Consider the following 125,438-nt stretch of genomic DNA (forward strand, 5'->3'; position numbering starts at 1 on the left):
GTAAGAAGGCTGCTTGTAGCAATCATTTTACACATATTTATTCACATCCAGTGGGAAGGAGAGAGACAACCGCTCCTTCAAACGTAAATTAAAAATCTTTCATTTCTGTCTTACTGGGGACCCCACTGGTCATTGTCCACCTATGACCTTATTAATAACTAATCTCACGGGATTGTAAACCTCTGATTGGCTTAAGCCTGGATTCCTAAACCAATCACCAGCAAGAAAGAGGGAGTTACCATAACTGATTCACACTACTGATAGTAGATAAGATTTCTGGGCCCCAGAAGGAATATGATCATGGCAATCAGCAATGGAAATGTAGTGTGAGGAGCAGACTTTAGTGATTTTAAGCCACTAAGGCTTTTGGGGTTGTTTGTTACTGCAGCATAACCTAACCTATGTGATGTAACAATAGAAAATGTAAGTAAAGTGTTGTAAACTATATTGAGAGGATTGAGAGAAGAGAAGTGCCAGTGGGGGTGTAAGTGAGCTAAATTCTCATCTATGAAAGCAGGGAGTCAGTAGATGACATTTAAAATTAAAATAAACAGTATAAGCAGTCATGTTATTTAGAAATATGGAGGAAACTACCAGGAAAGAAACCAAAACAACCTGCTAAAATAATTGAAAGTTATTACCCAGGGAATAGGCCTGGGGTAGGAAGAGGTGGGGCAGGAGGATTTTTGCTTTCATTATAGACTCTTCTGGATTTTTTAATATTTTAAAATAATGTGCTTGTATTCTTTTAATAATTTTTTAAAGTTTTCCAATTCTTTGACTTTATTTTATGCAAAGTCTAAAACAATGATCATTTCAGGCCCTGGGAACATGGTCATAAAATCCAACTGACGCTTCCTGAAAGGGAAGTTGTGCTTTTCATGACTCATATCTAACGTACCTAATTTATTCCTGAAGAACACTTCACTTTTGACCACCTGATGATCAAACTGGTAATCTGACAACCAGCTTCAAAATTAAGACAAGAACAAGAGACTATTTTGGTTCGCACCATTTAATAACATTTCAGAGAGAAAGATACAGCAAAAGGGTTTCTGCCCAGCAAATAAAGTAATTTAGATTTGTTATGAAATGGGCTATTTGCTGGCCTGGTATTTTTCTTTAATATATTTTTTGAGGGGCTACAGTTGCAGGTTTTTCTCTAGTGGATTCCTCTCCTACCACGGACCTGAGGCTGTTTTCCAAAGCCTCCTCTTCACAAAATTCATCTTTTACCTGGCTCCCAGATTGGCCATGGCCATATTGTCTGCCCTCTCTAAAGCCTAGATCCCAAGCTATGTGGACAATATGGTCATCTAGGTGGGTCGCATTTAGGAATCGCATGGCATTTTTGACATCAGCTCTGTTACGGTGTTCTACAAAACAGAAACCACGTGCCGTTTTCTTTATTTTATCCAGGCCCATAAAAACATTCTTGACATCACCACATCTACTAAAGAGCTCAAATATTTGCTCTTCGGTTGTATGAAAGGAAAGATTCCCCACATACAGTGTGGAGCTTTCCATCAGTAATTTTTCATGCTCATTGTCGTTGCTACTAAACAGCTGGCCCTGGTACTCGCTCAGCTCCAGGGAGGAGTTGCTGTACAGAATTCTCAGATCCTTGGACATAGTGCCCGGTGGGTGCTGTGAGGGCAGCAGTTCCCGATCCAGCTTAGCACCAGTATCACCACCAAAGAAACCCTAAATTGAATTTAACAAAAGTAAAGTTACAAGGAGGGAAACTGAAATACAAACCTGTGTATATTTAAGAGGTTTGTGCCCAGATGCATAGACATCTCAGCTCTTGACCATGAGGATCACATCAAGGCAAACCAAAAATAGAAAGTTCCAAAAGCCCCAGGAACATGGTCATAAAATCCAATTTTGCAAGTCTTCCTGAAAGGGAAGTTACGCTACCTTTGGTTGACTCAGATCTTACATACCTCATCTATTACCACTATCTATTATCTATTCCGCTCTCGGAAAATACGGTATAAAACAGTAAAATGGATCAAATTTTCATGGAGAATGAGCACTAGTATCATCCTGATCAAGGACTAGGCATCAGATAAAACACATACATAATCAGGGTCAAAGCACAAATACAGTTGTGGCATACTCTTTTATGATTTAAAATAATAAATTTGTGATTCAAGTCTATAATATGGAAATCAATATATTGTGTTGTTAAGTTAGGCAGAATCCCTATGTACTATCAAGTACACAAGAAGCTCTATAAAAATAAGAACTCTCTGGCATCATAAATCTGACCTAAATTAAGATTAGATTTTACTAGCAATAATTCCACTCATCATCTTAGACTTTTATTTAATTATTTGAATATTCCAAGTCTACTTAAAAAACCTTCCCAGATAATTTTAATGAATGCCCTTTTCCCCCTTTACTAAATTTTCCTACTGTAGTCGGAGGCATTAAAAATGATTCAACTGCTTTTAGCTACACTTTTAAAAAATATGCATTAGTTCTCCCCCCTCCCCGACTCCTATTTTGCAATGGTTCCCAAATTTTAGTGTGAGAGAAATACCTGCAGAGCTAGACTGAAATGCAGCTTCTTGAAGCCCACCCTTAAGAGAATCTGACTCAGCAGATCTAGAGCAAGATCTGGGAACTGACATTTAACATTTAACCTGCACCCTTCGGTGATCCAGATGCAAGTAGTCCAAGGACCACACTTCTGAGAAACTCTTCTGAGGAAATGCATTCTCTTAACAAACCTGTAATGAGCAATCTTTATTTGCCAGGCACTATGCTAAGTGCTATAAATGCAAAAATGAAAAAGATACAGTGAAAGTATGATTTTCAGAAATTATTGTATCCACAGCACCTAGCATGAACAATGACTTGCACATACAGTAGACATGCAATAAATATGTGTTGAATGATAGAACACATGAATTCAGAATTGACTGATGAAGCCAGACAAGTAAACAAGAAAACATGATATGGTGTGATCAATACTATTTTAGCAAAATACCCGGGGAAAGGGAGAAGGAAACTAACATTTATTGGGCATCTACTTTGCGATGGATATTTCTTGCACTTTCCATTACATCACACAGGAGGAGAAACAGTTACCCAGTTCGGAGGCACCAGAGAAGGTGTCCAGAGGAAGGGCTGCGTGCACTGATTCTCAAATGACAAGGAGGGTGTGTGTGTGTGTGTGTGTGTGTGTGTGTGTGTTTGGGGGGAGGGTGTAGAAATTTAGGGAAAGAGCCAGATAGAGAAAACATGTGCAAGGGTAGAACACAAAGAAAAATAAAAGCATAGAAGCCGGAAATGGGAGCCTAAATAAAACCAGGTGCTGTACAATTCAAAGCAATGAAAATTGGGGGCCCTTCCTACTTAGTAGGAAGACCACTGCCCCAAAATCATCTTCCTGACAGCCTGTCAATGGTGTCTGAAAGTCTGCTGCTACAAACTCATTACTTTGAGTCATTGACAAATTGCCCCGTTAAAAAACAAATATCCCTCCCAGACTTCATTTCCTTTTTTTTTCCTTTTGTGACCTGGTTACTAGATTGGCAGATCAGAGAATGTGATAGCTATAGTGGATTTCATTTCATCCAGGCATTAGACAAAGTTTCCCATAATTTCATTGCAGACGAGATGGCAGAATATAGGCTGGGTGCTCCAGCTATTTGTTGAAATGAGTCTGTAACTGATTGAACAAACGAATGATTTGGTGTCAGACTAGAAGGGAAGTTCTAGGAGTGAGCCAAAAAGCTCTATTCTTGGCTGTGTCTTGTTCAGCTCATTTATAATTTTGGCTTCCTACAAATAAGAGCTTTTGAAATGGTCAGAGCAGTCCAAAGTTGGAATGGGCTGCCTTGGGGAGCAATGAACACTAGGCACCGAGGAGTTCAAGCCAACCTTGGAGAACCCCTTGCCCGGTAGTCGGGCAATGTAGACACCCCTTTTAACCAGTGTAGTGTTATGAAGCAAGTATAAATTTTGAAGTCAAAAGACCTCAGTTCAGGGCTTCCCTGGTGGCGCAGTGGTTGAGAGTCCGCCTGCCGATGCGAGGGACGCGGGTTCGTGCCCCGGTCCGGGAGGATCCCACGTGCCGCGGAGCGGCTGGGCCCGTGAGCCATGGCTGCTGAGCCTGCGCGTCCGGAGCCTGTGCTCCGCAACGGGAGAGGCCACAACAGTGAGAGGCCCGCGTACCGCAAAAAAAAAAAAAAAAAAGACCTCAGTTCAAATCTCAGCTTTACCACTTATTAGCAACGTGACCCTAGGCAAAGTACTTAACCACACTGATTTCAATCTCCTCATCTGTAAACCGGAGATAAAAACACGTACCTTGAAGCAAATGCTGTGACAAGGTCATAGGGGAAAACACCTTGCACAGTGCTTAACACACTGTAGGTGTTCAATAAACAGCAGGTACTAGACAAATTATTCCAATTCTGTGATTTAGTGACCCAGAATAAGTACATATCAAATCTGCTGATGACACAGAGTTAGGAGGGACTTTGAACAGATCTGGGCAGTCTTGGATGATTGAACCCAAACTGACAAGGTGATGGATAGTACTTAGGGATAAATGTGAAGTAATACTTTTTAGATTCAACACAGGGCAAAAGGACAGAGTGAGGGAGATCTGGAAAGAGCACAGGCTTAAGAGTCCTGTTTTATAATTTTATAATCCCATAGTTCATTCATTTATTCACTCATTTCTTCATTTATTCAATAAACATTCTTGGAGCACTCTAGATTCTAGGGAAATAAGAATGAGACGCATCCTCTACCCTGAAGGAGCTCACAACCTGGGGAGTCAGGCAACTTACAAGATAAATTCCAACACAATGTGATTATTCTACTTATAGGAGCACATACTAGGCCCAGAGGTAGCACAGAGAAGGGACAGAAAACTACAGAGGAGGAATATGAGGGGGGGACTTTCTAGGGGGACATGATCCCTGAGTCTGTTAAAAAATGATCACATTGTATTTATTTTTTGAATAACCGATTCAGATTTGTGGTACAAGATATACAAAAAGATGGGCAAAGCAAGTCTGCCTTCTGACACTGTGCCCTAGCCACCCCGTTCTCTGCAGAGGCAAATCACTGCCACTGGTTTCTTGTGTATCTATCCAGACACACATCAAGTCCAATTCTGAAAGGTGAATAAGGGTTTGGCTGGAAAACAAAGGGTCATTCTAAGCAGAAAGAACAGTGTGTACAAAGGCATGGAGGCATGGTGGGGTGTTCAGTTTGATACCATTTGGGCAAGAAGATAAGGAAAGGATTCTAGAAGATAAGACTAGAAGGGTAGCCAGGGTCAGGTTGTGAAAGACCTTGTAAGGCATGTGGAACAGTTTGGACTCTACCAGTAAGCAGTGGAGAGCCATGTTAGGGCTTGAAGCAGAGGAGTGATGTGATCTGATATGCGTTACAGAAAACTCATTCTAGTACCAATATGGAGAAAAGATTAAAGGGGAGTAGGCCCAGAGTCAGGGAGACTGTTTGGGAAGCTATTTTAGTAGTTTAAAAAAAAAAGAGATGATGGGGACTCTGGACTAATACAATGTAGTAATATAAGGAAAAGACATACCTGATAGACACTTAGAAGATAGACTTAACAGGTCTTGGTAACTAGTTGAATGAAGAGTCTAGGAAGACTCCCAACATTCAGGCCTGGACTACTGTGGATAGGTTCTGAGTCACCAAAATGGTAGTTATGGGGTAGGTAGAGCAGGAGGAACAGATTTGAAAAGGAAGATGAATTTGTGACACACAGTTTGGTGTTGAGGTACCTGTGGCACATATGTCCCACATGTTTAGTTGCAATTGAGTATTCAGGCTTGAAGCTTACAAGAGAGGTCTGGGGCCATAGATATAGATTAGGGAGTCAACAGCACAGTCGATAAAACCACAGGGATGGATGAGATGATCTAAGGGAAAGGTGTAGAATGAGAAACATCCTGGGAAACACCAGCACTTAACGGGTGGCAGAAGAAGAGTCCACAAAGAAGCATATAAAGGAGCAACTAGAGAGGAATGAGGAGAATCAGGAGAGGAGCAGCATCACCAAAGCCAAGGAGTAGGCACTTTCAAGAGAGTCATTGCAGCTCTATTTACAATAGCCCGGAGATGGAAACAACCTAAGTGCCCATCATCGGATGAATGGATAAAGAAGATGTGGCACATATATACAATGGAATATTAGCCAGCCATAAAAAGAAACGAAATTGAGCTATTTGTAATGAGGTGGATAGACCTAGAGTCTGTCCTACAGAGTGAAGTAAGTCAGAAAGAGAAAGACAAATACCGTATGCTAACACATATATATGGAATTTAAGGAAAAAAATGTCATGAAGAACCTAGGGGTAAGACAGGAATAAAGACACAGACCTACTAGAGAACGGACTTGAGGATATGGGGAGGGGGAAGGGTGAGCTGTGACAGGGCGAGAGAGAGTCATGGACATATATACACTACCAAACGTAAGGTAGATAGCTAGTGGGAAGCAGCCGCATGGCACAGGGAGATCGGCTTGGTGCTTTGTGACCGCCTGGAGAGGTGGGATAGGGAGGGTGGGAGGGAGGGAGACGCAAGAAGGAAGAGATATGGGAACATATGTATATGTATAACTGATTCACTTTGTTATAAAGCAGAAACTAACACACCATTGTAAAGCAATTATACCCCAATAAAGATGTTAAAAAAAAAAAAAGAGAGGCATGAGGACAGACGTGGAGCAACAATGAGATGTTAAATGCAGCAGAAAGACGTCCAGTAAAACAAAGGTCCAGTAAAACAAAGACTTAAAATTGTTCGTTGGATTTGGCAATCAGGATGTCATTGGTTTCCTTAACAAGAGCAGTTAACAGTGGTGTTCTGGGGTCAGAAAAGCCAGACTGGGGGGTGGAGGGAGGCGGGGCTGGCTTTTGAATGGGAGGTGAGGAAAAGGAGACAATAAGTGTAGACTACTCTTTTGAAAAGCTTCTATGATAGTGGGAGGAAAGAAATAGGGTTAGCACCAGTTAGGGATAGTGTCGAAGGAGAGTTCTGCTTGTTTGTTTCTCTTTGTTTAAAATTGAAGTATAGTTGATTCACAATGTTGTGTTACACAACATTATACAGCAAAGTTATACAGCAAAGTGATTCTGTGATACTGTGCTATACAGTAGGACCTTGCTGTGTATCTATTTTATATATAGTAGCTTGTACCTGTTAATCTCAAACTCTTAGTTTATCCCTCCCCCCTCCCTTTCCCCTTTGGTAACCATAAGTTTGTTTTCTACGTCTGTGAGTCTATTTCTGCTTTGTAACTGAGTTCATTTGTATCATTTTTTTAGATTCCACATATAAGTGATATCATATGATATTTGTCTTTCTCTGTCTGACTCACTTCACTGAGTATGATAATCTCTACGTCCATGTTTGTTTCTTTTTTGAATAGGAGAAAGCTGAGCATCTCTAAGGGCCAGAGTTGGGGAGACTATAAGTGAGGTACCAAGGTGCTCAGTAAGTGAGAGACCTGGAGGGCTGTAGATAACAGTAAGAAGGATTGGAAGAGGGTAACTATATCATTTCCTGGCTCCACGGGGTAAGAGAGAACAGAGAACTTCTGCCACTGAACCTGTGGAGAAGTTGCTTAGTAGATGTGAAGTATCCGACCCAAAGGAGGTGCTCAATAAATGTGAAGAAGTGACTTCTTTTAAGCCCACACAATAGTAAAATCGCATTAGAAGATCACAAGATGGAACAGTCCTAATGTACTCAGCTCTGGTCAAACCAAACATGGAGCAGTACATCCATTCCTGGGCACCTTATTTTAAAGTGAACACTTACAAACTAGAGAGGATTGATTAGGAATTGGGCATGTTTAGTCTAGCAAAGAGATAGTTAACCTTTAAAGGAGGATATGACTGGCCTCATGATACATTTGAAGGGTTATTTCTGCTCCATATGGTAAAAGTAAGATTAATGGATAGAAGTTACAAGGAGAAGCTTGCAAATCTTTTTCTGCACAGTTTTTCATGTGTCCAATGATGAAATGTGAACTTACCTAGTATATTAAAGTGGAGGCTGGATGAATACATACCTGAAAAGGGAGTTAGAAAGGCTACTGTTAAAGAAGATGGAAAAGCAATGGAGTCGTTGCAGGCCACAGATCATCAAGTTGATTTGTAGACACTGTGAGAGACTATTTCCTACTTCATAAAGTAGAGCTTGGCTAGAATAGAAGGCTCTCCCTGACTCTCGCTAGTGGGGAAGAATGAGTCAGAGCATCTAAAAATAGAAGAAAAACTTGAAGAATGGCTCAAAATGATCACAATCAAAATCCTAAGGGGAGGGAGGAGAGAAGGTGGCAAGATAAAGCAAATAACCTTCCAGGAAACAAATTTTACTGGCTTTCTGGAATTAGCAGGAGAACTCTGCGAAGAACCTTTTCAATGGCTGCCTTAAATTAATGCTTGGTATTATTTCAACTATGCGGAAGAAATAAAGATTTGGACTCTTTAAAAAGCCAGGCTGTTTCCTGCTCCAGATGAAGGCAGTAGCTCTGAGAAAGGAAATTAGAAAGAGCTGGGACAGCAGTGTTACATGCCTCACCTTTATAAGACTGTTCCTGGGAAGACAGAGAAAGCTGAGAGCAGCTGTTGAAGCCTGGACCTCATGGCCAGAGATCTGGCTTGTGCCAAGAGAAAGTAATGCTTGATTGAGGCTGCTTAGGCCTCAGAGTGGTAGAAGATGCTCATATGTCTTTAACACTTGTATTTTAAAAAACAGTTGAGCATAAGCTGAAACAGACAGGCAGACCCAAAGCAGAGACGATGGCCTAGGACAGCCCACAGGAGAAAAGAGTGTAATAAGCGACTGTTCAGTATAGAAGCTGACCCCGATTAAATTAGTAACAAGAAATTAATGATGCTTAATGGGTTTTGTTTGTTCGTTTATCATTTGCACTGTACGGCCTTGCAATTCAAAGTGTTGCCCGTGGAGCAACAGAAGCAGCATCGGGTGATTTGAACGCACAGTACAGGTTGAGAAGCACTGCTATACCTGGTTTCTTAGCTGAACTTTCGCCTAGCAAAACTCTCTCTCCCTTCTTCCTTCCTTTTCTCCTTCCCTCCACCTCTCTTGATTTCTCTGATTCTTGTTTACATTGTAAGCTAACAAACAACTCTAATTATGGCTGAGAGCCCTAAAAGTAGTGCTCATGATATGCCCAGATAAGGAAAAGAAAAGAGTAGCCAGGTAACATGCCGTAAAGCATGAGTTTGGGGAGTGGGAAACCACAGACTTGGTTTCCCATTGTACTGTGTGAATAACCTTCACCAAGCTTATAAACCTTTCTGAGCTTCAGTTCCCTCATCTGTAAAATAAAGGTCATTATAGTATTTGCCTCATAGTGCTTTTGTGAGGTTGAAATGAAGAGAAAGTATGTAAACTGTCTAGCATAGGGCCTGACACAGAGTAGGTGCTCAGTATATAGTACTCATTATTATTGAAAGCGATCCATTTCAAAGTGAAGTTAGAAATAACAAAGAACTAGTGTAGCCTTCCAAAGTCCCCTTGAGAGCCTCCATGAAAGCCCCATTTTCCTCATCCAATTCAACCTCCTTGATTCCAGCGCCAGCCAGCAGAGTCAGGCTAAAGCATTTCTTACTCCCTTGGACTATCTTCTTGTTTTTGCTGAATTACGAAGATTTTCTACTTTTTCATCGCAAATGGCCCACTGTTCTAGTACATTAAAGCTAAAAAATATCTTTTGTGGGCTGGCCTGGAAATGTAACTACCATGTATTAACAATTTTTTTCTCCTATGGAAAAACGCACGTCACCTTCCAAACGATTAACTTCAGAGTGAACTTTGAGATCTCAGCCTATGTACATGTTGGAGGCTGCCTGTATGTCAACATATGGAATGGTGACAAAGGGCTAGATAAACCGACTCCAGAATTCTAGAGGTGGCTGAATGGTAAATGAGAAAGCTCCAAGGAACGGGAAGTAGGGTAAATAGATCAATCTGAGGGCACAGTATCAAGGTTTAGAAAGCTAATACAGGAAGGGAGATACACCTCAGGAAGGATATTAAAAACAGCAGCAAGAACAACACGAACCATTTTTCTACTATATTAGGTCAGGGGCCCCTAATCAGCAGCTTCAGATCTACAAACAATATAGAGGCCTTACAAGTTATCTCTGCGAGATGGTTACCCTCCTCCTGCATTGCTCTCTATAATTGGCCTTGATTCTCAGTTCAGAGAAGAAGACAGAAAACAGCATCCCCAACCTCCATCCTTCTCAACCCACACCCTGACAACCACCCCCCAGGTTTACTTGGCTCCTTCTGCCCTTACCTCCTTCTTTCAAGAGGAGATCCAAGCTTCAGGAAAGTACAACACAGTTTTTCCTTACAAAGAGGGAGAAGACTACTGTTTTGGGTAAAATGAGATGACTGGTGAAAACAGGATTCCCAGGATGGAGAGAGGTGGAAAGCTAATAACAAAGGACCATGGAAAAAACAAAGGACTTTTGTGCCTTCTCACTGAAGTCCTTAGCAAGAAAATTGATTATATCCAGGGGAACTCTGGGTTAATAGGGCTGCAAGCTAGCAAAGTCTGATACCCACCATTTACGAATGCCCATTACAATATCCATGAAGCTCTGCGAGAACACTAAGAGTTTTGCACTAGCTAGGGAAACTGGGGGAAAACTGATCATCAGCTGCTAGTGGGGAAGGAAGAGCTGGCTCTTGTGGGGAGACTGGGTTGGACTGAGGACCATACCTGTGGCCTACGTACACTCTACCAGATAGTGAAAGTGCCCAAGAAAGAGGGGGAAAGCTTTTGATTCACTTCTACCAGCTATTTTCAGGGGCTGTACTGATCAGAAAACAAGAGACTACCCCTTTACTACACAAAAATATCTTCCAAGGCAACCAGAGTTCTGATCCATTTCTTCTACCATCAGCTCCTCTATTTTCTATACACTTTTGGAGATTACAACATGAACACACCACATGACTGGTGATGGTGGTAGTGGTGGCTGGGCCAGTGCTTGTTATAAGGGAAATCTCAAATAGAAGCACGCTTGGAGACACTATATATGAAATAATGTAACAGGACAAACTGCAGAGTCATATAACACAGAAGATCAGAGATAGACGATTCCATCTCGGTCCAGTAAAACCTAAAAATAATAAAACCACCACCACCAACACTATCCACTGCCACCTTTTCCTGTGCACTTATTATGTACCAGGTACTATCTTAAGTACTTTACATGCATCATCTCATTTATGCCTCAGTGCAAACACAGGTTGTCTTTCAAGTTTGTTTGAAAGGGTCAGGTAAAATAATATATAACATTTATTGAGCTCTCACTATGTGCTAGGCACTAAGTATTGTATATCTAGTACCTCAACTCGGCACTAGAAAATGGGCTCAGCCTTCCCAGTTCATCCTTCAAGGATCAGTTCAGGCATCACCTCTTGGTCAATCAACAAATATTTATGGAGCATCTACCATGTCCAAGCACTGTGTTAAGAAAAATCTGTGGCTGGGAACCCAACCCTGGCCGTCTATAAGAATCACCTGGGGACCTTTTAAAATTATAGATCCCTGGTCCACACCCCAGACCTACTGAATCTGAATCCTTATAACTGGGATCTGTTGTGGGTGATATTATATTCCTCCTCAAAATCCATATGTTGAAATCCTAATCCCCCCTATACCTCAGAATGTGACTATATTTGGAGATGGGATCTTTAAAGAGGTAATTAAGTTAAAACAAGGTCATTATGGTGAGGTCTAATTCAATATGACTGGTATCCTTATAAAAGGAGGATGTTTGGATATAGACATGTACAGAGGGATGACCACGTGAAGACCAGGGGAGAAGATAACCATCTACAAGGCAAAGAGAGAGGCCTCGGAAGAACCCTGCCAACACCTTGATTTCAGACTTCTAGTTTCCAGAACTGTGAGAAAATAAATCTCTGTCGTTCTCTTCCACTTGCCAGCTGTGTAACCTTGGAAAATTAATTCCATCTCTTGGAGAGCTGTAAAACAAGGCTACCTCATAGGCTTGCTAGGAGCAATAAATGGAAAATGGTTGTAAAGCCCTTAGCACCGTGCCTTGCATATAGTAAAGGCTCATTCATGTTAGCTGTTGTTATTAATATTATAAGGTGCTTGGTCTAGAACAGGAACTCTTAAAAAATCAGGGGATAAATGAACTTCAAGGGAAAAATATTACATCTGTATTTTCACCAACCTCTAACTGAAATTTAGATTTCCTTCCATTATAAATGCAGAGAATAGATCGCAGTAGTATTAGCAGTACCTGTGACTTTGTCATCAGTAGAAATCACAGTTTTATGTCACATTACTATTATTACAGATGTCTTTAAATATTGTTACACTCATCATTACTTTGAAGTTACCGTGGTTATCAGAGCTGCATCCATATCTTGCTACTTACATTAATAACAAGCACTTACATAACTATATGACAGTTTTCCATTTTTAGTATTTTTATAAGTACATTTCAATATAATTTACTTCCTTTGTAATCCTACGTATTGTGTTCTGTGTATCTAAAAACATTGTTCTGAGAAGACATCCATGGGCTTTATTATATTGTCAAAGGGATCCTTGGCACAAAAAAGGTTGAGAAGCCCTGATCTACAATGGAACAAGATAGAAAGCCCAGAGATAAACCCACGCACCTATGGTCAACTAATCTATGACAAAGGAGGCAAAGATATACAATGGAGAAAAGACAGGCTCTTCAATAAGTGGTGCTGGGAAAACTGGACAGCTACACGTAAAAGAATGAAATTAGAACACTCCCTAACACCATACACAAAAATAAACTCAAAATGGATTAGAGACCTAAATGTAAGACCGGACACTATAAAACTCTTAGAGGAAAACATAGGAAGAACACTCTTTGACATAAATCACAGCAAGATCTTTTTTGATCCACCTCCTAGAGTAATGGAAATAAAAACAAAAATAAACAAATGGGACCTAATGAAACTTCAAAGGTTTTGCACAGCAAAGGAAACCATAAACAAGACGAAAAGACAACCCTCAGAATGGGAGAAAATATTTGCAAACGAATCAACGGACAAAGGATTAGTCTCCAAAATATATAAAGAGCTCATGCAGCTCAATATTAAAGAAACAAACAACCCAATCCAAAAATGGGCAGAAGACCTAAATAGACATTTCTCCAAAGAAGACATACAGATGGCCAAGAAGCACATGAAAAGCTGCTCAACATCGCTAATTAGTAGAGAAACACAAATCAAAACTACAATGAGGTATCACCTCACACCAGTTAGAATGTGCATCATCAGAAAATCTACAAACAACAAATGCTGGAGAGGGTGTGGAGAAAAGGGAACCCTCTCGCACTGTTGATGGGAATGTAAATTGATACAGCCACTGTGGAGAACAGTATGGAGGTTCCTTAAAAAACTAAAAATAGAATTACCATATGATCCAGCAATCCCACTACTGGGCATATACCTAGAGTAAACCATAATTCAAAGAGACACGTGCACCCCAATGTTCATTGCAGCACTGTTTACAATAGCCAGGTCATGGAAGCAACCTAAATGCCCATCGACAGACGAATGGATAAAGAAGATGTGGTACATATATACAATGGAATATTACTCAGCCATAAAAAGGAACGAAACTGAGTCATTTGTTGAGACGTGGATGGATCTAGAGACTGTCATACAAAGTGAAGTAGGTCAGAAAGAGAAAAACAAATATCGTATATTAATGCATGTATGTGGAACCTAGAAAAATGGTACAGATGAACCAGTTTGCAGGGCAGAGGTTGAGACACAGATGTAGAGAACCAATGTATGGACACCAAAGGGGGAAAACCACGGTGGGGTGGGGATGGTGGTATGCTGAATTGGACGATTAGGATTGACATGTATACACTGATGTGTATAAAATTGATGACTAATAAGAACCTGCAGTATAAAAAAACAAACAAACAAAAAAACCAACTAATACTAAACTTTCTTTGGATTATTTGTATGGAAATATGTTAATATAAATGTTTCAGACATTACATGAAATTTCTAAAAATCTTATATGTTCTGGTATAATGTTATAAGTCATAATTCTAGTTATTACTTTAAAATGTATATCTCAGAAATAACTAAATTTCCTTGTCAATTGCATTGTTATGAACTTTCATCAAATCTTTAACCGTGGTCATTTTTAAGTCTTTTGTCATTTACAGACAGTTCTGGGTGTACTCTGTTGCCTTTGCAAAGATGTTCCTATAAAAGGGTTTCATCTTCAAGGAATTCATGGAAAAGACTGACAAGTACAGGTTTCTGGTAACTGACTATACCGCTGAACTGAATGAATAAGCATTTTCAGAACTCTAATGGAAAACTGATGAATTCATAAAAGTGCTAACAAAGATTAAGATGAAAAAAAATTAATTACATGGGACTAAGTGAACTGATGAGGATGATTATAATTTTTGTGACTTTCTGTTTGAATTAAAAAAAAATCCCACAAGGACTCAGAGGCAAAAAATATACAAATCAATTTTCACTGCAAAGTAAAGGAGCGGTTACAGTGGAGGATTACTGGACTGAATGTCAATATTATGACGTAGTATGAGTGTGTTTCGTGTTTGGTAATTGCAATCATTGTTGCTTTTGTTGTGGTCATACATTTACAATGCTTGGTGTCAGTTTATCTATTGTAAAAATAAAACACAGTGTGTGTGTGTGTGTGTGTGAGAAAAAAGAACTTAAAAAAAAAGAGTTGTGTAAATGATGCTGGCAGGTAGAAAATAATAAAGCTGATATGAACATGCAAAATAAAAGAATATATTATGTAGCCATTTAAAATTATAATTATGAACTGTATAAAACTATATAAAACTGTTTATATTAAGTGAAAAACTGTGTACCAAATTAGATCTTTGTTCTAACCATAATTATGCAAAATACGTGTATAAATGCATAGAGACAAATAGGAAAAAACTCAACACAATTTTCTAGAAGGTGAAATAATTGTTAATTTATTTCCTCTTATTTTATGTATATTATACTTACATATTATATACGTATATTGTATATTATGTTTATATTTATTCTTTGTGCTTCCAAAGAAATTTTAAATGAAAAAAAATTACATTAAAAAATAGTAAGTCCAAAAAAAAAATCTTGACAGAAACATATTTTGAATGTGTACTGCTTACCATTTCATAATGTTTTTTCTTAAAAAAAACTGATTCTTTCAGAGATTGCATGCATGATACTGAGATCATTTGTTTTTTTATCTGTATAATTGGTTCTTCCCAATGTAAATTGATTTAATCCTTCACGGGACAATTCTTAAATGGTTTAACTATAAGTCCAGATCAACTAAATAAAGATATAACCTTATCTTCTAATCATCAAAAAAAAATAGAAGCCCTGATCTAGAAGGTTTTAAACCCTTACCAACTATAGCAGTCTACAAATCTGTGAACAATTGTGAAAGTTTCAGGAAAGATACTCTGCTTTCTCCCATTAAGAAAGTTTAACAAAATTAAATATTGATGGTAGGGAAATGGACTTATCTAAAAACTACTGTATGCCTTGACTTGAACTTAATTAGACTGTAAGTGCTTAGACGGCAGCTTCCTATTCTCTAGATATTCTATATAACCTCTCAGTGCCTTGGTTTCTTCATCTTTTAAGTGGAGATGATGATAGTATCTCACAGGGTTGTTGTGATAATTAAATTGGATAATGCCATGTAAAGCACTTGGCACAGTGCCTGGCCCATGGTAGTAATAAAAAATTCAACTATTATAATATTTTTAAAATATTTATTTATTTATTTTTGGCTGCACTGGGTCTTCATTGCTGTGCACTGGCTTTCTCTAGTTTCGTTGCAGTGCGTGGGCCTCTTATTGTGGTGGCTTCTCCTGTTGTGGAGCACCGGCTCTAGGTGCGCAGACTTCAGTAGTTGTGGCACATGGGCTCATTAGCTGTGGCTTGCGGGCTCAAAAGCGCAGGCTCAGTAGCTGTGGCGCACGGGCCCAGTTGCTCTGTGGCACGTGGGATCTTCCCGGACCAGGGATCAAACCTGTGTCCCCTGCACTGACAGGCGGATTCTTAACCACTGCACCACCAGGGAAGTCCATCAGCTACTATAATATTAATTATTATACCAGACTTATCAATTTCCTTCCTGGCTCTCCACAGTACAAACAAAAGTCTTTAAATATATTGGTCAGGGCAGAAGACCTGTAGAGACATTTTTCCAAAGAGGAAATGGAAATGGCCAACAGGTACATGAAAAGATGTTAAACATCGCTAATCATCAGGGAAATGCAAATCAAAACTATGATGAGACATCACCTCACACCTGTCAGAATGGCTGTCAACAAAAAGAACACAAATTACCAATGTTGACGAGGATGTGGAGAAAAGGAAACCCTTGTACACTGTTCGTGGGAATGTAAATTGGTGCAGTCGCTGTGGAGAACAGTATGGAGGTTTCTCAAAAAACTAAAAATAGATACCGTATGATTCAGCAATTTCACTCCTGGGTATACATCTGAAAAAAACAAAAACACTAATTCGAAAAGATACATGCACCCCAATGTTCATAGCAGCATTATTTACAATTGCCAAGATATGGAAGCAAACTAAATCTCCAACAACAGATGAATGCATAAAGAAGATGTGGTATATATACATATATACACACATATGTATGTGTGTATATATGTGTATACACACACACGCACACACACACAATGGAATACTACTCAGCCATTAAAAAGAACGAAATTTTGCTATTTGCAGCAACATGGTTGGACTTGGAGGGCATTACGCTAAGTGAAATAAGTCAGACAAAGAAAGACAAACACTGTTTGATATCACTTATTTGTGGAATCTAAAAAATATGACAAACTAGTGAATATAACAGAAAAGAAGCAGACTCACAGATATAGAGAACAAACTAGTGGTTACCAGTGAGGGGAAGGGGCAATATAGGGGTGGGGGGTGTGAAGTACAAACTACTAGGTGTAAGATAGGCTCAAGGATGTACTGTACAACACAGGGAATATAGCAATATTTTGTAATAACTGTAAATGGAAAGTAACTTTTTAAATTGTATAAAATTTTTGAAAAATTAAAAAAATAAGATTGTGGTTATATATATATTTGTTAATAAATCATTGATTGCACTTTTTTGCAGTATGCAATCTTCTTAAAACAGATGTTATACTTTGTAAATGTATAATAAACCATCACTAAAAAGTCACCTAATGGTAAAAGGCATAAGCTTTGAAGTTGGAAAGGGGTAGGTTCAAATTCAAATGCCACCACTTACTACTTATGTGACATGAGAGCTTCTTTAACTTTCCCAAGCCCAGCTCATCACTGGAATCACAGTACCTACTTCATAGGATTGTTGTGGGGATTAAATGAGATGATATATGTAAAGTGCCCAGCACATAGCATGACCTCAATAAGTAATATCTATTCCTTTTCTTAATAATTGTTAAATGTATGGCAAACTTGTGAAGCAGGAGGATTTCCTTAATGCTTCACACAAGGTCCCCTGAGACCTGGTCCTGAAATCCCTTTCTAGCCTTGACTCTCATTGTTCCATCTCTCACATCTTACTTTCCAGTAACACCGACTTTCTTTGTAATCCACACGCAGCCCCCAACATACACCCTGCTGTCACCTCCAGGCCTCTGTTCTCTCCTCTTTCCATGTAGATTGCCCTTCTCTCCTTCCAGAGCTGACCCCTCCTTCACACTCCCCCAGCAGTGCTCCCCCCACACACACCAGGCCTCCATCGTCACTTCCCGTTTGTGCTGTATTTGTCTGTTTACGTATCTGTTTTGCCAACTAGACCATGAGTTCTTTGGGGGCTTGGGCTGTGTCTTATCTACCTCTGAAACCTCACTAACCCCATCCTTGGCACAGGGCAAGTGGAGAGTATGTGACTGTTGATGACTCCATCTGAGAAGAAGGTGTCCCTTTTCTCCCCTTTCTGCTCCACCCAGAAAGCCAACAGCTCTGTCTGCAAGTGGGGACCCCTTCTGCTTGTTGGGTTTATGTGAGAACGTTTTGCTACTTGGAGTCTCTCCATCCAACACAGTATATGTGAGCAAAGCAAGGCTTCACAGAGAGGAGTCAAGGAGGCCCTGCCCAGTCAGCCTTCCCGGGGAGTTATGCTATATGTCAGTACAAGCTGGACTTGTATGCAAACACACAACAGCTTTCTGAACTCTATATCCGAGCTATCTAGATTTTCCTCTTTCTAAGTTATATTTGCTCTTGATCAGCCTGGATATAGTATGCAAAGCTGTACTGAATTATTAACAATACTACTTGCGAGCAAAGACTACAACAAGAGAAATGTCAAGGGGACAAAATCTGGAGTTTAATGGTGCCAAATGCCAAGAAGGAAATACTTCCACCAGGGCCTCATCCCAAGGTTATGCACAAAGATAAGAGGACTCAGGCAAGTGTAGAAGCAAAAGGTCCCAGCAAGTCTCAAAACACAACTTAAATAAACATTTATGGAGCTAATATATTTTGTTATAATGTTTAACATAAAATAATTATAAACAAGAGGGAAAATCATAAACACTGTAATTAAAAAACAATTTAGTAGGCTATAAGTCCACACAATGCACATGAAATTTCATATTCTACTACCTCCTCTGGCTTTTACCCAAGAACATTAAAAAAAAAAAAGACAGCGAAGAAGAAGAAAAGGGGAAATTAACGCATCTAAAGGATTGGGTTTTGAGAGAACAAACAATCTTCAGTAGTCTGTGAGAACACAGCATACTCTCAGCTTTGCTGGACTGGTCAGTGACCTCCCAATGCCTCTTTCACGTCTTATCTTGGGATCCTGTCAGGAAGCAGGGGTACAGCTTGATTTTGGTTTTCTGGGTCCTACAGCAGAGAGAGTATGGCCCTCCTTCCATTTCCGGAAGTTGCTGGGCCCCATATAAGACCCAAGAGCCTTGGAAACAGGAGTTTGTTGGCTGCCCTTTGCTCCTAATCATGGGGGTGATCCTCGTGGCATACAGAGGGAATGTCAAATCTATGAAAGCCTACAGAGACTCAGGCAAGTGGAGCGCCACTAGAAGAGGGTGGCTCTGCCCCAACTGGTGTCAGTCTGGCCATCAAGCCCTCTTAGTGTACAGGAACCACCTCCTCTTTCCTCCGGCTCTCAGGACCAGTGCAGTGTGAATTCCACTAGCAGGCAAGTGGAATTCCACTAGTGGAATTCAGTGTCTCTGGAAGACCTGACTCAGGCAGGAAATGTTCGAAGTCTTGAACACTAGATGGCAGTATATACTGCTCTATTGCAAGGGCCATGGGCTTGTGAAAGAAGGGGGTTGGGGAGTGCTGACTGAAACTGAAATCCATTTGAGTTTTGAGTGAAAACTGAACATCATGAATATTTTAAATATTTTTCAGGAACCAATAGTTATTGAATCCTATGCATTCAAAGTATTCCAGGTCTCCAAGTTCTGAGACACCCCAGAACCCTACCACTTACCCACCCAGCCCATCCCTACATCTCACAAAGGTGGGGTTTGACCCAGGGCATCAGCCTGCCGTGCTCCCCACAAGTCTGCCCTTTCACCTCAGCTCAGCTCCAAAGACACCTTCTCCTCAGGGTCAAGAACCCTCAGGTCAAAGTTTCATGAGATTCCCCCTCCCCACCCCAGTGCCCATGAACATCCAATCTCTGCACCTCTTTTTTTTTTTTTTTAGTTATTCAGTTACATTGTTATAATAAAGCTGCACCAGTTGTTAAAATATTGAGATACATCCATAACGGTTGGTGAATAGCTGCTGCCTGGAGCCACCTACCTCCTCCCCTCCCCCGCCTCTCCCACCAACCTCTGCAAAGCTCCCAGCTACCGTGGCCATCCTGGCTTCTACCCCTGCCCTCCACCTTCCCTCTTAAGAGACCTCCATGCAACTGAAGCATTAATTGACTGTTAGCTGCCACAGGGGCCACCAGGACATTGCTGGAGCATTATAGCCTGTTCTTGTTCTAATTGGTGATATTTTGAAAAGAGGAAGTTCAAGGGAAAACTGCCCATGGTCAGCTAGCCAAAGGTGGAGGTGGGATCTACCCAAGACAGGCTAACCGCTATGCTATTCTTCCTCTACTTTCTAGAATTTTTTGATCTTTTCTCTGTAGTCTTATATAACTTAATTTTAGTAAAAGTTCTCTGAGTAACTGAAAAGAAAGTATATTCTCTCTGTTATCAAAATTTAGAGTTTAATATAGGGCTATTAGATTGATGTTTTTCAATTACATTATTCAAACATTATTAAAATTAACTTTAAAAATATGGCTATATGAAAATTAAAATTTATATATGTGATTTTCATATTTCTATTGGACACAATTGCCCTATAATCTTTTTAAAAATTTTTTATACAGCAGGTTCTTATTAGTTATCCATTTTATACATATTAGTGTATATATGTCAATCCCAATCTACCAATTTATCCCCCCCCCACCAACACCTCCCTGCTACTTTCCTCCCTCGGTGTCCATACGTTTGTTCTCTGCATCTGTGTCTCTATTTCGGCACTGCAAACCGGTTCATCTGTAGCATTTTTCTAGGTTCCACATATATGCGTTAATATACGATATTTGCTTTTCTCTCTGACTTACTTCACTCTGTATGACAGTCTCTAGATCCATCCACATCTCTACAAATGACGCAATTGTGTTTTTTATGGCTGAGTAATATTCCATTGTATATATGTGCCACATCTTGTTTATCTCTTCATCTGTCGATGGACATTTAGGTTGCTTCCATGTCCTGGCTATTGTAAATAGAGCTGCAATGAACATTGTGGTCCATGACTCTTTTTGAATTATGGTTTTCTCAAGGTATATGCCCAGTAGTGGGATTGCTGGGTCATAAGGTAGTTCTATTTTTAGTTTCTTAAGGAACCTCCATACCATAGTGGTATGTATCAATTTATTGGTATGTATCACTTTTTCCATAGTGGCTGTATCAATTTACATGCCCACCTTGAAAGGGTAAGGACAGAGATCACCTAAGGCGGCAGGCGGGGATTGGAAAAGGGAGGGGAGAGGAAATTTGGAAAAATCGGGGAAACTAAGTGAAGAGGGGAGGATGGGACAAAACTAGGGAGAAAGAGGAGGTGCAGAGGTGAGGGAAGCGAGGGGGAAATAAAATGAGGGAAAGGAAGGGGAAGAAAGAAACGAAGGCAAGAAAAAGAGGAATGGGGGAGGAAAGGGGTGAATGAGGAAATAAAGAAAAGGAATCCAGAAAAAGAATAAAAAAGGGGGCGGGCTTCCCTGGTGGCGCAGTTGGTTGAGAGTCCGCCTGCCGATGCCGGGGACACGGGTTCGTGCCCCGGTCCGGGAAGATCCCACATACCGCGGAGCGGCTGGGCCCGTGAGCCATGGCCGCTGAGCCTGCGCGTCCGGAGCCTGTGCTCCTCAACGGGAGAGGCCACAGCAGTGAAAGGTCCGGGTACCTCAAAAAAAAAAAGGGGGGGACGAGAAAGAAAGGAAAGAGCAGAGAGGAGTAAATAAAGAGGAAAACTGAGATAAAGAATGGGAGAAGGGCCAAGAGAAGGCAGGCTGGGGGGGTGGGGGATTGAGACAGTGAGGGAACAGGGGCGGCGGGAAGCCCGCTGAGGGGCTGGCACTCCCCGGAGCGAGCTCAGAGACCGCCTCCGCTGGGGCTCAGGGGAGACAGGAGAGAGCAAGTGGGAGGAAAGGGGAAGATGAGTGAAGGGAAAAGAAAGGGACAGAGACCAAGGAGCAGTTGAGTGTGCTTCTGTGACTTTTGTTCCAGGCCCGTCTTGGGTCCTCCCGAGGCGTGCCCGGCGCCCTCAGACTCTCCTCAGGGGCCACCGCTCTCCCTGCACCTCCCCCCCGCCACCACCACCGCCACCCCGCTTCTCGAAGGCGGCGTCTCTCCTGTAGGGGCACCCGTCCGCGGTGGGACCAGACACACTGGCCCGCCCGCCGAGCTCGAGACCGGGGTGGCGAGGCCGCCCCGAGCGGCTGCTCTCGGGGATTTCTGGCCGAAGATGCGCCAGAAGCGGCGAGAGAGCCCGAGCTTGGGCGCCGCGGAGCGCGTTGAGGGAGGGAGAGCTGGGCCGGGCTCCCGGCGCCTCAGGCGAGGGTGCGGGCAGCCGTTAGAGTGCGGGGGTCGGGGCGGGGCTGGGGGCGGGGCAGGACCGCGCCGGCTCTGAGGAGCACGCGGGGGTAAGCGCGGCCCCTCGTGGTCCGCCTGCCCCCCAGGGGTCATTTGCATGTTGTCACGGCCCCGCGCCGACTACCGGACGCGCGGCTCGCTTGCTCGCTCACTCGCTCACTCGCGCTCGGCTCCCGCTACCGCTCCGCCGGCGCAGCCCCGGGGAGCCCGAGTTCTGGCAAGTCCGCGAGCCGGGGAGGGAGGGAGGGAACCCGTGAGGGAGGGAGCGAACCCGTGAGGGAGGGAGCGAGGGCGCGCCCCGGCTCTCCCTCTACCCCGCCAACCGCCCTTCCTGCTACCACAGGTCCGCCCCGGGCCCCCGCTTACACTTGGGAAACTTGGGACGGCTCTGGGGCCGCGTGTGGCACCTCAGGGGGGCGGCCCCGGCCCGGAGAGGAGGGGGTGGGGGAGAGGAGGAGGAAGAGGAGGAAGTGAGCCCGAAGGATCCGCTCAGAGCTGTTTGTCCAGCTGTTTCTATTCGCACCCCGAGCGGCACAGCCAGAAGGGGGCCGAGCCGAGGGTGGCCGGCTCTCGGCGCTCATTTCCAACTCTTCTCCTCACAGCTTGTCTTTCCCAGACACCCTGGAGTCCCCTCAGGCCGGCCCGGCGGGCGCGCACCTGCCGGCCGCCCCTGACCTCGCGGGCCAGGCGTCCCCCGAGGCGGAGAATATGGCCCAGTCCAAGCCCGACTGCCGCTCACCTGTCGGCCTCGACTGCTGCAACTGCTGCCTGGCCCTGGCCCACCGCAGCGGGCTCCAGCGCGACAGCAGCGGGGCCAACAACAACCCGGGCAGCCCCACCGTGAGCAACTTTCGGCAGCTGCAGGAGAAGCTGATCTTCGAGAACCTCAACACCGACAAGCTCAACAGCATAATGCGGCAGGATTCGCTAGAGCCCGTGCTGCGGGACCCCTGCTACCTGATCAACGAGGGCATCTGCAACCGCAACATCGACCAGACCATGCTCTCCATCCTGCTCTTCTTCCACAGGTGGGTGGCAGGGCACGCGGGTGGGCACACGGGCCCGGCTCGCAGCCGCCTCGGCTGGACCCGCCCCTCTGACAGAAAGGGGCAACGGGAAGGCCAGAAGGGGCACGGGGGGGGGGGCGGCTGTCGGGCTCCCGGGCTGCCACGACCGGACCCTGAGGCTACCTGGATTCCTGTACGGCTGAGGGGAAGCCTGGCAGGTGGGAGCCCTGTTTTGAAAGGTGCCTGCAGAGTCTTTCCTAGGGAGATGCTGGAGCCCAGAAGGTGGACAGAGTCCTAGATGGTTTGGGTGTAGCTCTTGGGATCTGAGTCCCACCCTCATTAAAAAGCCCATTTCCAAATATGCAAACTCAGATGGAAACGGCAAGGGCTTTAAAATTACTGAGTGGCCCTGACTGAGGATGAGGGCAAGCAAAACGTTGAGACAAATTAAGCTGCTGCTGGTGTCGGGGAGAGCGGGGGGGATAGGCAAAATTAGAGACCTGTGAGAATTTCTTGAAACTCCGGATGAGGCGGGACCCCGCACCGCCTCCATGGATCACAGCCTTCAGTTTCCAATGACGGTTAAATGCAGCCCCAAAGAGCATCCTAAGGACAGGAGGGTGGATGATCCATGTCATAGCAGGCGTGTGTTGGAGTGCGGGTCAGGCTTTCTAGAAATCTTGCTGAAGGGCAAGGAAGAGAGAGGGAAGGATAGAAACACAATGGGAAGACCAAAGGTGGCTGCAGTCCTCCAGTATGAGACACTCTGGTAAGAGCCGGTCTTGGGGGGACAACTGAGGCAATTTTGAGGCAGGGGAGGCAACTTCAGGAAACCTAGTGGTGTGTTTGGTGTTCTTAGAGCCATAGGAACAGGGCACTGGTGCGTGTGTGTGTGTGTGTGCGCACGCGTGTGCGCGTCCGTGCGTGCAAGCGGGTGGATTTTCTTCTTTCTCAACATCACAGGTTATGTAAGAGAAAGAGAAACCCCGCTGTGGGAGACCTGGGTTGCAGTACAAGTTATGGCTCTACTTCCCTGTGTGAACCTGAGCAAGCCGCCTGACCTCTGTGATCTCTAAGGTTCCTTCTAGTTCTGAGATGCCAGGTTGTGGGCAGGTAATGTGCTCAGACAAGGTAATAAGAAATTTTGAGCTCCCGCAGAATACTTGAATAATTGAATGGCTTTTCAGTGAGGCACAAATAAGAAAGTTTAAAAGCCATTGAGCTAGGCAAGAACTACCCTCACTTAGTGCTCAGCCCAGGTTTGCGTCCTCAGCCCCAGAAGTTCCAGGAGGGGACAAGTGACTTAATTAGCATTATTATAACAGGTTGTATTTTCAGGCATTTTCCATGCCATCGAAGCCCTTTCTCACCTATTATTTTACTTTACGCATCAATTTATCTCATTGTCTCCAAGAAACCACACTGTGTATGGAAAAGGTTTCGAGGGAATCTTCATTTCTGGTGAAAGATTACTACAAGCGTATTCAGACCACAGCAGCTGCAACCCTGCCGAGCGAAAGCCCTAACAGGCTCCTAACAATCTGCTGGGATCTGGGCTCATAGGCAGCGGGGGAGGGGTGGCAAGACACCTGGAAAGCGCGCCTGTAGCACTTGCACTCTTTCAGCTGGGAGAGAAACGGCTCCGAAGTGGCTTGATGACACAGAAGAGGGGACGCTTCCTCGGCTCTGGTTCCTAGGTTGGAGGCCTGGGAGGGTCAGACCTAAGCGAGTGAGGGGTGAGACTGAAAGCCTGAAATCGAAGTGTTCGCTTGTGCCACACCTTGGGAGGCTTTCTGGTGGTCTGGGTTTCTTGAGTGGCAAGACCTCCTTGTCACCTACTCCACTGACACTTGCTTGTTGACGTTCGGTTCTTGGCAAAGCCTGGAAATGCTACCAGGTTGGGTGGGGGGCTGAGAGCATTGGTGGAGGGAGCATCTCAAGCCCTCAGGCTTCCATGAGGCTGGGGAGTGACAGGGTCCTGTGGTAACAGCCTTAACGGTTCTAGCGGGACAATAGCAGGACAAAGCATTCTCTCATTTGCCTTGACAACTGGGACCTTCGAGATTGGAGATTCTCAGTTTGGTTGAGGTTTTGCCTAGAATGACATGCTCATTAGCAAAGTAGGAGACCATTATTACTGGTCACAGGGTTTCTCCAAAATCTGAGCTGGACAGTCTTCTCCCGAGTGAAAATTTCCTCTTCTTACTTCATTTATTCCCTGGTTTTCTATCTTCATACCACAGCCATCATTCTTCCTTCTGTTCCATTTAATGATTTGATATTTCAGATTCCTGCCTGGGTGTCTTTTTCTTCTAATTTGTCTACCTTCAAAGCTGTCTCTTCTGGAGAAGCGACTCTTCCTGCCCCTCCTCCTGCAGCCCACTCCCCTGCTGCAAGGGCTCCTATATTCTTGGGAGAAAGGGTGGGGCAAGTTCTTGATTTCTCTCTGGTTTGTCTGCTTTGACCTGTCCCTGGCTCCCAGCTTAGCTCTTGGTTTCCTTGGAACACAAGAGTGTAAGCAATTTGAGGGTAGGGCGTGTTTTCCACTTACTTGGCTTTCCCTTGGCTTTTAGTTATACACCCAGTACTCAGTAAAGGTTTTTTTTGGCTAGATGACTGCTTAATTGTTGGTGTGGTCCTCTGTAAAGATTTTACAACTTTAGTCTTGGAAAATTCTTATTAAGGTTTAAATGTGATTTTTTTTTCGGTATGAACCACATGCAGTAATTCTAATAGCTTGGTAGAAGTCCTGATGAACAGTGCTGTGTATATACATGTGAATCAGTGGTAATGGCCATGTAGCTCGTTGGTATGTACATGGTGCCTCTAAACTACTGGGGTGGGGGGGGAGATGATGTGTTTTACACACCATCCCTTCAATCTTGTGTTAAGTAACTAATAACTATAATAGATTAATAGCTAACATCTATTGAGTGTTTACAGCATGTACTAAGCAGTATAGCTGCATAATGTCATTTAATAGTTACACCAACCCAATGAAATGGGTACTGTTATCACCGTTCTTCATTTTTTAATGAAAGAAACTGAAGCTCGGGAAAATTGAATAACTTGCCCGATGCCTTACAATGAAGAGCAGAGCCAAGACTCCACCTAAGGTCAGAAAGACACTAAAGAATTGTCTATGAAGAAAGAATTGTTAAGCAGAGGTAAATATTATCCCAGAAACTAACCAAATGGTTAAAATGTCCTTATTAGGTCAGGGGACCAACCATCCCAGGACTTTCAACCAACACAGGAGTTTCAATGGTCAAACTGGGACAGTCCCAGGGAAACTGGGATGGTTGGTCACCCTATTATTAGGGGACTATACCGTATCGTTTGAAAATGCTTCTAAAACTGGAAAACTTAAGAGGCAGATGTAATATGCCGGGCAAAGAGCTAAAATTTCCAATTGAAATACAGTCTATTAAAAAACTTGCAAAGTTGAAATTTGAGGGGCCTTAATTCTCCGATCAGTAAGGTGTAGCAAGCTGGAATGGGAGCTTTTGCCATACTCTGTTGTTGTCATTGTTGTTGTAACCTTAAATTTATTTCTGAGATTTTATCCAAAACTACTTAATCAGCTCTATTCTGCCTTTGGCCCCCAAGCACATCAGCCAATGTGATCTGAGCTGCTCTGAATCTGAGTTCCCTTCCAGCTCGGAGAGCCCCAGGAGTCTACCTTTAAGCTTCTGAGCTGGCAACAACTGGTCCCCACACTTAGATGCTCAGAAAATAATAATAGCAAAGATTTTTAATTGTTTTATGTGTGCTAATTCATTTAACCTTCCCTGTTGACGTATATATAACAGTAAAGGGAAAGATGTAGATTCAGAGATCAGGCTTCTGACAGAAAATTGCATAAAAATTATGTGTGCTTCTCTGAATCTTCAGACTAATGACTTCATAAATGTATATTCCTGGACCTGATTTCTGAGGACGTAGCCACTTACATGGTGTGATTTGAGGGACAAAACTCTCCTGCCTGCCTGCTGTAGTGCCTAAGTTCATATTCTAAGATCAGTTTTCTGTCCTTGTACCATCTAAAACTCCTATCCCATAGCGCAGTGGTACTTGGACCACACCATAAGAAATCCTGAATTAGAGATTGCAACCCTTTGTCAACTAATTTGCCATTTGATTTTGAGGATGGCGTACTTTGCTGTAGAGAGGTTTTGGGTTTCCGTGTGGTTAAGTCTGTCATTCTTTGCCTTCGTGATTTTTGCTTTTGGCATCAAACTTTGAAAGTCCTTCCCTAGCCCAAGTTAATTCAAAATAACTAATTCCTGAGTGCCTAGTGGTCTGACAAAGAATAGGCACTCTTGGATTAAGGCACATTCTCTGTTAAAAACACAAATGCATTTGCAAACTTAACATTTATGGTTTGTATACCTCATGAGAACCTCAATATGTAAGAAATCACCTTTTTGCTGAGGCACAGATGTGAATTCCATGTGCTAAGAGGCTTTGGGTAGTGACCGACCCTACTGCTCTACTAGCAGCTACTATATATATTACATATGTGTGTGTCTTATATATGTATATAAAGTATATATATATATATATATATATATTAGTATGTACATATATACCAGCAAAATATATATAACATAAAATTTGTCATTTTAACCATTTTTAAGCGTACAATTCAGTAGCATTAGGTATATTCACAGTGGTGCAGTCATCACCATTATCCATTTCCAGAACTTTGTCATCATCCCAAACAGAAACTCTGTACCTATTAAATAACTCCCTATTCTCCCCTCCCCCCCAGTCCCTGGTAACCTCTATTCTACTTTCTGTCTCTACGAATTTGCCTATTCTAGATATTTCGTATAAGTGGAATCATACAATATGTGGCCTTTTGTGTCTGGCTTCGTTCACTTAGCGTAATGTTTTCAAGGTCCATCCATGTATCAGTACTTCACTGCTTTTTATGACTGAATCATATTCCATTGTGTGGATACACCACATTTTGTTTAATCCATTCATCTGTCCACGGACACTTGGGTTCTTTCCACCTGTTGGTTCTGGTGAAGAACGCTGCTTTGGACATTGGTATACACATATATTTTTGAGTCCCTTCTTTCAATTCTTTTCGGTCTCTACCTAGGAGTGGAGTTGCCCAGCACCTACTTTTCAACTCAGTTTTTTGGTCCTCTACTCTTAGTCAATCCATTCAAGTGTAGTAATGCCCATGAAGTGAGTGAATGTCTACTTCTTTGGGGAGAACACCCCCTCCCTGAGTCAACTGCTAGTGCTAGTGATCACAATGAAAAGAAAGCTAAGAAATTTAACAAACAACAGAAATAGTAGAAGTCATATGAGAGAAATGATGTGATTTCAGGATGCTCATGAATTAGGAACTGGCAAAAGTTTTGAGCGTGTCTCTCTAATGAATGGCCAGGGTCTACGGGGGTTTACTACCTGAGGGTTTCCTTTTTAAAAGAGTAACATGTAACGGCTTTGCTTGTCATTACCTACTATGTGTGGATTAGTTTATCAGAATTTTCCTTGGGGCGACAGTTCACTGGGAGTAGGGTTCTATGGGAATGGAACATGGGAAAGCCAAGTTTGGAGAAGAGAAGCAGAGAGACGGGGCCGGAGTTCTTGAAAGGCCTGCTGCAGTGTGGAGCTCTGGCCAGCATGGAGCTTGAGAGGTCTAGATGGAATGCTCGTGCTCTTCAAGAAAGGTGGCAAGAACAGAACACAGATTTCACCTTCTCCACCTCTGGTTTGTCAGGAATGGACCCATGTGAGCCCACACCTCAGAAAATAACTCTTTCCAGGATGACCTTATTTTCCCTCCCAGCCTGAAGAGAAGGTTAACAATCCTGCTTATATTTGCACTTCCAGATAAGCTAACAAGCTTTCAATTCCAGCTAGAGCTTTGGATCCTTTCCATAACAGGTCCTGAAGGCCAGGAAGTCTGGGAAAATGGAGATGCATGTGTCTGGCCATGGCTGCAGGGTCTCCAGGTCCCCTGAGTGATGGAGCCCAGCAGAGCATTGCCCACACCTTGTGGGCTGATTGAGAGGAATAAGGTCGGCCATGTCTGCACCTGGTGGTGGCCATTGCATGGTGTTTGCTCATCACGATTCTGCTCCTACCTGAACTTTCTCCTCTTATGTAAGGCATCCCTCAAGATAACTACAAAGCCATAATCTGCCATGGCTGGCTGGGTTTACATAACAAATTGGTTGGTGTCATGCAATAGTCTCTCTACCCCTGGAGAAGCCAATGTGCTGCCTGGACCCGAAGCTTGGACCCATTTGGTGGGGCATCTGTGTGCTCAGTGCACTCAAGGGAGAGCATTCCTTGACCACAAGGGGTCAAAAAAGATGAAATTTCCCTTTTAGATGAAGAAGGCAATAATGGCCCAGGACATGTACTGTCCCAAGGCTTGCAGTAATGGGACAAGGGTTAGGGCTTCGCTGTGGGGCCGCAGCTTTGGCAGAGCAGGACCCTGTGGGCTAATGGGATCTCTGTGAAGGCCTGAAGGATAGATCCCAGCCTCAAAGCAGTTATGATGAGGAGTCAGGGCAGGGAAATGGCTTATGGAAGCTACCATGTACCATACCGAAATCCAGCTTAGCGAAGGAGTCAGAGCGGTGATAAGATGGGGTCCTGGAGAATAGAAAACAAACTTTTTCAAATGCTAATCCAGGCAGGAGGGAATCTTCTCTACAGACAAGTCTAATTCACTTGTACCTTCTAGCTGGAAATCCCTGCCCCAAAGTAGCTACTGCCCTTTTGGAAATAGTTTAAGAGGTGTGAGATCCCAGCCAGCATGGAGACTGACTAGGAAGCTTCCCAATGTGCAGACACTAGCCCAGGGGGAAACAAGAGCAAGAAGCATGCTTGGTCAGTGATGCCCCAGGCACGCTATCAGCCTTCCTCCCCTGGGAGCCACTTTCCTCAAATAGACCCAGCCTGAAATCAGGCCCCTGCCTGTGGACAAAGCCCCACAGGGACCTTCCCCATCCTTCCTCGAAGGAAGAATTTACTCACGAAACAGCCTTGGGTATTCAACCTACTTCCTCTTGTCTTCTCTTCAGGGGAGATGGAGAGCAGCTGCTCGCAGCTTAGGGTCTGGCCAGGATTCCCGCTCTGAGCTTTCTAGGCCAGTGATTGGCTACAGCTATCCCTGAGGAAGAAGGGGGTGAGAAGTGAGAGGAAGGGAAGTGGTTCCAGCGGCTCCTTCCTGGCTTACACCACACACACACACACACACACACACACACACACACACACACACACCTCCCTTTTAGCCTCACTCCCAGACTAGGCTGGGCCTGGGCCAGCCTGAGGTCCCTGACTCATATCTCGCATAGTGCCTTATGTAACAGAGCCAGGTTACTGAGGCATCAAGCTTCTGCTTGCTCAGTGGCAGGCTTCCCTGGGGCCAGGCATTCAGAAGCCTGATGGGGGTCTAAGTAGAGCTCACTACACTTCCAGAGGAACAGCCTGCTCTCCCTAGTGTCAGGCCAGTATCTGCTCAGAGCCAAGTGCCAGGCTGTGAAGGTGATTCCCTCTTGAGCCCCCACACTCAGCAGCAAATGTAACCAGGCAGGTGAGCTGCTGTGGGCTTAGTGTGGTTTGGGGTGTTTTTTGGGGGGTGGGTGGCATCTCCTGCTATCACCTGATGGTACGGTGCTAAAGAGTCAGCCTGATGCATCTGGAGGGGCCCCAAAACAGGTGTCAGAAGTTCTTCTTCCTTTTGTATCTATCTGCTTGTTGGTTCAGGTACTGTTCTGGAGACTTTAGGGAGAAGGGTTTAGTGGAAGCTGGAGGAACTTTTTAAAGGAAGGCCTAAGCCAATTACCAATCCATTCTCCACAAAGTCTAAAAGTCCCCAGGCTAGCCTGAATTCACAGTGATACTTAGCTCTCTTCCTAGCCTGTTCAGAAAATTGCATTACCGGTTTGGTGCAACTGAGCCCCCAGTGAACTGGGGCTTGCTGAATTCTATGACGTATTTCTCTAATAAGCTTACTCGAATATCTACATTACAGAATAGCCCTATCGATCTAATAGTGCATTGACTCAAAGTTTGTGACTAAACCAATAAGTCCTCTTCTTCTCTTTCCTCGTTTTTGCCCAGCCTGTCACACTGTGTCACCAGGGGGTAAATGGCTCACAGGTTGAGGGTAGCTGGGGACACTGCTGTCCTGTCTGAGAAAAAGAGGAAGAAACAGGGAGATAAAGTCAAAAAGGTGGCATTGGGAATTACCAGCAGTTATGATTTGTATCCAAATCTCAGAGTCATGAATCCTCAGACAAGCTGAAGACCACCATCTCAGTTGCAGTAAAATAAAGAAACAAAGAAAAAAAAATAAGAAAACCTCTGCCCAGTTTTAAGGCAATATACTCCGCCTTCCCCAGGTACACAGGGAAATGAATGAACTCAGGCCCTGCACTGAGTGACCAAGCACTTCAGTTAATCAATCCATCATTTATCGACCAGGGGCCTGCTAGTAATCTAGCGCCTACTGCGGATTTATTGAATGTCTACCCCGCTAAGCACTGTAGAGGACACAGAAGGCAGGCAGCAGAGGCACGGGCTGGGCTGCGGGGAGCTGAGAGTGATAGAGCTGCATCCCAAGGCCGGCGGGGAACCAAGCAGTTCCACCGGAGCCACCGCAGGCCACACTGGGGCTTCTGCTCCTTGAGGGAAAGGCCTCGAGCTTGCTGTTCCCTGGATCCGCAAGTCCGGAGCTTAGGCGATGCCAAAGCAGACTAGGAAAGGAGAGTCTCTTTCTGGCTGTGGCTTCCAGCAGGGCCTTAAAGAATGGATTGGTGTGGCCCTGTGGGAAGAGCTGTAGGGCTCTCTAGTTGGGAGCGGGAAAGGGAACCTTGCCAGTCCAGCGGGGCTCATGGGTCAGAACGAGCTGGCTGCGGTGGGAACAGTGAGGAACACTTTCTATTCTTCCTGGGCTGAAACCCAGAGTCACCCAGCTTCAGGAAGGAGAGGCCTACTCTGGCCCTCCTCTCATAGCCCCTCTCTGACTCGGGGCAAGCTGGCCCCTAGTAGCCTCCCCTCAGAGACCTAGCTAGACTTGGATAGGTGGAGGCCTTCAGGGCCCGGGAGCAGGAAGGCACCTCTCGTGGATGCTTGTGGAAAGCTCATCAGAACCAGCAGCGTTGAGCTTGGGAGTGCAGTTGAGGGTGGGCACCAGAGGAGCCTGGGGGTATGGCTTCACATCTGTGCACCTCTGGCACAGTCTCCACCAGACCCCTTCTAAGGGGGGGTGACAGAAGCAGGGGCGTGCCAAGGTGCTGCCCTGATAATATATATACCTTTTGCCGCTGGAGGCCCCACAGGGTGTCATTTTAGCCTCGCTTCTACTTTGGTCAAACGCTTCTTTCCCAGGTTCCCTATAAATGACGGTGCTGGGGTTGGGCTGAGGAAGGAGGGAAGCCTCGAGCTGACGGGAAAGGAGAGGGAGCTGGAGTAGCAAAGAGGAACCAGCCTCAGATCATCTGGGGAAGGAGGATGCTGCTTGTGGTCAGCACCTTACTTTCTTGCAGCCCTGTCCCCGTGCTAGTGTCCTGGGCATCCGCGCCCACACCCTTTCCTATCAGTGCTCTGGAGAATTCACATTTAAGTTCATGACCAGATTCAGTCAACAACAAATATAGCAACAACAAATTCTTGCGTGCCTTCCATGTAACAGGCTCACCGTTAGGCACTGGGAATAGAGTGGGAAACTCACAAAAGGCATGGTCACAGCCATCATGGGATAGTCCGTAGACTGGGGGAGATGAACATTAACCAGAAGAGCCACGCTAGTGAAAGTATAATTACAAATATGTGCCAAGGGGGAAAAGGAATAAGCTTCTCTCAGAGAGTATAACAAAGGATCAGACAAGGCTTCCTGAGGAAGTGATATTGCGCTAAAGAAATGAATCTCTATTGCTGAAATTCTAATCATCAGACCCAAGCCAAAGGAGACGTGTTTAGACAGAGGCTTTCTCAGGAACCTCTGAAGTCATAACATTAGGTAGCTGCTCACACTCTTGGAAATATTTCTAGGCCATGAGTGGCCAGCAGGTCCACAAGAGGAGGACTGACAGCATTCTGACAAGAGGAAGAGATGAGTTTGAAGCCCACGGGGCAGCTAGTACTTAACGTCATCCTTCGCTAAAAATAGTCCATGACAGTATGGAAATGCGTAAAGGCTGGCCCTGGGGACCAGTGATAAAGTGAGTATAGCATATGGGGAGGAAAATTTGTTTTTGTAAATTATTTACTGTAAAGAAAAAGAATGGGGAGGGTCGTCTGGGTTTTCTTTTCCCTTTGTGGGCCTCCTTGTGAGTTATGAATGCTTCTCATCATACAGAGGCAGTGGAGCACAGAGCTTCAGGCTGCACTCCTTTCTGGGGCCTGGGGTGTAAATTTTCTGGGCTGCAAATGTCAGATAATTTGTCCAGGCTGAAAAACAGCCTGAATGCAGAAGGAAAGAGAGGCTTGTTTAGCCAACGGGCTAAAGCCTGGGGCTTCAGGGAGCTGCGTGGCCAGGCTAAAGGAACTAAGATGATTGATCCAGAGAGGAACATTAAGGGTGGGCCTGAGGGTTGTGGAGAGAGAGAAGAGAGGTTGATCTTCAAATATAAGAAAAGTTACAACTCAGAGATGGTGACTAGCTGTTTCCAAACCACACTAGGAACAGAACAAGAGGAAATAGGCCTCTACTGTAGCATGAAGAATTGCGATTAGATATCAGAAAGAACTTCCTGCCTACCAGCATTCAGAGAAGCTAGACAAAATTACCAAGGGATGTTATATTACAAATATGGGGAAGGTGGTAACAATAGCAATAAAGAACTGAATAAAAGTGTGAGAGGGCTGGTTATAAGGACCATGGACAGAAGGGGATAGACAGGTGGGGAAAGCAAAGGAGTCAGAGTAGGTGCTTATAAGGAAAAGGAAAGTGCCTGTGTGAGAGATGAAAGTGTTTTTTTTGTTTGTTTTGTTTTTGTTTGTTTGTTTGTTTTTGCGGTATGCGGGCCTCTCACTGTTGTGGCCTCTCCCATTGCGGAGCACAGGCTCCGAACACGCAGGCCCAGCGGCCATGGCTCACGGGCCCAGCCGCTCCACGGCATGTGGGATACGCCCAGACCGGGGCACGAACCCATGTCCCCTGCATCAGCAGGCGGACTCTCAACCACTGCGCCACCAGGGAAGCCCGAAGGTGTTTTTAGGAAGATACTTTCATAATAGAAATGTGTATGAAATTTCCATTGGAGAACAGTCATGAAAGCTAGCATATACTCTCCTAGGACTGGAATCATGTGGGGGAATAGACTAAGGAGCGGTTAGGTCCCCTCCGCATCCTTCAGCCTTATCTCCTGGACAAATTAGCTTCAATGGGACACCCATCCTCCATAGTCTAACAATTTGGGGGAGCATCTCAATGTGGGGGGCATTGGGATAAGACTGCCCACCCCAGGTGCATGGGGAAGAGGAGGATTTCTCCTTCCACACACAAGTGAAAATCAGACACAGGGGAGAAAGTGGCAGCCAACAAGCCAGGAAGGATCCCCGCGGCAGGAAATTTACAATCTAGTAGTGGAGACAGACATCAAATAATAATTACACAAATAACCATATCATTACAATTGATCATAATGAAGAAAAGGTGCAGGAAGCCGTGAGAACACAGGCTAAGGGGGCTTCCCCCAGGATTAGACAATCCGCAAAAAGAAAAGTCACCTTGTTAAAACCTTGGGCACTGCTTGTGTCCCTCTGTGAGGGATTCTTGCCCCAAATCAGTAGCAAGGAAAGTTAAAATGAACCCAGTCACCGCTAATACCCTAAGATGTGGATTTTGAAGTTCCTCTGGCTCACTGGGGCCCTCAGATAGGAGCAAACCTCCGAGGAAATTTTCTCATTGCCAAGATCAAGCAGCCATGATTTAGGCAGAGTGATTCTCTAAGGGCCGTAATAGCCTATCTGCTGAAAATCGGGATCAGAAAGGCTTTGAAGAGCTCATCACCTGCCAGATGAACAGGATGAAGGTCACTGAAGAGAAAAAAGAACTAATGTGCTGAAAATTACACTCGGAACTGGCCCCCCAAAATGACCATGTCTCCAAAATGCTGTATCTTCAGTCTCCTATTCAAACATGGGAGGCTTTGCTGGTATATTCTAGTATTGGCTGCAGGATGTGCCCAGGGCTGTAGAGACTGGGGGAGCAAGGATTGCAGAGAGGAAGGGCCCCCACTCTGCTTTCCCTGGTTCCTGTCCCAGGGAGGTGGGAGGTGCTGGCCCTTGTGGGGAGCTGGGTTGGGCTTCTTCACCCTTGAAAGTTCCTGGAGGAGCCGCTGAGGAGTAGAGGACATTAGCCACTGTGTGCTCCTGAAGAGTCTGATAAGACTACCATTGACAGACTCTGTGACTTTGGCAAGTGACTTCTCTGGACCTCAGTTTCCTCGTGTAGAAAATGGTGAAAGTGTGGTTGGGAAGGTTAAGTGAGAGGACGCCCCCAGGAAGCACTCAGTAAAGGGAGGCCTTCGTTATCATTAGGCAAGTCATACGTGGAGCCAGAAGAAAACCTCTTCAGACTTGCCTCATCTCCCTCTCTCACCAGTCCCCTCACCGACCCCTCTCCTTGCTCCGTCAATCACACACCCTATCCTGCCCAAAGCCAGCTAACACCTGCAGCCCAGTCTGGCAAGCGTTCTCCCTATCAAGGCTTGCTCTCTGAACCTTCTTCATTCACACTCAGGTGGAAATTACTGAGAAGGCTTCTGGTCTTCCTCCTGTTGGAGGGACGAGCTGCTGGGAGCTTCGAAATTTTTAACAGATCAAGACCTACAGAAGCACCAGGGCACCCTACTGGCATTGCTGGCAAATAGAGAAGGATTTCAGAGGGCAGTGGAGCTGGGGATTGCCTCTTCAAGACCTTGAGCTTCCCCCTCCCGAGGGTTGGTGGCTGCCACATGCATCTTAGCCGGAGACACAAAAGCTCAGAACTGGTAGGACTTCCGCAGCCATTCGGTGTGACGCCCACCCCTTACAGATGAGGAAACTGAGGCCCAGGGATGGGTGGGTACCTGCCACAAAGCAAACAGCCAATTAGTGACCAGCTGAAAAAAGAAACCATGTCTCCTGATTCTCTTGATCCAATGGCCTCATGACTTCTTGTCTCTAGATGGCTGTGGACATCCCATCCCAGTAGGTACACAACACCTCCATGCCAGGAGACCAGCTTTGGGTCTACCTGATGCCAAGAACGGTGTTTTTGAATTTGATTTCATTTAACGGGATTGACCAGTGGTTTGGGTGTTACGGAGTCCCAGCCCTGGAATCTTGCTTCTGCTCAGGCTGGGGCTGCATGCCACAGCCACAGTCATGCAAGGGGGACAGAAAGGCCTGCTGTTCGGGTTGGAAAAGAAATCAGTTACTGAAACATTGGTCTTTTTGAAAGTTCCAACCACAGGGGCTGGCTGGCAGAGCCGCCGTCTGGGCTCCCCCGGAGGATCCGGCCCTCCCCTTCAGTCTGGGAGTTAGTTTAGGAAGCTGGCCCGGCCTCGGCAGAAGATCTGGAGGGCAGCGCTCGCCCCAGGAGCTCCAGCCTTCCCTCAGAGCCTGGGAGCCCCCAAAGGCACTCGGGCCCGGGGCCGGGGCCGGGAACTTCCTCCCGCCTCCACAGCTGAGCCAGTCCAGGCTGGCCCCAAGGCTCCTGAGCACTTTTTCTTCTGAGCCTGGGAAAGAGTTTCCAGTTGCTCCCGCCTAGCCAGGCAGCTACAGAGGGAGAGCTAGAGAGCGAGAGGGAGGCACAGAGAGAGAGAGAGACAGGAGCCAACCCCAGCCAGGCAATCAAGGTTTCCCTGGGCAACAGTGAGATGAAGGGGGAAAGGCTGGAGGAGCCCCAGCTCGTGGAAGACCCCCAGCTTGTAGAGGACACTGAACTCGTGGAGGAGGCACAGTTCCTGGAGGAGCTACAGCTCGAAGTGGTGGAAAGTGGGTCAGATTTGGATCCAGAAGATCTGGGTTCGAATCCTGATTTTGCCACCAATCTGATGCTTGAGCTTGAGTAAGTAACTCCCTGCCCTTCTGTGGGCTGCTTTCCCTACTTAAAAAATGGGGGAGGGGGGAGACAAGGTGGTCTCTAGGGTCTCTTCCAATTCAGATATTCTGGAAGGCTACATCTCTAAAATCTTGATGTGTGTAGATGGGATGCATGGACAGTTGAATATGTCATTGAACCCCTGAATGTTAGAATGGTGGGAGTGACAAAGAGGGGGTTCATATGAGCAAAAAAGGGAAGGAGAAGATGGTAAATGTGTAGAGTCGTGACTCCAAGAGAGGGTCTAGGCTGAATAGAACATTAGGGTCCATTTTCGAAACTCAAGGATGATGGGCTCGGAATGAGTTAGTAACAAGAACGAGGGTGTTTGGGGGTGTGGTCAGTGTGTAGTTGCCAATGAGCCCTCCACCAAATGTCTCCCAGTGGCGCCTTCACCCCCACAGCTCAGGTCCTCAATCCAGAATGCGTTTCTTGAGTTCTTCATGTGTGTCTTTGTGGAAATTCTCATTCGAATTAGGGGGATTTTCAGGTCTTGGATGTTCACATCCAGACCTAAAAGACTGCCTAAGAAGAAAGACTAGAATTTGACGGCTGCTATGTATAGCTACTCTCCCCCCAGCTAATGCCCAGATGAGCTACCAGAAACCAATCTGCTTGGTGAATGTTGGTGTTTGGTACATTTCACTGCCTTCAGATTCCTTCACAGTGGGTCATCTCTCCCTGGGTTATATGGTGAGGGTCCAGAGCCACAGTAGGTGCCATTTCACTAACCAGAGAGCTCTCAAGAGGCTTGAGAGCTCGGGGTTCCCTACATGGTAGATCATCTCCAGTGTCCTCTGCCAACCGTGTACCCACCAGCCTCTCCACTGCTGGGGAGACTGTGGTGGGGAGGGTGAGTAGAAGAGGAACCGCCCCCACCTGTCCTGACACCTGCCTACTGCCCTAGCACCCTCACCCTCAACACCGCACACTCTGCTTCCTCGCCGCTAACCCTCCTTCTTCTTGGCTCAGTTTGTTCAACAATCATTTCTTGCCCCTCAGTTAATCAGTCATAGATTCCCATGGTTGCAAGGGATCTTAGAATTCCCACAGGGAATAGTGCTGCACTATATAGAGTGCTATGATCCTCCTTAGTGCCTTAGGGACTGCTGAAAGGAAAGAAGAAGGGAGAAAGGGAGGAGAGAGTTGGTGGCAGGGGAGAAGCCAGGGAGAAGGTGAATTTAAGGGAGGAAAGGAGAAGAGGAGAGAGTTTAGAGGGGGACAGAAAGAAAGACGGGAGGTTGATTGTGCCACTGCCCTCACCAAATAGAGGTTACACTTCCAAATAAGGTCACAAAGAAGAATCTGCATGTGTCTTTTAAAGTTGGAGGGGTTTGGGTCCTCATCTGGCTTAATTTTCCTCACCAGAGGATTTTCGAGCTGGGCTGCCCTGAACTACAAGGCATTTCCTGGTGGGTAGTGGAAGTTAGGGGGCTCTGGGCCGAGTGGGTGGAACTCCCTGCCTCAGCCCCGCCTCCCTCAGAGCAGTTCTGCTCGTCTGAAGACTTTGTATCCAGGGACCCTGAGAGTGTCCAGGTCAGATTGGGGGAAATGGGGATGGGGAATGACTATCTGTTTAACAACAACATCAAAAAAGGCCATAAGCCACTGAAGGGCCTTAACTCTCCAGCCCAAACAAGAATGTCTTGTAAAGCATCCCCAGGGGGTGGACACACTGCTTCAGCTTGAAGGCATCTACCCACAAGCCGGTTGCCTTGTTGGTCAGCCCTGATTGTTAGACAGTCCTTGTGTTTAGCCAACATTGGCACAATCTTTCTGGCCTGCAGGATGCTTTAGCCCCACTGCTCATGTTCTTGCTGCGGGCCTCCTTTGTCTCCTGACCACCCGGAGAGCAGGCTCAGAGGGGGGTCGCTGGCTTCCCAGGGAATACGGTGTTCCCAGCTAAGGGCACCACGTGCTCCGAGCTTCCCAGCCGGAGGTTGCTGGGGCCCATGTGAGCGCTGGGATGGACAGGCAGGCGACTGATGTGGGCTTAGGGCACTCCAGCCAAAGCAGCCCCTGGGGCCAAGGCTGAGGAAGTCCACTCCACAGAGGGCACTGTCCGAGTTAAGTGAGGTCTAGTGAGGAATTCTCAGCAGGGGAAATAGCTCGAGGGAAGGAGCACTTGACCGAGAATAAGGGCCCTGTGTTCTGCTGCAAACTCCAGCCTTGGCTGGGGCTGGCACCTGAAAGGAGGAAAATAATAAGAGCCAGGGCTCTAGCCCTGAGAGGAAGGCGTGAGGGAGGCATCCCGGCCATTCGGCCCTCTAAAGCCCTGCTGGCTTTACATCGCAGGAGGAAATAAAGCCGTGCTTGTTGGCGGTGGGGACCATCTGCGTGCACTATACAGAGGGCACTGTTCCCTCAAGTGCGGTAAACATACGCTGGTCGTGTGCAAGATGATTTTAGGTGGTACGTGGACTAACTTTGTTCTTCTATTTTTGTAGCTATTTATTTATTTAACATGTATGGGGGGAGTGTGTACACTGTATGATTTCAAAAATATTTCTGAGGTGGAGGCATTTTTAAAAAGTTAATCTGCTTTAAGTTATTTTAGAGAAAGTAGTAAATAAATAACAATACTGGTGGTCCTCAAATATGGCCCAGATCTTGAGAGTGGTAGGCAAATTATTGGATTTGGGGCCATCCTACCACACTGTGTTAGCAGAGTGGTCAATAGGAGCCATGCAGTATGACTTGACATCGTCTTGTCCATGTACACCTAGCTTGAAGTCCCCCTCTGACAGCCCGATTCCAAGTGTAAGAACACCCTGCTATTTTTACATCTCTGGTGTCCTGCTCTGCCCCGTGACACTCAACACTCCAGATCAGCAGCAGGCCTTTCCCTGGCTCCAGGGCATGGTCTCTACCATGCTCGGGCACACACGGGGACACAGCACTGAGAAGTTGTCCTCACCAGCTTTCACTGACTACTTCTCAGCATTGTTCATGGACATATTCAGCTCCAACCTAAGGAGTATATCCAGGAAGCAAGTCAAAGAGGTTCCAATCTTTCTCTGAATGCACAAAGCCACAGTAGAAGGACAGGAAATATGTCACTGTAGCAATTTCGCATGAACCGGTGCTGATTTCCGGACAGGTTCGGGCAAGATTCGGTGGGAAATTTGTATAAAATCAAACTGTACAAGAGGGTTCCCACTTCTGCCAAGAATTTGTAATGGGCTCTGTGTAAATAAGCTTGGGCCACTTCCTCCTTCCATTGCCCTGAGATAGGGAACATGATTATTAGTCCTTGCGGATTGCGAGGTGAGCCCTGGAAGGAAGTGGAAAGGTGATAAAGATTTTGGGTCAGGTCTCCTGCTTTCCACCTGGATTGTACCTCAGGAGCCTTGAATGTCTTTCCTGTATTGTCCCTGGAACTGTCTTTAGCCAAAGGCTCAAGGAGAGACAGCTGATCTTCCAACACCTCTAAGAAAGGAAATACCACATTGTCCTTTGGTCATACACTCCAGTGTTTAACAACCTCTGCTCTCTGAGACTGTTCCTCCTAAATTCTGTCCTCCTGCTTTCAGATATACCCCCTTAATATGATTAAATGGTGGTTATTATGTCCTTTGTCAGCTCTCTTTTCCAAATTAGCAAAATCTATTAAAAAATACTTAGAATCAGTTTGTATTTCTCCATTCCTTAGACAGTCTCCAAATTCTCCACCAGAAACTTCATTCTGTCCTCCGTAACAGCTGAGAGTTAGCAGGCACGTCTCTGCCCTTAGCCAATCGCCCAAATCTCTCCTTTGACCAGTGACACACATTTGCAAGAATGCAGGTTAGGAAAGGAGCAAAATTAACTGGACCTCGGAGGACCCAATCACCTGCCCTAACCCTCGGAGCTGGCTGTCCCACGGGAGACTGGAACAGTGTAGGGTTTCATTAATGGCCAGTGGCCATAGAATAGAGAAGGAAGATGACCTCAGAGTTCCTACATGCTTCTTCCTTATTTAGAGCATCCAGGATCATGCTTTTTCCTTAATGATACTAAATTGTGTGCTTATAATTCATTGCAACCTCTGTCTTTTGCTGCCCTACCCACATAGCCCCATTCTCGTATCTGGGTAGAGTCATACTTTGATTATTCTTATATTCATTATCCACATCGGGGATTATCCATAGAAGTCACTGAATCCCAGGTTGCCAGCACACACACACACACACCCTTGAGCTGCTCTCTGGGTGTTCAGGCATGCAGGGTCACTTTGACACCAATCCAAGTCAAGCATAAATAAAGAAGATTCTTGTAAAAATAAATTATCTGCTCACACACAGATTTCAAATACGATCATAGTTGAATTTTACGTGGCTGAGGTAACATTGGACCTGTGGCATAGATAATCGAAAATAAAAGTTACACAAAAAAATCATGTATAGCTAGCTTTCAAACTGCACTATGGGTCTAGTTTTCTTTTTTCAGTAGTTCTGCCTTCCTAATTATTTGGACCCATATGAAAGTGAGCTTGCATCCCTGGAGTATACAGAAACTAGGAGGAGAACCTGGGTGTAGGGAGAAGCTAAGCTGAGACCAAGTGTTGCCACAGACATTTCACAAAGTGGAAAAGCCACCAGAAATACTTGGGAGTTGGCTTTCAGAAATCTTCTCTGTGTGTCTTTGGAATGTGTCATATAGTAGTTTAAGCCATGGATTTGTCCAGGAAGGTCTAAGGGGTCTGCCTACCAGTACCTAGTTTGACTTGGGGAGGCACAGGGCCAGGGAGTTGACAGGAAATCGTCGTTCCCTTCTCCCTCTTCTCCATAGCCTGATGGCTGTTGCACTGTGCCTAGTCTGGTCACCCGACCTGTGCAAGTCTGAAGGAGGTGGTGCAATTCATCTGAGGAAAATCACGTCTGAGACAGGAAGGGGCATGGCAGCCTCTTCAGCCAAGGATTTATGTATCTGTCACAGGAGGGAAGTGTGAGCTGAGAAATGACTCCCAGAAGTGCTAGAATTGGAAGAGGCAGCACTGCTACCTTTCACAGTCAGTAATGTATTCATGCAGAATCCGGGCTACCTCAGGAGGCCAGCATCCTGGCCCTTCCTCCCTTCCTCGAGTCCATCCTCCCTCCTCACCCCCTTCCTCCCTCCCTCGCTCCTCTCTGGCTCCGCACACACTTAAGAAAACAGAGCAGAGCTGGCCAGGTGCATCCCGCCAGGGGCCAAGCTGTAGGTGAAGGAAGGAGGCTTGTTGCTGCTTTTTGCCTGGCAGTTAGAGGCCAAGGGGACGGACCCCAGACCCTTGAGCCAGTCACAGCAGCTTGCAGTGGATGCCATGTTGCCATGATGGGCATTGTGGCAACCTGGTGGATGGGGTTCCTCAGGTCCCTGCAGCCCACAGAGGCCAGGGGGCTCTATCTAGACTTAATTCTTTGCAGTCTTTGTGAATTGATGTTTGTATTTTTGCCTGCTGGGCACATTTTGGCTATGAGCCCTCTGCTGAGCCTGGGACTGCATCTTTGCTCCACATCCCTTCCCCTGAAGCGTGGCTGCCAGGATTGCTCCCTTGGCAATGTCATTAGGCTTCCGTGGTGTCTCTGGGGAATATAAGCTGGACAGCAGGGCTCCATCTTTTGGGCTCTAGTTGTCCAGATGACTTCTAGCTTCTCCAATGCCAAGGGACCCCAGCTGCAAAGTCCAACCCAGTGTCTTTAGGAGCACCCACTCCACTCAGGTCTGTTCCCAGCACCAACGGAAACAGACTCCTGGCCTCCAGGTGCAGCTCTTTGTGTGTTCCTTTCCTATTCTTTGTCTCCAGGGCAGGGGCTTGGCCAAGGGAGCAGATTCCCCGCCATGACAAAGAACTAGTGACTCAAATATCATATATTAATGCATATATGTGGAATCTGAAAAAGTTGGTATAGATGATCTTATTTACAAAGCAGAAATAGAGACACAGATGTAGAGAGAACAAATGTATGGATACCAAGGGGGAAGGGGAGTGGGTGGGACGAATTGAGAGATTGGGATTGACATATATACACTATTCATACTATGTATAAGATAGATAATTAATGAGAACATACACAGGGAACTCTACTCAATGCTCTGTGGTGACCTAAATGGGAAGGAAATCCAAAAAAGAGGGTATATATGTATACGTATAGCTGATTCACTTTGCTGTACAGTAGAAACTAACACAACATTGTAAAGCAACTATACTCCAATAAAAATTAAAAAAATAAAGAACTAAAAGCAAAAAGAAAGAAAGAAAAAAAACTAGTGACTGTTGTCATGCTCCTCTTCTCAGGAAGCAAGGGGTGGGCCATGCCAGGCCTTGAAGCCCAGTAGGGAGGGTGGTGAATGACACTCCTGGCTCCAGATCTCATCCCTCCTCACCAGCACATGGTCCCTACGTTATGTGGGAGGCGATGAGTCTGAATTCTGGGGAAATGCCTCTGTCTGGAGAGGTGATTTTATCTCTCTTGTTGTAAACCTAATTGCCAAATCTGAAACATTGTCAGCCTGGATAGAGGAAGCAGGCACATTCTACAGAAAATGGCAAACTGGGTAGAAATTGGTTTTGACCTTCTCTTTTCTCCCCCATTCTCCTTTCTAGCACAGGTTCCCTCAAACTACCCCCAGCTGCTTAGGGCTCTCAGCTACAGGGTGATAGATAGCTCGTGTTCCAGAACTTTCCTGATCACCCTGCCTCTTAACCATGCCCCTGAGGGAGGCTTACTTGCTGCTACTGCTAATATGGTACAGTGAATCCAGCTAAGGTGTAAACAGCTGGTAGTAACTGAATGTGCTTCCCCTGCCCAAGTCACAATTCTGTTTAGACCTAGACCTTTGATGGAAGTGAAGTGAGAACTGCAGGCTCAGCTGGGGGCTAGCAGAGCTGACCTTTTTGGGCAAGGTTCCTCTGACCTTTAGCCCCTTAAATCATACCAAGCAGGCAGCTACCCTCTCCATGTATGTGCAAAGTCATCCCAGGGGATGCAGTTGACTTTAGCAGAGGCAACTGGGAGAGTCCTGGCTGTGCCCTGCCCCCATCCCCATAGAAGCCCATACACAGGGGTAAGGCTCCAGCTGAGCCTAAATTTGGCCTTGGCCTCTGCCCTCCCCCCACCAGCCAGGCAGGCACTTTGGATGATGCTGGGAAGAAACTGGAAATCCTCGCTCGTGTGTGTGTGTGTGTGTGTGTGTGTGTGTGTGTGTATGTGTGTGTGTGTGTGTGTGTGTGTGTACCTAACTCAGTTGACTTTAAATATCTGAGAAAGCAAGAGTGAGGCAATTACTTGTAATAGCAAAACCATTCTCGTTTGAAGGGAGGAGCTCTAACCACTTACAGAGCAAGGGTTACAGTCCTTCCAAGGGGTCTGTTGCTAAGCTATTTTTGGCTCATTTGCTCTTCTTTCCTCCTTGAGTTCTGTTCCTCCCCAGGCCCCTCAGGAGCCCCCCTCTCTACCTCCTTCCTGGTGTCTGTGCTCACACAGGCTTATGCAGGGGAAGTAACCTCTAGCCAAGTGATTCTCTCATCCAACACATTTTTCGAGATGGTCCCACTGCTCCTTTCCAGAAGAGCAGGGACAAAGGCTGTCTGGGCCCATGTAACGACCTCTTCCCCCTCCGCCCAAGCACACCGGAATTCCAAATGCTCTCGTTTCCTTCGAGCACAAATGGCTTTTGCCGCTGATCCTCTGCTCTGGGTTACCCATTTCCTGCTCAGCCCTGGCACAGCAAACGTGTCTCTGTAGCAGCTACCTCAGGGTAATTTGAGAAGGAGCTCTAGGCCACCACATGTGCAAAAGGAATCAGGGGAAGACACATGTGGAATAAGAATCTCCACAGAGAGAAAGATGCTGGGCTTTTGCAAACGGCCTGAATAATATAGAAATACCAGCGCCGGATGTTTCTCGGATGCCAGCATCATTTAGTCTAAGGTGATTTTTTTTTTATTATTATTATATCCTCCCAGTTACAGCGACTCAAACAAAATCCCTGACACTGTTCCATCTGCCTTAGGGAGTCAGCAACAACACATGTCTTGGCTGTGTGAAAGTCTTGGACACACATACCCCTATCTGGCCTGGAACCCTCAGCCTGTACCTGCAGTATCTGATCGGTTTCTGCCTAGTCAGTCAGCGTGCCCTGTCGCTGAGCCTGTTTGGGTGGGGAGGGTGGGAAAATGGAGCAAGCGCTCCAGGACGGAGCCTACTCTTTCCCCACCCACCAACTCCCCAGCTGTCTCTCCTTGTTCTATGTCTCAGGCTTCTGGACTCCAATCCTGACCAGGCCCAACACCCCCTGCCCCTCAAAGCAAAATAAGAAAGCAGGAGCCCTGCTCACGTTCATTTGGTCCCATCCTTTGTTTTACCATTTCTAGACCCATGTTTTTCCGTAGGCCTTCCAGCACTGATTCACAAAACTGCAGCCCCATTCTAGGGTAGCCCGAGAATGCCGGCCTGGGACCCTAGACAAAGCTGCTGAGTAAACAAAAGGTGTTGCCCGCAACTCTGTCTGCCTTTCTATAGCATTCTCTCACTCCCCTTCTCTATGTCCTGTACCCCCATCACTCCAGTGCCCAGGCTGTGGCTGCCCCCTGGATGTCTGGAGCACTGGGTGCCAGGCAAGAGCTCCTGCTCTACACTGCTAGTTTTCCAATGTGCTCCTTTTGGAGCCCTGGGGAGCCACCAGAGTGATCTCGAGGGCAAACGGAGAGCCCAGCCAGTGGGAATCCATGGGCCTCATCTCAACTTCAACTAGAGTAGCTCTGCTTTCATCTGTTTTATAAATTGGGTTTTCCATGTGAGACTCTGTTTGAAAGAAAGGATTCGCTTTTGTAAGGAAAAAAAAATCACTACCCTAGGCCTTACTCTCTATATATCCAGATCAACCTACTCCTTCCTTGTCCTCTTTCCTCTGGTTCTGAACTCTACTAGGGGACAATGGGGGGTAACGCTAATCAAAGAACCACCCCTACTGATGTGTTAGTCGGCTACAAGCTGGCTGGCAACACCAGTGCCTTCACCCAGCGAAGATGGTGAGGAGAGCAGGCAAGTTGACACTCTGCTCCCCCTTGCATCACGTGGCTGCCTCCCCAACCATCATTAATAATAATCCCTCGCATTTGCATAGCACTTGACAATTTCCAAAGCACTTTCACAGACTTTATCTTATTTGATCCTCTGGAAAGCCTGTGAAGGCCGCCAGGGCAGGGACTGTTATTTACATTTTACAGACTCAGGAGACTCTCAAGACCATTTAATCATCCGTCTCTCTGAAGAGCTTGCTAAAGGGAACTAGTCAGGATGAGCTGAAAGCCTGGTTAAAAGGAATGAGAGTTGGAAAAAGGGTTAAAAAGAAATGATGGGGGAGGGAGATGAGGTTGAAGGGAGCAGCAGAGCCCACAGTGCCACCAGATCCCCCAGCCTGGTTTGTGAAACTTTTCAGAAATAGAATGGAACTTTGGGAGGGGCTGACCCAAGGAGATATCCCCTTCTCCATGATGGTGACTGCTTGAGTCGACCACTGCCCCCATCTTGTCTTATCCCCATTTTACAAACCTGACCTGGTCACACAGCTCTCTTGGGACTCAGGAAGTAGAATGTCAAGTCCTAGAACCGGAAAGGTCCACAGAGATCATCTAGTCCCACCCCTCACGTTATAGGACAGGAAACAGAAGCCCAGAGACAGAAAAAGTCTTGTCCAAGGTCACACAGAGAAGCAGAGGCAGAGCTGGGTTGATACCAAGATCTCCTAACTTGCAGTCCAGAGTGCTTTCCGCAATAAGCCACTGCTGCCGCTGTGTGTGTGTGTGTGTGTGTGTGTGTGTGTGTGTGTGTGTGTGTGTGTGTGTGTGTAGGGGAGTGTGTGTAGAGGTGTGAAGGAGGGTCGTGTGCAGTGCCGGAATGCCTGTCTGGTGAACCACCGTGTCCTGGACTTTGTACCCATGTGCAGTGGCTGGGGGTTAAAGCCATTTGTAGGGCCTGGCGTATGATAGGATGTGAGAAAGACGGAGTTCAGGGTTTCTCTCCCAAGGGGATTCACCCATATAAACTGCTCCAGGTAATTAAGATCCCAGAAGAATTGGCAGCTGCTTGCTGAACAAATTAGACTCTGCCTTTATGGGCATGTTCTGTGCTGGAGATCAGAGGGCCCTCCCTGATGTTTGGTTCATTAGTCATTGTTCCCTGTCAGAGCAAGCACTCAGAAAATTGGATGTCTGGCAACAGCCTGTATTCAGAAATTAAATAGCAGAAGCAGCAATGGCAAGAGCGAGTGTCTGGGACAGTGCTCCATGCACAGTAGGTGCTTGGAAAATGCTTGTTAGCTAACTAATGAACTAAGTAAAGAAAGCCTTTAGTCCTCTGTGCTATTCAGAATGAAACAGTGTCAATAACAGATCTGATTGCTTTTCAGCCTAGCCACATTTCAACTTTTTAATGGGCAGGCTGGTGGGACTTGGATAGAAACTAACTGGACCGTAGACTTCCTATGCAGATGGCACTGCATAGATCACAGTGCCCACCACCTGGATCTTAGATCTAATAGACTAACTGCACACTCTCAGCTTGCTCATCACTTCCTTTTTGTCGAATCCAAAAGCCTTTTCCCAGTTCTAGTCTTCTTTGGCCAGAACAGAGGCAGCCTGGTGGGGGACAATGAGATTCCAGAGCATGTATGGGGAGGCGGATGGGGACAGGCTCCAAGAGGACATCCAGGGCTGGTGGGCTTTAAAATCAACTTTTCCTTCTTTGCCATCTTGCCACAGGCCAAGCCTGCCAGGTGAATTTGCACAGACACTTTAGTATTGTTCTTAAATGTCAGGGAAAGATTTTTATTTTTGTTTTGTTTTGTTTTGTTTCTTATACTAAATGTTCTTGGTTCAAAATACCCAGGATTCCTTGCAAAGGTCAGCTAGCATAGCAGAACTAAGAGAGTCTTAGATGCTTTTGGCAGCTGCTAAAGGTTACCGCTGGTGTCTTGTCTATAGGCCAAGGGAGTGAACTCTGTGAGGGATTTCAAATGTCCTTGATGGACTTTTCCACCATGCTAAGAACCATGCTAGGAAAAGCACTTCTCTAGTTCACCTGGCTATCCAGCCACTTCTTCAAATCCCACGCACCAAGGAAGAAAGCACTAGAATTTATTGAGCACAGACTTTTTTGGCCTCTGATGGGAAGGAAGATGTGTATGAGTGTGTGTATGTGTGTAGCTGTGTACATATGCGAGGACTTGGTTGTGTGGAGGGAGTTTGGGTAGTAATGTGGAATGTATATAAAAGTATGTTCAAATCGTATGCAAAAAAAGGTATGGAAAATGTATGGTAAATATATTTATGTGTAGATGGGGAGGGACACTTGTGTTCGTGAAGGGACAGCTGGAAAGATGGCATCTGGGAGGGTTGGTGTTCTTGTGTGTGTGACATATGTTTGTAACTCCATCTGAGCCTATTCCTGTATTTGGGACTTGAGAGTCAGGGTGAGGAAGGTATATGTAAAAGAGGCATGTGTGCCTCTGTGTGTGTGTATGTGTGTGTGTGGTGAGGGTTTGTGAGGGTGTATATGTCTGGACTCTCCTCAAGTCCTAGGCTTGCCTGGGAGAACCATCTTGGCCCCTATTCCCTTTTCTCCACTCACAGACCTCTTTAAGCTCTCTGCCTCTGCATTCCCCCCCTTTCTCTGTTTCATGATCTCTATCATCCCTCCCCACTGCCCCCCCTCTCCCAGGCCACCTGCAGTCTCTATCAACAAAGTGGGGGTGACTCCACCATTGAGAAGGGCAGTGCTGAATGATCGGGAAACAATCTCCGAGCCAATAAAATGTCTGCCTAAAGATTGTTCTTGGATCAATGGGAATCCTGTGGGTCACCCTTGGACAGATTAACATCATTAAGAAATGTAATATAGATATTCAATCCGAGAATTTTGGTGACTTAATTAAAGCCTTGTTTTTAGTTCTATTGAGAAGGAAAAGCATGTATTATCTTAAGTCTGACCCTGTGCCTTCAAGAGAACTCTTATTCTGTGAAAATAAGGGCTGAGGTAGGCAATTCACACATACTTGTGAAATCTAAGCAGATTATCTCACCAGTGGCTATAACTGTAATAAACTGAAGTGACCTCGGTTTAAACAAACAGATGTTTAGGGCTGACAATTGAAGTGCAAACATGACCTTAATTAATGACCAGGTTAATAGTAAGTAGCTCACTCGTTAGAGATATTAGCTAAATTCTCAATCTCAGCTATAACATAGGTCTCCAGGCTACCTCTGTATTCTTCCTGTTAGAAATGAAAGATTTCTAGCTACTCAGTTGGTGAGGCCACTTATGAAACAGGAGAGAAGGAAAACCTAGAGACAGTTCTGACTGGAATGAGTGTTTTAGGAAAAGTATTCCTAAATACTCAAGGTTCCCATCCATAAATGTGTATCCACCATCAAAGCCAGTCCTCTTTTATTTTCCCCTAGGTAAACCCATAAACAAGGTATACGTTAATAACCATTAATGAACAAACATGATCTCTAGTTTCAAATAATTTCCTATCAATAATTCAATCTGGGTCCACTGTCTTCCCACAGCTAGACGCAGGGAGACTGTCACTTGTGGAAACGACCCTAGAAAGAAGCCTAACACTCTGTTGCCAAAGAGATGGATGAAACAGAATAGAGGATGTTGGGAAATGGAATGTCCAGCTCCTCGGCTTAATGGCCGCTTGGCGTGAGGCACCCCACTCTTGTCCCAACTGCTTAGTTGTTGTTTCATCAAGATGGGACAGGGAGGGGGTAGTTAAGTCAACTGACATGCTGGCTTTGGGTGACCCTCCCTTCAAGAATAGCTCTTTCTTTACAGCAGCGGATACATCCAGCTGCAGATTTCCGTCATCACTGGATGCGCCTGCCGATGAATTCAGAAATTATGCTGGCCTCCCGAGTTGTTGTTATTGAGTTGAACAAGCACTATTGAGACCATCCTCTTGGCCACACCACTGTCCTGAGTGCTACAGGGAGAGGGAGGAGGGGAGAAAAAGCCACCAAAGGCCCGCTTCCCACCCATCAGGAGCTTTGGATCAAGCTGGGGAGATAGATCACACACAGAGAAATCACTCCAGAACAATGATAGAGATAGTCCACAGATGTAAAATAACACATAGCAAAATGTCTTATAAAATGATGGTCTCTATAAAGTGATGGGTGGAATTAAGTGGTAAATGCAACTGTCTGGAATCTCGGTGCAGAACTTCATGGGTGGGATCAAGAAGGACCTTGTTCTAACTGTCACTTGAATACCACAGCCCTCAGCAAGAACAAGGGGGAATGGAAGTGGTTAAAGTAGGTTCTAAAGCATGTGTTTAAGTATTGAAAGTTTTGGGCATGATTGTCTTCCATGCTGAGCTCTTTATGTTAATGGAGCTTCTCGCAGATATCCAGGTCACTGTGTCTCAGAAAACAGCACGTGCTGTTTCCACACTAGCCATAGTGAAGGGTTAGTGGCTTCTAGTGGTGGAGGGTTGGCTACGTCAGAGGGGGTGGGGTCAGCTCAGCTTCAGCCCCAGCGCATGGCTTGAAGACAGACGCAGTCGATATAATTTCAGCCTGAGCATGCCAGGCTTAGCCTTGTGGGCCTTGCCATCTGCTTACAATCTGGCCCCAGAGCTTGCTCAAAGTTAAGAAAGCTATCTAAGGCTTATTACCTTCTTGAAGCTGATAGGCACTCCTGCCTACCCACTTCTTCTTCCCTGTTCACAACTGGAGGATTATACCTGGGCTGTGAAGGAGCAAGGTGGGCTTTGAATCCCAAAGAGGTGGCAAAAGCCACATACCTAGGCTTGCCCCCATACTGCCCTCCCCAACCAGTGGAGAAACTATGGCTGAGTCTCTTCCCCCTCCAGAGCTTGAGCCCTGGTAGGAAGAATACTCTAGAAAAGGTGAAGGCAAGAAAGAGCGGGGGTCCCCAACCCAACTCCGACTTGACATTGAGCCCCAGGTGTGATGGCCACATGGCCCCATAACATCAACAGGCATATCCCTTGACAGGTGAAAGGGATCTAAAGTGCTCACAGACCCACACCAGCCTCAGGGCCACATTCAGCTCACCGGGCTACCCTGCCCATGTCAACTCAGAGCTTCTAGATCCCAGAATTCTTACTTGGGCCTTGGGTTGGTATATCGTCTTCCAACCATGGCCAGGACCCAGAACTCTTTGGGCTAGTTCCCTGACTTCTAGTGCCAGCTCTTCTGCTAACCAGCAGAAGTCTCCACCTCACTCTGGGCCTCAGTTTCCCCATACATAAGATGAAATGGTTGGACGACATGATCCCCCGAGGTGCTCTGGCTCTGCCATCCTGCAGTCTAAGTGCCTAGGTTTTCTCATGAGGCAAATGCTTTTTTTGCGAGGGGGCGGCCAAGGTATATTTGAGGACTTTCAGTTTGGAAGCTGGTCCACAGTTCCCAGGTTGTGTTTGTTTCCGTGTTTGCTTCTTCCCGACTGGCTTCTCCCATGGCTAAGGGCCGGCGGCCCCTCGGTTTGGGCCGTGAACGCGGTGGGGCGGCGGGTCGGTGGTTCAGGGCCGCCCCGGGCCTCCCCCTCTGGCTGCGGAGGAAGTTGTGTGTCTCCTCCAGGCCGGTCCTCCTCCCCTGGGAGGCAGCCTTGCGAAGCGAGCTGAGCGGCCCCCTGGGAGACCCGGCCTCCGGGCGCCGGGGGCGGACTGGGTGTGGGAGTGGGTGCTGGCTCGGGGCCCTCGGGGAGTGGGGGCTTCTGGGGACCCCGCGAGGAGCCCGTGCCACTCCCGGGCAGGCAGGCGGGCGATGAGCTTCCCCTCAGGGATCTGGGACACTGGGGCCTGGGGGCAGCTTGTCATTAGGCTGTTGAGGAGCCTGGGGGAGACGAGGGGGCAGGGGCTCTGCTACAGCGCCTGCTCTGCTTCCTCCAAGGGACCTGGGAGGCCTTCAAGCCCGGCCCCTCATTTCACACGGGCCGGAGGAGACTGGCTTCCACAAAGCCACAGGACCAGGGGTTTGAGGGAGGGCGTGTTGTTCTGTGTGATCATGTGACCGCGGGACTCCTATTTCCCAGTGCTTTCTGGGGAAACATTAGTAGCCTGGAAGGATGCTAGGTGGGGAGACCAGTGATGGTGTGCCACACAGAAGGCAGTGTCAGCCACAACAAACAAGCAGAGCCTCTCAGACAAACACAGACTCTCTCTCTCTCTCTCTCTCTCTCTCTCTCTCTCTCTCTCTCTCGCTCTCGCTCTCGCTCTTGCTCTCTCTCGCTCTCTCACACATACACACACACACACACACACATACACACACACACAGGCCTAGGCCTCACTGCACACCCCTATGCCTCTGTGGCACTGACTTTCTATGACGACCAGCTGGCAGCCCAGCCCACATCACCTGTTGGTACAACTTCACTTTGTCCAGGTGTGGGGGAGGGATGAGGTTCCTTGGAAGGGGAGGGGCATCTTCTAAAGCTTAAAAAAATGAAAGAAAGAAAGAAAACAAAGCAAGGCTGAAGTCCTCCCACAGGCAGGCTTGTGCTCCGGGTGTGCTTTCACAGGCCAGAAACTACAGAACTGGGAGTACTGCCAAGTGCTTTATCAAAGGAAACAGCCCGCCCAACAGCTGGAGATGGGCTCCTGCCAGCTGTGTGTGCCTCTTGGTTGCTCCTTCTGCTTTTCTCTCCCCTTCTCCTATCTCCATCCATCCATCTCCTGCAGCCTTGCACTTTGCATTGGGAGAGCGCACAGGCGGACTTCCTTGGACCACAGAGAGTACCCTTGATGCCGAGTAACTGAGCAGATCGTAGCCCCAGCTGGAGTGGGGTGGTGGTGGCTGTCATTGCAAGGGGATGTGCCGTCCAGAGGCAGGTCTCCTGGCATCGGGCGAGGGGTTGCTGGGTGGCGGGTGCTTCTGATGCAGCTGGAGCCTTGGGGAGATACAGTCGAGTAGTCGCTCGGAGCTTCCTTCTCACCCATGCTGGGAGGCGGGTGCCTGGCTGGGCTGTGTGTGTTGGCTGCAACAGGGTGTTTTCCAGCAACCTCAGCAACTTTCCCATCCATATTCATTAATTAGTTAATTACTTGGACTCATTTCTCTAAGCCTTGGGCTTCCCAGGAAGGGAGGAGACGATGGGCTGGTGGGGGAGAGCTCTGAAGAAGAGTGTTCTCCCCTTGCTGGAGGTGGGAGGCCCACTGGCAGAAGCTAAAGAACGAGAGGGCAAGGGTATCCTCCTGTGGCTTCACCACTTCTCCCAGCCCTCACCCATTTCAGGCTCCCTGTGTGTCAGCTAAAGTGTCCCGGCACAGCCCTGAAAGGCTGCTCCGAGCTACGTTTGTAGAAGCAACCCAGTGGAGAATGGTGCCAGCTGGGCTGCCTAGCTCTGTGAGTGGAGCTAAAGGCAGCAGCCCTGTCTCTGGGGAGACCCAGGGGCTTCGTTCTGTTCCCTGACTGTGCACAGCCCGCACCGTTAGCCCCAGTTAACCCCTGGGGGTGGCTCAAGGCCAATCTAACATCTCCTCTGCCAGCCTGCCACATCTCAAGGGCAGGGTGCCTGTTGGGTTTGTCTCTATCCCCCTAGTGCCTGCCACGTGCTGGGGGCTTAAGTAATGTCTGGTGACCTGGCCTCTGAGGAAACCACTTTAAAGCTTGGGTCTTACCAAGAGGGAGGCAGCAACTTGGTCTGTGTGTATTCCCCAAGGTTGCTCCTTAGCAGTTTTACTGAGTGAGTACTGGTGTGAGGGTAAGCACCATGATGGGGGGCCTTGGGGGTTCCCAAGAGGTGTGAGGTTGCAAACTTAGATAATCTTAGCTTCTGGCATCTGGTGGGCGTTCTGCTGCCCATCTTCCCTCTTTCACACCATGGCCCACCATCTCCTCCACCATTGTGGTTCTTCTCCAAGGCCCAGCTCTCCAATCTTCCCTTTTACCCCTCTCTTCCTTCCTTCCCTGAGGCTTTTTGTATAAATGGGCACATTCATATGCTTAGTCACAAGGGCCCTGTAGTTTAATGAGCACAGGCTTTGCAGTCAGCCAGACCTCTACTGAATCCCTATTCAGCCACTCTACCTGGTGGGACTTTAAGTTATTTCGTCTCTCTGGACCTCAGATTCCCCTTCTGTAAACTGGGGAGGGTTAATTGAGATAAAATACGTACTGTATATGAAGTGCTTTGAACTATGTTTGGTGCAAAGTAGGCACTCAATGAATGTTAACTGCTGGTGTTCATTACTGCTACCGTGTGTGTGTGTGTGTGTGTGTGTGTGTGTGTGTGTGTGTGTGTGTGTGTGTGTGTGTATTGGAGGCATCTATCATGCACAGCTGAGCTGATAAGACTGACTATGTGCTAAACCATAGACAAACTGGAGGACCTGACCAAGACACTCAGAAGGCACTCTGGCAGTTCCATTTGTCCAGCCCTGGCAGCCACAATCTTGGGTGGAACAAGGTATGGAGGTCAAGAGCCTGAGGCCGAGTTCAACCGCTTATCCCTGATTCCGTCCCTCCCAAGTAAGCCTTCTCCTCAGGCCATAGGCCAGACTAGACTCGCAGGCGTGGATAGGGCCAAATGTCTTCTGGGAAACTCTACCTTTCCTACAACTTCTCTGGACTCTGGCTTCTCAGCTTCCCTCATTTGGGGTCTCCTATGTCTCATCTGTCCACCCACCCTATGCTCTAATACACATGCCCTTGCTGCACGTTCCCCAGCATGTTGTCAACCCTGAGTGTAACTTAAAAAACCAGGCTAAGACTCGAAATGACCATTTCTATCATGGCCTGTTGATAATTATCTCTCTGAAGATGGTGTGTGTGTGTGTGTGTGTGTGTGTGCGCGCGCGCGCATGTGTGTGTTTCCGTGTGTGTGTGTGTGTGTGTGTGTGTGTGTGTGTGTGTGAAGAACCTTCAGCCTTGGGGTACCAGTTCTTCTGCGTGTTTAAACTTTGTGACATCAAGATTTCTCATTCCTAGTGTTTTCTGACTGCTCAACCTTCCCTCAGCAGTGGCCTCTGAGAGCTGGGCAGTCGGAAGGATGCTGATGTGGGCATGTACATGATTTGCAATGTAGGTCTTCACGAATGGAGGTTTGTGGGGCTTGCCCCCTCCGGTACCCTCACAGGGGCACTTCCGATGGTTGGCACCAGCACCATGTCAGCTGCAGGGAGCAAATGGTGTGAGGAAAGAGATTCCAGGTCTTCTTTGGCTACGGCTGTCTCCTTATTTCCTCTCCTTTCCCAGTTTGGGAGCATTTGTTGCTGTCTGAAGGGCCGGGCAGTGCCAAGACCACAATAAACAGCTTGTCCAGTACACACAAGCTCTTTGGACCCTGAAATGTCAGCTGGCCAACTGGCTCACAGCTAGACCCTGCTGCATGCCGTTTGCATCCGGCCCCGGCAGTGCCACTCAGCACTTGTAGAACCCAGTATCGTAGCAACAGCCCTGGGAGTGGGGACCCACGGTGACCTAGCCCTAGCCCTGGGATGCTAAGCTTAGGGGCCCCACCTAGGGCCCCTGGAAAAAAAATGACTGCATTAGGGCTGCAGCTCTGTGGATCCCAGACCAGCAGAGCGACCCGCCCTCCCCCTCCCCCACCTGGGCCTGGCCCCACGGGCAGCAGACAGCCAGACTCCCCATGCCCCATATGGTTGAACTGCTGACTGGTGTCGGACAGAAATATCTCATGCAGTGAAAGCTAGTGGGGTGCAGGGCACGTGCCTCCAGACGGTGCAGACAGAGCACAAAGGGCAAGAGAAGAGAGGGAGAGGCAGTGGGATCTGGTGGCAAGAGTGCCAGGCCAGGATCCAGGAAACCTGGGCTCTGCTCCCAGCCCCTGCCACCAACTCCCTTGGCATCCTTTAGCAAGATCGCCCAGAGGGCAGGGTTGGGGGACCAGGCCCAGGACCAAGACCTTGCCTAGGAGAAGATGAGCTGCAAAGTCAAGTTCATGCACTTGGGAGGTGGGGGTGGGTGTTTAACCAGGAACACTGTCCCCTGAAGAAATACCTAGTTGCCTTTAAATGCCTTGGATACCTCTTGACCAGCAAGGGAACCAAACTCAGGGGCCCGGGGGACATATCAGAAAAGAGAGCACCGCTCCTTCCAAAATGTCCTGTCCTTTGCCTTGCTTGCGAGGTCAACAGGCAAGGACTGAGGGTGGAGCGCACAGCTGTCCCTTAGCCATGGAAGGCCCTGTGATTGTCCTCACCTCTGCCTCTTGCGGCTACCCAGGACAACTTCTCTGGTATGCGAGGTTTGTCCCTGGTCCTAGGAGTCTGTGTAGAAGTGGCATCTCCCAGCTCACCACCCTAGGTGCCCATGCCTCAGTATCCCCGATGTGCAGAGACCCACACTATGGTACACGCTTACTCTCAGGACCTGCCTTCGCAGCTGACCCCCGAGCTTCATCTGACCCTACATGCTCGTTTGGAACTCGTGAGGTACAGCAGTCTTCAACTGCACAAAACACAGTTGATAGAAGCTACCAGTGTCTGATACAGAGTAGGCGCTCAGTAAATATTTGTGAAATGAATCCAGGTTGGAATAAATTCACAGTACTTTCATATAAAGGACAGCATTTAATAGAAGAAATGTCAGGCTCAGGCTCTGTGGTCTGGTTTCAGGACCAGTTTCGGGGCAGGAGGAAGAAGCCTGTTTGTGACCATGCAAATAACAGCATGAGGGCAGCCACTCTCTGTGTGCATGGAGGGAAGGTAGTATACACCCACTGGGGCTGGGGGAAGGATGTCTGGGAAAAGGGCCAACATCCACTCCAGTCTGAGGGCCTCAGACACTTCCCAGTGCAGGAAGGCCCCATGGTGTTGTCTAATTGGCTTTCTAGTTATTCTCTTCCTTAGTGAAGGCCCAGTGTGGCAAAGCTCGGGTAGGGCCGAGCTTCCAGAATCACTACTGGAGCTCCGGACAGCTTCTGATTATTCCCAACCAGGTGCCAGTTACCAAGGAGGGCCTAGGATCTGATTAGCATTGCCCGAGGGTTAGCCAGGAGGGCCTCGGCCGGGGTCTTCACAAGTCACTCATACCTTGATGTGCACCCACCCCTCCCCATTCGGTTCAGGGGCTCTGGGAGCTATGGTCTGGCCTTTGCAGCTTCGCTGGCCAGATTCCTGTGTTGTCTGTGCCTTCACAGCAGGGTGGGTGAGAAAGAAGGAAAAAATAAACAGGAAAGGTCTCCGGGTCTGTTGACGTTATAAGTGCTATTGATTTTACAAGATTTTTCCATTGGGAGGACAGTGAACTGACCTCATTTTGCAGCCGGCTCGGGCTTTGACGCCACCGTCTAGGCCATGAACTGAGAATCCGAGAGGCTATTGCTTTATCTCAACACATACTTGGTAGTCACCACTCTCGGCAAGGCCAGGCTGGGGCCTTCCAGGGTGGGAAGTGGGAGGATATGGGCAGTTCCAGGCCTCTGCTCCTTCTACCTTTCCCCAATGATGCTCTATGACCCTGGGCCCAAGCACTCTCAGATCTTGCAGGACCTGGAGGGCAGAGGAGGGGGGATTTCCAAACAAGAAGGACTCTTGGCAAAGAGTGCAGACAGGAAGAGGGTGGTTGAAAGAGCACTGAACTAAGAGTTGGTGACTTGGACTTGGCTCCCAGCTGGGCTACTAATTAGCTCTCTGATTTCGAGCAGATGACTTCCCCTCTCCTGGTCTCAGTTTCCTCATCTGTGCAGTGATAGGTGAAACTAATGATCCCCGAGGTCCCTTCCAGCTCTAAAATCCAGCAGATTTGTGAGAAATGCAGAAGTTAAGAAGGAGGATAAGAATATAAAGAAGAAGCAAGAATGAAACATCCCAGTACAGTACAGAATGGGAAAAATGGGATAAAAAGAGAGGTGCACCACATCGTGGTATAGTGGGAAGAGGCCCCAAGTGGAGACTCAGAGACCTAGATCTGGTTCCCAGTTCTACCACTGAAGAGCTGCATGACCTTAGGCGGCTCACTTCCCCTTTTTGTGCCTCATTCAAGTGGGAGGAATGAGTTAGCTCCCGCCCTCGTAGACTACTTTCTCGTTGGGAAACCTAGATACACACATGGGAAACAATTAGGGAATAGAATCAGTGCTCAGCGGTGTGACATGGGCAATAGGTGCATTTGGAGAAAGAGGGGAATGGCAGCTGGTGGGCTAAGGCCTTACCTGAAGGGTAAGGGAGCAGAGTAAAGGAGCAGAAGCCCCAGAATCAGGTAGACCTGGATGGAGTTTTGGCTTTGCCCCTGCCTGGCTGTGTGACCCTGGGCAAGTCATTTGCTGTATTCAAATTTGTTTCCTCGCCTATAAAAGGAGGGGTTGGAACTAGTTGATCCTCAAGGTTCCTTCCATCTCTCTGAATATGTGGGAAGGCAAAACACAACAAAAAGAGGTCAGACAATGCCAAGTAGGCCAAAGGGGAGAATTGCCCATTTAAGGAGGAAGCCAGCCAGTGTGTATCTGACATATTTGCCAGGAGAAAAGAAGGATGGTTTTCCCAGAGCAATAGTGAGCTGGGGGGAAAGGAGAGCAAGGAGAATTGGGAGGAAGAGGCAGGGCGAGGTCATCTCAAAGGAGAGATTGGAAGGGAGGGACATGGATGCATGTTCAGTGAGGGGGGCCTTGGTTGGAGGGCATGCCAGTTAAGGAGCCACCGCCTGGCACAGAGGTCTTGAGTGGGTCCTGGACCAGATGTTAAGGGTGGTGACTGCTACAGTGGACTCACCAAAGGGTAAGCTCCAAGTGGGGTTTGGGGAATGGAAACGCTTTCAAATTGGCAGGCTTCTTCCACAGAGGACAGAGGGTTCAGGGGTCCATCACTAAGTATTTGACACCCTTGGATTTTATACATCGCTGATCCCTGCCCAGGACCAGAGATAGAGTCTGGACAGGTGGGGAAACTGAGGGCCTGAGAGGGAATTCAACCAGCTTGCGGTCACAGAACAACGTCACGGCAGGGCCAGGAGCAAAAGTTGGTCTCTCTCCTGATTCAGAGCCCAGTACTCTTGTGTGACCTTTGCCCCATTCATTGGATGCTCTTAAACAAATCCCTGATTGGAATTGTTAGCCTCTTAGGGGAAAAAATGGAGTGAAGAAAAACCAATTCCAGGTGACTGAGGTTCTCATTATGAGACCAGCTTTCCCAGGTGGCCTCTCCAGAGAGTTCCACCTCCTCTCCACCTGCCTGCCAACATGGGGCCCCAACAGCAGGCAGAGGGAGGGAGACAGGTGGCAGGGGCCAACAAAATAAGGCCTTGTGTTGCCGCCCTGTCACCAGTTCCCTGCCAAGGCCTAGCAAGGTCACCTTTTGCTTCTAATTTCCTCCTTTGGGGAGGGGAGGTTGAAACGAAGCCCTGAAGGATAAAAGTAAGGGCTTTGCCCCCGCCATTTAGAAGAAACCCTCTCTAGTATTTGCCAGACCAAGAGACATTCCAGCCAAGGGGACTGCTGTCAACCTAATATAGGAGCAGAGCTATTAGATCCATGCTGAACTGTGGTAAGCATCGTTCTCCAGCCCCTAGGAAAATCCCAGGAGCCCCTAATTCTGAAGAGGGAAACCCAGGTTTCCTCAGGTGAGAAGATTCCTGGGTACGGCCTTCAGAGAGAGCTGATTGCTTATGCTGGCAAATTCAGAGGGTGCCCCAGACTGCTCTCAGCCTCTTGTCCCTGGGGGAAAGGTGGGGTCACCAGAGAAACTCAGTGGCGCTAGGCCAGGGAAGCCCCAAATCACATTCTAGCATGCAGGTCCTGGAGATGAAAGAGCCCAGCACATTCTCTGGGTTGAGAGGTGAAGGGAAAGATGGGTGGGAAGACCAGGCGGGCGGGGCCTGGCGGATCTAGAGGTGGAGCAGTTGCCTATCTGGTGCGATGTCAGGAGCCCCAAAGCAGACTCCACCCCCAGGTCTCCCTCAGCACACGCAACCAAACAATGATGTGTTTCTGGAGCGCATGCTGGGTGTTCTGCGTTGTGCTCAGCCTCTGTAGCAAATCATCAAGTTCAGTCATTACCCCTGCCCCAGAGTCCTTCCTCTTCAAAGCATTTATGGGGATGGGCTGAGGTCAGGGCTGGGAGAGCAGGGTCACTCGGCGCACACGGATGGCCCTGGGCCCTGGGCTGCGAGAGAGGGAGAGAGTGTGGCAAGAGGCCCTTGGATGGTGAAGGAAGGCCTGAGGGCGACAGGATGGGTGGTGAGGGGTTGGGGGAGGGGCGGGAGATGTTCTCAAAGCTGGGCAGAGTTACACAGGAGACCAGATTTGGCTAAGGCCCAAGCCCTCGAGGAGAAACAGAGGAAGGGGGCAGGCCAAAGGCACACTGGCATTTTTGTAAAAAGGGCTGTACAAGTAACCTGAATGAGTAATCCCTGATATTTGTCCCGGGCCTTGCAGTTAGTGGTCTCTCTCTCTCTCTCTATCTCTCTCTCTCTCTCTCACACACACACACACACACACACACACACACACACACACACACACGCACACACACACACACACACACCACACACACACATCTCCTTTAATTTTCAAAACACCCCTGTCGAGGTGGGTAGGGCAAGGGTAATTACTCCCATTTGACAGATAAAGAAACCGAGACTCAGTGAGATTACATGACTTACCCAAGGTCACACAGACAGTTTTAATGGCAGAGATGGGACCAGAACTTTGATCTCCCAAATCCCAGGGCAGCAAAAGACAGAATTGGTCTAACGAGCATCCAGACTATGGAGGTAACCACCTCCACAGCGTTATATCAGGAATTCTGGGAAAGACCCCTGCCCCATAAATCTCTCTCTCTCCACTCACTAATACCTGAAATTTCACTCTTAAAGATTCATTTTCCTGGATTGAAACTGTGGCTCCTGTTGAAACGTGAAAGGGTGCTAGAGGAAAGAGTGGGGACACGCGAGAATATCTCAGCGCCTTAGAATATTGTCTGGGAGTATTCCTAGGAGAGTGCCCTGGCCACGGAGTGGGGTGGGGGAGGGGAGGGCAGGGGGGCAGGCCAGGAAGGGAGGGCAGGGGAGGGAGGCAGCCTTTTGCGTAAGAAGGTGAGGAGTTGCGTCAGAGTCTGAATGCGGGCGATGCTGAGAAGGGGGGTGGGCAAGTCTGCTTCTAGAGGTCTAATGGGTGACTGCACCGGAGTCTCGGAGGGAGGTTGGGGGAGGACTTCACGTCTCAGTGGGGGAGGGGGAGGGGGCAGCCAAGGCATCAGCTGGACAGGGAAGCAGGTTGGCGTAAGAAGCTGGAATTGTGGACGGCTGAGTGGGGGAGGGGAGCTATTGAGGGAGCTGGCCTGGAGCCAGAGGCCAGTCCCAAGGGGGTGAGCAGAGGCTTGAGAGCTCTGGGCCCCATTCCAGCTCCTGACCTTGAGTCACCATGCAACTCGGCACTTTTCCTACCTCAGCCCAGACACCCATCAAGTCTCTCTTATCTCAGCTTCCCGTTTTACAGAAAACTGTGTAAAAGTTACTCTCCTGACTTCTCCTGACCGTCCCTTCCCTTTCTACATTCCTTACCACACCCCCACCCCATCCAGCATCCTGCAAGCCTCCTGGGCCTCCCAGAAGCTCTTGCCTACTGCTTTCGGTCCCAGAGCCTGCCCCTCTGCAGTGCAGGCTGCCCCTGTACCTTCTGGTCCTGAGGGCAAGGGCCTGAAGGCCTAACCCAGCCTTTGGCCTGGGCCTCTCCACTCAGAGGCACAGCTGTAAAGAGCTGCATCTGAGGACATCAAGGCTGTGACTGCTGGAACTGGCAGCAACCTTAGAAGTCACTTTTGCCATTCCTTCCTTCCTTCCTTCATTCAATTATTCCATTCGTTGAGCACTTACTATGTGCCATACACTGTTATAGGCCCTTGGTATATGGCTTCATGGAGCTCCCAGTCTAAATGGGGGTATCATTCATCAAATAAGCCCCCACATAACTATAAATTCGCAGCCTTGATCCTCTCATTTTACATTTAGGGGAAACTGGGACTCAGAGTGGTTATGAGACTTTTCCAAGGTTGTTCCAGTAGCCAGAGGCAAAACCAGGCCAGACTCCTGTCTCCTGACTATTATCCCAGTGCCCTGTCTACCATGCTCTGGAAACAATACAGCATGAGTGTAAGGGTGGAGCGCTTATCCCTCCATGCAGACCCAGACTTGACAGGAGCACATGGCCTACTTGGCAAGATTTGAAGGTCACTGACGAGCAGTCTCCCCCACTCCCACTGTTGCCCCCACCCAGCTTGTTCTCTGCCCACCTCCACACCCCCCGCCCATGCCTAAAATTGTACCACTGACTGAAATCTAAGGGTTAGAGCCCCATGATCTGGGGAAAACCTGTTAAGCTACTACTTATCACTTACACAAACACATCTCCTGATTTGTCCTTTAGGATGGGCTGGGTCCTTATGATTTGGGGGAGGGAGACTAAGAGTCCCCCTTAAAGGGGGCATTGCTAGGGAAGACAGGCAGCTGCAAACAGTAGTGAGGGGCCCCATGGAACCCTAGGCAGCAGGAGGGCACAGGTCACCTGCAGGGACAGGCAGGAGGAAGGTACCCAAAAATGAAGCAGGAAGGTTCTGAAGACACACTCCTACTTCACAGTTTAGCCTGGGGGCCAGCCCTGCACCAACATTGTGATTGGTGACATTTTTTTTCAAAATACATGTTTACATTTGGTCTTTCCTTATACTGGATTATACTGAGTCTTTTTGTCCCTACCCCAGCCTGGTGTCGAGTAGTTTGTACTTACTTGCAATTAGGAGGGACCTTCCCTGTGTCTGGTCAAGCAGTTGCCCTTAAACAGTCTGCCAGGCCTGAAATGAAATGCAGATCTGTCCGATCCTGGCATGCTAGGGGGGCCCCCCTTATGGGAATCCTTTAGTCAGTGGCAAGAACCATCCCCCACCTGGGGGGCTCCCCCACCCTAACCCTGATAAAGGCCTGTTAATCATTCCCCTGCAAACTGTGATGAAGGGGGCTCAGCACGAATGGACATTCATGCCAAGAATGCAACCCTGCCTAGAAATCTCAAGACAAAGCTAAATGCCCAGCTAGAGACAGCCTGGAGCTTTAGAATCACACCCCAGAGGTTCACATCTCTCCTCTGCCACTATGAGCCAGGTAACTCTAGGCAAGTCACTTAACCTGTCTGGGCCTCAGTTTCCTCATCCACAAAATGGGCTTAATGATAATACAATACCCAATTCCTACTATCAGTTATCCATAACTCTTGACAACGTTCAAAAGGCTAATGAATATACTCTTAGCACAGTGTCTGCTAAGTAATCAGTACATGGGAGCTACTGAAGTTATTATTTGGACCAGATGTGGCTTTGAGATCTCTCAGTGATAGGTCAAGACCTAATAGCGGTGCATCGCTACCCTCTTGTTGAATTAAGGTTTTCATATGTCAGGTTTGCTTAAAGCAAGGCCTACCTGCAGGGCATTCCCTGAGCTGGTGATTCATGGGTGGGATGCATTCCACCCACCTATTTTAAGCTGTTCTACATTTTCTTCCCCTTGACATGGACGTGTTTACACAGAGGAGGACAGTCCCAGTCAAAACAAGATGAAAATACACTGCTGGCTGGGAGCCCCAGGCTAACTGGTTTCAGGTCCTCTCTCAGCTGTCAGCACCTCACAACAGAGCCACGGGGGTGGGAGAACCTGCCCAGCCCTACCCCCCTGCCTCCCTCCATCGGCCCAGCTCTGCCTGGTATCAAGCAGTTGGCCATCACCTGGTCAAGCTAGAGTGGGGTTCTGGGGCTGAGGTTTTGCCAGTTTTACAAGGGCAAGAAAGAGGGGTGCTGAGGGGCAAGGGCTGCCCTGGCCAGCTCTGGTGTGAGTACTGTGTCTGCCGCCAGAGTCGCCTGCTACACAGGCAGAGAAGGCAACTGCCAACAGAGACTGGTGGAAGATGGCCAAAGAAAGCTCCCCCCAGCAACCTGACCTCCTGCCTGGCATTTCCCCCACTGGACACATTCCTTTGGGTCAACAGGAGGCTCTTGGTAAAAAGAAATTACCAGGGGGAAGGAGAACCCATCAACCCCTTATCAGTCACAGAGCCTTCCATTTCTCACCTATGCCAACTTATCAGTGAGTCAGTAGGACTTGAGGAGGAGATTTCCAGGGAAAATGCTTTGATGAGCATATACAAACAAGATTCCCCGGACGGGAAAGCACTGAAGATAGATACCCCGAGTCGGGCTTGGACATATATATATTACTGCTCCTCGCGGCCTCTTCAGAACAGTTTGCTTGTGTTTACCAAGAAGAGCAGGAGAAAACAATCTCCTTTGTCATAAACTCTGCTACTCAAAGCTGCCCACTCAGGCAGTTTGGTTTCTTTACAGTGAGTCCAGGAATATTTGGGCACATTTGCCTGTCCCCTGAAAGCCTAAGGCCACCAGTTAGCCACGACCCATTGTATGGCCCACCCCAGGCAGTACCCCCCTAGTCTATATACTTAGTCAGCCTGGGTCACTTCTCCCAGAAGCCCCCCAACTATTCGGACCACAGTGAGCAGGTCATCATGTTCCTTCCCGGAGAAAAACTAAATAGTTCCCCTTCTGAGAAAGACCTTTCATTTTAACAGGGACCCTCAAGATTCAAACCCAAGGATGACATTAATGGTGAGAATTTCCTTTATGTTGATGGTCATCAGGGTATTTTTAGTCAGGATGGATTTTTTATCTGCAACCCACCCCCGCCACATCGTTCCAGTTATGTGGCTGTCACTTGCTCAGAATCAGGCTTGCTAGCCTGAAATCCCTCTTTGATGTTACTGCCAGCTGAGACTTGGCTGCCCTCCTCCTGGGCTTCATCACCCTCTACTGCTCCCTGTGGGTGCCCTGTTCCCAACTGACCCAGCCCCTCCAGCTAAAGATGGGAACTGAGCAAAGTCCCAGCATTAGTGCAGAACCAGGAGCACACACACGGGTGAATTATCCCTTTTATTGAAGAGGTCGGGCTTTGGTTCCAGGTCATTAGTGGCCACTTACTCAATTAAATTGTGTTTGGGTTGGGTTTTCCAAGTATGTTTGATTTTCACCAGTCTTCCGTGTTTTTAACTGCAGAGTTGCTCTTGTACAATGATTGTCCCCAAATTAACATGTTAACAGGAGGCAAATTCATGAATTTGCCTGTAGTTCTTCCCTGTGGAGGCCATTAGCCAAGTTCTAATACTTATCTAAACCTTCTCTTTACTTATTAAGCACATGTTTATGGCATTGAGACTGTGTGCCAGGCACTAGTCTAGACTCTGGGGGTGCCGTGATGAATAAGATAAGCCCCTGCCCTCGAAGAGCTTGTATTCTAGTCTAGAAAGCCAGTCACTGCTCACTTGAGACCATTTGCACTGTCCACTTCCAGTGGTCATGATCTTATCTCGCTGTGCCTTCAGTCCAATGGTCCTGCTAATTACTGACTGTGCCATTGGAGAAGCTCTCAAGGCCAAAACTTTATGCAAGTTACAAGTCCTCTGTGAGGGAATGATTGCTAAGACCTTCAAGACGCAAATTTTTTTTTTTTAATAACATCACTTTTTTTAATTGAAGTTAAGGACAAAAGTTGGCCACATTCAGAGATTAACAGGCCTCATCCAGATGGTTAAAACCATCTTCTCTTTCTTGGTTAACCATCTCCTAATTTTAAGTGATTTCCACAAGTTCTCTGGAACCATCTGAAATTGTCCTTTGAGGAGATCCACCACACCACCGCGTGGCAAAACTTGAGCAAACACACCGCCGGACACACCTCACTGGATATCATCATCATCAAAGAGATTTTCAGAATCATTAAAAAAGTCTGCATGAACTGCCTTTTCATTGGCTGCCAAGTCCATCAGGAGCCCTGTGCTGCCTCCTGCCTCGTCCAGATCCATGTAGGGCCCGGCACCTTCGGGAAACATCTCGTCCACCGCCTGCTTCACCTCCGCCTGTCAAGACACTAAATTTTGAATGTTGATTCCATCTGAACATCAGTCCCTCAAACTATGCCCCTCCCCATAGGCAGTATCCATAACTTGTGAAATCATGGAAACAACAAACTGGAACTGGACAGGAAGTTAGAAATGCTGGACTTTGAAACAGCATTGATAGGACTGCTCGTTTGGTGAGCCATTTTGCCAACAGCATTTGAGGACCAGGGCCCTTACTCATCACGGCACATATCGCATTCACATGGCCCTTTTTACTACCTGAAGAACTCAGCTATGCCGCCTATAGGATATCCACCATGTCTGGAAACATAGGCACATATATACATGTTGTCAAGGACATCATCAGTCTGCAAAAACTATACAATGTTATCTCCATTTCCAGACTTTGGGGAGTCCATAAACATATACACCTTGTGTGTTGTTTATGTGGGGCAGGGGGGCATCATTCCCATTTCATGAACGAGGAGCTAGCAGCATAGGGGGTTTAGAAGCCTTCTAAGCAGTTCTGGGGGCCTGGTGGTAAGGTAGAAAAGGAACTCTGGCCTTCTGACGTATTTTCTTCCCACTTGACCTAGTTCATTTAGAATGGGTGCCAGAGCTGCGTTTCTCAGGGGGCACCTACCCTGGCATACGCACTAGGAGAGTCCCTCTCAATTCGTCTTGTCATTACTCTCTGTCTGAGGACTCAGCTCCATGGGCCAAGCCCATTATTGCAGTAGCCTATTGTTAGAGAGAAATCACCTGGTGACAAGACAGATGCCTCTGGGTTGCCTCCGAACTGTGTTCAGGCCCCACTGCCCCCAGATGTCCAAGGAGTGTCTGTGAAACTCCCTTTTCTCAACTGCTGAGCTAGTAACTGTCTATACTTGGCCTTTCCTCAGTTTCCATGTTTACTTTAGCTCTTCTGCAACTCTGTCAACAAACGCCACAGTATTATTAGTTTTAGCAAATAACAGGATGTCAGAACTGTTGACCAGGATTTGTTACTTTGCTGTTAGAGCTCTATCCTAGGACACAGGGGCCAGTGTTCCTCTTATTTTTTAAGGTGTATGAGCTTTGGCAGGAAGCCTTTCCCAGGCAGGCCCACCGAGCTCTGCTCAGTCTATAGGCCTTTAAGGCTGCTCACTGCCAAGGCTCCACCCACCAAGACCTGGGCCCTTCTGTCTTTGCTCAGTGGTACAAAGACATCTGTAAGTAGATTTTTCAAATAATCAATGCAAATACTTTGAATTTTCCGTTTTTGTGCCTTAACCCTTACAGTCTTGCAGTGGCCTTTGAAGGAAGTCTGTACTTGCTAAGGCAGCTTCGGGGCTTAACATTCATGTGGAGAAGAGCGAGGGGGTGGTATTTTAGGCTGGCACTAAGAATTTCCAGGCTTTTGACCCAAAGTATCTTTCTCTTCCAATCCCACCCCCAACACTGCGTGTCTCAAGGGGCAAGAAAAGAGGTTAAAAGGGTTACTCTATTGCTGACAGGCAACCGGGAAGTCCAGGCCTTGGGGGAAACATAGCCTTTGTTTATTTAAGCCCCAAACCTAGCAGGCAGTGTAAATTAAACATAAAAATAAAATAAAATACTGAAACACAGGCCGGATGCGTACCACAGAGAGCAGTGAGTTCCCTTGGGAGAGGGGAGTCAGTAAGCCGCAGGGGTACCCTACTTGCCCCGGAGGCGCTTGCAAGCCATGGGATGGGATGCGGATGGTAGGGGCAGGGGAGCGCAAGGCTTGGCTCAGGGACGGGATGGGCACGTTTGCAGAGATCCTGGCAAGTCTTTGTAGTCAGCCCCAGCAAGCTCCTGAGGGGGGAATGAGTCACAGCCCTCCAGCCAACCTCGGAATGGATCCACGTTTGACCAGGCAGGGAGAGCCACAGGGCTGGAGGAGAGCTGGCTTTTGTTGAAGGGGGATAGGGCAGCTTAACTGACCAGACTGTGCTGTTGGAGAAAAATCAGCCCCTCTCCGTTCTCTCCCTCTCTCCAGGTTCTTCTCCCTTCCCGCCCTGTGATACCTGCCCCCCACGCCTCCAACCTCCCAGGCCAAGAGTTCCCACAGACAGCTGTGAAGTGTCTTAGAAGCAATCTGTTCCTCATTAACAGAGAAGCCAAATTTGCCAAAGGTTGATTTATAAATCAGAGCAAGTTTGCGTTATCTTTCTAACGCAGCTCTTTCTAATGAGCAGCTCTCATTCACGTTCTGATCAAGTTTTCAGGAGTGAGAGGGAAAGAGGTAGCCAGACATGACAGGGAAGGAGATGACTGAACAGATGTTAGGCTCAGAATATGCTGAGCCCCATCATCGTGTGTCACACAGAGTGGGTCGTGGTGGTCGTGGCACTCTGGGGAGTCTTCGGGTAGATCCTGTCTTGGCTCTCACCTGTAGGCCAGTGGTTCCCAAAAGCAGTTCCATGGACTGGGGCCAGAAGAGCTGCATCCTCATCTCCTGAAAGTACCCTTCTCAAGCCACAGATGTATTCTACTAGATTTTCTAGGGCTGGAGCCCAGGATATCCATACTCTCCTCACCTGGACCCATTTCTTTCCCTCCACAGCCCACCAGCAAGTTGTACCTGCTGTGTGTTTAATCATCTTCTGATGCTGATCCACCACTGACTACTGTGTTGAAAGTATTACAGAACTTTAGTTTATCCCTATTTAAGTATTTATAGCTGATAGTGGCAGAATGTGGTACTCTCCCAGGGCTTTTGCACTGGAAGAAAAAACTTTCCTAATTCCTCAAAGTGTAAAGAATTCCATTATAACTCAAAGGTATGACTCCGAGGGTGACGTTTGTAGGCACTGCAGTAGTCCGGTCAGGCAAACAGCTTGGACTGAGAGGAATTTTTCTCAGTGCCGTTCAAATCACACTTCTCAGGTCGTCAGTCACATGTGACATCTATGCCAGGACTGGCTCTCTTTAGAGCTGTCCTCGTGAGGAGCCTATGGGAATCATTTCCTAGGCATTCACATGATTGATTGTACACAAATGGTGCTTGTTTTTATTTCTCTTTCATTTGAATGTGTGATTGACATCTTTGAAAACTGTGGACCTGGCGGCACCAGCACTTCCTGTGCCCGGTGTACAGTGTGAAGCGTCAAGCTGGTTCCCCCTATGCCCACCTAACTTCCACTCCAAGCTTCCCCCAAGAGCCTGTCACCTATAACCCCTGCACAGCACGCAGCCAGCTCTGGATGTCAGAGAGAGCAGAGGCCACGGCTTGTAACACTCTGACTGGGTCTACAGCGTCCTGCCTTGCCACTTTGCATGTCCTATTGCTTTACTACCCCTTTGGGGGTCACGAAGCTGGCATCAGGTGAGAGAGACAGAGATGGAATGATGCCCTCTGCGTGCCTAGCTCTGTGAATTAGACTTTGTCAAAGGCTGAACGGGTGTTTGCATAAACGTGTGTGTGTGTGTGTGTGTGTGTATGTGTGTGTGTGCGCTTGTGTGCCGCCCTTTCTTCCTGATAAGGTGTGTGTATTCCTTGTCAGCAATTCTCAAACCGGGCAGGAGGCCTTCCTTAACCCCTCCCCGCATGCCTTTGAGCTGCCTGGCTCTGTTCCCATGGCTGGGGCTGGGTGGGGTGCCCCCAGGGAGAAGCTTGCCTTGTTTCTGTCCTTTCTTTCTCTTCTCCTGACTAGTGTGTCCCCTGCCCCTTCCTGCCACCGCCCCCCACCTCAGCTGGGCTGCCTTCTTTCCATCCGGGAAACCCAAGGGAGGGGGGAGGCGGCTGGAGAGCCAGAGGCCCTTTGCAATTACAGAGCCTTTCCTCACAAGTCACAGAGTCGCACAACAGAGGATCAAGGAGCTACCTCAAGTGAGCCCACGGTGAATAGCTCCGCTGTGAGTTAAACAAGGGCCTCGGGCGTACAATGTGAGAGCCTTGGGAGACTCATAATGCTCACCCATCGTGGCCCAGGAGCCCCCGCGCCTGAAGAGGCCGGCGTTATTACCGTCGTTTTGTTCCCCAGGGAACCTGGACCACTTCAGAGGTCACCCATTCTATAGCGGGGCCCACAGGGGAGTCAGGTGCTGCACCTCAGAGCCCCTGGCCTCTTCACAGGCCCCTTGTCTGCTGGCTCAGCGTCCCCAGCAAGATTCTCCTGGTTCTCGTCTTCCAAGCATTGCCAATAGTCCCAAGTCCTTCACATACCACTCAGAGTAACCCCGGCAACTGCCAGAAAAAAAAAAAAGGCTTGGAATTTCGGCTCTTGGGACTGCTCCATAAAGCAAAAGGACTGGGGAGAGGCCCTGCCAGTGTCTCCCTGGCCCGGAGAAGCTGGTGGAGGGCTGGTGCAGACAAACAAACACGGAGAGTAGCCATGTTCTTGCTGCTTCCTTTCCCAGCCCCTGAGAAGGCTGTCGAGGGCCAGGATTCCCAGAAGGTGGGCCGTGATGAGGGAGTTTATTTGCCCACGTGAAGATGCTCGCTGGTCTGGGAGGGCACTATAGAACAAGGATAAGACCACGAGGAGGTTGACAGAGGTGACCCCCTCCCCGTGCTAAACATAGACCCCCTTCTCAGAAGGAAGGGGCTGGCAACTCAGAGACCCTTAAGGACCTGTGCTTTGTTCCCCTGGTTTACAAAGGAAGGGAATCAGAGTGAGGGACCCTGACACTGTTGGCCACCATGTCAGAGGAGCCTTGGGTCCCACAGAAATTCCAAGTTTTGTGGCTGCTATGTTAATCCCCATCTAGATGGGCATGGACCAAACGACAGGGTGGGGAGAAAAAAGGCGGGCCCGATTCTGAGGACTGAAGTGATGCCAGGGGTGATGGCGGTGGTGTGGCCTTCCCAAACCCCAGGCTACCCTCCTGAGCACCCCCAAGCCCTAGGCTTTTTCCTGAAGTAAACATTTCACTGAGATCTAACCAGTAGGTAGACTTCAGAGTTCACCAGAGGCCCAGGATATTCTGGAAGGAAGCACAGTTGTTAACCTGCACTACCAGTTTGTTTGTTTGTTTTTAATTTCCCTGAAATGTGCCTTGTACTTTGAATAGGCAGTCGATCAACTTTGAATTGAGTTGAATTGAATTGTATTGAATGATGATGGCAACTAGTGTTGGGTGGAGGAGGGGATTCCATTTACCGAGGTTAATTTGACATTCTCTTTTTTCAGGAATATCTGTTTCATACTTGTAGATGGGTAATGGGGATGGTGGAAAATGAGAAGAGAGCTTAGAAAAATGATGGACGTAAATTTTCCCAGCTGCAAGGCAAAAAGAGAAGGGAGACAAGCATAAATATTGATACAAGGTTCATGAAATTTAAGATCCACTGAGCTAAATTGCATTCATTCCTGGATAACGTTGCCAGTACTTCCAGTCTTGCTGAGATGCCAGGAGAGACTGCCTACCCCCCATAGTTAGCCACCAAAGTTGGGGTAACAAAGGTGATTTGACAAGAGCCCTTTTTGACTTCTTTGAACGAGGGTGAGTGGAGTGGAGTGCCTTGTCCAAATGGGGTTTGGTTCTGCCTGTCATCCCTCGTGTCACTGGGAGATTGTTTGTGAAGCTCACATTGGATCCTGTCTGGGGAGGGAGCTGAAAGGCACAATTCATTGCTCCTGCCATCATTCAGTGCCAGGGTTTGGCCCAAATCAGTTGCTAGAGCCACTTTTCCAAGACAGTGTCCCTCTCCACCACGATTCCTCGTGGGCTCCCTGCCGCCCACCACTGCCTTCTGCATCTGCGTGCGCATCCTCCTCCCTGTTTTCCTGCCCCCCAAAGTCGACGTTCTGGGCCCTGGCCATGCAGGGCAGTTCACGTGACCCACAGAGGACAAGGCACTTTGTCTGTCTCCGCCTTTCCTTCTTGCTTCCCTCCTTCTGGACTTTGGGGATTTTCCATGAGGCCAAAGTAAAGATTAAGTGGCAGCATCCTTCCTGTCTATAGTCTCCCACACTGGAGTGGAACCAAGGGGAAGAGAGAAGAGTGGAGCCAGCACAAATTAAATGATGGCACTTCAGCCTCCTTATTCCCCCAGCCTCTTCAGAAAAAGGGACAAGTCAGTAACTAGACGTAGACAGAGCTTCAGGCAGAAGGGGGCCGCCGTGGAGGGGTAAATGGGGAGGGTTGTTTTGCAGCCTCCCTGTCAACTGTGCTAACACTCTGGTGCTCAGCATCCTTTTTGATTTCCTTGTCCAGCTCCTAACGCAGCGTTTGCTTGGTGGCTTGTCCCGCACCTCTCGCATCGTGTCTTTTCCCGCTTCTCCTGCCGCAAGACCCTGTGTTTCGCCGCCAACATTGCCGAGCCTTGGGGGTGGAACATTCCCTGTAGAAAATAAGGAAGACTTGCCTATAAAGAGTTTCCTTTGGGCTGCGTGGTACACAATGCTTTGAGTGTGACAAAAAGGGAAGTGAGATGTTCCCCCTTCTCACCACCCCCTACCTACCGCACCCACCCTGAGTCTGCCTCCCACCCCTCGGCAGCGTGCTGAGATCCTGCCCACAGGTTATGAGGCCCAGACTGCCCAGTCTCCGCCTTCCTGCGCCATGGGAACCCGAAATAGGAAGGACTCTTGTCCTAGAGAGTCTGGCTTTTGAAGTGGAACAGAACGGTGACGATGTTGAGACCCTTCTTCCACTTCAAAGGGAACAAGTTGGCTTCCAGGGCCACCTGAAACGGTGGGAGTTGACCCCATCCTCCTCATGCCACCCTCCACCTAGAAAGTCACCCTGAGAGAGGGAGGGTCAGCTGTGTCTGTTTAATCACAGAATCCCATAGCTGTAGGCCTAGAACCGAGAGCCAGCAAAGGACCTGGCTCATCAGCTGGGCGCTGTGACCACGGTGGCTCTGGGTCCAGCCTACCATGTAACTCACAGGATGGAAGAAAGGAAATTTGGAAACACACATGTTGGAGTTGCTATGCTGTTGAATCCTTAGGCCACTGTTTCCTGCCTGAGGCCCACCTCCAGAGACACAAGGACGCTGAGAGCCTCATAGATCAGCACTTTACTCAGAAAAGTTAGATCAGATCACAGTTACCCTATACAGCACAAGCTTCCACTCACTGCAACATTTGGCTCAGCTATTCTGGGCAGAGGAATTTTCCGGTGTGCCGAGGGTTACACAGAAAGCCTTTTGGGTTCCTCCAACTTCTCCCTCTCCCCCTCCTATCTGCCCCTGTCTCCCCTACCCCTGCTGTTTGAAAATCTTCCTACAGAGACATTTAGGTTGGTGGTCTCCCTTTAGCAAAGCCTGCGATCCAGGGATCCAGCCATTATTTGCGAACTGAGAATCATAAGCCCTCAGGGTGAGCTCTTCTCACTATTGGTTGGTAAACTAGAGGTGCAGAGGGGACTGAGAGATTGGCTGAGTGTGGGCTGAACCTGGGACATCCTTTCAAAGTTGTTTTTCTGAAATGAAATCCCTGAAATTAGCTTGTTTTCTTGTTGGTTTAATTCTCCTAAAAGCTGGACACAGCAGGTATAGGGGGGAGAAAGAGTTAATTAAGGGTGCCAGTTACAAACTGGAAATTGACTGGACTGTGATTATTGTCATGAGACTCCATACCTAATTTGGGATGCTGTGGAGTCCATTCTGGGAGCCAGCTAGTTGGCTTCATAGTTTCTATTTCCTAGGCAGAGAGGGCTTTCTTTAAGGACTGCAGTGGCTGCCTTTTGAAATAATGCAGGTGAGCAAAGCCCTGTTATGAAGCTCATTTGGACATTTTGTATATTCTTCTGGTCCCCCATGTTGCTGGAGTCCTAGGAGTACTTTCCCTGCCCCTCACCTTTTCTTCCTCTACACCACTTTCCTGGCACCTCCAACCCGTCCCCCAACTTCCTTGACTCACTCATTCAACAAACCTACTCCCTGCCCCCACTAGTAAGTGTAGTAAGAACAAACTTGGTCTCTACTCAGGAAGACCTGAGCTGGAGTCCCAGCTCTATAATTTATTAGCTGTGCCACCGCCTTGGGCAAGGTAGCCTCTCAGACCCTCGGTTTCTTCATCTGTTAAATGATGGTGACAGCACCTACACCACAGGGTTTGTGACTCAGCCAACACAGTGCCTGGCCCACAGCTGTTGCTCAGTTAATGGTAGCTGTTATTGTCAGCGGGTCTCAAGCCGAGCTTATTTCTAATTGAAGTATAATTAATGTACAATTCAAACACAGCCTTGCTAGCAAACTTCATCTGTTGTTTTTTTTCCCCTCCCCAAACTACCTGGATTTCTGTGCCTCTGTCTCCATATAAGGGAGTCCCCATTGAAGGAGCTGGTTTTTCTTCGGTCCCATGCCCTGTTTTCCTGGTGGTGTTTTTTCCCTGCCGACCCGGCTTATTTATCTCTCTTTCTTTCTTTTCATCATCTCCCTTGGAGTCTTGGGGTAGGTAGCAATAGTGAGTTGAGGAAAGATTTACAAGCCAATGAAAGGTCAACTCAGACTCTTCCTGGACCAAGAAAGCTCTATGTGACACAGAGGGCAGATTAATATATCAGGGAATTCCAGTATCCGCTAAGCTCCGGATTTAAGAAGGTTTTTTTTTATTTTTGCTCAAATAATGTTCTTGATGACCTATAAATGTGGTATGTACTTTGTTCTGTCTACCACACGCAGCTTAGCATGAACACCTTGTTCAGGGAGTTTGTGACCTGAAGATAACATGATATCCTGAGATTGGGATTGTCTCCCAGCTAAACTGGGGTGAAGGAAATCACCATCCTGGGCTAGTGCATGCAGTAGGTTTGCTTGGGTAGATCTCTTTGTCGGTCCTTTGCAAATAGAATGGCCCTTGTGCACGTATTACCACTGGTGGGATCCAATGGGAGCTCCACGTCATAGTGAAAAATGTTGGCTGTTCGGTGGCATGACTGCACGGGCAGCCTGAAGAAAACTAAGGCCTTCAGACTGGGCTTAACTGGGGCCTTGGCCAGGGTGTCTGTGCCAGGTACCTGGTTAGGTGAAATATCCTGAAGCAAATAATAATTACCTTCTTTGCTGATAAGAGGCCCCAGTACTTTTCCAATAGCTTGATTGCACTAGGGTATTTCTTTGGACCATAGCCTGAATCACCAACTGATTCATGGGTACTGGCCCTAACTTCATCCAAACTATTGTATGTGTGGTGAAACCCAATGTTCTTCTTACGGCCCTGAGTTGGTGTAAATAATACTCCCAGTTGCATCACCTGTCCCTTGTTTGGTCTAGGTTGCTCCATCTGGCTGCAATTCTGCTTCAGACCACCAGGTGGCCGCACTTAGGAAAGAGCAGGATAAAAGGACCTCAAACCTCTGATGGCTTTTTTTTTTTTTAAGCTTGACGCTTAAAAGAATGAAAATATATTTTGATGGTAACATGTGTAACTCTTAGTAGGCAACAGTCACCTCATTTTCCCTGTGATTTGGAATCTGTTTGTCTGTGAAGTACCCTGTAACCCCGTGTGTGGCTGGACCAATCACAGGGCGGGTGTTCTCCTGGGATGGTTTATATTTAGCCTTGGTTTGTAGTTTTGCTGTCATTTGCTGTTCATAGGACAGTAACAAAATCTTGTTTTTAAAAATAGGAACATGAGATCCTGGATGATGTTGAATAGGGTGTTGAGACCAAAGAGAAAAGGGCTGGCATCTTGCGGTCACTGCAGTGCCCACTCCCCTACTGTCTCCTCCCCACCTCCTCTGTCACCCACCTGGCCCCCAGCTGCCCCCTTGTACATGTTCCCCCACTCATCTGAGTTCCTGGACACTCATGCTCTCCTCCATACATGCACACTGGCATGTACAGATTAGCTAGTCCGTGCATGTCACAGATCTGTGCATGTGTCAGTACACGGACAGGTACATCCGTAGGAGGAGGTGAGTGGATAGATGCTGCGGATGGGGGCAAGCCAGTGGACAAGCTGGCTGGGTGAGGGGACATGCAACTGACAAAGTCTGTGTGCAGGAGAGAGGCTGAGAAGGCAGGCACCAGGAAGGAGTGAGGGTCCTGATGGTGAGGGCGGGTGTCCAGGGAGGGCGGCCTGTGACAGCACTGCAAAGACACGGGAGGTATGCTGGCGGACATCCGAAGAAGAGCTTTTAAAACCAGCGCCGCCCTCTACTGAAGGCTTCCTACCTCCTGTAATGGCATTTGTACTTCTCATTTCTCTAAGAAATCAGTTCCATTTGGTTTTTACCAATCTCCAGAGCCCTCTTTGGAGTTGCCAGTTGGCACAAGAAAGTGCTGAACTGTTTACAGTCCCAGACTAAGGTTCAGGGAGGGGATGTGGTTTAACTGAGCCACAAAGCCCGGTACAGGACTCATTTGCATGCCGCTGACGCCATGTGACGCAGCCGGCTCCTCCTATATAAAGAAGAAGGAGCCGAAATATCTCCGAGTCTGGGTTGGACTGGCGGCCGTGGAGTTTTTGACACACCAGGTGACACCCCTCGAGTCACTTCCCTTCAACTCTGGAACGCCCGACCGGCTTTGGGTTCGCTCGGCAGCCTTCGCCCCCCTCGTAGCCCCAGGGCCCGACGCGCAGAGCCCAGCCCCGTCCAGCGCGCCAGCAGCCAGCGGCTGCCCAGCCCGCCCAGCCCAGCCCGCAGCCCGCAGCCCGCAGCCCGGCCAGAGCTCCCCGGCAGCCCGAGCCATGAATACCGAAATGTATCAGACCCCCATGGAGGTGGCGGTCTACCAGCTGCACAATTTCAACATCTCCTTCTTCTCTTCCCTGCTTGGAGGGGATGTGGTTTCCGTTAAGCTGGATAACAGGTAACCCCTGGCCACAGCTCCCAAGCCCGGGCGCCGGCGGGGGCTGGGCTGAGAGCGGGATCTCCGAGCGAGCCGTGCGCCGCCGGTCCCCGTTCCCCGCGGTGCAGCATCCTGGGAAGGGGCGGGGGTAGGGGACGCAGGGAAGGGGGGGGTCACCGCCGCGCTGGGATCCGCCGTCGGAGCGTCCCTGCGGCCGCTGCACCGTAAGAACGAGCTGCTGCAGCCGGGGGCGGAGGCAGAGGGGCAGTGGGCCTGGGCTGGGCAGGGGGGCTAGCCGCGCGCCGTGCGCCGCTGGGGAGCAGGCCGGAAGCTGTCGAGCCGAGGAGGAATTCCTAGCTAGCTTCGGAGCTCGGTAGGTTTGCCTGGGACCTTCTGGGCCGGCGCCGGAATGGGCTGGCGGCCGGGGACTCCCTGGGCCGCGCGCCCCCATTGTTTGCATGTCGCCGAGCAGGCCTCGCTGGCCCGTGCGCCCCTGGACCCGCGCGCTGCTCCACGCGGAGCTCTGGGCGGTGGCGGCGCGGAGCCGGTCTGGGTGGGGAGGTGCAGCTTCCTGCAGGGGCCAGAGAGGGACCTAGGGACAAAGTGCCCGGAACTTCGGGCCAGCGAGGCGATAGAGAGGAAGAGCTGGGGCAGATGGAGGACTTTGTGGCCACCGCTACCAGGTACTCAGACTGGAACCAAGTGGGTAACGCAGTGGCTTTCCTTTTTGTCTTGGCAGTGCCTCCGGAGCCAGCGTGGTGGCCTTAGACAACAAGATCGAGCAGGCCATGGTGAGTGGCATCACTGCGTCATTCCCATCCCCAGACCTGGCTACTGCTTATGTAACTCAGGGTGGCAGTGAGCGGGTGGGTGCAAAAGCCAAGTGCCCGAGGAAGCTGACAGCCTGCCTCCTGTCCCCTTGGAGGCCTTAGCTAGAGTCCCATCAGAGTGGCACCTTTTAGGGCATTTCCAGGCCACCCTTGCTGGACCCTCTCCTTTGCTCCTCCTTCTCCCATCCCAGGGCTTTGCAGCAGCCTCTGGCTCCCTCCTGGGCCCGTGGCAGGGCAGGGAGCTCAGACCCTTGGATTTGTCTGCATCCCACAGTTGGCAGGGGCCAGAGCTCATTGGATGCCACCGCACTGCAGTGCCTCTGCAGAGCCTGGGCTGGGGTCAGGAGTTGGGAGGAAACAGGAAGCAAAGCACCCCACCCCTTCTCCCTCCTTCACCAGGTAGAGGTCGTACTCCACCAAGCAGCCAAAATGGCTGCAGGGGATTGGGGCCTCCAGCAGTTTTAGCAAACACTTTATTGTGCCCCGGAGCCTAATGACACAGCTCCCCGCCCCCAGTGCAGTCATCTGAATTCAGAGAGGATGAAGCCATCCGGGTACCTTCCCCCAGGGCCAGTGTCCTTTCCGGCCAGGCTGCAGGACAGCTGCAGCTCAGTATGCTGGGTCCTGTGGACAGGAGAAGTCTCCAGAAGAGCCCATTATATTCTCCTGGTGGAGATGGGTAAAGCAGACCAACAGTACAGGGTGCATTGCAGGTGTTCCCTGGGATCTGGGCCAGCCGCGGGACCTTATGTGGAAATGGGGATATAGCATACCACTGCCAACCAGCAGAAGTCTCACCCAAAAGTCTCCCAGGAGGCCAGCTTTGAAAGTCATCAGAAACTTACAGGGGGGAATTCCTATGTAGTTCAAAGCTGGGCTCCCAACTCAGGCGTGGCCCCGATCACGCAGCTCTCCTGAGCGAAGGTTTAGGTGCTTCGGAGAAAGGGGCAGGAGGACCAGGGCTGCGGGGCCAGCATTCCGAGGGGCTGCTGAGGGAAGGCTGGAGGTTGGCAGCATGAGGGACAGCGCAGGCGCCCCAACGGCCAGGAGAAGGTGCCGCAGAGGGGCCGCCGCGGCTAACGGATAGCTTTGTCGTGATCTCCTCCGGGACAGGATCTGGTGAAGAATCATCTGATGTATGCTGTGAGAGAGGAGGTGGAGATCCTGAAGGAGCAGATCCGGGAGCTGGTGGAGAAGAACTCCCAGCTGGAGCGTGAAAACACTCTCTTGAAGACCTTGGCGAGCCCAGAGCAGCTGGAGAAGTTCCAGTCCCGTCTGAGCCCCGAGGAGCCAGCTCCCGAAACCCCAGAAGCACCCGAGGCCCCCGGTGGTTCTGCGGTGTAAGTGGCTCTGTCCTCAGGGTGGGCAGAGCCACTAAACTTGTTCTACCTAGTTCTTTCCAGTTTGTTTTTGGCTCCCCAAGCGTCATCTCACGTGGAGAACTTTACACCTAGCATAGCTGGTGCCAAGAGATGTCCCAAGGACATGGCCACCTGGGTCCACTCCAGTGACAGACCCCTGACAAAGAGCAGGTCTCTGGAGGCTGAGTTGCATGGGGCCTCGTCACCCCAAGCCAGCGAGCCTCTAATGCCACCGCGCCCTGGGGGCTCCCAGGGCCTGGGCAACTTAGCTGCAACTGGCAGAGGAGAAAGGTAGTTTGAGACAGGCCGCCAGTTTGCTCCAGAAAGTCTAAGGGGTCTGGTTTTTCATTTCCATGGACATCTTCAACAGCTTCACCTGACAACGACTGTCCTATGAAGAAGCCAGTTGTGGTTTAAGCAGAGGCAGCCTCTCTCTCTTCCCCTGCCTCGCCAAGGCAGGGCCACAGTTGGGAGAGATTGAGCCAAGTCAGCCTTCTGTTGGTTAATATGGTGTAATGCATGGCTTTCTGCACAGCCCAGTGTGGGATTACGGCTTTGGGATGACCGCTTACAAAGTTCTGTTTGGTTAGTGTTGGCATAGTTTTTCTATATAGCCATACGTGCGTATATATACCCATAGGGCTAGATCTGTATCTTAGTGTAGCGATGTATACATATACACATACACCTATGTGTTGAAGGGCCTAACCAGCTTTGGGAGTATTGACTGGTCCCTTATCTCTTAAGGCTAATTCTTTGACTGTGTTCATCTACCAGGCTGATCCAGTTTGTCCTTTAGGTTAAGTAAAACTAAAGAGTAAAGGTGGGGGGGGCACCCTCTGAATGCCTTGCTGCTGCAACCTTTGCCCCATCTGTCCCCTGAAGACATGTGAGGTCCTCTTTTGAATGCCAAACCCACCATTCACTGGTGCTGACTACATAGAATGGGGTTGAGAGAAGATCAGCTGGAACTCCACATTGTCATTCGAAAACTTTTTTTTTTTTTTGGAAAACTTGCAAATGAACAGAATGAGTAGCTTGCCGGTGTCCTCTTGTGGACAAGGATAGACAAGGGAATGGCTTTGACCCGACGGTGCCTGGGTGATGTGCTCAGGGAGCTTGTCTCTAGGGAGTTCTGTGGCAGTGAGAACACTTTCCACTTTCTGACATCTTATCCTGATGTTATGTCTCCAGGATTTGGACTTTGATGTTTCAAATGTAGCTTGAAATTTCAATAAAGTTTGCTCTTTTTTTTTTCTAAAAATAAACCTGGTGTCTTACTGAGTTTAAAATGGAGTGGGCGGTAGGGGCCCCAGGGGCACTGGTTTTCTGACTCGCTGTCCGTTCACCGGCACACCCTGAGTGGCAGGCCTGTGCTACAGCCATGATCTTGTGTAACTGTCACAACACCCCCATTGTACGGGTGAAGAGGCTGAGGCTCAGCCCGTTTAAGTGACTTGCACAAAGTCACACAGCTATTATGGCGAGTTGGGACCCAATCTTCCATCCATCCCTCTGTCCTGCTCCTGCTTTCATATAACAGCTTCGGAGTGAGTGGCGAGGTGACTCCTAACACAACTTCAGCTCGAGGGGGTGATTCGGGAGGAAGGATACCCCAAGAAGGTCCAAAAGAAAAGGACAGGGGGTCCATGTGAGGGAGCATGAAGTGAGGAACTGAATAAATGTGAGTGGGCCCCTTCCCTCTTTTGAAACATCATCCAGATTACTTGGTGCATTCTCTTTAATACCAATCCACAGGAGACCCCTGACATGGGCAAAGGAGCTAAGAGGGCCTCAGTGAGGAAAGGACACAATGTATGCGGTGGCCCAAACCCCATCCCTCTCCCCCAAGGAAAGATGCTCTCAAGCCCTGCTGCCCCACTTGTCACTGCTGAAAGTTCACTCACAAAACCCACCAGCCTCGTGGGCACGGCCAAGTCTAACGATCCCGACTCCACTTCCCTCTTCTGCCTCTCTTTGAAGGTCATCCTCACCCATCACCCTTTCCCTGGCCCCATGTCTCTGGCATCTGGCGTCCTGCCATTTCTGATTCTGGGCATTCATTGTCTCCTCCACCACGCCCTAACCTGGAGCCACTGAGCTGTGTTCTAAGCCCCCTGGTTTCCCAGGGGAGGCTATCACCCCAAATGTGAGTGACTCCATTCAATCTCAGCTTCCTATAACATATGCACCTCCCGCTTTGTCACTTGAAATTTAAAAGAACTCCTTGATTTTCCTGAGCCATAAACCTCAAGGACCAAGAGGTGTTGGCTCCCTTTCTTGCACCCGTCGCTGCCTAAATACTTTCCAAATGTCAGGCTTCCTTCACCGTAGAGGTCGTACATGTTGGCCTGTTCATTCCGAATCACTAAACCGCTTAGGACGTTACAAACCCCTGCTTGCTGGCCTCTCAAATCCCAACTTCCCTCCCTGCTTCTCACCTCCCTACTCATGATGCCAAGTTCATTGTCTGCACCTGCCCATTTGGTTGATTTTGGGGCTGTGCAGATTTCACAGTTGCTGGGATGGACACAAACTGAATCAGGCAGCTACTCCCCTAGCTTCCCCCACCTCTTGCCCCAACCGGGCCCCCCCAAGTTCCCACTTACTCCCATCCCATCCCCCTCTCAGGAAGAACTGAGAGACTTCTCGACTCTTGGGCTCATCTGCAGACTTACAACGCCCTGATTTCCAGCCAAACAAGAACCAACCGATGAAAAAAGCAATCGCAGAAGATGCCCCAGCAAGTATACAGCCCTCTCTGGTCATCTAGCCCTTCCCTACGAGAAAGGGGAAAAAACGTACCCACAGTCACACAGTGGGAAAGAGAGAACAACTTGGCTTCCTAGGCAACCGTGACTAAACAGAGACAAACACTGCAACTTCTAAGGCCGCAGCGGTTGCTAGAGTAGATAAGAGGAACTTTGTGGCTGTTTGTTAGTCACATAGAGGAGCAGCTCTTGTTGTTGTTCCACAGAAAACCAAGCAGGGGTGGGGAAAGGCAAAAGAACACATTGCTCCTGGAAAGACCTTCACAGGCTTTGGTGTTCTGGGCTCAGCTGGTCCAGCTGGACCCAGAACAAGGAAAAGAACCAGAAGAGCAGTAGCCTTAATGGTCCCCTGCCTGGACATGCCCCCTCTCCCAGGACCCTCCTATGTATCATCTCATCTAATCCTCACGCAGCCAGCCCTTAGAAAAAGAGGCACTTAAGATTCACCTCCATTTCACAGATAAGAAAACTGAGAGCCAGAGAGCTCCGTGCTACTCCCATGGCTCCCCGTGATCCCATGGGGCAGTGGTTCCCACAGCCTTGTCAACAAGGGCGCCTTTTAAATGTCAAAACTCTTCTCAGATCTCCCCCAACCTGAGAGTGGTTGAACTCTTAGTATAGTCATACCTCACTTTATTGTGCTTCGTGGCTACTGCATTTTGTTTTTTTTCTTTTTTACAAATTAAAGGTTTCTGGCCACTGTGCGTCAAACAAATCTATCAGTGCCATTTTTCGAACAGCATTTGCTCACTTTCTGTCCCCGTGTCACATTTTGGTAATTCTCGCCATATTTTAAACTTTTTCACTATTGTTATATTTGTTATGGTGATCTGTGATCAGTGATCTTTGATGTTACTATGACTCACTGAAGGCTCAGTTGATGGTTAGCATTTTTCAGCAATAAAGTATTTTTTAATTAAGGTATGCACATTGTTTTTTAAGCCATAATGCTATCGCACACTTAATAGACTACAGTATAGTGTAAACATAACTTTGATATGCACTGAGAAACTAAAAACTTCATGTGACTCGCTTAATTACGATATTTGCTTTATGGCCGTGGTCTGGAACTGAACCCGCAGTATCTCCAAGGTATGCCTGTATTCTCTGAGAAAGAGAGAGAACACGTAATGACAAGCAGTGGCTGTGAATTCAATGGGGCTTTTAAAGGAACTTAACTGTATTCGCCACAAAAGCATAGAGGTGGATTTGAAAAGTAGAACAGAAATGTGGGTGGTAGATTATTTACAGACAAAGACCTCAGGGGTGCAAGGTGCAGGGCTCCCAGGCTGGAAACCACCACAGAAGAGGGTGTTTCTGGTTAGGCTCCAAGAAGGAACCCAGGGAGTGAGCAGATGAGGAATAGTGGCCACTGGGACATGGCGTGTAAGGGAGAAGGATTCTAGAAAGACCATAGGAAATAACGTGCACAACCCAATGTCTCTTAGGGTATTTTGAAGTGTCCTAACATAATCCTACTTATCCTGGAAAAATCTTGATTTCAAATCTCACCTCCTCTCCTCCTAGTTGGTTAGAAATCGATGGACATAATTATTGCTTTGTAGACAGCCTAGTTCCTCAGGTTGTCTCATGCAGAGCTGCTCGCTGGAACCCAAATACTTAACAATTAGCTACCTCCGTTAGATCAGGCAAAGCTTGACAGAGAACGCCACCAGTTAGCTATTCCAAGCAGAAGCGGTTTCCAGGGAAGAGCTCGCTGGGAGGGGCCATCATAAAAATGATTAAGTAATAATAGCTGGCACATGGCACTTCCTTTGTGTCAGACAATGTTCTATAGGCCCTTTTACTTCTATTGCCTCTTTTAATCATCTCTGCAAACCTATGAGGATGTACCATTAAGATCTCCATTTTACAGATGAGAGAACGAGAAGACAAGGCACAGAGAGGTGAAGCAACTTGCCCGAAGTCCTATAGCAAGTGAATGGCCAGGCCACGATGGAGGGGAGGGGAGATGGATGCATTGAGAAACTGGCTGGAAAATCTCAACAGTTTTCATAATTCCCCCTAAGTCACCAGAGGTGTTCTGGGGGTGGGGTGGGGGGAGGTAGAAAGGAGACCACCCCCAACTAGCAGAGGGACTAACATGAGATTAAAAATGACCAATGAAGCTGGCTGGATGGAGTGAATAGGAAAGGAGGAAAGAGGAAGAATGCGAGGCCAACTTGGCTGGCTCCCAGCCAGTTGAATCGAGCTAGGACCTAACGGGTCTGAGGGAGCCATGGTAAGCTTCTGAGCGGGGAAGTGATGTGATGCCAAAGATATTTGCAGAAGATGGGTCCTGGCAGCTGGGGATGCTGGAGCAGAGAAAGGCTAGCCGAAGGCAAGCCAGCTGTTGCGGTAATCCAGGTGTGAGGTGATAAAGGCCAGCCGGGGCAGGGAGGGGGTCGTGGAAAAGAGACAAAGGGACAAAGCCAAAAGGCACTGTAGGGCAGTGTTTCTCCGAGTGTGGTCTGCAGTCCACTCACCTCAGGTTTGTTGGGAAGTTGGTTTAAAATGCAGATTCCAAGCCCTACCCCCAGACTAAAGAGGGGAGCGGGCGGGGCTTGGGATTGATAACGCTAACAAGCTCCCCTGGTCATGCTGGAGGATGTGAAAGTTTGAGGAACCACCACTAAGTGAAAAAATTATCAGCATGACCTGGTAATAAAGTGAGTTGGGATGAGAAAGCAAAGTAGCCACAGGTCAAGGATGACTTGAAAGTTTTGTGTTTTCTCTTCTTTTCAACTGTGATAAAATACATATAGCATAAAACGTACCATTGCAACCATTCTTAAGTGTGCAGTCCAGTGACATTAAGTACATTCACATTGTTGTGCAACCATCGTCACCATCCATCTCCAGGACTTTCTCCTCCTCCCAAACTGAAACTCTGGACCCATTAAACACCAACTCCCCTTTTCCCCTCCCCGCAGCCTCAGGTGACGTGAAAGTTTGGAGTCCAGAGGACTGAGAGACAATGGAAGCACCGAAGAGGCAGGGGTGTAGGAAAAGGCTGCAGATTTGCCAAGGGAAGATGAATTCCAATTTTGAACTCTGGCTGAGCTAAGCATATTTCCATATGGAAATATCCCAGAACCAGCCATGGAAAGAAATGTGAGGTCTGAGGCTGGAGCACCAGATGCGGTGTGTCTGCGTGTCACAGGGGCTGGAGTGATGCGAGTGGATGTGCGCCCCAGGAAGTGGGTGCAGAGGAGGCCAAGCAGAAAGCCCAGAGCCATGCTTCAGAGGCCGCCCACAGTGAGGAGGGAGGGCCGGCTGGGAGGTGTCAGAGAAAGACAAGAAAAGCCCCAAGGGAACACTGAGGTTTTTCTGATCTCCTCCCCATCTTTATCTTTTGGTCTATTCTTTTTGACATTTCCTCTCCAGAGTCCTTAGCAAAAACCCCACCAGCTTATTAAATTAAACTAATTCTTAAAGGTCATTTTGGGGTAGAATGAGGCAGCTGAGATAGTCTAGGAAGAGGAGTCAGGAGTCCTGGGCTGTTGTCCTGGTCTTTGGCTAACAAGCTATAGGACCTTGGGCAAGTCATTGGTGTCCTCGCCAGACGTGAGCTTCTCAATCTGCAAAACAAAGCAGTTACCCAGGATCGATTCTAAGCCACGTGCCTAGGAAGTACCCGGGCCAGGAAGAGCCCTCTAGGCATGAGATTTGTACAGCTACCTCCTGGCTCTAGGCCTCAGTTTTCCTTCCAGTCCCCAGATTCTCTTCATCCTCATATCGAGTTCTTATCAAGTTGTTGAAGAAAAAGCCACTTTTAAAGACAGATACATCGCTCAGCACCCCGACACTCCACGTGATTTTGTAGAGGAAGGAATCACCTACAGCCTTATTTCCCAGCCTTTCTCATTGCATGAATCACTTCTGGTTGCCTATATTGTGACAACACACTTACGAGCTGTGGGTCACCAAACTCACATGGGAGGGAGGTGGGTGGGTGGCACAGAGGTCATCTTGGGTAGGCAGAGGGAATCGGTTCGCCTAGGAAACACTTGTGACTGATGCAGATAAAGAGAGAGGGCAGGAAAGGAATGAAAAAGAGATGACTTTGGAGAGAGTGGGCAGGATAGGACAGGAACCAGAAGAGGAGGAATGTGGGCCCCAGGGGCAGCCCCAGACCCTTAGACCTTCCTCAGCATGGCTCCTCTGCCGGGAACTTCCTGCTGCCACTGCCTAAGAACAAACAGGACAAATTCTCCACCAAAGATTGACTCTGTGGGTCCCGAACTGTCCCAAACATCTCTTCTTTGCCGTCCTTTGCCATCCAGAACCCAGACATCTCAAGGGCAAAGCTAGCCTAACTGTCGTGCAGAAGCATCTCGAGGGACAGGCAATGTCCCAGCGAGTTAAGTCACACCTGGGATCAGAGGACAGAGTAATACGCCATCAGTGCTGGGCGGGGCCCTTGAGATCAACTGTCCCAACCTCCTCATTTCCCAGAGGAGGACATGGACGCCCGGACAGAGAAACAGGCTTGTCCCAGCCACTCATGCAGTAGGCAGCAGGGCCAGGACGAGCCCACGAGTTACAGATGACCCTTTTGCTCTAGGCCTCAGGGTCCCCATCGGTAAAGGGAGGAACTGGGCCAGAGCAATGACTATTAACTTTGGCTGCACATTGGAATGACCTGGCAAGAGTTTAATGGAATGCTGGTGTCTTGAACTCCGTCCCCAGAAATGTTGATAAAATCGATGAGGGACTGTAACCTGGGCACCGGCACTGGTCAGCTCCCCAGGTGATTCCTGGATGATCTGTGAGGATGGTTTCAATCTTGACATCCATTCGTGCCACACACATCGGCACCTGCTGTGTGCCCTGTCCTCTGCTAGGCACGGGCCAGGGCAAACCCGGGCCCTGTGATCCTGGTGCTGGTTTCCTGTCTCCATGTGGAGAGGGCAGATGAGACAGGCTGCTCATATTAACAGGTCTGTTTACAGGCAGCTCTACTCTTTCTCCAGGCAGCTTCATGATTAATAAAGGAGATATTCTTATCTCCTGTCTGACTCATATGTATGTCTCTCTTGATCAATTCTGATTTCAGGCAGAAGAAAAAAGATGCTATTTATCAGCCTCCTCAAACTCTAAAACATTCTGCTGGGGATGACGAGCAGTATACAAATAACCCTATGGCCCCTTGTCAGCCTCGTTTGCAGGCTTCTCCTCCTCTAAATGTTGGAGCGCCTCTGGGCTCGGCTCTACCCTACTTTCTCGCTCTGGTTGGTTCCATCTATTCCCAAGGTCCTAAGTAGCATCCCCCCATTAATGACTCCCAAATTTATATTGCCAGTCCTAAGCATTCCCCTGAACTCCAGGCTCAAATATTCGACTGTCTCCTTGACAGCCCCATATGTATGTTTCACAAGTACATCAATATCTACCTGATAAAAATCAAAGTCTTGACTCCCAACTCCCCCAGTGTATCCGACCTCAGTGTAAGGCACCACCATCTACACAGCTGCTCAAACCGGACGCTTGATTCCTCCCTCCCCCTCAGCTCCCACATCTAATCCATCGCCCAGCGTGACCCACTCCACCTCCGAAAACACACCCTGAATCCCTCTACTTCTTTCCAGCCCCATCACGGCTCCCTGGTCTAAGCCACCCTCATCTCTCACATGGAGGCAAAGGCCTCACACATTGGTCTCCCTGCTTGCACACTGGCCCTTGTCCACTTCCACACAGCAGCCAGAGCGACTTTCTTAATGCAAAACTAGATCCTAGTATTCCTTTACTTTAAGCTTATCAGAGGCTTATCATTGCACTTACAATAAAGTCCAAACTCCTTTGCATGGCCTACAAGTGCCTATGTGATCTGGCCTCTGCTGACCTCTCCAGCCTTTACGTGTGTCACTCCCCCGTTCTTACCAAGCTCCAACCCTCCTGAGTGTCTTTCATTCCTGAAACACACCTCAGAGCCTTTGTGCACGTGGTTCCCTCAGTCCAGATGCTCCCACCAGCTCTGCCACCCGACTCTCTGCATGGCTGTTTGCTCCTGGCCTTTGGCTGTCTCCCTTCCTCTGACAGGTCTCACCCCTAACCCTATCTACAGAAGTTTCCCCCATTATTGTTTCTTTCCTTGCACTTATCCCAAATGGGAATGACTAGTTCACGTATTTTTGTTTGTTGTTTCTCCCTCACTGCACAGGAAGCTCCCTGAAGGCAGGACCCACACCTGTTTTGCTCACCACTACATCCTCGGAGCTGAATCCAGGACCTGACACATGCTGATCAGCAAAAAAAAAAAAAAAAAAAAAAAAATTATGGGAGGTTCAGATGTTGTAGCAGGTGATGGTAGGTTAGGGAAGAAATTTTGGATGGGGACACGGAGGGAGCTTTCCCAGTCTTTCAAATCACACATGTAAATTTGTCTGTTGATTATGTCAATTATGAAAGCAACAAATTGTTTATTCTTTCAACAATTTTCAATTGAGCCTGTCCTATGTGTCAGACACTGGCCTAGGCACTGAGGATACTGTGACAAATCTGAGAGTGTGATGTGGGTTCTCTTGGGGCTTACTGTGAAGGGAAACTGCATACAGCCTAGTGGTATTCCCATACCTCTTGCCTAGAGAAATCCCCTCTGTTATCCCTTAAGACAGTCCAAATGCTCACTTTTCTCCAATTTTAACCTATAAAACTTCACCCCATTACCTGGAGCCACTTGTCAAGCTCCAGTCTCATTTTAGGGAGACTGTATAGTATTAGTTACGATTAGCTCTGGTTGCAATAACAGAAAAAAAAAATAGTTGCTTTAAAAGGATAGATGTTCATTTATCTCTCCCATAAGAAAAGTCTGCAGGTAGGCAGTCCAGGGTTGATAGGGTGACTCTATAAAGTCACCAGAGACTCAAATTTCTTCCAAGTTGCTGCTCCACCAGACTTATAGCATGTTGCCTCATTGTCCACAATGGCTGCTCAAGCTCCAGCCATTGTATCCACAATCTAGACAACAAAAAGGAGGAAGGGGAAGAAAAAATCACTGCTTCCTTTTGAGGGAGCTTGCCAGAAACACTGTACAACACTTCTGCTTACATCTCATTGGCCAGCTCTTAGTCTGGCCACTCCTCCTAAGGGAGGCTTTCTTTAACTGCATACATGGCCACCCCCAAAGAAATTTAAGTTTCTGTTTTGTGAGGTTTTTTTTTTTGAAGCTGCATCTGTTATCTATTGCCACGATAACACTGCATAGCAAACAACCATCGGAATCAGTAACATAAAACAATAAATATTTATTTAGCTCGTGAGTTTGTAGGGCTCAGCCTATTTGGACTGGGCTTAGTTCCTTTCAACCAAGCTCACTCACGTGCCCTGATCTTTTCCTAGAACCAGCTTTTGGTTTTATTGACTTTTTTCTACTTTTCTATACTTTCTATTTTATTACTTTCCATGTTTGCCTTTATAATTTTCTTTTTCTCTGCTTACTTTGAGTTTCACTTGCTGTTTTTCTAGTTCTTAAGATGAAAGATTAGGGTATTGATTTGAAACTTTACTTAAATATAGATAGATGTTTACAGCCATACATTTTCTACTTAGCACCACTTAAGCTGTATAAGTTTGATACATAGTGTATTCTTTTTACTCATCTCAATGTTTTGCTTGTGATTTATTTTTTGATCCAGTGTTTAACTTGGTGTTGTGTAATTTGCACATATTTTTGCATTTTTGTGGGGTTTTTTTAATTGAAGTATAGCTGAGTAACAATATTATATTAGTTTCAGGTATAAAACAAAGTGATTCAATATTTTTATAGATTATACTCCATTTAAAGTTATTATAAAATAATGGCTATATTTCCCTATGCTGTGCAATATATCCTTGTTGCTTATCTATTTTATACATAGTAGCTTGTGTCTCTTAATCTTCTACCCCTGTCTTGCCCTGTCTCCCTTCCCTCTTCCAACTGGTAATAAGGAAGAGAAGAATACATGTTGGAGTAAACAACCAGAAGTTTCTTCTCTGGGTGTTTGGATATACTGAAAGATGAGAAAGAGAGAGAAGAAGAAAAGAGGAAGAAGGCATAAAAAAGTGCATCATAAAAGGGTCTGTGGCCATTGACTTCCACCTAAGGGGATGTACCAGAGCTGGCAGGCAGGTGTGGTCTATGCCCTGGGAACAGAGCGAGTCCGGCCTCACCCCACCAACCATCACTGTCTTCCACCCTCCAACGTCACACTCAAGACACGAAATTCCCTGGCGGTCCAGTGGTTAGGGCTCCGTGCTTTCACTGCAGGGGTCAAAGGTTCGATCCCCGGTCAGGGAGCTAAGATTCCGCATGTCGCACGGCCCAGCCAAAAAGAAAGAAAGAAAGAAAAGCAGACAGACAGGCTGCGTGGAGAAGATGCTCATTTGAGGGGATTATTTTCTATGGGAATGTAGCATTTTGCAGAGCTAAAAGATTTTTGTGGGTGAAAATTACCCAATCACACCTAGTTCCCCAAACCTAGGAATACAGGATCTGTTTCAACAGCCTTCAAACTTGCTGAAGAGCAGTTGCCAACCTTATGGAGAACGACATAGACAATTCAGTGTCCCCTAAAGACAGACTGCTCCCTCAATTTCCTTCTCCTTCTAACTCCAAAGGCTTCCATGTCATATCGGCAGTGGCTGCCTTGCAGAGGGTCCAAGAATGGGTTTATTTTGCTTTTAGCAAAAAGCAAGGGACTCTTTAGAACTTTGGTCATCGGGGCTCCCAATTGAATTCTTCTACAAGAGTTTCCTTTGAAGGTCCACAGTTTAATGACTTTCGATCTCCCCCATCAAGCCTGTGAAATGCGACACCAGGGCATGATTGAGGAATGCTGAGGAAACTAGGACTTAAAGAAAATATTTTTCTCGCCTCTGGGCAGAGCCCATTCTGGTACCAGGCTGAGCTGTGGAAGTTTGTCACCTGACCCTGCCCATCCAGCTAGCAAGAATTCCTCAGGCAAAACATAAGTCCTGCCCTCCCACGAATGCTGAACATTCTGGTTTTTGCCCTTAGGAAGAAACCGGTAAATAACTGCATTCTCTTCTCCCGGTTGCATACCCCCTTCCTTGCAAAACCAAAGAATTGGGTCACATTATCTAAGTCTATGTGGTTTAGAAGGGCTCGACATCAAGCTTCAAACTGTTGTCAGACACACATGTCAGAGCACAGCCTGCGTTCTCCTGGGCGACACGAAGGGAAGCTGCTGAGTTCCAAAGTTCGGCAAGTTGTTTTTCCATACACTTCTGATCATCTTAACCCATGAGACCTATTTCCGTTCCTCTACTAGCGAGGCATTAAGCTCTCTTGGGAGTACGTAAAACTAGCCCAGACAGGCACACCGTTAGGGTATGGAAAAGGGAAAGTTCCCAGAAATCCCTGTCATCAAATTACCAAAGCCACCCCCGCCCTTTGTAGATTCAGTCATTCAGTCACCCACTTGTTCGTTCAATAAATATTAATAGAGAACATATTGTGTGCCAGACTCTCTGACAGATGAGGTTCCTGATCTCCTGGAGCCTACATTCTAGTGGAGGGAGACAGACAATCAAGAAACAAACAAGAGCAACATCAGGTAGAGAGGAAGCTGAGGCTGTGAGAGAGGAAGGGACTTGCCCAAGATCACACGGTCCATGTCTTCTGACTCCTGGTCCCTTATTTTTTCATTGAACATACACTGAGTGTTGAGGACCTACCATGTGCCAGGCATAATGCTAGGCACTGAGGATATAAGACAAATAAGACAGGCAAGGTTCCTGTCCTTACAGAGCCAGGGAAACCAACCATAAATAAACACACAGAAAACCATAGAGACTTACTGTTTCTAGTCCAGTATGTAAGGAGCTTAGAAGTCACCACTCCATCCAACAACAAGTAAAAGGCTTAGCTTCATAAGACAAGTCAGATCACTGGGTAAACTGCTGCCCCCCAAACTGGAGAGACAGGCAAGCAGATACAGACTCACACCTTAGAGCAGAAACCTCCATGGGAACCAGTACTGGGGTAGGAAAACCTAAAGTGTAATTGATGAATTGCCGGTGGCTCAGTGTGGACAAGCCTGAGATTTTAAAACTCCAGGGGACCCAGCCATAGGGAAGCCATCATACTTTTGTGAACTTTATCTCCAGGAGCTCAACCAGGTCCTTAGAGTGAATGTTGGAAAAAAAGAAAAAACAAAACTCCCTGTGCTCAGGCAGTGGGGAGGTGAAAAGTAATCATTTTGAAATACAGCAGAGCATTCTGTTCTTCTTAAAAAGATCTGCCTTCTGGAGAAGCCAATTAACCAGTGCCTAACCTTCTGGGGTTTTACCAGAGCCTAGCTGAGCTTGGGGGAAGGAAGTACTCAACTCCAACCGACTCCAACCAAAGTTGGGGAAAAAACTGAGACACACTGGTGATGTTCATAGTTGAGGGCCACAGCATCATGAAGGACTGAGACCTAATCATAGGACTGTGGAATGCTTCCCCTCCCCCATGTCTTACCACCATGTCACTAAAGGACTACTTACCCTGCTTCCTTTTACCTGGTGCATCATGTATCCCTTTCAACAACAACAACAACAACAACAAAAAAAGCATACTAAAAGGCAAAAAACACAGTTTGAAGACACTGAACAAGCATCAGAGACCAGACTCAGATATGGCAGGAATGTTGGAATTATCAGACCAGGAATTTTTAAAAAGTATGAATAACATGCTAAGGGCTTTAATGGATAAAGTAGACAACATACAAGAACAGATGGATGATGCAGGCAGAGGGATGGAAAGTTTAAGAAAGAATCAAAAAGAAACACTAGAGGGCTTCCCTGGTGGAGCAGTGGTTGAGAGTCTGCCTGCTGATGCAGGGGGCACGGGTTCGTGCCCCGGTCCGGGGAGATCCCACATGCCGCAGAGCGGCTGGGCCCGTGAGCCATGGCCGTTGAACCTGCGCGTCCGGAGCCTGTGCTCCGCAACGGGAGAGGCCACAACAGTGAGAGGCCTGCATATTGCAAAAAAAAAAAAAAGAAAGAAACACTAGAGATCAAACACACTGTAACAGAAATGAAGCATGCCTTTGAAGCACTCATTAGTAGACTGGACACAGCTGAGGAAGAAATCTCTGAGCTTGAGGATATGACAAAAGAAACTTTTAAAACTGAAAAGCAAAGGGAAAAAAGAGTGAAAAAAACAACAGAATATCCAAGAACTGTGGAACAACTACAAAAGGTGCGACGTACATGAAGTGGTAATACCAGAAGGAAAACAAAGAGAGAAAAAAGAAATGTTTAAAGCAATAATTAATGTCAGACACCAAACTACAGATCCAGGAAGCTCAGAGAACACCAAGTGGACAAATGCTGACGAAACTACACAAGGACAAATCATATACGAACTGCTGAAAATCATATACAAACAAAAAGATCTTGAAGAAAGCCAGAGGGAAAAAACACCTTCCCCATAGAGGAGCAAAGATAAGGATTACATCTGACTTCTCCCCACATACCATGCATGCAAGAAGAGAATGGAGTGAAATATTTAAAGTATTGTGAGAAAAAAGGCACCAACATAGAATTCTGTACCCTGTAAAATTATCCTTCAAAAGTGAAGGAGAAATACTTTCTCAGACAAATGAAAATTGAGGTAATTTGTTGCCAGTAGACCTATTTTGCAAGAAACGTTAAAAGAAGTTCTTCAGTGACAAGGAAAATAATACAGGTCAGAAACTCAGATCTACATGACAAAAGGAAGAGCATCAGAGAATGAAGAAATTAAGGTAAAATAAATATTTTTCTTATTCTTAACTGATCTTACAATAACAATTTTTTTCAAAATAATAATAGCAATAATGTATTTGATTATGTGTGTTTATGTATAAGTAAAATGATTGATAGTAATAATACAAGGGACGGGAGGGAGGATTAGGATGTTTTGTTATTATAAGATATTGGGTTGGCCAAAAAGCTCTATGGGGTTTTTCCCTAAGATGTTATGGAAAAACCAGAACAAACTTTTTGGCCAACCCGGTACCTGCACTGCCCATGGGATGGTATGGCATTATTTGAAAGTTGACTTGGATTAGTTGTAAATGTATATTGCAAACTCTAGGGCAACTCAAGATGGAAGAAGGACAAAGAGGACTGACGCTATCTGACTTTAAGACCTACTATTGATATAATGCTAAAGTAATCAAGGCAGTACGGTATTGGTGAAAGAATACACAAAGAGATCAGCGGAACAGAAAAGACAGCCCTATAAATAGACCCAAATAAATATACTCAACTGATCTTTGACAAAGGAGCAGAGGCAACACAGCAGAGCAAAGGTATTCTCTTCAACAAATGGTACTCAAACAACGGGACATCCACATACAAAAGAAGATGAGTCTAGACAAAGATCTTGATTACTGTAGCTTCATAGTAAGTCTTCAAGTCAGATAGTGTCAGTCCTCTGACTTTACATGTAAATGTAAAACATAAAACTATGACAATATTGAGTTCTAGAAGCTAACACAGGAGAAAATCTAGATGACCTTGGGTTTAGCAATGACTTTTTAGATACAATACCAAAGGCACAATCCGTGAAAGAACTAATTGATACGCTGGACTTCATTAAAATTAAAACTTCTGGACTTCCCTGGTGGCGCAGTGGTTGAGAGTCCACCTGCCGATGCAGGGGACACGGGTTCGTGCCCCGGTCCGGGAAGATCCCACATGCCGCGGAGCGGCTGCGCCCGTGAGCTATGGCCGCTGAGCCTGCGCTTCCGGAGCCTGTGCTCCGCAACGGGAGAGGCCCCAGCTGTTAGAGGCCCGCGTACCAGAAAAAAAAAACAAAAAAACTTCTGCTCTGTGAAAGACACTGCCAAGAGAACGAGAAGACAAGCCACAGACTGGGAGAAAATATTTGCAAAAGACACATCTGATAAAGGATCATTATCCAAAATAGGCAAAGAACTCTTTAAAACTTAATGATAAGAAAATGATTCCACTCTCGCCACTCTTACTCAACATAGTTTTGGAAGTCCTAGCCACGGCAGCCAGAGAAGAAAAAGAAATAAAAGGAATACAAATTGGAAGGGAAGACGTAAAACTGTCACTGCTTGCAGATGACACGATACTATACATAGAGAATCCTAAAGATGCTACCAGAAACTACTAGAGCTAATCAATGAATTTGGTAAGGTTGCAGGTACAAAAGTAATGCCCAGAAATCTCTGGCATTCCTATACACTAACAACCAAAAATCAGAAAGAGAAATTAAGGAAAAAAATCCCATTTACCATCACAATAAAAAGAATAAAATACCTAGGAATAAACCTACCTAAGGGGGTGAAAGACTTGTACTCAGAAAATTATAAAACACTGATGAAAGAAATCAAAGATGACATAAACAGATGTAGAAATATACCATGCTCTTGGATTGGAAGAATCAATATTGTGAAAATGACTATACTACCCAAAGCAATCTACAGATTCAATGCAATCCTTACCAAACTACCAATGGCATTCTTCACAGAATTAGAACAAAAAAATTTACAATTTGTATGGAAACACAAAACATCTGAATAGCCAAAGCAATCTTGAGAAAGAAAAACGGAGCTGGAGGAATCAGGCTCCCCAACTTCAGACAATACTACAAAGTTACAGTCATCAATACAGTATGGTACTGGCACAAAAACAGAAATATAGATCAATGGTACAGGATAGAAAGCCCAGAGATAAACCCATGCACATATAGTCATCTAATTTATGACAAAGGAGGCAAGAACATACAATGGAGAAAAGACAGCCTCTTCAATAAGTGGTGCTGGGAAAACTGGACAGCTACATGTAAAAGAATGAAATTAGAACACTCCCTAATACCATACACAAAGATAAACTCCAAATGGATTAAAGACCTAAATGTAAGACTGGACACTATAAAACTCTTAGAGGAAAATGTAGGAAAAACACTCTTTGACATAAACCACAGCAAGATCTTTTTTGACCCACCTCCTAGAGTAATGAAAATAAAAATAAACAAATGGGACCTAATGAAACTTCAAAGCTTTTGCACAGCAAAGGAAACCATAAACAAGATGAAAAGACAACCCTCAGAATGGAAGAAAATAACTGCAAATGAAGCAACGGACAAAGGCTTAATCTCCAAAATATACAAACAGCTCATGGAGCTCAATATCAAAAAAAAAAACCAATTAAAAAATGGGCAGAAGGGCTTCCCTGGTAGCGCAGTGTTTGAGAGTCCGCCTGCCGATGCAGGGGACGCGGTTTCGTGTCCCGGTTCAGGAAGATCCCACATGCCGTGGAGCGGCTGGGCCTGTGAGCCATGGCCGCTGAGCCTGCGCGTCCGGAGCCTGTGCTCTGCAACGGGAGAGGCCACAACAGTGAGAGGCCCGCGTACCGCAAAAAAAAAAAAAAAAAAAAAGGGCAGAAGACCTAAGTAGACATTTCTCCAAAGAAGATATACAGATGCCCAAGAGGCACATGAAAATATGCTCAACATCACTAACTGTTAGAGAAATGCAAATCAAAACTACAATGAGGTACCACCTCTCACCGGTAAGAATGGCCATCATCAAAAAATCTACAAACAATAAATGCTGGGGAGGGTGTGGAGAAAAGGGAACACTCTTGCACTGTTGGTGGGAATGTAAATTGATACAGCCACTATGGAGAACAGTATGGAGGTTCCTTAAAAAACTGAAAATAGAACTACCATATGACCCAGCAATCCCACTACTGGGCATATACCCTGAGAAAACCATAATTCAAAAAGAGTCATGTACCACAATGTTCATTGCAGCTCTATTTACAATAGCCAGGACATGGAAGCAACCTAATTGTCCATCGACAGATGAATGGATAAAGAAGATGTGGCACATATATACAATGGAATATTGCTCAGCCATAAAAAGAGATGAAAATGAGTTATTTGTAGTGAGGTGGATGGACTTAGAGTCTGTCATACAGAGTGAAGTAAGTCAGAAAGAGAAAAACAAATACTGTATGCTAACACATATATATGGAATCTAAAAAAAAATGGTTCTGAAGAACCTAGGGGCAGGACAGGAATACAAGCACAGATGTAGAGAATGGACTTGAGGACACGGGGAGGGGGAAGGGTAAGCTGGGACGAAGTGAGAGAGTGGCATGGACATATATACACTACCAAATGCAAACTAGATAGCTAGTGGGAAGCAGCTGCACAGCACAGGGAGATCAGCTCAGTGCTTTGTGACCACCTAGAGGGGTGGGATAGGGAGGGTGGGAGAGACAAGAGGGATGAGATACGGGGATATATGTATATGTATAGCTGATTCACTTTGCTATAAAGCAGAAACTAACACACCATTGTAAAGCAATTATACTCCAATAAAGATGTTAAAAAAAAAGAGATGTGGTACATATACACTGAATATTACTCAGCCATAAAAAGGAACAAAATTGGGTCATTTGTGGATGTGGATGGACCTAGAGACTGTCATACAGAGTGAAGTAAGTCAGAAAGAGAAAAACAAATATCATATATTAACGCATATATGTAGAATCTACAAAAATGGTACAGGTGAACCTATTTGTAGGGCAGGAAGAGAGACATAGACATGTGGACACGTAGAGAATGAACATGTGGACACAGGGTGGGGAGAGGAGGGTGGGGCGAATTGGGAGATTAAGTTTGACACAAATATACTACCACGTGTAAAATAGATAGCTAGTGGGAACCTGCTGTGTAGAACAGGGAGCTCAGCTCGGTGCTCTGTGACGACCTAGATGGGTGGGATGGGGGGGCGGAGGGGGGAGGGAGGTCCAAGAGGGAGGGGATGTAGGTATACATATTGCTGATTCACTTCATTGTACAGCAGAAACTAACACAACATTGTAAAGCAATTTTACTCCAATAAATAAAAAAAGAAGAAGAAAATGAACAACCCTATTTAAAAATGGACAAAAGACCGGGAATTCCCTGGCAGTCCAGTGGTTAGGACTCCGCACTTTCACTGCCGAGGGCCCAGGTTCGATCCCTAGTCGGGCAACTAGGATCCCACAAGGTGCGTGCTGCAGCCAAAAAATTTTTTAAAATAAAAAAATAAAAATGGACAAAAGGCCTGAAGCGACATCTCACCTGAACAGACACCATACAGATGGGAAGTAAGCATATGAAAAGATGTTCGACATCATATACCATCCGGAAAATGCAAATCAAAACAGCAACGAGATACCACTACACACCTATTAGAATGGCCAAAATCCAAAACACTGACAACATCAAATGCTGGAGAGGATGTGGAAAAAACAGTTTCTTATAAAACTAAACACACACAGTCATGCTCCTTGGTATTTACCCAAATGAGTTGAAAACTTATGTCCACACAAAAATCTGCACATGGATGTTTATAGCAGCTTTATTCATAATTCTCAAAACCGGGAGGCAACCAAGATATCCTGCAGTAGGTGAATGGATAGATAAACTGAGGTATATCCAGACAATGGGATATTATTCAGCACTAAAAATAAATGAGCTATCAAGCCATGAAAAGACATGGAAGAATCTGAATGCTTATAACTAAGTGAAAGAAGCCAATCTGAAAAAGCTACATACTGTGTGATTTCAATTATATGATATTCTGGAAAAGGCGAAACTAGGGAGACAGGAAAAAGGTCAGTGGTTGCTAGGGATTGAGGGGAGGGACGGACAAATTCTTGGGGTATAGAGGATTTTTAGGGCAGTGAAACTATTCTATGATGGTGGATACATCTGTCAGAACCCATAAGATGTGCAACACGAACATGGACTTTAACTGATAATGACGTGTCAATGTAGGTTTATCAATGTAGGTTTATCTGTCCTGTTCTCAGCCCTCCAGCTTCTGGCCAAAGTCCAGAGCAGGAAAGAACAATTGGCAAACCCACTCATTAGGTCCTATTTATTAATTGTAAAGTCTCATAATTTGTTTTAAGGGAGACTTTTCACCTTGATTAATATCCGAGGCTCCCAAGCGTACATGAAGCTGCGTTTGAGTCTGTACAAATGCACCTGAAGTGTGCACTGTCTGCAGCTTCCAGCGGGCGACTAGTGCCTCTGTCAACACCGTCCTCTGCGGATGCTTGTGACCCCGGCGCAGGGTCTTATTTGAACTAACACATGACTACACCCGCACTCTCGGAGTTTACAAAGAGCCCCAAGTCACACGTGGATAATCTGATCTTCGCTGCTTCCTTCGCGCTGAAAATGATTTCATGAGAAGTAACTCTTCAGAGAGAGGTCTGCCTTTTCCTGCTCAACCCTAACCCAATCTGTGGGCTCTCTGTGCCACCTAGGCCCTCACCCATCCCTACCCAACTCCACTGGTGAAGTCCTTCCTCTTCTGGGTTTTCAGTATTGTGTGCCTACTAACTCTGGAGCTAAAATGAGCTCCCTTGGTTCTTCCTTATAATAATGACACTCCTCCAACCCTTTATCCTCCCCTCCCCCAGCTGCCATCCCACCTCACTCCTTCCCTTCGCAGTGAGAGGTTCTTGAAGAAGAGCCCCCCTCACTGAGCCCTTCCTCTCACTCCGCAGTCCTTGTAGTTTGGCTTCACCTAACCCAGCCCCCATTCCCATCTGCTCAAAGATCAGAAGTGACTGCCAGACACAATGGACCCTTTGCAGCTCCTGTCTTGGGGGTCCCCCTGCAGCCCTGGGCACTGCTGAGCGTGTTCCCCTTGCAACTCCCTGCCCCTGGGCCTCCATGGCCCTCTTCTGGTCCTCCTGCTGTTTCTACTATGATTTCTCTTTAGCCACCTTCATGAGGTTTTCATCTTCTGCCCCTCTTTCCTGTTAGTGTTCCCCAGGACTCTGCCCTCAGACCTCTTCTCCTCACTGTGATACACACACTTTCCCATTTTGGCCTCATCTTTTCAACCTCCATCTATATGGTCCCACATCTATGGCCCCAGCGCAGATCTCTCCCCTGAGCCCCAGACCCATACTTCCAACTGACCCAATCCACTGACACTTCACACTTGACACATCCAAGGTGACTCATGACCTTTCCCCACACATTCTGCTCCTTCTACCATGTTCCGCATCTTGTCGAATGGCTCCATCAGACACCCAGTCACTAAAGCCAGATATCCAGGAGTTATCCCAGACTCCTCTTTCTTGTTCATCCTCCCCTACACCCAGTCTATCAATTTGTCTCACCAGCTGCACCTTCAAATATATCCAGAACAGGACCACTCCTTTCCCTCTCTACTCCTACCTTCCTGGTCCAAGTCACTGTCCCCTCTCACCTGGCTGGTTGCAGTAGCCTCCGAACTGGCCCCCTGCTTCTACTCTCTCCCGCTTCTGTCCACACCCTACATCATAGCCAGAGGGATCGATGCAGCAGAAACTGACCCATATCATTCCTCTGCTCAAAATATTCCAATGGCTTCTCATGTTACATAGAATAAAATTCAAACTCGCTATCATTACATAAAGGAAAGTCCACATTCTGGTTCCCACCTGCCCTATCCAGCCTTTCTCACAATAGTCCCCCCTCCCACCCAATGTCCCAGCCACTTTCCACACTGGGCTATCTCCCCTGTCTGGATCTTTGCTCATAAGTTTTCTCTCTGCCTGGAACAATCTCCCATAATGGCCAGCCAACCAGGTGACTACATACTCATGTTTCAAGACAGCAATAGAAACTCTTCCTGATACTCCAGGCTGAATCTACCATTCCTTCCACAGTGTTCTCTATAGCACCTGTCAGTCATTATCAGGAAATGCCTATGAAGCACCTACTATGTGCTGTTCCCATCCACTCTGTAGGTAACAAATTCTATTATGCTTCTTGCATTTCTGTACAAGTGAGCAGATGCAGCTATATTTTCTTACTTCCTCTTCTTTTTACACAAAAGGAAGCATGTTACAGATATACATATTTTTTGCTTTTTGCTCTTTTTACTTACCAACATATCCTAGAAATCACTCCCTATCAGTTCATAGAGACGGTCCTCCTCCCTTTTTACAGCAGCATGGTACTCCATTCTTTGGCTGTACCAAAGTCTATACAACCAGTCTCTTATGTATGGACACTTAGGTAATTTCAAATATTTTGCAGTTATAAACAACGCTGTAATGAATAACCTCGTGCATATGCATTTCTATATTGTTGGAGGTGTGCCGTCAGGGTAAACCCCTGGAAATACAATTGTGAGTCAAAAGGTAAATGCATCTATAATTTTGTGAGATATTGTCAAATTCTCCCCCAAAGGATTGTATCCATTTTCTTTTCCACCAGTGATGTATGAGAGTCACCTCAGGCATTTTTGGAAGAGGGTTTCCTCAGGACATTTGCTCCGTTTCCTAGCTGCCCTGTCTTTGTGACTGATCCATCCCAATGCATACGAAGGCTGCTCGGCCACTCAGCACACAATTCTGCCCTTTGAGATTTCTCCTCCTGGGTGGAGCAACGGACAAACCCACGCCCTGCATTGCTGGGTAATGCTCCTGCATCTTCCCGAGATTCACATTCTTTGTGAAGGAGAAACAATCAGCAAATTACACTGGCTCCACATGCGCAAGGCTCCAGGCCTATCAGAAATTTCTTAAGTGTCAATTAGCTTGAGGAACGCAGGAGGAAATACAAAGAATGTTTAGTACTTTTCCAGGCTCAACGAGTACCAACGTGGTTTGTTTATAGGTGCCTAATGAGGGCAGGCATGCATCTTGTAAATAAATAAACCATCCTATTGAGAAAAATAATAATAAAAGTAGTTTACTGTGTTTCCAGGATCACAAAGTGCTTTCTCACACACACACATACACACACACACACACATACACACACACGCACGCACGCACACACACACACACACACACATTATCTCATTTGATCCTTACAATAAAAGCATCCACACTGGAACGATTGCTTCCTTGGCCAATCTTTGATGTACATGACGTGGTTCGTGGACTTCAATTGTGATTTATCCACCCAGACTTCAAAGGGTTAATGAGACCTGAACTCCCAGTGACCTGAACTTGTTAGAGGCACAGGGTTGGAGGGAGCCTGGGAGCAGGAAGTGGTCAGGAAGCCCAGTCAGCCCCAGGCTCGAACTTCCCTGACTGAGAGCCTCAGATGAATTATGATGGAAAACCCCCAACTGCACTGTATCCTCTCCCTTTAATTTAGGCATTTAATAAACCAATAGCATCGTTCTCCAGAAATGAGGAAGGTTAATAATTTCCTTGGACGAAGATTTCCAAGCAGGCCTTGCGGCTTTGTGCAGACCTTCAAAAGAACTTCTGCAGACAGAGTCTGTGAAACTTTTTATACTTGTCTGTTGAATTTTCACTAGGCTCCCCTGCCCTCATTAATATCATTAGGGTATAGACCTGAGAACCTGGCCAGTATTTGTCAGACATCCCAGAACCCAGGGGAGGGATCCAAAGCTATAAATCGGGTGATGCCCTCATGAGGCATTCCTCCTGCCAACTTTCCCAGCTGGCAGTGCCCTTCTGCTTCTCCCGGGGCTCCCAGGACACCCCACCATTGCACCATTGCCAGGAACTAATTGAAAGAGGCCTTCTCTTGACCCCTCAGCTCATGGCAGCAAAGGGTCCACCTGCTTCTACCAACCTGTCAGGCTGGCACACAAAATGTAAAATGACGAGGCAAGGTCATTTTGTCTCTTGGGCCTTCCCAGCTTCTCAGGGCTTCAATGGCAGTTTGGTGCCCTTGGTGTAGAGCCTGTAAAGCCACTGCTTAAGGAAGCAGTTACAAGTGTGGGGTGTGGGATCAGACAGACCTGAACTCAGATCCCGGCTCTGCCCTTTGCTAGCTGTGTGTTCTTGAGTAAGTTGCTTAACCTCTCTGAGCCTCATTTTCTTTATCTGTAAAGTCGGGGGAGGTGGGGCATAATAGTATCTATGTCACAGGAGTTGCTGTGGGGATTAAATGAGTTGAGGAATGTAAAATGCTTGGCCTGGTATCTGGTGCACAGCAGCTACTAGACTCCTAGCATGTCCCCACTGGAAGGGAACTTGGAGAGCATTTACTTGGACCTCTTATTTTCTACATGGTGAAATGGACTTAGGGAGAGGTTATTCACCCTGCTAATGAAAGAACAGGATTAAAGAGAAGCAGACTCACAGATATAGAGAACAAGCTAGTGGTTACCAGTGGGAAGAGGGAAGGGGGGGGCAAGATAGGGGTAGGGGGTTAAGAGGTACAAACTATTATGTATAAAACAAATAAGCTACAAGGATATATTGTACAGCACAGGGAATAGTGTTATAAAATAACCAATTTTTTATAATAACTATAAATGGAGTAATCTATAAAATCTATAAAATAAATAAAATATATAAATAAAATATATTTTATAAATATAATATATTTATAAATATATAATATATATAAATATATAAAATATATTTTATAAATAAAATCTATAAAAATATTGAATCACCATGTTGTATACCTGAAACTTATGTAATATTGTAAATCAACTCTAATTCAATTGAAAAAAGAAAAGATTCCCTGACCCTTTTCAATCCACTTTTTCAATGCCTCTCTTGCCCAAGGAAGGGAACTCCCAAAGCAGATGGGTAGGTACTGAGGAGAGGCCTGACCTGCTGGAGCCCAGGGAAGGCAGATGACAAATGCCACTTTGGCTGGTGCAGTGTATGTGGGCACCCATGCTGACTAGCAAGTGATGACTTGTGAGAATTCTCCTGTCTAGGGTTCATGATTATCTACAGCCAAGGCTATTTCAGCAAAGCCTTGGTTGGCCATCCATTTGCTGTCATTTCTCCCTAATTGGTCTTCAACAGAGTTTCCCCCAAAGAGCAAACATTTTGCTTTGGAAAGCAAAGCATTCATCCTCCTTGGGCTGTGAGCAGGGTGCCTCTCCCCAAGGCCTTTTGGGCCTGGCGTGGGACAGGGGAGGGAAGGGACTTCTCTCCCCAGCTCACTTTGTGGTGGGAAGTTCTGTGGCTTTCACAAGGATAAGTGCAGAGGGGAAAAAAAGAGCAAGGATGCTGTGGCTCTTGTGATTGGCCATCCACACAAGTGGTGTGTCAACGAGCAGCCAATTCCACACAAGCTCAGGCGTGTAGGCCCCGCCCCCTGACCTCACATGGCCCTGCATGAGGTTGCTGCTTGCTTGCTCCCAGACCCAGGAGCTCTGGGAGTTCTGCCCAGCTCAGCACTTCGTTATACTATGGAGGCAGGAAGGAACTGGCCAGTAAGTACTTAGCTCCTGGCTGGGCAATGGCCAGACTACACAGAGTTGGGATATGTGACTGAGAGCTGGTGCTGGCTTCACTGCACCCCCAGGCAGTAGAACTACAGAGCACCCCAAATAATGGATACCAGAGACACTTCATTTCCTTCCCACTCCAAGCATCTGCACCGGCTTCCAGAACCCCAGATGTGCCACGAGGCATCCATGAATTCATCCTACCAGAATCCACTTAGCCTTCTCTGCTTGGTTCTCTGATAACCCTCTTGTGGGACAACACGACCAGGGGGCGGGGTGACCATGGGCAAGTCATTCCCCTTCTCGGGGCCTCAGTTTCCTCATCTGAGGTCTCCATAGCCACCATCCCCGGCCAGGTGACCATCACAACCTCCTGATTTGTCTCTCTGCTTCCACTCCCATCCCCCTTCAATCCATTACGAACACAGCAGCCAGGAGACCCTCTTGAAACTACAGATTAGATTGTACCTCTCCCCAGCTTAAAACCCTCCATCCCGCTTTAAGTAAAATTTGAAGACCCACAAGGCCCTACGTGATCTGGCCTAGTGTCATCTCCTGCACCCCCAGCCTGTCACTCCCTCTGTTCCAGCCACACCGGCCTTCCTGCACGTTCCACAAACACACCAAGCTTGTAACTGCCTCAGGTCCTCACGTGGCTGTACCCTCTGCCTGAGATGCCCTTCCCCAGTTTTTTGCCTGTTTACCTCCTGGTCATGCTTATGATCTTGGTTCAAGGTCACCTCCTTGGGTAAACCTCCTTGAACAGTGTTGCCCTTCCACTCCCAACAGGCTAATTCAAGTCATCCTGTCATATACGCTTTTACTGGACACTGCTTTTTGCCTTCATAGCCCTCTCCCAGCTATAATTCTTTCTGCAATTATTTAACATCTGTCTTCCCCACTAAACTGTAAGCTCTGTGAGGGCAGGAAGCTTGTCTGTCCTGTCACCCATTTTATCTTTGGTACCTTGTGCAGTGCCTGGCACATAGGAGGAGCTCACTAAAAATTGCTTCAATGAATGAATGAATGAATGAAGCTTCTTGCAGCCCACAGTATCACCCCCATAGCCCCTTAGCTTGGTCACTAGGTCCCCACCCTCTCTGGGGCTCTAACGCAGAGGTGTTGACCTATTGACCTCACTGTCAGGCAAATGCGGTCATTCCTAAAGCCAAATGCGAAAGACTTTGGTTTATGTCATTCAGTCCTCTTGCTCCTTTCCTTAGTGATTCAGTCCCTCCTAGTATCTATCAGGCACCGACTCTATGCCCGGCTGTGTCCTTGAGGCTGCTGGTCTAAATGTATTAGTCTTCCCAGACTTGGTCTGGGCTCTTCAAGAGCTCCCATGTAAACAAACAATTCTCACGCATGGCAGACTGTGCTGAGTGCCAGGAGTACAGAGGAGAGAGCCATTGAGCACTGACTGTCCTGTGGAAACTTAGTGGAGGAAGGAGGAGGGGCAGAAGATTGTGCAAGAGGGTGACCTGATTAGCGGCAGGGCACGAGTGCTTTTCCTGATAGGAAGGTGAACATCAGGGGAAGGACAACCATGTCCGCGGGACAGAGCATTTGGGGAGGACTCTCTGTCCATCGGGTGGCCACCAGGGGCTGCTTGCTGGGGCGGCACGGCCACAAGCACCCCCAATCCACGCTCACACATTATTGGGTCTCACAACCATCCAGGGAGAAATATGCAGCACACATTCCTTCCTCCTACTCAGCCCTGTAGATTCTTTTTAATCTTTTTGGCTGTACCGCGCGGCATGTGGGATCTTAGTTCCCCAGTCAGGGATTGAACCCTCACCCCCTGCATTGGAAGCACAGAGTCCTAACCACTGGACCGCCAGGGAAGTCCCTAACCAAAGTAGCCCTGCAGATTCTGATAGAATAGGTCAAGTGTGGGGTCCAGCTATCTGTGTGTTGAATAAACACGCCCCAAGTCATTTTTGTATATAAAGGAAGCAAGTAGTAATGGATAGACCAAAGACTTTGCTGTCAATTTGTTATTTAATTTAATTAATTAATTAATTTATTTATTTTTGGCTGCATTGGGTCTTCGTTGCTACATGCAGGCTTTCTCTAGTTGCAGTGAGCGGGGGCTACTCTTCACTGTGGTGCGCAGGCTTCTCATTGCGGTGGCTTCTCTTGTTGCAGAGTGTGGGCTCTAGGCGTGCGGGCTCAGTAGTTGCGGCACGCGGGCTCAATACTTGTAGCACACGGGCTTAGTTGCTCCTGCGGCACGTGGGATCTTCCCAGACCAGGGCTCGAACCCATGTCCCCTGCATTGGCAGGCAGATTCTTAACCACTGCGCCACCAGGGAAGTCGCCCCCCGCCACATCATTTTGAGGCAGGTGGTCCAAACAGAACACTTAGAGGAACACTGGTCCATTGGTCTGGCGGGTCACTGATGCGAGTGGGAACTTAAGTGGAAGCCTAAGAACGCAGTGCTCCCTGAGCATTTGGGATGCATCGCTGATTGATGGGAGAGGGAGTGGGTTTGCGGATAAGTGAGAGAGTCTGGTTGAGGGTGGGGCTTAAGGGTGTAAGAGTCCTGAGCCAATGGCAAGAGTCCTCAGGGCCTAGGTGGCCATCCATTCCCAAGTGCCTCCCACCCCAGACCAGGGACCCCTTGTGTGCTTGGGTGGTTTCTGGGCCGGAAGGGAAGAAATAAGATGCAGGTTTCCTAGAGGTAAATTGGGAACAGTGGAATCTCCAGGCCGCTCCATGCCTCCAAATAGGCCGTGATGGAAACAAGTACACCGGGGTCCAAAGGCCTAGCCTATGGCTGAGAGGGAGCAATAGAGCAGGAGGAGATGATACGAATGCACTTCATTCATTCGTCCAATCATTTATTCATTCCACAGACCTGTGCTGAGGGCCAGGCACTATACCAAGCGCTGTGAGGCTCGATGGTGCTACCACCTGCCCACCATCAAAGCCAGAAACCAGAGTGTCACCCTGGACCCTCCGTCTCTCTTACTTATGCCCTCCAGGCAATTTGTTTACCGAATCTCATTGATTCCACCTCCTAAGTGTCTGTCAATTCCAACCCTCCTTCCCCAGCCCCTCTGCCACTGCCTTAGCACCGGAGCTCACTAATTCTTTCCCGGACCTTTGCAGAAGTTTCTTCACTGCTCTCGCCCCACACAGGCTTGCCTCACTCCGATCCATCTCCCACACTGTGGCCAGACTGATGGTCTCTTATTTTGAAACAGCTTTATCGAGATACAGTTTACATACCATACAATTCACCTGCTTTAAGCGTACAATTCAGTGATCTTTGTATATTTAGAGTTGTGTAACCATCACCACAATCCAATTTTAGAACCTTTCCATCACCCCAAAAAGGTCCCTCGTGCCCATTAGCAGTCACTTCCTGTTCCCACCCCCAGCTTCAGACAATCACTAATCTACTTTCTGTCTCCACGGACTTGCCTTTTTTGGGCATTTCATATAAGTGGAATCATGCAGTATGTGGTGTTTTGTGTTGGGCTTTGATTGCCTCTCTTAATACACAAGTCTGCCCAATGAGATGAAATGAATGAGATGAAAATTAGGTGATGAATGTGTTAACTAACCTTACTGTGGTAATCATTTTGCAATATAAACGTGTATTAAATCAGCACATACACCTTAAGTTTATACTATATTATATATCAATTATATCTCAATAAAACTGGGGATAAAACCCTTGAACAGCTCCTCATCATTCACCATCCAAACACCTCATGTTACTGTTCCAGGTCCTTCATACCGGACCCTACGGTTCCCTAACACACACCATGCTCTTTCCTGCCTCCAGGCTTTTGTGCTTACACACAAAGTTCCCCTGCCTGGAATGCTCTTACCCTCCCTCCAAAGAGGCACAACCTCTGCTATAATGTCTCCGACATCCCATTTCCCAACTTCTGTTCATCACTTCCACCTCTGTAAGCACTTTACACCTTGTACATGCTTTATTCACTGCACAGTTCACATTGCCTTGTAAGTGACCATACATATCAGAACTCCCTAGACAGACCGTGAGTTCCCTGAGGGCAGCACCACTATGCCCCCTGTATGCCATCTCTGTACCCTCACGTTGGGAACAGATCCTGGCTCAGAAGACACACTCAAGAAATGTTGGTTAAACCAAACAGAACTGCACGAAGACTCAGTCCAGAGACCGTCCTTGAGGAGCTCACAGTCTTGTGAGGGAGCAAAGAAAGCACTGATCCACCGACCTACAGTGACTGAGGCCCCACTCTGCGATGGTGGGAGGAGGGAGAGAATAAAAAGGACGAGGCATGATGCTGGCCATCATGATGTGTAGAAGATACACTCTCCACAGATCAGCGCGTTGCAACGGAAGCAATGACATAACCAAATGTTAGGTGGGAGAGTAGGGTGTGTCAGGAGCCCAGAAGAGGGGGGAGTGACCGTTGTTGGGACACTGTGACAGAGCATAATGGAGGAAGAAATTGAATGTGGAGAAAGATTTGGACAGGAGTGGGAAATGCAAAGAGCATTCTTGGATGGCAGCGAGAGAATGGCCTGAGCAACATCTTGGGGCGGACGGGAGGATGGTTTGGAAGAGGGAGAGCCCAGGGGTGAAGGAGTCAGTCTGGATGCTGGCGACTTCGTCCGAGAGAGTGATGCTAAGGGCCTGAAGTAGGGCTATATCAGTAAGAATGGCTATGTGGCTGGAGTAGGGTTTCCAGATTTAACAAATAAAAATACCGGACACAATGCCAGGGACGTACTTAAACTAAAAAATTATTTTTTGTGTATTTGAAATTCACATTTAACTGAGCACCCTTGCATTTATCCGGCATCCCTACACTGGTGGAGAGCATGATTGGGCCAAACCTGGAAAACCTTGAATGCCACGTCAAAATGTTTACCCTGTGCCCTGGGGGGTGATGAGGAACCACTGAAGGGTTTCAACCACAGGACTGACAGATACCTTTCAGAACAATGGTTCAGGTAGTGGCAAGGGGAATGGGCTGAGGGGGTGGTGGTGGTAGCTTGAGGCTTTGACGGTAATGCAGGAGACAGATGCTCAAGGCCTGAGTCATGGCAGAAATGGTGAGCAGAGAGAAGGGGTGGAGTCCAGGAGAACCCAGCTCAAATCAGATGACCTCCACTAATGCTAAATACACGCTGGGGAAGTAAGTTATGGGGATTGTGACTCAATGCCCAGGGCCAGCGGGGGAGCTGCCTCCAAGCGCGGGCATCGCGTGGCTTCTCCCACTACCTCCTGCCACAGAGGGAGGGAGTTGAGGTGACACTGGCGAAGCTTAGGGGGAGGAGCCTGAGCAGCTGCCAGAGCAGAAGCCCCTCCCAGTCCTTCCTGGTCCGCTCAGTCCTGCACACTTCCCTTTCCCCTCGGGCTCCGGCACCAGTCCAGAGCACACAGTGTTCTCCCACGCAGATGCATCAGTTCTGGTCTGGGTGATTCACTGTCCCTGGCCAGAAGGGCCTGCCTGCCGGGCAAGGACCAGGCAACCCCGAAGAACATTCCGAAGGGTCTCCACTGCCAACCCTTACGGAAAGGTTCGCATCAAGGAAAACAACAGGTGTCTAAACAGTGCTGGCCTTTTCTGGGGCGATTTTTAGCACGGCTGATGAAAGAGATGCCCCATCTTAGCCCTGCTGGCCAGGAACATCTAGAACACTCTCCTAGCTCAAGCCTAGCACTCCCTGGGGACGCAAGAGTGGAGAAGGAAGAGCCTGCTTCTGCGTGTTGATTTGTTTCCAGCTAGCCCAGAAACTTGCACCGCCCTCTGATCCTGCCCCATCTCAGGCTCCTCCCACCGCACGTGGCTCTACACAGTCTAGGGCAGGGACCTACGGCTGACAGAAGGGAAGGGATCGTCTCGGGCTGCAAAGCTGGTCACAGAGGGTGGGGTGAGATTTTTCCCACAAGCCCCGCTGTCTTTCCTCAGGATCTGTGGGACGCAGTTGTCCTTCAGGGCCTGGGCTGGAGTTGCCAGCACCTTCCTTGGTAACCTCTGAGGCCATTATGTGGTCAGTGAAGAGGCTCTCTAGCTAAGGGCAGTGGCTCTAAACTCAGATGGCGCTGAGGTCTAAGCTTCACTCTCCCTTTACTAGCTGTGGACCTTGGACAAGTTACTCAACCTCTCCGAGCCACAATTGCTACTACCCAGGTGTAAAATGGTGGCAATTAGGATAGTTGAGAGGATTAAATGAGATTATCCATGTAAAGCATTTAGCCCTGTACCTGGCACTTAGTAAGCATTCAATAAATCTTAAGAAGTATAATTACCCCCCTTTGACTTTACGCCCATCTCCCCTCTCAGATTTTTTTCCCAGGGTCACAGCTCAGAACTGTCCCCCTCAGGCCACCTTTGCCTCCTCCCGGGGCCTCTCATCCTAATTCAGAGCCACTTGCCTCTACAGCTCAGCCTTTTGCCTTTTATCTCTTGTGCCATTGTGGGAGAAGGAGCCAGAGAAAGAGGGCAAAGGGCAGGGGCAGAGAGCAAGATGGCTACGCGGGGCGGGGCCGAGGAGATGCTAAGGGTCTGTCTGGTCAGAACTTTTTCAGTGCGGGAGAGCAGCTGCCGCCACGGAGTGAGCTTTGTGAGAATGTCCAAACCTGCTCTTGCCCAAAGCAGGCCTGTGCACGGGGGCAGGGGTGGGGTCCCCTCACAGCGCCGATCTCTGATCATCTCCTGGGTGGAAGGAAGGAACAGGAGCTCAAAGAACTCAAAAGATCACCTCCTACATAGCCCTCCCGGTGGCCCCTCAGCTATCATCCTCCAGTGCAGGCACCCATGTGCCCCGATTCACACCACACACTGAAAACCCAAGGGGCAAAGCTAGTCTTGAAAAGAGAGGGGATCCTGGAGGGCCAGGCAGTGACCCACCACTGGAGGTGTTTGTTCGCTTTCCAAACTGTACACCAGGCCTCCAAAGGCACCTCCTTGTCCCTGCACCTCCCAGGAGTTATCAAGAGCAAGTGTGACAATGTCCCCGGTGCTAAATCAGTTCGGATCGCTATAGCAATCTAGCCTTTGAGTTAACACCAGCTTTTTCCCCAGCTTTCACTGCACCTTCTAGGTAGAATCTAATTAAATCCTTTCCAATCTCTAGGAAAAGAGACAAGCACTTGAGAGAAAGAGGACACAAATAGCTATATTCAAGCCGACTGCACAGAGAAAATAAGTAGTCAGTGGGGGAAAAAAATACAGATGTTATGCTTAAAACATCTGGGAAATGGTATCAGTCCTGTAAAAGCAAGGCTGGCTGGAGGCGCGGGAGAGGGGGGGGCTTTCCATTGGCCTTGCCCAGCTGTCTTCCTCCCACTCAGAACGAAATGTTCTGTCTTTTTGTGGTTATAACCTCTTTTCACTTGGAATGACTTGCCCACGCCTGGACCTTGCTCAGGGCTGCTGCTCTAAGATGCTCTCACGCAATCGTCAATTACCCAGTAAACCTCCGTGGACGGTCTCGCCCCAGCCCCCGCCCTCTCTCCTCCCCTCCTGCTGTCCTTGTCCCACTGGAAGAGTCCCTGTGGTTGGTTCTTAGGGGGCATCAAGGCTAATCGGCATCCCTTGCCTCTCGCTCACCCTCCCCTTCGAGCACATGGCTTCCCTGCGGCGCCACCGGAGAGCGGGAGGGCTCGTGGGCCCTGCGGCAGCCAGACGAGGGCGGGGCGGGGAGGCCGGGCGGCCGCGGAGCCCTGCCTGGGTCCAGGCAGCGAGTCCTGGCTTAGTTACCAAGGCACCTGGGAAGATCGGAGTTCTTTTGATTTTCCAAAAGCATCTGAGAGATGCTTTTGGAAGCATCCTCACCCAAAGCTGCCCAAGAAAACCAAACAACCTACACTAACAAGGGACTTGGGAGGAGTTGGGGGAGGAAATGTTTGGCTTCAGAATCCCAGAACTAGGGTGGGATGAGGGGAGTGGGCAGGGCCAGGCTGGCCTCCAGGGGCTTGGAGCAAAGCAGGGGTCAAATGCCTCAGGGCGCCCCCGAGTAAGGAAATGGGAAAGGGGAAAGCGGCCAGGGGGTGTCAGTGGTTCTCAAAGTTGGCTGCAAAGTAGAATCAAGTGAGGGGCTTTAAAAAAAAATCCTGATGCCCGGGCTTCACCCCAGACCAAAGTTATTAGAATCACTGGGGGTGGGACCCGGGCGTGAGTAGTTTTTAAAACTCCCCACGTGGTTCCAGCGTGCAGCACAGGTTGAAACCCGGTGGTGTGAAGAGCTCGCTGACCACGCTTGGGAGCTTGTTTAAACTGCAGACTCTCCAGCCCCACCTTGGCCCTACTGAATCAGCATCTGCATTTTTAAAGTAACCGCTTTATTAAGATATGATTCACATACCACAAAATTCACCCTTTGAAAGAGGACAACTCAGTTGTTTCTAGAATTAGATTCACAATCTTGTGCAACCACCACCTATTTTTTTAAAAAATAAATTTATTTATGTATTTTATTTTTGACTGCGTTGGGTCTTCGTTGCTGCGCGCGGGCTTTCTCTAGTTGTGATGAGAGGGGGCTACTCTTCGTTGCCCTGCGCAGGCTTCTCATTGTGGTGGCTTCTCTTGTTGCGCAGCACCGGCTCTAGGCACGCGGGCTTCAGTAGTTGTGGCTCGCGGGCTCTAGAGCGCAGGCTCAGTAGCTGTGGCGCACGGGCGATGTTGCTCCACGGCATGTGGGATCTTCCCGGACCAGGGCTTGAACCCGTGTCCCCTGCATTGGCAGGTGGATTCTTAACTGCTGCACCACCTGGGAAGTCCCAACCACCACCCCTTATCTGGTTTAATTTTCATTACCCCCAAAAGAAATCTGGTATTCATTAGCAATCACCCCGTTCCACCCCCCACTTCCCCTCCCCCCCATTCCCTCCTCCCTCCCAGCCATGGGCAACCACTCTTATACTTTCTGTCTCTATGGATTTGCCTATGCTGGGTATTAGCATGTCCATTTTAACAGAACTCCCAGGTGATTACTCCGAGAATTACAGTTTGAGAAACAGTGGTGTGAGAGACCTTCTGGAAGCAGCCCTCTCTCACTCCCCTCCCACAATCGCTGTCATGCAGGCATGTGGGTCCAGAGTTGCTAGATTTTCTTTTTCAAGAGAAGCCAGAAATACGGATTTTTATGTGAAATCTTCCACTTTTTAAATGGTTGGCAACTAATTCAAGTTTTTGGAAAACACTGTTTGAGCCAAACAAAACATGCCTGAGGGCTGGATTCAGCCTGTCAGCTGCCAGTTTGCAACTTCTGATGGTCACCAGGTTCTTACCTACCCACACCCAGCAAAGTCCTTGCTACTCCAGTTATCTTCCATTTCTCCTTGTTCCATGGATGTGGGAGAACAACTACTTCGTAGCCCCCTCATAAAATCCTCTGGTATCTTATTCTTCCCTTCTCCAAACCGACAGCTATGCATTTATTGAGGACCTACTGTGTGTTTTGTGCTTTGCATCTCTTGAATCCCTTAAATCTTCACAAAAATCTTTATGGCAGATATTATGATTCCACTTTTAAAGACAAGGAAACGAGCTCAGAGAGGTTCAGTAACTTCCCTGATGTTGCACAGTAGCTAAGAGTCCAGCTCCCGGACATGGGTACCTGGGTTCTTTCCACCTCATCACACTGCCTCTCCTTTGCTCATTTTTGCCCAGAGGTCCCATTTTTCATCTTTTTCTTCTTCTGAACCTTCTTCATTTCCGTCAGATTCTGGACATATCTCTCTGATGAAGACTAGACTGTTACTGAGCATGGTCTCAGGGAGCCTAGGACCTAGGTTTCCTGGGGAGAGAGTCTCAATTCCAAACACTGTAGCTTGTTTAGCCTAAGTACACTCATCCTTGTCAAATATGCATCCTGATCTTTGGTTTGGAAAATGGGGCCAACATAAGTGAGCCACGCTCTATTTTGAGGCTGATTCATCTTCAGCTTGTGGTCAACTCCCTCCTTTACTCAGTGTTTTCTTGTTTATTTGTGTTGAGCCAAATTATGTTGTTAGGTTTTGTCGCTAATGATCCCCTTGCACTTGTCCCCACAGAATTTCATCTGGTTTCAAAGGACCTTCTCTCTCCAACCCGTCCGACCAGAAGTCCTTTCCTCATCTTTTGTGGGTTTGGCCTCCTCCCAATTGTCTTTCATTTTCAAGTCACTTCAGCCTTTGGGAAACTGTCTCCACCCTCCCCAAATGTCCCATCTGTCTCCCTCCTTCCACTTCTCTGGGAACCCTAGTGAGGCCTCCTGGGGATGGTGCAGACAGGTGGAGAGAGGCAGAATCTGTTCCCATAAGTGGGTTGGGGTGTGAGGAGGGTCTGGCTGTGGCTGGGAACGTTCCCTCATGGTGGCCTTAGGCTGGAAGCTCTCCTAGGCCAGCTCCAGACCTAGTTTGGCCCAGGAGGGTGCCAGGGGTCCGTGGACCTCTCTTCAGATCAGAGGCACCCTCAATCCAGGAAGACGCTTTGATGGGAGGTCCCTTAACTCAGTCCTGGCCCCCTTAGGACATCCCATTGTCTGAAGGCTGTGGAATCCCAGGCCGGTTGCTAGGCACAGGGCTCTCAAACAATGTAGTGTGACAACTCTCCAGCCCACCCCAGGGGCCTCCCCAAGCCACAAGGGTGTGGTTTGCAGTCTGGGTACATTCTGTACCCTCACTCCGGGGGCGTGTTTGTGGTTCTTGGTGCTGTGCAGCAGAGCCCCGCCCATGCCTTTCCTCTCCAGACACAAAAACAAGCTTAGACACCAAGAGGGGAGGAATTGAAACAGAGGCTGTTACTGTACAGCTGGCCCCTGGAGACTCCGAGATGGACCCGCCCCCTTCCCCTTCCCTGAAGGCATCCCAGGCGCGGAAGGCCAGCAGTGTCACCAGCTCTCTACGGCTGGTTCTTCGCTTCCCTCCCCCACGCCTTTCCAGACGGCCTCCTGAGATTCACCCAGCAACCGCCTAGGGGGATGCAAGGCAGTGGTCTTTGGAGACTGGCTGTCACTGTCTTCCCCAGACACCCCGAACCATAGCTTTCCTCACTACGTGCGGGCACTGCTGTAAGCACTTGACATATCTCATTTAATCCTCACAACTGAAGAGAAGTCCCTGAGCTATTAGCAATCACATTGTACAGACAAGGAAACTGAGGCACAGAGAGGTTGAACACTGTGCCCAAGGTCATACACTGCCAAGTGGCAGAATCAGGATTTGAACCCAAGTCTGAGTCCCTGATCTTTCCACTTGGACTGGACTGCCTCCTTTTCCTCCAGAATGATCCTGAGGACTGGACAGGTAGCACCTGCTAGCAATCTTTTCACTGGAGAATAAACTGACTTGGGCCTTGGAGGGGAGGACACACTCCCTGGAGAAGCTGAGACAAGCAGGCACGACCTTTGCCCAGTTATAGGGATTCCCCAGGACTCCCTGGGAGTCAGGCCACACCCGACGCTGCTCCTGCTGGCTTGGCAGGCAATGTCTTCTCTGCAGAGGGTAGGTGAGTGTGTGTGTGTGTGTGTGTGTGTGTGTGTGTGTGTGTGTGTGTGTGTATGTATACAGGCGCAGACTGGGGGTGTGGTGGGGGAAGGAGGTGTCTGAGGAAACGCGTCATCCCAGAGCTCTCTGGCACCCTCTTTAGGTAATGCACGCTCACTGCCGCTCCTCTCTCTGACGAGCTTCGGCCATCTGAGGCTCTGTCCCTGGACCTCAAAACCCATCACCATTCCTTGTGGGCTGCAAGCTCAGTGGACCAGGCCGCTGCTGGGCCTGTTTATTTTATTTTATTTTATTTTTTAACCATTTTGAGTATACAATTCAGTGGCATCGAGTACATTCACCTATTGAACAACTGTCACCTCTATCCATCTCCAGACTTTTTCATCATCCCAAACTGAAACTCTGTACCCATTAAACACTAAATAACTTAACCACTCCTCCCTCTCCTCGGCCCCTAGCAACCACTATGATACTTTCTGTCTCAATGAATATGACTATTCTAGGTACCTCATGTAGGTGGAATCATACAGCAGTTGTCCTTTTGTGACTGACTTCCTTCACTTAGCATAATATCATCAGTGTTCATCCAGGTGTAGCACGTGTTGGCATTTCATTCTTTTTTAAGGCTGAGCAATATTCCACTGGATGTATAGAGCACATTTCGTTTACCCACTCATCCGTTGATAGACATTTGGGTTTCCACCTTTGGGCTATTGTGAATAATACTGGGAACATGGGTGTTCAAGAATCTGTTTGAGTCTCTGCTTTCACTTTGGGAAATCTGCCTAGGAGTGGATGTTGGGGTATTAGTCCATTCCCCGCAGCAGGCTAGTGGCCTGGCCCTCCTCGGAGGAAGCTTGCCATCACAGATTTCTACCCTGACTCTGCTTTGTCTCAGCACACCTGTCAGCCCCTCTAGGAAAATCTCCTCACTTCGTTCCATCCTACCGCCACGCTGCTGCCAAAGATCCCCGGCACCAGCTCTGACTGGTGAGCCTCTCTGGCTTTCATTTACTATTTCTGCCCTGTGTACTTATGGTCATATTCTCTCCCCTTGAAGACCATGTCAGTTTTGGTCGCCCTCTTTGTCAGCTCCCCAGGACCATGACCACAGCTGCCATGGCCTTTGTACAGCCAGTGGGAGGCAGTGTAGTGCAATGGTAAAGGGCGTGGGCTCTGGGGGCAGACTGCAGGGGTTTGAATCCTGGCTCACTCCTAGTGTAACTAGGGGCAAGCTACTTGGCCTTGCCACGCCTCAGTTTCTCCATCTGTAAAATGGGGACAATAAGGATAGTGTCTATCGCAAGGGGTTATGAGGAATTAAATGATCTAATAGACACAAAACCATCACTGCAGTGCCTGGTGCCTAGTAAACTTTAAATAAATGGGAGCTGTTATTTTGAGTCCCTTTCTCCCCCTGAGTGCCTCCTTGACTAAAAAAAAAAAAAAAAAAATCCCAAAACAAAGCAAAACAAAAGCAAGCACCAGTAACAAAAAAACCATCAGGAGATGGCAGGAGCCACCTCAGTCTGTTTTCCAGGGAGGGTTGGTGTTGAATTTTTAGGCTCCATGCTCCACCATCCCCCACCACCTTCCCTGGGGCTGCTCAGGCTGGTGCCCCTCCACCTGTGTGCAGTGCTTTTGTTAAGTTAGTGTAAATAATATAGAGACTAGAGAGACTGTTCTCTTCACCCGCAGCCCAGAGCATTGTGGCCATTGTGTGCTCATTAACCTGGAGTTGCTGTTGGGCTCTCAAACAGGCAGATATGGCTCAGGAAAGTGGCCAAGGCAGCTGGCTTGAAGAAACCTCTCCCCTCAGGAACCTGAGACAGTGAGGATACAGTGTTTACAGTTTCCAGGCTGGGAGAGAAGAAAACAGGCTCCCGGGAGTTCATTCTTATCGTAAAGATAGCCCTATCTAGGTAGTCCTGTTGGTCACAGTGACATATTAATAGGGTCTATTAATAGGGTCAAGACCATCACTTCTGTCTCCTCTGCCATTCTCCAAACACTAATCAAGCACCTGTTACAAAGCAGGCGCCGTGGTACACACAGATAAGCAGAGGAAGATGCCTGCCCTTGAGGCACCCAGGCCAAGAAAGTGCAACGCTCCGGGAGCTCTGAGACTGAAGCCGGCCACCGCCCCCGCAAGTCCTCCTGGAGGAGTGAGGCAAGACTTCGCAGGGGCAGTGCTGACTTTTGTGTTGACTCTTGAAAGAGAAGTTTGTCGGACTGAGGCAAAGCAGGCATGATGGGGGACTCTCCCAGGGGACAGGACGTTTGTGCACTGAGAGCTGAAACTGCTGGGGGTGGCCCATGCAGAAGGAATGCTGTAGGGTGGCAAGACGGGCAGGGGAGTGGGACCCAGAGCGTAGAGTACTTTCTTATTGCTGCTGTTTGTTTTGTTAGAGTTTGGACTTTTTATCCTGCAGATTTTCCCACTGTGTTCCGTGGAGTGCTAAGCTTCCACAGAGAGGCCTTGTAAGTGCTTGGCTATATGAGTCTGGAGTTCAGAGAGGAGGTGTGGAGTGTGGCTGCAGATTTGGGGTTCATCAGTAATGAGACTGAATGAGCTCCCCGTCAGACTGAAAGCAGAGAGAGAGGAGGAGGGCCCTGAGGGCTGAGCTCTGGGCACCCCAATGTTTAGCGAGCACAAAGATGAGAAGGGCCTGGCAAAGCAGATCGAAAAGGAGCAGCCAGTGAGGTAGGGAAACCAGGAAAGTGGGGAGGGGCCCCCAAAACGACGTGAAGAAAGAATATCAACAAGGATTAAGTGATCAGTGGGACAACTGGTGCTGAGGGGCCTAATAAGTTGAGGACAGACAACTGATCACTGGAGTTGGTAACTTGGAGAGAACCAGGAACCTTGAAAAGAACAGTTTTGGTGAAGTGGTAGGGCTGGAAGCTAGATGGGAAAGGGTTGAAGAATGAATGGATTCAAAAAGAAGAGCGAATGGGAAGCAAGACATTGAACCCATGTGTGCGGACAATTCTTTCAAGAGTTGTGTTTTGTTTTAGAGAGGAGGGTGGAAATAAGTTCACCTTGAGGCAAGTTGAATCGGAGCTGCCTTTAAGACATCCAGACAGAGTGTCCAGTTCAGCAGGTGGAGATATAGGCCTGGAGATTGGGAGAAAATCTGGGTTGTATACAGTTTTGTGAGCCAGTCATTCAATGGGTAATCACTGAAGCTCTGGGGATTGGTGAAATTGGATGAAGAAAGTTAAGGTGGCGGATAAAGATACAGGGGATTTGGTAGGGGGGCAGCTTGAAGTTGAGGAAATTCCTGGCTGGCGGCCTGATAGGAGACAGTTAGCTTGGCTCTGTTGGAAGGGACATAAAGCTGGTCCATGGAAGGCTGATGGGAAGACCTCTTGAAGCCCAAGGCTGTGAGGGAATTGGGAGCTCTCTGTTAAGGCAGGTCTAGATGGGCCCTAACGCTTGACATTTTTTGATCTGGAAACTGCTTGAATGAGGCCATTCACTAGAGCAAGATACAAAATTAACCACTCAAGTTTCAAAAGGAAATGTACATCATGACTCCACTTAATGTAAAATAAAAAACCGGGAATCAATACTACAGAATGTTTATAGATATACACCATGTAGTAAAACTGTAAAACACAGCTAGCAAAGACCCTACCTCACCAACCACCAACTTCAGAATAATGGTTGTCAATGGGGAGGGTAGAAGAGGAACAGGGTAGGGAGAATGTTAACTGTTCTGGCATGTTGTATTTCTTTTTTGTTTGCTTGTTTAAAGGATTTCAGGTAAGTATGGCAAAAAGTGAACATTTGTTAAATCTGACTTGTGGCTACGGTACCACCTTCACTGGGTTGTTGTGAAGAATGGGTTAATGTACCAAAAGTACTTTGAACAGGCCTAGTACATTACTGCACTCAAGTATGAACTATTCAAATCAGCTATTATTGTTTCTGTATTTTTCTGTGTGTTTGAAGGATTTCTAAATTTAATAAATATGTATTTCTACCCCATGGAAAAAGTAACGATTAACTTCTGAGCACTTTGAGCTCCGATGGGAATGATCACTGTGCTAATTAATACCATTCATTATGATCCAGACCATCTACTCGCCGCAGCACTGCAGTGTGAAACGGACAATACTGCAGAGGCATAGAAAGAAAAACACAACTAGCTAAGCAGTGGACCCATCAGACCTTCTAGCTGCGTCTCCCTTGAACTTACTACGCTTTTCAACTTGAATTCAGACTATTATGGTCTATAGGAGCATCTCTGCCAGTTTAGATGATTGGCAATTGCCGGAACCGCTTTTCTGTGGCCGAGGAGTAGAAGTGTCTCAGTAGCAAGGCCAGGACAGGCAGACCTGCAGCAGACGAGTGGAGTGAGCACACCCTCCGGTGGGAGCGGAATCAGCCAACCTGCTTAGATCTGTGGGGTGGCTAACAGAGGCTGGGAAACACCCCGGGGCAGGAGGCGTGTGTAGAGGCCCTAAAAAGAGCAGTACCAAGCATGAAACTATGAACTGTTAAAGCTGGAAGGGACCTTAGAGATCATCTAATCTTTCTATCTTTATGAATTCAAAGACCAGGGTCCAGGGAGGAGACAGGACTTGTCCGACATTGCCTAGCCATTCAGTGGCAGGTGTGGGAACAGAACTCAAGACTCCTAATTTTTCTGGACGGTCTTCGCGGTCTTTTCCAGAGACCACTCTGCCTTCCTGGCCTTGCAAACCCTTTACCTGGGAAACAAGGATGCAGCGCCCTTCAAAATGAATTCTTCTCTTCTATGGAACCCTCCCTCAAAGCTTTGACCAAGTTGGTCCTGAGACATAACCTGAGCCCGTGATGGCTCTGTTCTTGTAGCACACACCACTGACATCATCCAACACAGGCCCGCTGCCAAGGGTGCAAGCTGGAACCTGGAGCGGATGGAGAGTTGTTCGGATGTGTGGCCAGGCACCACAGTCTTTGGTCCTAGAATGATCAAATCAAGCATGGAAAGGCTGCCCACAATGTATATGGAGGTGGGGACGATGGTGAGGGATGGGGGCGGGGGGGGACAATGACAAGCAAGAGAGGCTCCCCAAGGCCAAGTGCAATGAAAGCCAGCTTAAATAAAAGGTTGGAGGGGAGAGTAAGAGTCAAGCAGGCCAGAGGAGATCGCCAGAAGCCACTGAAAGGATACGATGGGGGTTAAGGCGGGTGTGGGGTGGGGACCGGAGTGAGTGAGTGAGCAAATAAAGTCAGGCGGTTATTTAATTATTCCAACTTCGCCTTTTCTCAGAAAAGATTTCCAGCAGCTTACAAGGGCACACAAGATAAGTCAAGGCAGCATAAATTAAAGATGGAAAGAAAAACAAGAGTGGGCAGGACGTGGAGCCAAGAATAAGGGTAGGAATGCATACCATCAAAACCTCTGCTCCCACGAAGGGTGGGCCCGAAAGTTGGCTCTAAGCTTTCTAGCAGCCAACAGGAAAGGGGAAACCTTGTTACACAATTCACAATGTCCAGGAGATAAAAACAAAGTCGTTGCTCAGAAGGGCAACTGTTCCCAGTACTCAGATCAGACAGGAATTCCTCCCGGGGGTCCTCAGAGAGGATGTTGTGGGATACAATGAACGACATCCTTGACGACATCCTTACAACAGCGGTAGCAACAAGTTTCAAAGGGCTGTTTTTCATAAGGACCCTCAGGATCGGGGCCTGTATCCCACTGCAGCCAGGCAATTAGATGCTAAAAATAGCGTGTGAAGGTGCAGAACAGTGCGGCTAGTATGTTCACACTGGTGGGAAAAAAGAGGGTTATATATAGGCATACATATGCATAGAGCTCCTCTGGAAGCATAAATTGGTAACAGCGGTTGCCTCTAGGGAGAGGAAGTGGAGGACTGTGGCTGGGATAGGAGAGACTTCCTTTTCATCGTATACAATTTTGTACTGCCTGGATTTTTGTTAACCATGTTTTATCTTTTCAATAAAAGCATTCGTTACTAAAATAATAATGACATTCAGAGTTCAGAGGGTCAGCTGGGTTTTATCTCTGAGCCACAGACAGGCCCAGGATGTTGGGAAGTTCTCCTTGATGATTCAGGAAAGAAGTTAACGATATTTATTGAGCAACTCCTGGGTGCTAAGGGCTTTCACTTGCATTAGCTCGCCTAATCCACACAATAATCTTGTGAGAGAAATCTACCTCATAGACAATCAAGTCAGTTTCCTTGGAGAAGAGACCTGAGTTAAACTGCTTATTTTTCGAGGGACTATTGATTTTTGTAGGAGAGGTGAGCAAATTGGGAAGAAAACAAGCAGCTATGGGGAATTTAAAATAGCAGTTGCATGGGACATACTTACACTACAAAAATTATTCATTTTGGGGCTTCCCTGGTGGCGCAGTGGTTGAGAGTCCACCTGCCGAAGCAGGGGACGCGGGTTCGTGTCCCGGTCCGGGAGGATCCCACGTGCTGCGGAGCGGCTGGGCCCGTGAGCCATGGCCTCTGAGCCTGCGTGTCCGGAGCCTGTGCTCCGCAACGGGAGAGGCCACAACAGTGAGAGGCCCGCGTACCAAAAAAAAAAAAAAAGAAAAATTATTCATTTCTATCTGAAATTCAAATTTAGCTGGCCATCCAGTATTTTTTTTTAACTTTTAAAAAATGCAGATACAATTGATAGATAACATTATATTAGTTTCAGGTAAGCAATATGATTCACTACATGTATATATTTCAGAATGATCACCACAATAAATCTAGTTAACATCCATCCAGTATTCTTTTCATGTTTTTTAATCTACTGTGTAACTCTAATACTTTTATTTGGTGTATTTAAACCATATACATCAAATGGGATTATTTGCTATATATTCTGGAGATCGAGACCACCATTTTATTGTTTGTTTCTTGTTTGTTCTGTTTTTTGTTTTCTTTTTCCAAATTCCTGTGGGTTACTTGTACCATTTTTAGAATTCTATTTTAATTATCTATAGTGCTTTGGGGTGTATCTCTTTGCATGACTTTTCTAGTGGTTGCTCTAAGCATTATATAATATGCACGTAACTTATCACAGCCTACTGGTATTGACATTTTTCCAGTTTGAGTGAAGTATAGAAATCTTATCTCCTTTTACACTCCATCATTTATAATATAGTGGGCTGTTTTCTTATTTTCTTTTATTTTTTTCTAGCTTTATTAAAGTATAATTTATAAGCATATAATTGTCTTAAATATCACTTCTACATACATTGAGAACCACATCAGACAGGGTTACCAGTTTTGCTTCAACCATCAAACATAATTTAGAAAACTCAAGAGGAGAAAGAAAGCCTATTGTATTTACCCATGTTTTTGCTTACCTTGTTCTTTCCTTTTTTCTGATGTTCTATGATTCTATTCCTTCTTTAATCGACTCCTTTCTATTTAGAGAACTTCCTTTAGTCATTCATTCTTTCAGAGTAGGTCTACTGGTGACAAATTGTCCTTAATTTTCCTTCATCTAAGAACGTCTTGATTCTTCACCTTGATTCCTGAAGGATATTTGCGCTGGATTCTGGGTTGACATTTCTTTTCTTTCAGCACTGCCTCCTGCCCCCCTTGGTTTCTGATGAGAAATCTGCTGTCATTTGAATTGTTTTCCCTCTATGGGCAAGGTGTTGTTTCTTCCTCCCTGTGTTTTATTTTTTTTAATTAATTTTTATACGTATATGTATATATGTATAATCCTCTTTTTTGGATTTTCTTCCCATTTAGGTCACCACAGAGCATGGAGTAGAGTTCCTTGTGCTATACAGTAGGTTCTCATTAGTTATCTATTTTATACATAGTATCAATAGTGTATATATGTCAATCCCAATTCTCCCTCCCTGTCTTTAAGACTTTTTCTGTCTTTGGTTTTGATGTGTTTGGGTGTGGATTATATTGGGGTTTATCCTGATTGCGGTTCACCCAGCTTCTTGAATCTGTGGGTGTGTGTCTTCTGCCAAATTTAGGAAGTTTACAGCCATTATTTCTTCTAGTACCTTTTTAGCCCCATCCTCTTTCTCCTTTCCTTCCAGAACTCCAATGTCATGAATGTTAGGTTTTCGTTATTATAGTCGCACAAGTCGGCAAGGTTCTGTTCTTTTTCTTCCATTTCCATCTACTTTCTCTCTGATGTTCAGAGTGGGTCATGTCTATTGTTCTATCTTGGAGTGCGCTGACACTTTCTCTCTGGCCCCTGCACTCTGCTGTTGAGCCCATCCTTTGAGGTTTTGGTATTTTTCAGTTCTGAAATTTCCAATCGTCTCTTTATGTCTCTATTTCTTTGCTGAGACTTACTATTTTTTATTTTGTTTCGAGCGTGTTCATATTTGCTCATAGAAGCGCTTTTATGATGGCTGCTTTAAAATCTTTATCAGATAATTCTAACATCTCCATCATCCTGGTGTTGGCGTCTGTTGACGGTCACTTTTCAATCAGTTTGAGATCTTCCTGGCTCTTGGAGAGATGAGTCATTTTTTTATTGCACTTTGCACATTTGGGGTATTAGGAGATTCTGGATCTCATTTAAACCTTCTGTTTTAGTCAACCTGCTCAGACACCATCTTGCTGGGAGAAGGAGGACAAGGTCCCCACTCAGGCTCCACTGACATCCAGAGGCCAGGTAGGAGTGGGAGGTCAGGCTCCCCACTAGGCCTGCACTGGGAGGGGAGGGGGTATCTCCATTGGCACCATGGAGTGAAGGACCTCCTTATGGTCTGGTGGCAGTGAAAACCGTGGCCCCATGCTAGGTCTTTCATGAAACCACCCTGGTGTGTGTTTGTGTGTGTGTGTGTGTGTGTGTGTGTGTGTGTGTGTGGGCGTGTTGGGACACCTCCTTATGGTCTGCAATTGTGGTGTCTCACTAGGTCTTCCCTTTTCTTTGTGGTGTTTGGTTGCTGTAGAGCAGTTTTTATCTGAAAGTTTTCTGTCTCAGGCTGTCTCTTTCCTGTTCCTTTGCCTAGAGAGAGCTGGGTTTTGTAAGGGCATTTTTTTGTCTGTGCCCACTGGCACTTCTGGATTGCCTTCCTCCCCAGCACCAAGTCCAGCATATATGAGACAAAAAAGAAACCCAATGAAATGTTGGGACATAAAAGCTACTTAAAAAAAAAAAAAAGGAACCCCAAGGAACTCACCACTATGCTTTTCCTCAGGTCCTGAGCTCCCTAGCTGCTCTGCCTTCCTGTCTCCATCTTTCAGAGTCTTATTTAAAAAAGAAACAACGAAATGTCAAGGGTTGTTATTTGACATCCTGTATTTTTACTTTCTAAATCTGGCAGCCCTACCCAGGATCCCAATTCCAAATTGAGGCAGTGAAGACAACTTGTGAATTTTGGATGAATTTGCAACCACATGGAGTGGAACAATGAGAAGGTTCTCCTTAACCCCTATTAACTCAGAAAATCCTTTTTTTTAAGGGAATTAAGCCGAACAGCCAATTTTCTTGCACATTTCTGTTAAAGTTTTACTTTGCTTCAAGAACCTTGGCAAACATCCCTTCCCATATATTTGTCAGTGACATTGAGTTTGTGCTAATGAGGCCCCCTGCTGTCTGCAGAGAGAAGGGCAACGCCATAAATCCAGAGGCTGTAGCAAATCTCTGCACTGGAACAAGGCAGAGCACGAGTTCATAAATTACATTCAGGTATTACAGTAGCTGATCCCCAAACTTTGGGGAGTTGTAATGCCCTAGCTCTGTTCAACTTCAAGATACTCTTTCCTTCTCTCCTAACAGAAATGTGTAGTGACATAGTTTGGAAATGAAGGTTATGTCAGACTACATTTTGGTTATTTATTGACAAGCTCTCTCCTTAACCCCCAGATTGGGGTGCTGGGAGACACCTTGGGACTTCACCGAGGCAGGCCTGGGCATGGCGGCCAGTACCATTTGCCAGAGAAAGGAAAGGACTCACAGGGACCAAGCTAGGACATGGAGTTGTACTGGCCCGGAACTCTCCAGGGCCTTTACTCTGCCATATTAAGAAGGAAGTACAGTAGTGTCAGAG

The 125,438-nt window shown here is 47.5% G+C and overlaps 2 protein-coding genes across 6 annotated transcripts; one reads left to right on the forward strand and one right to left on the reverse strand.

Annotated features, from left to right (window-relative positions):
* Positions 1–1,122: 1,122 nt before the first annotated feature.
* On the reverse strand, positions 1,123–1,632 carry NCBP2L (nuclear cap binding protein subunit 2 like). Its single transcript, XM_060002174.1, has one exon. The coding sequence runs from the start codon at positions 1,630–1,632 to the stop codon at positions 1,123–1,125; it is 510 nt and encodes a 169-aa protein (XP_059858157.1).
* A 19,825-nt stretch (positions 1,633–21,457) lies between these two features.
* Positions 21,458–80,299, forward strand: TSC22D3 (TSC22 domain family member 3). 5 transcript variants are annotated; one of them, XM_060002934.1, is made up of 4 exons: positions 21,458–21,527; positions 22,829–23,254; positions 77,584–77,635; positions 78,788–80,299. In XM_060002934.1, exons 1-4 carry the CDS (start codon positions 21,463–21,465, stop codon positions 79,016–79,018), a joined length of 774 nt encoding a protein of 257 aa, XP_059858917.1. In that variant the 5' UTR covers positions 21,458–21,462; the 3' UTR covers positions 79,019–80,299. The 5 variants fall into 5 exon arrangements, with proteins under 5 accessions (XP_059858917.1, XP_059858916.1, XP_059858918.1 ...); XM_060002933.1 differs by lacking the exon at positions 21,458–21,527 and adding an exon at positions 22,074–22,193; XM_060002935.1 differs by lacking the exon at positions 21,458–21,527 and adding an exon at positions 22,340–22,443.
* The last annotated feature ends 45,139 nt before the right edge of the window (positions 80,300–125,438 follow it).

This window comes from Delphinus delphis, chromosome X, assembly GCF_949987515.2.
Source record: "Delphinus delphis chromosome X, mDelDel1.2, whole genome shotgun sequence".
NCBI classification, from domain to species: Eukaryota; Metazoa; Chordata; class Mammalia; order Artiodactyla; family Delphinidae; genus Delphinus; species Delphinus delphis.

Coding starts and splice junctions, on each gene's coding strand:
- NCBP2L (XM_060002174.1), bottom strand. CDS start 1,632: ATGTCCAAGGATCTGAGAATTCTGTACAGCAACTCCTCCCTGGAGCTG.
- TSC22D3 (XM_060002933.1), top strand. CDS start 22,099: ATGCGCCAGAAGCGGCGAGAGAGCCCGAGCTTGGGCGCCGCGGAGCGC. Junction 22,194..22,828: donor TCCCGGCGCCTCAGGCGAGG/GTGCGGGCAGCC, acceptor TTCTCCTCACAG/CTTGTCTTTCCCAGACACCC. Junction 77,636..78,787: donor ACAAGATCGAGCAGGCCATG/GTGAGTGGCATC, acceptor CCTCCGGGACAG/GATCTGGTGAAGAATCATCT.